The following is a 144,179-nucleotide window of genomic DNA, read 5'->3' on the forward strand; positions in this document are numbered from 1 at the left end:
AACCTTAGGTACTGAAATTTCACAGAGCATTCTTAAACAGTCATCCAGATGATCGAGAACAAGCTAAGAATTATTTTTATATTATCATTCAAATAAAAAGCCAAATTAAAAAAAAAATCTCAGGGAGACCTTGTGATTCTCCGAAAACAATTTCTTCATTTGAGAAGTACGCCAGAGGTTAGAGTGGAAAACCAATTCCTCCTAGCTTTCACATGGTCTAGTCCAACTTCCTGGAATGAAGGTTGAAAGTCCTGTAGTCATAAGCTGTGTGCATTTGCTGCAAGAGTCCTCTCCCCAGAGATCCCTTAGGAAGCTGTAGTTCAAGGATTTGGTCTTGGCCATCTCTGTGTCTTTCTCTTAGAGGCACTGCTGACAGCCCCGATTTAATGGTTTTTAACTGTTTTCAGCTGCGCTGTGGCTTGTCTGTAGCCTCTTCACAGCCGTATGAGCAAAAGATTCTCTTATTCTCTTCTTTCTTTTGTATTTGGAATTCTGGTTGACCTGTCTTAGCTTTGTGGATCATCTTCCAAAAGTCTTTTTAGAATTTTTTTTAATTTTTAAAAAATTTTTGTTATGTTGTGTTAGTCACCATATGGTACATCATTAGTTTTTGATGTAGTGTTCCATGATGCATTGTTTGCATATAACACTCAGTGCTCCATGCAATATGTGCCCTCCTTAATACCCATCACTGGGTTAACCCGTCCTTCCACGCCCTCCCCTCTAAAACCCTCAGTTTGTTTCCCAGAGTTCATAGTCTGTCATGGTTCATATCTCCTTCCAATTCCCCCCCTTCATTTTTCCCTTCATTCTCCTAAGATCCTCTATGCTATTCCTTATGTTCCACAAATAAGTGAAACCTATAATAATTGACTGTCTCTTCTTGACCTTCTCTGCTTGACTTGGCATAATCCCCTCTAGTCCCATCCAAAAGTTGGGTATTCATCCTTTCTGATGGCTGAGTAATATTCTATTGTATATATGGACCACATCTTCTTTATCCATTCGTCTGTTGAAGGGCATCTTGGCTCTTTCCGTAGTTTGGCTATTGTGGACATTGCTGCTGTGAACACTTGGGTGCAAATGGCCCTTCTTTTCACTGCATCTGTCTCTTTGGGGTAAAACCCGATAGTGCAATTGCTGGGTTATAGGGTAGCTCTATTTTTAATTTTTTGAGGAGCCTCCACATGGTTTTCCAAAGTGGACATACCAACTTGCATTCCCATCAACAGTGTAATGGGCTTCCCCTTTCTCCACAACCTCTCCAACATTTGCTGTGTCTTGCCTTTCTTAGAGTTTTGTTTGGTGTCCAACCTGGAGAACTGGATACCTGATGCAGGCTGCTAGTTGGTAGAAGAGAAAGCATGGGAACACTTTCCTGCTTAACCATCTGGTTTCTGTTTCTGGGTTTCTGAATAGATCTTAAGAATGCTGTCCACTCGGGGCACCTGAGTGGCTCAGTCAGTTAAGCGTCTGCCTTCAGCTCAGGTCATGATCCCAGAGTCCTGGGATCAAGCCCTGCATTGGGTTCCCTGTTCAGCGGGGAGTCTGCTTATCTCTCTCCTTCTGCTACCTCCCCTGCTCATGCTTGCACTCTCTCTCTCTCTCTCAAATAAATAAAATCTTTATCGGAATGCTGTCCACTCTGATAAAGGCTTGCTAAGTGAGATCTTCATTCAATGTATTCAGTGATGGAAGAGGATGTGGGAACCATGTCTTCAGGTAAGGAATACATGCATTCAGAGAATCTGTGGTGGCTAGACTGAATAACACTCTCCGATCTGTAGGGAACAGTGCAAGCACACAGGAGGCTTCACGGAATCAAAGACTGTGAGGCAGGATGGTGCTAAGAGCTCACATGTCTCATACCCACCGTGTCTTCTTTCCGGGTTTTGGATGTTGAGCTTTTCACAGTTGGTCCAGGGACTGAGGGCAAGAGCCCAGTAGGTATGGGGCTTTGGAGACATTTTTGCTGAGCCATTTGTTGAAAGGGAAGCAACAGCATATCTCTGAGGTGGGGAGACACTCAGTTAAAACTATTTTGACCTTTCTGTTGCATTTGTTACTGAGAGGCTGAGCTGTGGGCCCTCCTTTCCTCCTGTACATCCATAAGGGGTCTCTATCTTAAGATGCTTTCCCTCTCTCCTGCTGTTCATTCCCCCACTGAGAGGCAGACCTTCTCTCTGTGATTCACCCGAGTTGCTGTAGAGATAATTCTGATGGCAGAGGCAGAGGCCATTGATTTGAGAGGAGGGAAGCAAGTCTCCTCTCATCATGCAAATACCCCTAATTAAGAAATCCAGAAACAGATTCTGTGTCATGGAAACATAATTTCCTTTGACTCAGAGAGTTTCAGGAATTGCTGCGGGCTATCAACCTATTTTGATTTCCTGGGCTAAATGGCTTCGCCCTTTGCCCTGAGTTTTCTAGAACAAAAATGAATTCAATCTAACATTTGTAAATTATCTTCTACATGCCAGGCGTGGCCCTAGTAATTTGAGAAATAGTTATGAACAACAGAGTTCCTACCCTCAAGGAGGTTACAACTGACTAAAATAATCTTTAATTGGTAAACCCCAATGGTATGTAGGTCTTGATAGAAAGGTAAAAACATTGTTTGGACACTGTTATGAGAGGAACTGTGTTCCCCCAAAATTCATATGTTCAAGCCCTTACCCCCAGTATCTCAAATGTACTTTATTTGGAGATAGAGTTTTGTTTTGTTTTATTTTTACAAAGGAAATTTAGTTGTAAAGTCAAGTCATTAGGATACACACTAGGGAGAGACGCCTGGCACAGATCATTCACAACCCGTAGAAGGAATCAGTCCTGCTGACATCTTGAGTTTGGACTTATACCCTTCAGGCTATGAGACAATAAAGTTCTATTGTTTAAGTTCCCCCAGTCCATAGTACTTTGTTATGATGGCCTTAGCAAAATAGAATAAAAACCCAGTGGCCTCCCCCAACTGTTGTACAATCTGGTGGAAAACCCTGGGTGAATAGAAATTAAGTGTTTGTGGAGTTTGAATTTACTAGACATTTGATAAATTCATTCATTTATTCATTCCCATCTTTTTACTCTCGTTTATTTTTTTTTTAAGATTTTATTTATTTATTTGTCAGAGAGAGAGAGAGAGAGTGAGCACTGGCAGACGGAGGCAGAGGGAGAAGCAGGTTCCCTGCCGAGCAAGGAGCCCGATGTGGGACTCGATCCCAGGATGCTGGGATCATGACCTGAGCTGAAGGCAGCTGCTTAACCAACTGAGCCACCCAGGCGTTCCTCGTTTATTTTTTCTTACACTTTATGTTGGAAATTATTCTCACTCTTGTTTGTTTACTGTCTCTCTACCTGCTTTATGATAGATGTGTAATACATATTTGTTGAGTAAGAATTTTTCCCTCCTCATTCTCTTCACTCTCTCCCTCTCCATTCAATATTCAAGCACGTTTTATGTCCATTCCATGTTCATCCCTGTCAGAACAAAAAGAAGTTCAAAGAATGGCTGTTGACTCTGAGGAGCTTGGGATTTCAAGAGAGAGATAAAGAAGACCCATGTGAGGGGCTGCATTCCAGTGCCACGTGATGAGTAAGTATGTGCTGGACAGGTGTTGGATCATAACTGTTGCAGAGGGAAGGTGCAGTGTGCCAAAGTGTACACAAACAGGAAAAGGCTCATGGAGGAGGAAGAATCTATGCTTGAGATGAAAGAAGAGCCTAGGAGAGAGTATAGCAGGGTCCAGAATGTTCATAGTCCATCTGCCTTCCCTAATACCTGGGAGCTGTGTTTAGGGAAGAGTGGGATTGCTCCAGACTGGGGGCTGGGCAACGCATGGGGATGGAGATGATGGATAGAAGCTGGAGCTTCCTTCTGGCATTCCAGGAGGCCAGAGCAAAAGTCTAGTGGCTCTCAACTCTGGCTGCACCTGAAAATCACCTTGTGAACTAAAAAAAAAAAAAAAAAAAAGTTAATATAAAGACCCTACCTTGGTCTGGGATCCCCTGGAAACTGTAGGCAGAGCTTCAGAGAGAAGAAATCCCTTTAGGATGTGGATTGACAGCAACAGCTTATAGCGTAAGACCCAAGCCACTCTGCCCAGTCATGAGACTCTTGCAGTTCTGGAGTAATACTGGGATAACTGCTGGAAATAAGACATCTGGCTGCATTCCACTGGTATGGCCTCCTTTTCCTGAGTGTCAAAGTGCCTGCTTATGCCTTCAGAATACGTTGACAGATCTGTATCCTGTTTCCGATTCTGTCCTATATTTTATGGTGGGAGTAGTAGCAACACAACCAAAATAACCTGGTCTCCCTCTTTTTAGAACCCTTATGCTTCCTGAGGGTGTTCATAGGAACCACCTAGAGAAGTGGTTTTTGTTGTTGCTGGTTTTTATTTGTTTGTTTGTTTGTTTGTTTGTTTTGAACGTGTCGGGGGAAATTAGGTCCGGAGTTTTAGGGATCTCACAACTTGGGTCCTGTTGGCTTAATTTCATCCAGCATTATCTGTAAGGCCCTCTCCTAATGCTTGGTATCTAGTGAACTTTCACTCATGACACAGCAGAGATCCTCTGAAATGCTAAACTCCAGGTTCAGTATGAAAGAAAAATACTGCCAAATTTCTTTTCTTTGCTCAAGAGTATCTTGAGCAAACAGAAAGGAAGGAACAGAAAGAGAGTTGGTCAGTCTTTAAAAACCTAGAAATGTTTGGGATCTACAAGGCAGCAGGCACCTGCAAGATATTGTGGACATGAAATGATAAATCAGACATTGCTTTTGCCTTCCAGTCTCTGATAATTTCGTTGGAGGGGTAAGAAATGAACATGTGAAAATTTAACAATAAAGGATTTCTATAACAGCTCCAAACAATGGAATTGTTGTCAGGGGCATCACAGGAGTATATAATTTATCACCAGATGAATTCTGAGGCCAGTTGGAACCTGCCAGAAGAAAGTGAGGTCACTTCAGGCCGGGGTGGGAGAGATGGGTTGGTGTGAACAAAAGTTAGAGGCTGAGGTGGTGCTGGCATGCTCTGGTAACAGGCAAAAACCCATTTGGCAGAAGCAAGGAGGAGAGTTTCAGGCAAGTGGAGAATGAGGGAGGGCAGAACTCCATAATGGAGGGCCTCGAACGCCAAACCAAGGTGAGATTTCATCTTGAGGAAGTGGGCACAATGAAAGTTTTTCAGCGAAATGGACTTGAGTTGAAGAGATTCTATGGCCCTCCCTGAGTCTCAGCAGATCTGTGGTCTGCAGTGTTTCTAGCCATCATGGGGTCTTCTGGAACCCTTGTCCAGCTTCATCATTTTGTGCCCCTTAAAGGGCGCAGTGCTTGAGAAAAAACTTCCAGCTAGGAGGACTGGCCATACTTTTTCAAACAAGAGAGTTACTTCTTTTCAGAATCAAGTGTCTGTGGCATTGAGCTTCCTTCAGGGGGCGGGAGTGACCAGGTAGCTTTAGAAAGCTCCCTCCAGGACACTGTTCAATGACTCAGCAAGGGAGGTTTTGCAATAGGCTTATAGAACTTGACCAGCTTGCTTTTCCTAAGGAAACCTTGGTGTCCTAAGAAAACCTCAGCCTGGGCCCCTGCCCTGCCGGGTTGAAATTCCTTCTGTCTTCTGGTAGCACGCCTGTAGCACATGCTCTGGAACTTGTGTCAGGGAATCCAAAAACGGCTTTGGAATCAAGTCAAATTTCAGTTCAGGCTCTGGTTCTGCCTCTACCCAGTTGTGTGACGTTGGCTAGTTAACCTGGCCTCTCCTGGTTACAGTTTCCTCATCTGTAAACAGAAACAAGAACTCTTTCGTGGCATGGTTATACGTCTTAAGTGAGACAAGTATTAAGTGACACCCAGTAGGTATTTTTTCTATTACAAAAATCCAAAATATTTCTATCAAGGATATTAGTCGTGTCTTTTAGCTCCCCCCAAAACAAAATCAGATTTCTTGACTTTCCAACTACACCTTTTCTTCTAGGCCTACCCTAATATTTGAGTCCTACAGGTGGCTCTGCTCCTCAAAGTGTGCCTGACCTAGAAAGGGTTCAAGGAGAAATTTCTGTTGCCCAAGAAGTGGGCTGAACCAAAGGGTAATCCTTCCTTTTCCAAATCTATTTAGAAGATCCTTCCCTCAGGAACAAATTGAACACAAAGAAGAGGGGTTGGGGCATAAAGGATTTCTAGTTGTAAATTTGTGTTTCCTAAATAACTTTCCAAGACATGCTTCTATAATGCTTACTCTGTTCGAGGCACAGTTCAGCCGCTTTATAAGCATTAATTCATTGAATTCTCATAACAACTCCATGAAGTAGGTGTTATTATCCCAGTTTACAGTTGGGGGAACTGAGCCACAAAGAGGTTATGCAACTTGCTGAAAGTCACACGGACACAAGAGCGACTTTAAGCCCTGGCATTGCCGTGAGGAAAACCATTGTACCAAAATTAGTGGAGAAAAGAGCTCCTCTAAAATGCCTTCTTTTGACAAAGCTTTCGGGTGTTCTAACAAGGGATTTGTTATAACAAGGGGAACCTACAACACAGTCATCCATGATTAAATACCTGAACCTTGCTTCCCGGGTGACCTCAGCTCTTGTGAGTGGTCCCTCTTACAACCGTTCTGGCTAGGCTGCTCTACTCTTGATTTATGTCTTTTGACAAACATCTGTTGACCATCAACCTTGCGCTGGGCACAGTGCTAGGTGCTGGGGACAGCAAGATAATTACAAACAAGTTGTAGGCTCAAGAAGCTCACAGTCTTATGGGGAAAGTCGAGAAATGAACTGATGGTCACATACGTACCGAAGAAAGGGCTCTACAAGGGTATCCCTGTCTTCACAGAAGTGAGCTTCACTTTCTCTAACTCAGAACTGGAGCCAGCACATTCATTTACAAGAGAGGCAATTGCCCAATCCATCCACTGACAAAGCTAAGCAGGATGCCTTGTGTTCTTCGTCTTCCTCCCTCCTTCACCACATTTCCCTGTCTCTCTCTGTTCTTTGAATTTCTTGTCCTCCTTCCCTTCTTTTTTCCTGTCCTTTTGCTTTTCTCTTAGTTACCTGCAGACCTTGCCAGGGCCCCTCCCAAGCACTTATTCTCTGAGCCTGTCTTTTTAGTATATTTAGACAACCAAAGGTAAGTCAAAGAATGAAAAGGGTTGGGAAACACTGACCCAGATCTTGTCAAGCTCATAACTGGTTATTTTGTCTCGTTACACTGGCATTTCCTGCCTCTTTGTGACCTCAATAGTGCACTGAGCATCCCACGATGCTCCCTTATTCAAATGCAGCTTGGCTGGATTGTTAAAATGAACGTTTCAGGGAGAAAGAGATCAGAGCAGGTACCAGAGGTGAGGAAGAGCCAAGTCTGAGTACAAAGAATAACCTTTCTCCTTGCTTTCAGCTCCCAAATGCCATCTCTGCACTAGACCTCCCTTGACAAAGCCCAGATGGTGTTACTGGGGAAAGTGTAGCAGCCAGAGGGTAAGGAGAAAGTGCTTTGTTTGGGGCTCTGAGAAAGGGGACTAACTAAGCTGATGGTGAGAAAGATGAACAGACTGTCCTCCTACTAATGCTGCTTGTTACTCAGTAACAAGTGTGTGATGAAAACATCCTTAAGAGAGGACCTTAATCACAGTAACTTTCTTGCTTCTCTTCCATTAACTCTATCATTCTATCCCCCTTCTCCCTAAGAGACTTAAAGCACTGTCATTTTCAGAATTCAGTTATTCTGGGTCTTTTAGTGATATTGTTTCTCACTTTTAATTCATTGGAGAGCAGTGAAACCAGATGGCTCTGCCTCCCTTTCTGCTGCTTCACTAACCCCAGAACTGGTTCTCTGCCTTCCTTTGTTTCATCCACTTATCTGTCCAGAAATCCATCCAACAAGCATTTATTGCGCTTCTACTTTGTGTGAAACTCTCTGATGGCTACTCTGGAGGACACAAAGACAGAGAAGACAAACTCAGTGCTTTCAGCAACTTGTAATCTGTGCAGGAGACACATCTAAATATAATAATAAATACAAATACAGAAGAGATTTTGTGGAACTTGCATTGACTTTTCTCTTTACCATTTTAGAAGTGATATGGTTCTTTAAAAACAAGCCTCCTACATTCTGATGCTTTTTTCTCTGCTATGAGCTCCAGGAAGGCCACGTTGATCCTTTAAGGAAAGAGTTTGTCATAGGCCAGGCGAAAGGACTAAACTTTGGGATCAGGGTGGGAACCTTCAACTTGGGACCTTAAATCAAGATTTTAATCAGCAGGAGAAGAGATGCTTGGGTCAGAATCAGGCCTGGCTCCATGCCAGACCTTAAAACCAAGAAAGACATACATAACCAGAGCACAGGAGTAGATGCAATGTTTCCTTTTCCTTTTCCAGGATTCCTTTGTACAAGGTACTACCCTTTCTCCGAGGATATAACAGTCAAGAGCATCCAAAAACCATGACACATTCATCCCTTTAAGAATTTCATCACTGGATTAGCTGGTTTGGGGTAAAAGATCTAGGAAGGGAGGTGGTGAGGAATGGGGATGAGTACACCGAGTAAACACTAGATCTAGAAACAGTATTTGAGGCAGGCAGTCATGATATTTGGCACAGAGTCTTTTTTTTTTTTAAATATTTATTTATTTGAGAGAGAGAACTTGAGTGAGTGTGATGCGGGGAGGAGCAGAGGGAGAGGGAGAGAAACTTCAAGCAGATTCCCTGCTGGTCGTGAGACCAACTTGGGGCTTGATCCCATGACCCATGAGACCATGACCTGAGCTGAAATCAAGAGCCAGATGTTTAACTGACTGAGCCACCCACCATGACACACAGTTTTTGAATCAAATGATAACCAAGAAAAATTCAGGTGGGTTCTCCATCTCTTCAATCGAGTCTATCAAAGGTTACAAAGTCATTCTAGGTAAAATGGGTAGTAGAAGTCTCTGTAAAACTAAGTTCAAAACATGGGCCCCCAGATATTCTTCTATATTTAACTAGGGGATCAGTCCATTTTATTTGGAGGTGTTCAGACTCTACCTGAGTCTTGAAGGATGAGTAATTTACAAGGTGCACAAAGTGGAGAAAGAGATTCTAGATAGAAGAGGGATGGAGAAGTGGTAGTGCTGAGATGGTGGGACTGAAGGTATAGTTGAAGAGAGAGGAAGAAGCTAGAAGGAGTGCCAGGTTTAGAGCCTCCATAGTCCACATTAATGAATGGGAGGCTGCTAGAAGCTAAAGGAGGTGAAGCCCAACTACAGGACCCTCTGCCATGGGTTGGAAGAGTGGAGGGTCTCCAGAGTTTCTTCTATCCAGGGGCAGGTGGTTCTGGGATAGGAAGCTGCACAGGGAGACCATAGAAGAATCTGTTATAAATGCAAGTTGGGTCATCGGGGAGGGTATGTGCTATGGTGAGTGCTGTGAATTGTGTAAGACTGATGATTCACAGACCTGTACCCCTGAAACAAATAATACATTATATGATAATTTTACTTGGAAGTTGGGGCGAACCAGTGGCAACTCTGATGGCTGCTTCATGTCTGCTCCCTGGGTGGTTCGGTCTTCTTTGTTCCTCTGTGGCACGAGACTACAATTTCTAGAGAGACTTGATTTGGGAGCCATTTCTCGTTTATTAAGGTGTCACTTGGACAGCGTACAAACAGCACAAGTGGAAACTACAAACCCACACACAGAATAAATTATGACATTTGCATTTAAAAGTAGACAGTAGAGGAATCCGTGCTACCAGGAGGGCTTCCCAGTCCAGTGCCTGGAGATTCACCAAGTGTCAGCAGTCCTGAGAGTTCAGGATCAATCTTCTGTGAGACTTCTGGAGCCAACTGCCCCCCTGCAAGCATATCTAATGAGGCCCAAACTCCTGCACACAAACATGTATACGCAAAGACGAACACACACGGAGCAGGGGTGGGGGATGGCCTGTAAACAACAGTCGCTTAAAGCAAAGTGGACCCAGTTGTGCTTTCCCTGTGGCACTGGGGGCCATTCTGTCCCCTACTCTCGTTCTTCACCAAGTCCCTGGCTCCGGTGGGAGGTGTGGGGGGGCCCCTGGGGCAGTGAGGGGGTGGGGGTGAGGCGACTGCTGCTTGAGGCTAGCAACCTCTGCTCACACTGCAGGGTGAGCACTCCCTTGCACTCCTGTCTGGCCTGCCCAGCTCTGCTGGCCACTCCCAGGAGAGTGAGGGATGAGATGTGCCCTCAGGGAAATCTACCAACTTGGGAGTCCCATGAACTGTGGGCAAGTCCTACATGGGCCACTCTCTAGCAGTGTGATGTCTGGGGAAGTTACCTCAGTTCTCTAAGCCTCAAATTCCCCATATTCCCCTTCCGTGAAATGGGAACAAAAGTGCCTACTTCACAGGGTTATCATAAGGAGTTCCTGAAATTTTATATAGCCAAGTACCATGCTAGACTCAAGTTCAATATTCAAAATCTATTCTCTTTTCTTGCCTTCTCCCCCATTTCTTCCTTTATATTCCCCATTTTGTACTTCCAGGTTTATGTAGCTGTCGGTGCTCATGTAATCCCAATGGCACCAAAGCCACCTCTTGACAAACATGGCCTCTCCTACCCCATCAGAAATTGCTGGTGCGTGCTTCTCCCACCTCCCGTCCCCACCCAGTACAAAACTGTACTACCAGAAAAGTCAAAGGGATGGGCCACAGGGACCAGGAGACAGTCCGGGCCTCTGGTATCATCTGAGCTCAGGAGCAAGACCTGGGCAGCCTATGGGCCCATGGAGACCTGACAGTCTCAGGAAAGCTGGTGAGATGTCATAATGGCAGAAAGACATGTGCACCAAACAGCAGTGTACAGGTGACTCTGAGCTGAGTCTGGCCTGAAGCTGGAAATGAGGGGTGGTGGTGTTCACAAACTTCAGCAGAAATACAACCTCCCCCTGCCAAGAGCAGGGCACACAAGAATGTAAGAGACTCGTCTTCCTAGCAGGTCTGTCCACTAGAAGGCCAGTTTGATGGGTCACAGTCTACAGCTCTGGTTCTGCAGAAACTTTCCTTGCAACTCTCCATATGTATGTCTGCATAGTTCTCCACCTGGTATAGATTAAGAGTTTCGTAGAATACAGACTGACCAGGACAGAAGACCCTCTGTGCTCATTTAGCACCTTTTATCTAAAAGTTATTTTTTAAGGTCGCTCAACCAAGTCTTTTACAGGAATGCTGTGAGGTAGTAACAAGACAGGCAATACCCCTCTTTTGATAGATCGAGAAGAGCTCAAGGTAGCACAGTGCTCAAGTGAACACAGCTGAAACATGGTAAAGGCTTGATCAATTCAGGGGACTGATCTGTTTCCCGAAGGCCACAACTGGCCTTCCACCTAGAGGCCTTGGTAAGGCTTGTCCTGAACTGACCTCTATATCCAGACTCACTCTGCTGCTTTTCACACCAGTGTGGGTTTCAAGTCGTCTTTGAAGTTCACAATAGGCTTTGAGCGGGCCCACAGCTTCTCCCAGGAAGCCAGCCCCCCGGCAGGGTCAAGGTCGGTGTCTGATGAGCCACTGTCACTGGAATCAGAGGAGCTCTGGAAGCAGATTTCACAGTAGGGTCGATGGCAGCGGCAGAAGAGCTCGTCTGAGCTGCTGGACTCAGTGTCAAGGTAGCTGCATGGAGGAGACATGGAGGGACAGTGTGGGAATCCCAGGGGCAGCAGCTGCCGCTGCTCCAGAATGTCTGGTGAGGCTCTGGATAGGTGTGGGGCAGCAGGACACGGTGCCCGGTCAGAGCCAGAAGACTGGTGGGGAAAGGCTGCATGGCTCCCTCCGGCACCCTGGGGCTCTATGTGGCTTTGTTTGCTGCCCTCCAGGGTGTCCGGCTTGCCTCGAGGATCTGGGAGTAGCGAAGTCTTCCTGGAAGAGGGATTTGGGACTCTGGAATCAGCAGTTTGGGGATCCAGGCAGACACTGTCCCTACTGCGCACATTTAGCCGCCCACTTTGTGCCCCAGAAACAGTCCTATTTGCACGATGCCCCACATAGGAAGGTATAGAGCCTGGAAAATGTGAGCGAGCCTGCAGGGCGGCCCGCCTTCTCCTCACCATGTATGGGCTAAAGCCAAGCTCCTTGGTGAGGGGAATCTTCTGGAAGCTGTGGGCAGCACTGCTCTTCCAGGGCTGCTGCGGATAGGACAGGGAAGAGGGGAGGGGAGGCTCAGGGCCCAGGCCCAGATCTTGTAAGACTTCCTGAAGCTTCTCCCTGATCACTGAATTGACCCTTGACAGCCGCTTTTGGGGTTCCTCTGAGTTCTTCAGCTGCCCCTGTCTCTGGGGAACGGGGCCTTCTCCCCCTGGCATGAGACTCTGGGGGGGATTCATGAGTACTTGGTCTTGTCTTTCTGCTCCTTGGCTTTGCTCAGGCCGTGGCTTCTGGCTGCAGCCCAAATTTAAGTGATCAGAAACGTCTTTGAAGTTAGATGTTTTCTCCTTCTGCCCTGGGGAGGAGCTGGTGTCCTTCACAGCCCACTCCAGGCTTTGTACACTTGAGGAGGGCACTGAGGTGCTCTGGGAGTCCTGGGCAACCACACTGGTATCATTCTGAGAGTCAGAGAGGCATTCTGAAGGCCCTTGACCTACCAGGCTACGGGCAGAGGTTGTAACCAGGATGTTCTTACTGTGGGAGGAGGCAGGAGGGACAGCCAGCTCTACGGGGTCGAGGGTGCACTCAGCTGACATCAGCTTCACTAGCTTCTCTTTGGCGTTGTTTACTTGTTCCTGCAGGCTTTCAATCATAGCATTTTTCTGCAAAATAAAAGTGAAACCATCAGTAAAGAATGCCTCAGAGGGTTTTTACATTGTTTCCCATGATGGAGAAAGTGTGGCTTCAGAACCTTGCTCTAAATCCCAGTTCCTCTGCGTATTGGCTGGTGATCTCAGGCTCCGAGGATGTGAGTGAAGTGCCTAGCACAGTAACTGACACACAGTGCTCAATAAAGGTTAGCCATGATTTATTGCTGGGGGATCTTAATTCCCCCCCCACCCCCTACCAACGTCCCCAGAGTGGGTGGCTTTGTCTGTGAGACGGGAGGTCAGATGGGGCATAGCATTAGCTGTTTGCTGGCTACTGCAGCCCCCTCTCCTCTTTCCTCAAAACTTAGAGGGTCAGGTTGCTTCTGTGGGACACCACTCTGGATAATGTTTGAGATGGCCCAACGCAGGGTTTGTCACACTTTGGCAAAATACAGATGAATTTCAGGCATATCTCAGGGGGATGAATGAATGAGGAAATACATACTTTGCCTCTTGTTAAACAGACTAGAACATTTGGGAAGAACAGAAAGAAGAGTGGAGATTCCTGCCCCAAAGAGACAAGACCCGAGCTGGGTCTTGGGAGGGGTGCAACAAGATTCTCCGGTTGATGTCATCGCCTCCCTTGGCTGGACCTTGGGGGCGCGCGCCGAAGCTACCGTTCACGCCATTAGCTGTCGGTAGCTCTTAGAAAAGGGCGGGCACCAGAATTACTGGAGAAACTTTTTTTCCCCTTTCTTCCCCCCTTTGTATTGGAATAGTTGGGATTAAGTCTCTGATTGCAAGGAGCCAGGAGATGACTGAGCCTGGGGCAGCTCCGCTGTGGAGCGACCTGCGTCCTGCAGGGCTGTGAGCTGATAATACAGGTTGTACCCGGGAGGGCTGGCAGGTGGGGGCTGCAGGGGTGTGCCTGTCCTAGCCACAAGATCAGGGGGCATGAAGCAGCAGGAAGGGGGTGGTGGTGGGTGTGCCCTGAGCGTCCTCTGCTTGTACAGTCGGCGACTGTCTAGCTCAGAACTTATATCCACCTTCTGAGATTTCTGATGTTGAAAAGTAGTGGAGCCCAAAGAAGAAGTGATGGTCTTGGGGCAGACAATAACAGGGTCCAGGGTTTGGGGAGTAATAACCAAAACTGCTTCTAGGAAGTGCTTGTCCAAATCCGAAAATGCCACCTCTTTGGGGTCATCCTCTCTAGAAGCTGAGGATGAGCATCTGGATATTCATTGATTGTGCCCTAGAAATCAAGGAATGTTTCCCTCCTTGGGCTACCTGAAGCAAGTCACCCGTGGACTGAACCTGTGGTTTTTTTTTCTCAAGTTGATATGGGAGTGTTGCCCAGAAGTGACCTTTATGGGAGCAGTAACTGAAGTAAACTAGTCCAGCAATAGTCCTCTGGCAGCGATTCCAAGCAGATCTCCCGTTCCCTCTTTAAAAGCAGCAGGGTGACTTTCCGAATATTGGTAGTTCAGGTTCACCCTGGCTGAGTCTTCTTCTTTTATTATCAGGAAAGAGTCCAGGACCCATGAGTAACTGGTGAGTAAGCGGAAGGCCCTTGCAGCTGAGCTCCTGCCTCCCCATCCTCCTTTTGCTCACCTGCAGAGTGGTGAGGCCGGGGCGTTGCCGGGGAAGCGTAGCTGACTCAAGGACTCACCAGGAGCAGAGTGGATGAGTAACTCGACAGCATCCATTCGGGCTCTTCATGATATCTGGGTGGTGCCCGATATCTTTCAGAGAATCTCATGGGCGTGACTGAGCACAAGAGGGACGCCAACCCTGTTCCTCCTCAGCAGCCCTTCCTCCTGAAGCCACCCCACCCCCACCCCCACCCCCCCCCACCCTCCCCCGCACATTCTCATAGGCTTCCGGAGGTCTCCACTGCACCGCAGAGTTAGGAGGAAGCCACCCGCTAATGAAAACTACCCCAGCAAGTAAACTCCAAGTGTTGACTTTTTGTGCCCCCAATTCCTTTGAGTGTAGAAAAATAGGATAAACACTGAGTTGGGAAGAATACTTTTCTCCCAGCAAACCAAATATCTGAAGCTGACTAGTGACAGATTTAGAAACGTCAGCCTAAACAGTAAATTTCCCTTGTTCCAGAAAAGGAAGCGGGACTCTGTCTTCACCGTGGCTGCAGACTAATTAAAGGCGTGGTATGAGGTGTTGCCATTGTGAGACCAAAATCTGACCTACCGCGGCAGCTGCATTTAAATGAGCTTATTAATTACTACTTTTGGCCCATCGGAGAAGCAAAACATCCATCGTTGTGTTTTATAAGGGCAGGCCAAAGGAGAAATAGAGTCACCCTCTCGTAGGTGAATGTCCTCTGCTGCAGAGTGTACAAGGGAGGGTCTTCAACCCCTGGGACAGTTCTGTCTGCTGGCCTTCCCACAGCCTGGCGAGTCAGCGATGCATGCTGCCACAGCAGCCTCTGGGGGACCTCTGGCTGTAGGGTCAAGGGGGGCAACAGTGAGAAGATGGACTGCTTATGTCATGAGAAAGTAAGAAGAGGACACAGGAGACAGAGGGGCCTGGGGAGGGGGCTGCACAAAAGGGACCTGCAACCAAGGAGCTGGAGTCAGGGTCTGCGCACATAGGGAAACAGGAGGGATACTTGTGCTGATCTCGCAGGCAGGGCTGCAACTGGAGACTCAGATACTGGAAGCTCTCAAGGCCTGTGGAGGGGCACTAGGACAAGCTGCTTGTTCTCAGGCCTGTTCTGGGGAAGATGTTCCAGGTGTTGGTCGCTGGGGGGAGGAGGCCAGGATTTTGCTGCCTATGCATCTGTTCCCTATTAGGGCCCTTCCTCTGCAGACTCCAAGCATGTTTCTGGATGGAGCAGATTCAGTTACTGCGTGGGAAACAGGGTAGCATGGCAGGAATACAAAAAGCACGTCACAAATTACCATAAGGCTAAAGAGTCAGGCCACTTGGCTGTTCCAGCGTTAGCTGATTGTGAATAAAAATCATCCTGGCTGTTTTCGCCAAGTTTCCAGCCTTCTGTTTAGCCGGGAAAAAAAATGCTTCTTTGAAGACTTCACAGAGTATCAAAGGCAATGCTACTTACTCCCTTGCCAGGTAGGAAGAAATCTGGCTTTGAAATAAGGTCCTGGATGCTTCATGAATAGTCAAGAAATGGAGAAGTATTATTCTGGTGGATTAAAGAACTCCAGACAGAGGGTGTGGTGTGAGGGAGTAGAGGAGCACAAGCAGGAGTGCCCTGGGAGGTGAATCCCTTCCCTTGTTGTGTTCCTTAGGTCCCCACCACACCATCCTCTCACGCAGAGACAACTGATACCCTGGGGTCAGGCCAGTTACGGTCAAGTGTAGTTTCCCACATAGCACCTACTCAGGTGTGTTCTGTACTGAAAAAGCATGAAATATAATTTAGTGAGTGTGAAAATAACTGATTCTGCAGAGTCCTGGGCCTCCTTTCTGAGGCAGGGCAGCCTCAAGCTTTTCCAGGTGCTTTCTTCAAGCCCACATCATACTGCCCAGTTCTGGGAGAGGTGCCAAATCTGGCTGAAGAACAGAAGAAAAAGGAGTTGGGGTTGGCCCAGTCCTCCCCTGGTGCTACTATGATATTCAGAGGCCCTATTAAGCCCTCCACCCCATTTTGGAGACTTTCTGGGTTGGCAGGATGAATGAAATCTCTAGTTCAAACCTGGAAAGGACAATAATGGGCCCCATAAGATCTTGGAAATGAGGGCACTACTCTAAGAGAATATATCATACAGAAGAAGCTAGGATCCATTACTGCTCAAGACCTTTACAACACTGTTCCCCTTGCTTGGAATGCTTTTCCCTGCACCTGGTCAATTTGCACTTAACCTTCAGGTCTCAACTCAGAGGAGCAGAAGGGTAGAGGGAGAAGCAGACTCCCCACTGAGCAGGGAGCCCAACACAGGGCCTCAAGCTCAGGACCCTGGGATCATGACCTGAGCCAAAGGCAGACACTTAAATGACTGAGCCACCCAGGTGCCCCTTCCTTCATAACTGTTACACGGTTTATAATTATAATTTACTTGATCAACATCTGTTTCCTTCGATAGACTATGAGCTGTATGAGGGTAAGGACTGTACTTGTTTCATTCATCAGCACTTTGCACAATACTTGGTACACATCTGGCCAGTGAATGAATGCAGTGGGTGAGGTCAGCGACCGGAGGGTCCCTGGGGAAATGCTGAGCTTTCTGCCTGGGGCTGAGGGTAATGGGAGTGGCTAGGAAGTGGGGGAATGGAAGTAGAGGAATGTCAGCGATGAGACATCTGGGGTCGACCTTCGCATGATTGGAGTTCTTGCTGACAGAGAATCCACCAGGCAGGGGTCTAGCTTACTTCCGTGAGGAGTCTGTCCATGGAGTTTCTCTCTCCTCCGGCATGGCAGTTCTGCTCCTCACCATAGTGGCTATGGAAGCCTTTGCTGGGAGTGCTGAAATATTTGGCCATGCGTCTGACTGTTTGGTTTTCCTCTTCAAATGCCTTCCACTGCTTCAGCTGTTAGATAAAAGAACACATGTTATTTATTTAATTACACTCCCAGAAATACATTCTCTCACTCTTTTTCAAGAACATCAGGCATGACCATGTCACAGACACACACGTAATGTATAAACTATTCTCTTCTCAAAACATATTTTACTCTGAAAAGTTCGTAAACAGCAAAGACAGAAGGTATAGAGAAGGTCAAGGTCATTCTCAGTTTAAAAAATGCCAAAGGAAGACGATGACAGGTAGACTGGTCAAGGTGAGCCAGAGTTGAAGTATGCTTCTAGAGCCATAGTCTCAAGCCAGAGTTTAGGAGCTATCATGGGGCAAGGCAATCTAAACACTGTATGTTTCAAATGAAACTGCTCTTAGTTGTAAGTAGCTGTTCTTAATTATTCTCATTTGTGGAGTAATGGTGTGCTTACTGCTACTGAAAGCCCAGTTCTTGCCAGAGGACTTCCAAGCCAAATCAATAATCAAGTCTCAGACAGATAGAAAACCACAAATGTCAATAAAAATCAATAGAAATGACAGAACATTAGGTCTGAGAGCTGACTGTCCTTTTTACATGACAAATGAGGAAAGACTCAGGAGGAGTATGACCTTTCAAGGCCCCACAGCCAGTTAGCAGCACAGCCCCAGCTGTAACCAGGGCCCCGAGCTACACCACATCTCCTCAGCAGGGCTGATGAGACAGAGACTGGTAACTGTGGGGGTTCTATGGAGGGTTTTTCAGGAGAAATTGGTTTTGAGAAACAATCTGTGGAAGCTTGGGGCTGGTTTAATTTCATAAGAATGGAAGTGAATATAGAACATTCATGGGGTGCCTCGGTGATTGAGTCGGTTAAGCATCTGTCTTCAGCTCAGGTCATGATCCTAGGGTCCTGGGATCAAGCCCCACAGCAGGTTCCCTGCTTGGTGGGGAGCCTGCTTCTCCTGCTCCCCTGCTTGTGCTCTCTTTTTCTGTCAAATAAATACATAAAATCTTAAAAAAAAAAAAAAAGGCATTCACAAACAGGGGCATGGCCCTGGGGCCAGGGGTGGGGGGAGTGGTAGTGCTGGACATTTCTCTTTCTTCCTTAAGGAATTTTCATCATTAAGGGTCCTAGTGATATATGCTGGCCCTAGATAGGATGCTGAGGGGTCTGTGGGGAGCCACACAGGGATCCTGGAATTGATTTGCTTATTCATCAAACATTTATTAAGCTCTGACTATGGAGTGTAACCCAAATTTGGTAAAGCAGATAGGATACTAAATTCCCACCATCGACTGCAATACTTTCTCACCCAAGTCCTCCTGGGTCCTCTGTTGACTCGGCATGAGTCCTTTATGGTATCAGGAGCCTACATGATCTGTGCTGGGTCAGGCGAGGACCATTCCCTCTGCATGCCCTTCTCAAAATCCACCTCCCAAGGCCATCAGCTCAGCTGGCAACTCAAGTTAGGAGCTTGGCACTGCAGCCTCAGTCTGTGGTCTTCAGTGGATGGAGCAGACCTCTAGTGTTCTCCTGGCACTCACCCTTGCAGTGTTGCAGTATCCCTGTTCTTTCCCAGGACCCCTTGTTTCCTTAGCAGTATAGCTTTCCCTATTTCTCCCCCAACAACCCCCGTCTGAACTGTCTCTGCAGGGCTGCTGGAAGAACTTCTCAACATTGGTGTAAGGGCACCACCAGGGCTTCTGGGCTGTCTCACCTTAAGCTGGAGGGCACAGCCAGGGTGCCCGTTGACTAAATCCTCCTCTTCCCCTTCGTGAGGATCTTGGTCCTTAAGATTTGACATTTCTGGACCATAGCTATAAATGACCCCCAGGTCACAATTTCAGTACCTCTTCATGGCACTTCCTCCAGAAGGCAAGCATTTTCTTGTTTTCTTGGTCTCTGAGCTGTGTGGGTGTGGTAGGATGAATAATGTTTCCCCAAATATTTTCTTCCCCTCCTAATCTCTGGAACTTGTGAATCTGTGACCATACACGGTGAAAGGGAGTTTGTAAATGTGACTGAGTTAAGGATTTTGAGAAGGGGAGACTGTTCTCGATTTTCAGGGCAAGGCCAATGTCATTGCAAGAGTCCTTATAAGAGGATGGCAGGAGAGTCAGAAGAAGAGATGTTGCCAGTGGAAGCAGAGGCGAGAAAGAGAGGCAGATAAAGATACCACACTCTTGGCTCTGAAGACGGAGGAAGAAGCAATGAGCCAAACAAGTAGCCTCTAGAAACTGGACAAGGAGTGCAAACACATTCCCCCTAGACCTTCCAGAAGGAACACACACCTACTGACATCTTGATTTTAGTCAAATAAGGCCGATTTCAGATGTCTGACCTCCAGAGCTATCAAATAATAAATGTATTATTTTAAGCTATTGGATCTGTGGTTATTTGTTACAGCAACAATAAAACGTTAACACAGTGGGATTGACTCTCAATCTCTACCAGGAAACCAGGGTCTTTGGAAGCTCACCCCACGTGCCTCTCTCACATCCTGCCAATCTCCCCTTGTTTCAGTTTGTGCTTCAAAAAGTGCAAGATGCACAAGTGTTATGGTGCTCCAAACATACCCTGTTCTGTCTCCTATGTCTGCCTCTGGCCATGGTGTTCCCCCATCAAAAATGCTACCCACTGTTCTCCCCCAATCTGCTCAGTGAACTGTTGTTCCTCCCTCAAGACTGAGCCCAAATACCCCATGTTCTGAGAAGGTGTCACTGAGCTCCCAGACAGCCTGCGGCACCCCTTCCTCAGCATTAGGTCACGTGCCTTCCTCAGACACCTAACAGATGTATTATAATTCCTTTCACATCGGCTCCCTACTAGGTTTGGAGGTGGGGGTCCATGTGTTGACCTACACATTTCCTGCACTTAGTAAGTGATGGACAGATATGTGAACAAATGAAGGAAGCTTTCCCCTAGAAAACTAGGGGGCGCTGCGACCTATGCAGATAACTATAAGGCAGAGTAGAAGTTTCTAAACACCTTCATGAGGAGCAGATGGAACACTTGGGGAATGCAGAGGAGGAAAAAAAAAACAAAACTCATGCTGTATCTCAGAACCCACCTGCCTCTCAGAGAGGGAGGGATGGAGGTGGGGATGTGTATAAGGATGGGTCATGTTCAGGTCACAAAAGCAGAGGCTGGCTCATTGCTGGTGATGACCTCAGTGTTTGGCATAAATACTTAGGCATTTCCTGAGGGCCTGTGTAGAGTGCTACTTGGCCCACTTGCCTCTTCAGTAATGTCATCCATTTCACTCAGCTTTCTAGCGCCACCTAGCTGCCCTTGACGTATCTACGCTTCTGCTTTCATAAGCCCCTCCCATCAATCCTGTCTGAAGGCTTAGTCACAAGAAGGCAGTCCACCTCCTGCTGCCTCCCCTCCCTATACAGCTCTCCTCACACAACTTTCCAAATTTGTTCAGCTGTCCTATTTTCCTGGAAGACACAGTGCAGGTCTCACGGGGAGAATCTTTCTTCTACCAAAGGCCACTGAGCCAGAGAGGAAAATCAATTCAGGGGCATACAAAAAACTGACAAGCCTCAGTTACTTTCATATTTTGAAAAATCATTTACCCTCCTAAACCTAAACTACGATAAGCTATAATATATATTTTTTGGTTTTAGATCATGTTCTGTTCAAGAGGAGAAAAAGCATGAGACAGAGAATAGAAGAGGAAAGACAGACTGAGAGAATGGAAGCTCAGAATGACTAGGAAGAAAAGCGGGGCGGGGGGTGAGGCAGAGAGAAAGAAAGAGAAAGGCCCACACTGTCTGTGCACCCAGTTGCTGTACCCCCTAATATTTCCATTTCCACTCCCACTTCAACAAACCAACTGCTTGTTGCTTAGGTCAAACCTGGAAGTGAGATTCCAAGCTGAACTTTGTCCTGTATGTTTATGTCTGTATGTAGATGGGAGTGTACCTAAATATTAGCACTGAGGATTCAAACACCAAGGACAGTGGAAGTCTTGCATCTGAGGCTCAGGATGAGAAAGGGACAGAGGTGGGTGTGGAGGGGGAAGTTACAAGTAGGGCACATCATGGAGGTTGCAGATTCACTGAATTTTCAGATAGAGGTCTTGGTTAGGTCAGGAAGGCTTTCCTCTAATAGTTCCTAGGTGATTATTTCTGCCCCAAATTATCTTGTTGTCTTTCAGAGAATCTTATTAGCTCTAAATTGTATCCTAGATCTGCTCTCTGTGTTTTCTTAACTAGTCTCTCATTTTTTATCTGTCCCCTTATTTTCTGTTACTTTAAATTAATTCACTAATTCAGTATTTTGCCATGTCCAATTGCCTGTTCAATACTTTTATTGGTATTTTAAGTTTAACAGTATTTTTCACCCTTATTTAGTATTTCATTTTTTAAAAGATTTTATTTACTTACTTGTCAGAGAGAGAGAGAGAGAGAGGGTATAAGCAGGGGGAGCAGCCAGCAGAGGGACAGGGCAAAGCGTGGGAGAGGGAGAAGATGTGGGGCTTAATCCCAGGACCCTGAGATCATGACCTGAACCGAAGGCAGATGCTCAACCAACTGAGTGACCCAGGTGCCCCTATTCAATATTTCTAAGATTATGTCCTTTTCATGATGGTTCCCTTGAGTTGAAGAGAGGCAATATCCTTTGAATCCCATTGACAAAACAAATCAGATCTATTCCAAAAACTATTTTACTTCAGAGGAAGGCAGCTTCTCCAGATCTTCAGAAGTCTGTGATCCAGTTCTTGTGAACTGCAGAATTTCTTCATAGGTCCTTCCCTCCTGAATCTATAGTCCTACGTGAGAAGAGCTATAGTTTCCTAGTACAGAAATATGTTTGCTTGCCTTTTCACCTGTAGTCCCAGGATGGCTTCCATAGCTCCAGTTATCACAAACATTCAAGGTAAGAAGGAGGTAGAATAGGTGATGCCAGCCATGCCTTCAGTTTTTGTTGTTGTTGTTGTTAGTAAAGCAAAAGCTTTCTCATAAGTCTGCTAGGAAACCTTTAGTGTCCAAAATGGTATCACTTGGGCACCACTAGCCATGAGGGAATTTGGTAAAGCAAGTCTTGAGCTCTTTCAGTCTGTGTAGTGGACGTGAGGAAGGAAGAAAGGGGTTGGCAATGGATGGATGGCTTACCAATCATCAACACTGGCCGCAGAGCCTAAGGGGTGGGTCATGCAAAAGGTCCCTGCCCACTCCCCTTTTCCCATCTCCCAGAGAGGAACAGCCCTTTTTCTGCTACACCCCAAACAAATAAGCCACAGCTCTCATGACTTCCTTCCATCTAGTTCTTATAACATAGAGATTCAGCGAAAATTCCTCTAGTTTCTAGCAGAGATGTAATACCCATCCTTGGTTTTTAGTGCTGCTGTTACAGATGTTTGCATATTTGTTTATTCTCTAGATTACTTTAATGAGAATTTATGAAAGGGAAAGAGAGTAAAGGCCTTTGCCTGTGTCACACCATCGTGCCCCAAAGTGCAGTCGTAACCCTCCGTCAGCCAACACTTTAATTATCGGTTTGCTCCCTCATGAAGTCATTCCTAGTCAACTGTAAGCTGCAAAGGGAATCAAGATGGAGTCTAGAGGGAGTAGTGGGATAAGGGAGGCCTCAGGGGAAGAGAAAGAGATCTAGAAGGGAAACAGGACAGGTGCCTAATGCCAAGTTCATTAACTCAGATATATGTGGTTCAGTGGTACCCTAGGGCATTACATGAATAATTTAACATCACTTTCAGAGCCCATGGAGTCCTTTTTTCCCTCTGACTCCCTTACTTTCTCTCTGCTCTCTGGATATTTTTGCTTCTATCTTTCTCCCTCATTTGATTTTTTTTTTCTTAATTCCCATAGTGTGAAACACATTTTTATTCAGCTTTTATTTCTCCTTATTATAAAAAGAAATGTTCTATATTGTCTTGTAATAAAAAGAAAAAAAACATTTTAAATTGCATAAATTTCCAAATGAGTTTTTCTCTGTGAATCTGCAACCTCCAATAGGAAAGAAAGAAAATGTCCTCACTCCCAGGCTAGTGAAAGAAATGACATTATCAAGGAGAAGGGGGGACTAGAGATGAGTGAAGTCGACGGGAGGGTAGGTGGACAAGCTGGTCTGGGAGGCAGCCTGCCAGGGCTAGAAACATGCTGCCATGCCTGCCCAGCCACTCTGGCCTGTCCTTCCTGCTGATGGGGAGCAGAGTCGTCCTCTTCAGGGAAGTGAGGAGGCAAGAACGGAGAGAGCACGCTCACGAGGAACTTGCCTTCCTTCTGACTCCCCAATAAATGGTATCCAAAAGTCTCAATAGAAAACAAAGTGAGCAGTTTATCACATCCAGGGAAGCCTCTGGAATGACAAAGAGGACTAGCCTGACAAATTCTCCCTAGAGCATACCTGGGGAATGAAGATGAAGCAGTTGATCGTGGTTGTGCAAACAAAGATACCTCCAGATGTGAGTCCAAAGACCAGGTTGGGCCAGGAGTGCAAGTATCTGGTGACCACGAAGAGAAGCCCAGCAGCCACTACTACGAGGTTGACCCCAACCATGATGGTTAAAGACTGATTCACAGGAGGAGAGCTGACGTGGTCAGTCAGGCCAGCCAGGTAGGCACCATAGAGCAGCAGCAGGCCCTGGAGATGAAGAGAACCCCAGGGTTGAGAGAAGTGTAACAATGGGCTCAGTGTCAAGGAGCAGTAAGGTTGAAACCAATTTCCTCACCTTTAAAATAAGGATAATCAGACCTACCTTAAAGGGTTGTTATGAAGATGTACTGAGATAGCACATGGGAAGACACTAAGGGCAGCCCCTTACACCTGTTAGGTGCTAAATAAATGTGATTTTCCTTTCCCTCCCTGGGAATTAGTTTACTGGAGGTCAGCAAGTCAGCCACCAGACAGGACTCTGCTGGGACAGGGCACAGGCAGGATGGTATAGGTGGGTAGCAGGTCTACAGGATGTGCTGCTGGGCACTCGGAGGGCAGTGGGCGTGCCGAGCTGTCAGTGGTAAGGACTACTGCACCTGCTGTGTGGTTTTGCACTACATGGAGCTGAGGGGCACGTATAAGTGGAAACAGCCCTGTGGTCTGCTTGTCAAGCCGTGTGCCATGGCAGGGGCAGCGCCCTGAGGAATGGGCTTTCCCCCCCCCCTAATTTTCCCAAAGACACCATCTGCTTGCCAAGCCCTGCACCTGCAAGATTGCATCTGTCTAGAAGGGATGACTTTTTCTAATTTACACAAAGGATCTCTATAGGCTAGCAGCGGCTCTGTGCCAGTGGGTGTCTATGGGAGATGGAAAAAGAGAACAAAGGCAGGCTGGGACCTAAGCGAGGCTGTGGAGCAGGCACAGGCAATAAAGGTTTCATCCATACCCTTCATCCTCTGTGTGACATTCCCTGCCCCCACCACCAGGAACCCAGTGCCCTATTCTTTCCTCTTTCCCATGAATATAAAACCGCTCTCAGATTTCTCACTTGTACTACACAGAAAATTACTCACAGCACTTTAAAGTGCTGCCTTTCCTAGAGGGAGCTGTATTGGAACAGAAATCAAAGCTGTGATCAATAATACGTAATGTATAGATTCAACATATATTTGTCTATGTACAAAGTATGATATTAGGTGCAGGGTAGGCAAAGGTGTTACAAAGAGGAATAAGCCATGGTCCTGACTTTCAAGAAGCTCAGTCTGGTAGGAAGATTTAAGGCAAGCACACAGATGTCCATGTTTTGTCACACAGAATGTGAAGATGCCATGAGGATTGAGGTGTGGGTGGAAAGTACAGATATTCACAGGGAGAACTAATAATGAAAGCAAGGCTGGTATCAGCAGGGTACCTGCCAGTGACCCTGAAATCATACAATCTGACCAACTCCATCTGCCAGGACAGCCCTAAAGATAATTTTTTGGAGGACTGGCTGTGCCCACAGTGAAGGAGTCAACAGTGAAGGGATGCCTTCTGGGCACCCCTAATGCCCAGTATCCCAGGAGGGGCCTAAGGGCCAAAGGTGGCCCCCTGAGATCTTCAATGACTAGAAAATACACAAGTCAGGCCAGTGGGGCTTGAGTTTGGCGTAACTGACACCATCAGGTGGCATCTGGCAGACTGGAACCCTAGTAATTTAATTATAAGTAAATGAAATTAATTCTATGATTTTGAACCTATTCACATCTCATTCTTTAAAATGTTTTAACGCCATTAAACCTCTTGCCAAAAGGGAACGAGGTATGAATAAAGCCTCTCTACATCCACAACTTGTGTTTGAGGAAATCATATCTAATACTTGTATGTCATTGACATTCACTTCTGAGAAGTGTCGAGTGGAGGTAGTTGCCAGGTTTGGGTGGGGGTGGGGTCCTGGAACATAATGTGAAGATTTAAGTCATCCTCAGGAAGTGCTCATTGACCAGGGAGCCTGGGAGGGGCTGGCTCAGTCAGTTTCCTGATGCTTAGCACTCTTTCCCCCTTTTCTTTCCTTGTCCTTCAGAAAGATATTACAGTGAAATAAAATGGAAATGCGATTGTATAAAAGGCTAAGGAGAAAATAAATCAACTTGAATCACAAAGTGAGCTTCTATGGGGGAAATGTTGAGTTTCTGTCCTGGGGAGGACATGTTTTTCTATAGGGCTCAAGAAATCAACTGTCTAGGGGACAGTAGAATATTAATAATCATAATATCTAACAATTATTGAGCTCTTTCCATGGGCCAGGAGTGGCTGAAAACTCTGATCATGCACTAACTCGTTTGAAATTCAGAACAGTTCTGAGAGGATTTTGTCATCATCCCCATTTTATGTAGGCGGGAACCCAGGCTCAAAGAGGTTAAATGAGGTTCAGGGTCAGCTAGGAAGGGGCTGAGTCAGAACTCAAACCCTGTTCTGTCATATTCGGAAGTTCATTTTCTTAATTGTTAGCAAGAAACTAGAGACTAAGAGCTATATTCTGCCCAGTGTTCTCTTTTAAAAACATTTTTATCAAAGTAATATATGCACATAGTAAAAAACCAACATTTCCCAATTCCAGCCCTATTTCTCAGAGGCAACCACTTGAACACTTACCTAGTGGTAAAGTGAGTAAAGTTTACCTTTAAAGACCACCAGGACTCTCTGTCCCAAGAATCAACAGGTAGTCTCTTAGCACCTAGGGCTTGCCTGAGTGAAATAGGCCTGCCCTATACCCCTCACAGCCAGATTTTCTATTTCTCCATGCTGAAATCAGCTAGTAGGATTGTTGGTACTAAGAACCTCCTGCCCTGTACAGGTTTCCTGTACCTGCTAGAAATAATATCCTACTTTTGCCAGCTAACAGAGACAAATGAGGCTAACTGTGGGAGATTCAGGGCGGTAGGAGGACACTTGAGGCAGCTGGAACCACTCAAAGGACACCAGGGATATTGCCATCTGTCTGAGGGCCAGCCCTTCTTCCGATCAGACTGAGAAAGGTTGGTGGAAGGCAGCAGGATACCTTGACCCAAATCTTGAAGAAAAATACAAGGAGGTTAATCAGGGCACTCAACAGAACAAATAAAGCTGGATAAAATGTCTCTGCATAATCTCCCTTGCAGGGAGTTGGGGAGAAAACTGGTATTGCCAAATCAATTAAAAAAATCAGACCAAGAAACGAGAGAAACAGTGAGTAAATTTCACATGATTTAGGGGAAAATTAAATGAGAGGGTTTCAAGAATTGGAAAAATGACCCCCAAGACAAATAAAGAGTAGAGAAATAATAAAGGGTCATGATTTTGAGATTTATGCATAAACAGAGGTTTCCTCTGATTTCAAGATTCTTTGCAGAAATCACCTCATTAATTCCTTTAATTCCCTTTTTGTGTGGCTATTTTGTTGGTGACAGACAGATTACATCCCAAGGAGATGTGGTTACCAACCTTGCACACCAAAACAAGAGCAATCCAGACATCAGAGTACCGGGAAGCACAGAAGTGTGAGCTGGTCAGAGAGCAGGACACGTCTCTCCCTGTCACCTAGGAAGTACACAGAGTCAGGACGGAGGGAACCCGCAATTACCAGGAACACACAGGAGATCTTTGGGGACATCTGGAGCATGAACTCTTCTACAGCATGTGATTTTGCCCTTAATACGTAAAAACTGTAACATTTAGGTGACTCGGTTATAATCTAAATGAATGTGGCTATGGGTGAAAGAAAAGATGATGAAGTCCAGCTGACGTGTGGATGCTTGGTGATGGCGGGGCTTACTCCTCAGTTATTGTTTTGCTACCACAGTGACTCATATTAGTGCATCAGCAAAATTATGAATTATTTCACATCTTGTTTCCACTATTTTTTAACAGGTGAAACTGTACATATTAAATCTGCAAAGTCAAGATTTCACTGTATACCTCAGCCCCTTATGAGGCTGGAAACTTATAACACTTCCCATTATTTTAACCTATGTACTAGGCACAGCTGAGCCCTTCCCCTGTGTTTTTTCCCTTCAGCTAAGCCACAGCCCTAGGAAATAAGAAGCACTATCATCATCACTTTACCTATGAGGAAACAGATACTTCAAGAGGTTTAAATGACTTTCCCAAGGTCACATGGCTGGTAAGTGAAATTTGAAGGAAGGCTGACTGACTCCAAAGACCACCTCAAAATACCACTTTTACTTCTCAATAACTAGGGGAAGTCAACTTCCTGTGGCTGAAAGTTCTCATTGTTGATCATGTGAAAGCAGAGATAACTGCTGGGCAGTTCTCATGTTCCGACATCTCAGTGGATGCTGTTGGAAGACACGTGGAGCAGGGGCAGTGGCTGTGGTAGCACACTTTGCAGAGAAGGGGCAAGGCACTCACCAGAGCCACAGCTCCCGACTCTCCCTGCTTTTTGGGTCATTTATCTTCTTGTTGGGAGAATGAACACAGAGTGAGTATCACTGGGAGAATGACCTCAGTGTACCCACAGAAGCCTGTCCTCCCAGTTCGGAAAGTAGATTATCCAGAGATTGAGCCCCTCACCGTCATACTGACACCGAGAATCTGGAGGCACTGGATGGGATCAGTCAGCACCCACGTCACAAGCAGGATCACATCAGCTATCACCAGGGCTGCCACTAACCCCAGTAGCTGCAGGTCTTTGATTATCTGCAAAAGAGTCAGGGTCATACATTTCCTTGGCTTGCTGGCTAAATGACACAGTGCCTAGAGTACGCTAGGTTCTCTGAGGTTCCAGGGTCAGCCCTCCCAAGGGGCTTCACATCCAGCCATCAAAGATGAAACACACACTACAGGTGTGCAATGGTGTCTATGTCCATGTCATCACCATCACCACTAAACGTTTTTATTTGTTTATCTGTCCCATATCCTGCCTTTTCTCACAAAGGATTAAGGAGTCTTATAAAATGAACACACTATTATTTCTAGATATGTGCATAATGAGCATGTAGAGATATTAATGTTTTCACATAAAACTGTTAAAAACCATTAACTTGGAGGGTGAGATTGAAAGATGAGGGTGGTGGAAGAGAGATTACTAGCATTTTCTTTATACATATATGAATCGTTTGACTTAATAGAAAGAGGCTACGTTACTTTTGTAACTACAGAAATAAAATTAAAAAATATATACTATGAAAGGATGAAAAGTTGAAAAAAATCAAGGAAAAGAAAGAAATCAGGAGAATTAGGATGAAATGTCAGAAGAAGAGAGTACACAGCCCTAATGAATTGAGGGAGAAATGTGGATCTGAGTTTCTGATGACCATTGAAAAGAAGAGGGCGTAACTAGTTACGTGATTCACGGTGTCTGTAAGATAAAAACGCATCAGTCATCAGTTGCTTCACCAAACTGCTTAAAACCAGTGATAATAAGAAAATCTGCAAATCAACCAGCAAAAAGGCACATTATCTGTAGAGGAACAAAGACAAGGATGACATCAGATTTCTTATCAGAGAAGGCCACGTGAGAAGACAGCAGAATGAAAACTTCAAGGTACTAAAAGAAGAAAAGAAAGCCTCAACCTGTAATTCTATATCCAGCAAAAGTAGCTTTCAGAAACAAAGGGGAAATAAAGACTTTTTCAGATAAACAAAAGCTGGAAGAATTCAGCATTAGCACACCTGCATGAGAATGTTAATATCTTTAAAGCAAAAAGAAAATGATATCAGATGAAAATATGGATCTATACAAGGAATATTACCTTCATGGAAAAATGCATGTTGATTTTAATTATTTAAATATCTTTAAAAGATAACTGTTCATCATAGACCTGTACCCCTGGGGCTACTAACACATTATATGTTTATAAAAAAATAAAAAAAATTATTAAAAAAAATAACTGTTTAAACATAAATGAATAACAACTGTGTTGGGTTTATATGTAGAAGTGAAAACAACACAAAGATCAGGAGATGAGGAAATGGAAACATACAATCATGAGATACTTATACTGTAAGTGAATGCCAATTATAGCAATGTTCACAAACACTTCCAGAAACTGAAGAAGAGGGAATGCTTCCTAATTCACTCTATAATGCTGGCATCATGCTATATGAAAACTAGAAAAAGATTTCATAAGAAAAGAAAGCTATAGAACAATATTCCTTGAGTATACACATGAGTATTCTATGAGTATACACATTATAAACACAATCTTATGAAAAGGAGTCCAACAATAAAAGAAGAGGATAATACATCATGTCCAAGTGCAGTTTGGAAAACAGTGTTAGTTTGAGATCCTAAAATCATTTAATGTAATTCCACCATACGAACAAACTAAAAAAGAAAAAGAAACATGATCAATAGACACAGAAAAAATATTTGACAGAACCCAACATCAATTCTTTAATAAAACCCTCAGCAAAATGGGAAGAGAGGAGAATTTCCCTAACTAGGTAAAGGATATCTATAATATGACTATAAATAACATACTTAGTTTTGAAATACTGAATGCTCTCCCTATAAGGTCAAGAAAAATTCAAGGATGTTTGTATTGAACATTGTACTAGTGTTTCTAGACAGGGCCGTCATACAGAAAATTGGAAAGAAACTCTTTATCCACAGATAATATGATCATCTATGCAGAAAATCTGCCGGATCTACAAAAGATCTGATGGATCTACAATAAGTAGTTTAGCAAGGTTACAACATACAAGATCAGCATATGAAAATCAATTATATTTCCATATATTAACAACAAAAAATTGGAAAGTGAAATAAAGAACAATAACATACAATAGCACAAAAATTAAATACTTGGGAATAAATCTGATAGAAGTTATAAAGGATCTCCACTGAAAACTATACAATTAGAAAAGACCTAAGTAAATGAAGATATATACTGTATTCATGGGTTAAAAGACACAACATTGTTAAGAAGTCTGTTCTCCACAATTTGATCTATAGAGTCAACACATTCTCGTCAAAATTTCAGAAGAAATTTGCAGAAATTGGCAAGCTGACTCAAAAATTCATATGCAAATTCAAAGGACTTAGATTAGTCAAAACAATATTGAAAGAGAAGGACAAAATCGGAGAACTAACACTCCCTGACTTGAGATTTTATATAAAGCAACAATAATCCAGATAATATGGTATTGGTGTCAAAATAAACAAATACATCACCGAGACAGAATTGGGTCCAAAAATAGATCCACATATCTATGGACAACTGATTTCCAACAAAGGTAAAAAGTAATTCAGTGAAGAGGACAGACTTCTCATTAAATGGAGCTGGAACAACTGCATATTAATATGTAAAAAAATTAACTTTGATCCATAAATCATATCATATCATATCCATAATCAAAATGGATCATATGCCCAAATGTAAAAAATGAAAACTCTAAAACTTCTGCAAGTAAGCACAGGAGAAAACTTTTGAGGCCTTGGATTAAGCGAAAGTTTCTTAGATCTGATACCAAACATGATCCATAAAAGAACAAATTGGTAATTGGAACATCATCAAAATTAGAAATTTTTTCTCTTTTGAAAGATACACTTAAGTGAATGAAAAGAAAGACATAAATTGGAAGAAAGTCTTTGCAAATCATATGTATCTGCTGATGGGCTTATCCAGAATAAAAAAAAGAACTCTCAAAACTCAATAGTAAGAAAACAAACAACTAAGTTTAAAAAAAATGGGTAAAAGATTTGAGTAGATACTTCACCAAAGAAGACATATGGATAGCAAATAACTATGTGAAAAAATTATCAACATTGCACTAAGGAAATGCAAATTAAAACACAATGAGATACTATTATAAACCTCTATTAGAATGACTACAAAGAACAACCAAGTCAAATGTTGGCAAGGATATAGAGGAGAGGGACTCTCATACATTGCCGGGGGGAATGTAATAAGGTACAACCATTTTGGGAGAAAGCCAGTTTCTTAAAAAGTTAAACAGACACTTAACCATATGATCCACCCATTCTACTCTTAGGTTTTTAATCCAAGAGAAATGAAAGCATATGTCTACTACAAAGACTTATACATCAATTTTCATAGCAATTTTACTTTTAATAGCCCTAAAATGGAAACAAACCCAAACATCCATCAACAGATGAATGGATAAACAAACTGTATGTCTACACTTTGGAATATTACTCACCAATAACAAAAAAAGAACCACTGATGCATCCAACAACACATATGAATCTTAAAATAATTATGCCAAGTGAAAGAAGACAGGTTAAAAAAAAGAGCACAGGGGTGCCTGGGTGGCTCAGTCAGTTGAGCGTCTGCCCTTAGTTTTGGCTCAGGTCATGATCTCAGGGCTGTGGGATTGAGCCCCACATCCTGGCTCTGTTCTCAGTGGGCAGTCTGCTTGAGATTCTCTCTCTCCTTCTCCTTCTGCCCCTTCCCTGGTATGCACGTACTCTCGTTCTCTTAAATAAATATTTTTTTTTAAAAAAAGAGTACATACTATATGATTCCATTTATATAAAATTCTGGAAAATGTAAACGAATCCTTAGTGACAGAAAGCATATCAGTGGTTGTCTGGAATAGGAATGGATGTAAGGATTGAACAGGAGATGGAGACAACAAAGATTCTTGAAGAAACTTACACAGATTTATACCATGATTCATGGATTTGTACTTATGTCAAAAGTTGTCAAATCATACACTTTAAAATATGTGCAATTCATTGCATGTCAGTTATGCCTCAATAAAACCATTTTTTTTAAGATTTTATTTATTTATTTGTCAGAGAGAGAGAGAGAGAGAGTGAGTACAGGCAGACAGAGAGGCAGAGGGAGAAGCAGGCTCCCCGCGGAGCAAGGAGCCCGATGTGGGACTCCATCCCAGGACGCTGGGATCATGACCTGAGCCGAAGGCAGCGGCTCAACCAACTGAGCCACCCAGGCATCCCTCAATAAAACCATTTTTTAAAAAAGATTTTATTTATTTATTTGACAGAGAGAGATCACAATAAGCAGAGAGACAGGCAGAAAGAGAGGGGGAAGTGGGCTCCCCACTGAGCCAAGAGCCCGAAGCAGGGCTTGATCCCAGGACCTTGAGATCATGACCTGAGCCAAAGGCACAGGCTTAATGCACTGAGCCACCCAGGCACCCCAATAAAACCATTTTTTGTAAAGAAATCTGTGTTATAGAAGGATAGATAAACTTCTTGTCCTTTAGTCAATTTTTTTTTTATATCATGGTTACTCACAGCTGAGCTTATTAAGAATATTCACTGAATAATGACTAATATTTGAAAAAAAAAATCATTCCAGAGAAGTAAACTCCTATTGAGTGATATATTGGGTCTGGCTAGGACCTATTGCCAAAGAGTTTGATGACTGAACTTTGAGGTCTGGGCAAGGAACCTGATACAATGGGGAAATGTGGTCAGGATGACATCTGATGTCAGGGATATAGGTGATCTGACTGCCACAGAGCTTCTAGGGTTGATCCTATCCGGTGAATGGATGTCCTCTTCTTTGCTCACTGCTTCAGGCCCATCCTTCCTAGTGCAGAAAATGGTCTTCCACATGGAAAAGAACTGGGCTCCAGTAAAGGAAATAACTGCTTACTTGCTACAGCTTCTCTGTAATCACTGTCCCTCACTCTACTTTCAGCTCACATTTATGCCAAGCAACAATCTCTCTGGGCATCTTGTTCTCTCTCACACTGGTTCCAGATGTTGGCCAGTTCACATGGTACCAGAAGTACCAGGGCCTGGGGTACATATGAAGCAGAAATACATTCAAAGTCCTATCTCCCAAGAGCACTGGCACATAGCTTTCCGGGCTTGGAGACTTAGGAGACCACACTACTCCAAGGTTTGAAATGAGGAGTAGGAAATTCAGATTGCCATAAAAGGGCCTACCTAGTAATCCAACACAAACTTCTCTAGCTTATGATCAATAATAAAGCTGCTGTTTGCAATTAAGCACTGGTATGTAACTGCTGCCTACTCACCACTCTCTTGTCCGGGACCCTCTGGGTAAACACCTTGTAGAGTCGCCAGCTCTTCCCCAGAATAGGACCAAAAACAAGGGAGGTCCCAATGCACAGCATGGATAGTCTTATCTACAGAGGGAAAAGGATAGAAGCAAGAGGCATGAGAGACCTTTGTTGTTCTCCACATTCTGATCTGCAAAGCCTCAGTCCACACAGGGCAAGGGGCAGGATGTGGACTGCAGTAAGCATTCCAGTGATCACCTTTGAGAGTGCCCATTCTAAGGATAAAGATAGCCACCACCTATAGGAGATGCTGATTTGAAAAAAAAAAAAAATCAAAAGTTGGACATTTTGTTCAAAACAAAAACTTAAGATTTAACCTACCTGAATGAGAGTTTCCATTGAGCCTCCCACTAAAGCATCTCGATCTTGAATCCCAAAGAGGTAAACACTACTGTAAGTCAGACAACTGCCAAGTAAGGTCACAATATTCAGATTGGGACTGGACATCTTCACAATCCTAAAGTGAATCAAGGAAGAAAGACACTTATAATCATGACCCTTTGCTGTGGGAGTGAACAGAGCTTCCCCACAAGCATAATCTCCAATGTAACCTCAGAGGGAAGGGCCACTGGGAAGAAACCACTTTACAGCCCTGTAAAAAATTGTTAGGATTTAAATTTATTTTAAAAAAGAACTAAATTCTGGCATTTCTTGCTTATATAACTCCAATCCTTTAAAAAAAAAAAAAGGCCAACTTCTAAAAAACAGGTGGTATCAGAGAAGAGTTAGGACTTTTCCATGAAATTTATGGTTGCTAAGAGACAACTATATGCAGCCTAGTGAATAAATAACTAGCAGGTAGATACCTAAAGAGATACAGTTTGGAGCTCTTAGAAATGAGCTGTAAGGTAACCTGCTATTTGGAAAGTCTTTGTGATTTTTTTTCCCACAATTTACTCTATTTGATATGTAAAATTGTTTTTCCTTTCTCTGCTTGACCAAAAGAGAAGAAGGAAGCAGGCATTGAAAGGGATTTATCAAGTGACTACTAATAATTATCAAGGGACTATAAACATAAATATTGAATTTATTTAAATTTTAAATTACACTATTTAGACTAAAACTTAAATACAATGACATTCCTTAATCGGGTTTTTTTTTTTTTTTTTGGTCAAATAGTTTTAAATTAGTTTACAGAATGATTTAAAGATTAGAGGGAAGTGTGGACAATCAAGGTGTCAGACAGACCCTTGGGCACCAACGGAGGCTCAGGACAAGGTAAAAATGTAGGAATTGGTTAACTTAAGGGGAAAACCAGGCTTACTCTGGACAGTGACTGATAACAATTAAGGAATGTCGTTTATTTAAGAGTTTTAGTCTAAATAGTGTATTCTACATAAATTCAATGTTTATATTAAGTCACTTGATAATTATACTTAGTTATATTTTCATATTAAAATAATAAGTAAGGACGAAAGCATTCTTATCTATTTATCTGGATTACCTGGCTGACAACTTTAAAGTCTAGAGCCAAGGCAAAACAAGTTACTTAGTGCGGCCTACTCTAATGACAGTCAAAGTACTCAGAGGCATTAAACAGTTTGGCAGTGCTGGACTTGCAAACATGATAACCAACAACGGCCCAGCTTTGATTACTTTGTGGCTGGCAGCATAATTACATCCACACACACAAAAATACCAAGTCATTGCCCTGGGACTCAGGCCCCAAGTACAGATAAGGTAGGCCAGTAAATCCAGCTGAGCTTTACCTTGTCTTGGAGCAAAACCCTTGATTTTTCTTTTTTTCCCTCTAAAAATGAGAACAAGTTTTATGGATTCCCTTTATAAAAAAGGGATAACAATAATACCTCCCTCTCCCCCTGACAGAGTTGTAAGGACTCAGGGAGGTAATATAGCGAAGTGGGTGGCACAGTCCCTGGCACAGAGTAAGCATGTAGCCAACATTAGCTAATGATAATGTTAATCTCACCATCTTCACGCTTTAGAAGCCTACAAATCACTTTTTCCTCTCCTGTTTCTTTTCTTTTTTTTTTTTTTAAGACTTTATTTATTTATTTGGCAGAGAGAGATCACAAGCAGGCAGAGAGGCAGGCAGAGAGAGAGAGGAAAGCAGTCTCCCTACTGAGAGAGAGCCCGATGCAGGACTCGATCCCAGGACCCTGAGATCATGACCTGAGCCAAAGGCAGCAGCTTAACCCACTGAGCCACCCAGGCGCCCCTCTTTTTTTTTTTTTTTCTTTTTAAAAGATTTATTTGTTTTAGAGAGAGTACATGCATGTGTGAGCGAGTGGGCATAAGGAAAGTATCCTCAAGCAGACTCCCCGCTGAGTGGAGAGTATGACCTGGGGCTTGATCTCATGACCCATGAGATCATGACCTGAGCTGAAACCAAGAGTCAGCGTTCAACCGACTGTACCACCCAGGTGTCCTACCTCTCCTGTTTATCACCTATACCCAATCAATTGCCAGTTTCTTTCACTTGTTATTTTGAAATCTCTCTGAGTTGTCTCTTACTCTCAATTCCTGCTACTGCATGCATCCAGGATACAATTAAGTTAGGAGCAATAGAAGTGGAGTCAGGTGTGACAGATGAGTATCCTGGCTCTGCCAATCACAAGTGTGGGACTCTGGGCAAGTCACTTCACCACTCTAGGTTCCTGTTTCTTCATCTGTGTAAATAATGTTATCTTTCCTAGCCATCCCCCAGATGATTGCAAAGATCAAATGAGGTGTGTGGCAAAATTCTTTGAAAACTAAGGTGATGCAAAACTACGAATTTTTAGATTTTTGATGTAACCTCTAACCCTCTGTAACACCAGTGTTTTTCCTGTCCTAATACATTCTGTATATTACTTTCAGACTTAATTTCTTAAAATACTATCTCATCACTTAGGAAGAGAACTGCATGTATACAGATCAATTTTGTTTACTTAAAGTCTCCTGCATCCAAATTTAAAATCTAGCCTTATCCTCCTATCCACTCATTCATCCATCTCCTCAGTCAGCAAGTCTTCAAACTGTAACTGAGGGAGAGTAATCTTCACTAGTTTATTTCTTCCCATAAGAAGGAGAATTATGGGGTGAATACTGATTGCCAAAGTAAGAACAGTGTGAACCAGCAGCTTCACAATACATTTGTTAAGTAAAGTAATACCTTAGATAGACCAGTGCTGACACTGCTTAGAAAAGGGGCACTGCTGACCTGGGACTGCCTACTTGGTGCAGTCAGAAGCTTGCGCAGTGGAAAAACCACTGGGTAGATCTTGCAGGACAAATAACTGAGGCTGTTCTTCCCCATGACTACGCACAAGCATGAACCATGAATAGCTGATGATGACCTCCCTGACAAGCAGCTGCCCAAGTTCACAGCTTCATGTCTGTGCTGTCCAGATCACTGATGGGTAAGTTTCTTTCTTAATTCTTCTCTGGGGCCCTTTTATTTGAACACCACTCTACAATCAGATCTTCTTTGCGTTATTCAGCACTGCATGCAACCCTGATTTAAACTTTCTACCTCTCTTGATTTAGTTAGGAGGAATTCAGTTTAGTTATTTTTTAAAAAATTTAATTATTGTTTTTTATTAACATATAATGTATTATTTGTTTCAAGGTCAGCTTAGTTATTTTCTTTATTTAAAGATTTTATTTATTTATTTGACAGACAGAGATCACAAGTAGGCAGAGAGGCAGGCAGACAGAGAGAGAGGTGGAAGCAGGCTCCCCGCCGAGCAGAGAGCCCATGCGGGGCTTGATCCCAGGACCCTGGGATCATGACCCGAGCCGAAAGCAGAGGCTTTAACCCACTGAGCCACCCAGGTGCCCCCAGCTTAGTTATTTTTGATAAAATATATATTACATGGTCTTCATACCTCAGAAGTTGATGCAAATTCATTTCCTAAATGGACATGTTGTGGACTTACATAAGTTTATTTTTATATTTTTCATAAAAAATTTTATTTAAAACTTGCATCAGAAAAAAATGAATGGAAGATGATTTACCTATTTTGTTTGGTGAAGTTAACACCTGTGAAGTCACTGAAAAGTGAATCATCTCCTATTCAGCAGATGAATTATGTATGTCTGGGGAATGTCTTTCCTAGTTTAATAGGAGTTCAACCACCAATGTCACTTACATTTTTCTGTTGAATTAAAGATGAAATCTACACATGCTGAATATTCTAATCAACCACAAACACATAATTTCCACAAAGCAAGAAGATTTCAATATTATATACTTAATTATAAATATTCGGTCCCAACAAAATTACCTATGTTGCATTTATAAAGAGGTAAGGGCTTGGACTGGATTAGCACTCAGAAACAAGGTGTTTTTTTTTTGTTGTTGTTTTTTTAAGGATTCTATAGCTATCTCATTTTTTTCTCTTCATTTATTCATTGGCAATGTAAGATGAGCTTTCTTGATTTTTCTATTCTCAAGTAAGTCTCAATATAAATAGATAAATATCCATCTATATCTGTAGAACCTGTATAAACCTGAATTATCATTTCAAAAGTCTTTAATGAATTCTGATGCTTATATGACGTCCATCAGCTCACAGGTATGATGTTTTAAAAGTTTATCAAACACAGGTTTCTGAACTTTGAAGTTTATTATACTTGCTATGGAGGACTGACTGGTCATCCTATTGTTTCTTCTTAATTCTGGTTATGAAGTGAATTTGGAAACATGGCTTGCAAATAGGGTTGAGGGTACTTCTTGTGGCTATTAGAAAAATTTTTTCAAACGTCACAGGGTCATGGTTTCTGAAATGCTATATGTGGGTCACTAAGCTTTAAACTTATCTAAAACCAAGTATGAATGTCTTTCTAAAAAGATTTTTAATAAAACACTTAAGATTAAATTGTGAGAGTCAACTGAATTTATTTTTCAATCCACTGTTTTTGATCCATGCTACAGGGGGATTATAAATCTACCTCAGCTACATATGTTCCAAACAATTTTATCATAATGTTGTTTTGTGTGTTTCAGCACGTAGTGATCATTTTGCTACTTTGCTTTTTCTAATGTCTTGGGTTCAATATCTAAACCCAATTCAAATTCTGCACACCTCAAAGCAATACGTAAGTATTTACGTGACTTCTAACCATATATATTCTAATTCTGTAACATAATGGTGAGAGCAGCATGGCCCTGTTCCTTCCTCCCCTGTCTGGGCCACCACTCTAGGAGACCATCCTGGGAGACTTCATTAACCTTTCCACCTCCAGAGTTCTAAATTCTTTTATCAAAATGACTTCACTTTATTCTTCTTCTAGGTACACATCCCCAGGGTCCCATCTTGGCTGTTATAATTATTCAGAATGATTTTTCTTCATAAATTTTGAAGACCAATATTCCCCTCTTTGATCTCAATGCATCTAAAATTGAACTCTTAGTCTTCTCCCTGGACCTGTTCTTCTCACATTCTTCCTTAGTTCATATAATGGTAATTCCGTCTTTCTGTTGAGTTGGACCAAAAATCTTGAAGTCCTCCTTGACCCTTGATCACCACCCACATCCAATCGGTCATGAAAACCCTATTGAATCTCTTGAAATACATCCAAAACCACTACTTCACCACATCTGTTGCCACCACCCTGATCAAAGTCTGACTGCATTTCTCAACTGGATTGTTACAAAAGCCTCCTAACTGGTCTCCCTGCTTCTATTCTGGACTCTTCCTAAGACTATTTTCAACATAGCAGTCATAGCAATCCATTAAGGGTAAATCAGATCACGTCACTTCTCTGTTCAGAAGCCTGCAGTGCCTTTCCGTTTCGCTTAGAGGAAAACTCAGTCTTTACCAGAGTGTACAAGGCTTATGTATTTGGCCCTCATTAGCTCTCTATCTTATTTCCTACTTCTTCCTCTTGCCCACTCCACTCCACACAGGCCTCCTTGCTATTCCTTGAAAACACCAGGCACTCACACACTTCAAGAATTTGAAGTGCCTGTTCTCCCTGTCTAGAATATTCTAAATCATGTATTTGCACGGCTCATTCCCTCTGTCCTATTATGTCCTTGTTCAAAAGTTACCCTCTCAATCAGGGCTACGACCCCATTTAAAATCACACTCGTTTTCAGAATTCCAAATCCTTCTTACCCTGTTCTATTCTATCTCCACCCCACCACAGCACTTATAACTTTCTAAGGTATTACACAATTTATAGATTTATTATTGTTTATTATCTTCTCCCAATCAGAATTGTTCATGATGTACTCCCAGCACTAGAACATTACCTAGGATATTGAAAACACTCAGTAAAGGGGTGCTTGGATGGTTAAGTGTCTGCCTTCAGCTTAGGTGGTGATCTCAGGATCCTGGGATCAAGCCCCACAGTGGGCTCTGTGCTCAGCACGGAGTCTGCTTGTCTCTCTTCCTCTGCTGTCTCTGCTGCTTTTGTTCTCTTTCTCTCTCTCCTTATCTCAAATAACTAAATAAAATCTTAAAAAAAAAAAAAAGAAAGCACCCAGCAAATCTTTGGTGAATGAATAAGTCCCCTATCCTCCAGCCCTCTCATATGCGCAATTCTAACATACTTGTTCATTGACAGCCTGCAGACCTCCAGTTCCCTGGCTCTTCAGCTTCCTCACAGTCTGTCAGTCTCTCTTCCTTTCTGTACCCAACGTGACACCTCTGGTTGGTCATCTGAACTGTTCTCTCAGCAACACCCACTTCCTTTTCCAAACAAGCTCTTTTGCTGCATCTACCTGACAAAACTCCCAACAAAATTTCAACCCATTGTCTGCCTTTATATCCAAGCAGCAGAATGCTGGGGGAGAAAATTTTATAACCTTGCAGACTGTTGCCACCAAAATCAATGACCTCTAACGAATTAGCAGGGCTTACTGTACCACCAATTAATCTTTTTATTTGTTCTATGAGATATGTTTCACATTTTCTTTGTGGGTGACCCACTTCATTGGCTTCAAAGAAATAAGAGCATGTATCTGTTTGGATGATGCCCTCAATCTAGGTTTGGTGCCCTCCTCTACGGCTTTATAACACCCCAGGGTATATGTACATCAGTACAATTGTCATGTTATATTACCAGCTTTTTATGTTTGTCTCACTAGACAGTTTCTACTCCTCAAAAGCCAGGCTGTTTCTTATTCGTCTGTATCTCAGCTCCTAGCATAGTCCTTACAAAATGGCATGTGTTCCATGACCATTTGTTGAATGAATGAATGAGTGAATGAATGAATTCATTAATAGATATGAAAAACCTATCACTTCTTCTTTTCTTTGTCTTCTTCCCTAATTTCATTTTTCTTTGGCAATGTTCTCCTCTGCTAGGCAGAAAGATGAGGCTCTTACCCTTTCAAAAGGGTACCAAATGGCTCTATAGCAGTAGAGATCTCTGACAGTGAGAAGGAAAGTCAAAAGTTGGTTCAATGTCTGTGTGTTAAGACAAAAAGGATAATTCTGGGTTATGGTAAGAGTTTTAGGAAGTCCCCTCTGGAATGGCTGAAATCTTCCTGGCATTATTGAACATGAAAGGGCCAAGATTATTTTGGGTACTGTGGCTTTCCATAGACACTGGTATTTTTTTTTTAAGATTTTATTTATTTATTTGACACACAGAGAGAGATCACAAGTAGGCAGAGAGGCAGGCAGAGAGAGAGGGAGAAACAGGTTCCTTGCCGAGCAGAAAGCTGGACACGGGGCTCCACCCCAGGACCCTGAGACCAGGACCCTGAGACCATGATCTGAGCTGAAGGCAGAGGCTTAACCCTCTGAGCCACCCAGGTGCCCAGACACTGGGTTTTGACAAATCTTCTCCACACCCCAAACCGTCACTGAAAAGCCTTGTCATTCAGATGATCTACTCCTTTGCTTCCCCACTCAGCATGGTGTTGGGGGAGTCTAAAAATAAGTGAGAGAAAGAATCCTAACAGAATGCTGGTGAAGTCTCTCTTTGTTTCTAGGAAACTGCAGCATCTTGGGGATGTGTATATTCATATATGCACACACACATATGTGTTTACTTGTTTCCAATGAAATCAGGCCACTTGAAAGATTCCTTTCCATTGGCTGAATTCTTCCTGGAGAATTCCCCCAGGAAATGCTTTTGTCCAATATGTCTCTTACATCATGTGTCGAGGGCTGTGGAGGCCCAGTGATATGATGACAGCCCTTGTCAAGCAGTTGATGGATGAGTCCTCATCTTCACGACCACACAGATTACAGTCTCAGCTGACATCTGCTCTGAGGTTAACAACATGCATCCATTCCCTGACTTCAGAAAATCTGCTGATCTTGGACTGATTTGCTGCTTGCAGCTAGGCTACAATGCACGCCTATTCTATACATCCTTGCAGCTACTAAATTATGTTCTGTAGCGAGCTAAAACACAGTCCTGCTTTATGCTCAGGGTGGGCTGGGCCTCTTTAAATTTGCCTGCTTTCCTGTAGTTGTAAGTACTTGCATAGCTTTGTTTTACATGGAGAGAGCAGGCTCCTACCACTGTTCTGTCAGTTCAGGACTGCAGCTGCTGGAGCTGGAGATGAACTGGAAGAACAAAGACATTCTGCCTGCAGGATAGCTAGGGGATCAGTGGTGGTTGGATTTGATGACGTCTACTTTCCTTTCCAGCGCTCTCCTTCTCAACTTATGGCAGAGGCAAGTTTTTTCCCCTACTGCTGGCTTGTTAATAAGCTAGTCACACTTTGTGTGTGTGTGTGCCTCTCTACCATAAGCAGGATCCACAGGCAGACCTGGTCATCAGAGATGCTTTAGAACTTACATCTTAATCAATCAATCAGTCGATCCATCCATTAATCACCCAAACATTCAGCTATTAAGTGCAAAAGAAAACTTGCTAACGATCCTGGCCCCAAGTTCCCCTTTAGCAGATGAACTTAGTATTTCCGTGTTTTATTAGTTACTATCTTTTTAATGATCTTCTTGTGTCAAACATTAATTCAACAATTCCTAAATATCTATTTGTTAAAGTATTAAGACCTGGAGATAGGAAGGTAAATGAGGTATAATTTCTATCCTCAGCTCATTTGGATACCACCTCCCTGGTTTCTAACTTTTTCACTGCAAAGACAATTTTCTTATTCTGCCTTTTTTCTTTTAGAATAGAATAAAATTTTAATTTAATAATAACAGTTGTTTTCTCAGTATCACAGGGCCATTTAATAAAATCTATGTATATGAATGTATGCTTATTATAAATATTTATATGTGAATAGGCATATAAATTTCCAGAGTACAAATTTCAAATATAGCTTTCCTAGACTATATAAATAGGCCAAAGGATCATTTTAAAAGAATTCATTCCTGCAAATATTTTTAAAGCTGAAATGTGGAAATTTAGATAGAAGACCAAATGACCATTACTTCATTTTATCAGCTCATGTTTAGGACAGTAGTGAAAAAACACACTGATAGAATCAAAATAAGCTGGTGATGAGAGGCGGGGGGAGGGGGGAAAGCCCCAAAGGGTACCCTTACCAGAAAGGAGCTTGTATGGCTTTAATTAGGAGTATTATGGCCACATTCCACATCAATTTAAAAAGAATTAGTTTCTAAATATATTTTTGTCATGTCTCATGCAATATTTTAAATGTTTTAAATGCCAGGGGGGAAAACCTGAAACACAAAAATCCTTTCCTCTCATATAACATCGGACCCTAGAGTGTGTTGTAATTTATGAGGCAATGATTTCAACTTCCTTTCTCCCCTTAGCTGTGGGGGCAGGCCTTGAGCAGTCCCTAGCTACCAGAAGACATGTAGCACTTCCCAAAGGGCACGGCAGATGCCCTGATTTTAAGTAGAGCATAAAGCACAGCACATTTGCCCCCATGAAGCATCGGATCCCAGGGAGTCTGTTGTAACCAGAATATTATTTATCATCTACCAGATGACATGTTCATCAAAGTCTCTGAGGCATGGAGGATCTGCCAGCCATGTTGGGAAGGTTTCCTTCCTCTCCTTCCCCTTCTTTCTGGTCCTCAGGATTGGGGTGGGAGAAATTGGGGCCTTGGTGAGTCTGAGAAGAAACCTAGCAACTAGGGCTGCCGGCATCACTCCCTGCTGGGCCAGAATCTGGGAATCCTTGACGCTGGGACTGGGTTTTACCCAGCTTTGCTCATTACCACCTGACACAGGACCCTGAATCTAGTGGAAACACTTTGTTATCCTGGATAAATCATTAAAGTTAGAAGGCCCTTAGAGGTCCAGTACTTACAAGAGATAGAAGGGAGGCTGCTAGGAAGGCACGGACTGCTTGTTCCCCCCCACTCTGCCCCAGGAATTGCCAAGGACAGAATTGGAGTCTGAGTGTCATGAGGAGCACCACTTAAACCAGGGACTGGGACTGACCCTCTCATTTTATGATGAAGGGACCCTGCATGGCAATTTTATAGCCAGAAAGGGACAACAAAGGGACAGCTAATGAAGATGACCTCACTCCTGGTTCCCTCCAGTGTGCTTTCACTTCCCCTCTAGGTTACCATGGCCACCTGGGACCTGGTGTCCATCCTTCTGATAATGAACTTCTGCTAGAGGCCCTCTTGACCCTGGTTTCTAATGTCCAGCAGTGGCACTGGTGGTAGGCCAAGGGTTGAGGCTCCTCAAGGCTCTCTTAGCTGGCATTTATTGTCAAGTGGACAGAGAGGAAATCCTGAGCCCTCTGGAGTGCCTTCTGTTGGGCTTTGCTTGCCCTTTCCAATTCTGAGTGCTGGCCTGGATCTTGGACATTGTCAGGGCTCCCTTCATGGTTCCTGACTTTACCTACTGGCTAGAAACCCAGACTGCATTCTTGCCACAACAGGCTTTGGGCTCTTGGTTTCCATCATTGCCTAGAGTCTCCATGTCTTGGCCCCAGGAGGGCCTGGAAGGGTCTGCCCTAGGCTGTGACAGGAGTTGTGTGTTCTGTTCTGTAATCTGATGTGAAAGGAACAATTGTTAGATAATCTGTGAGTTGAAGCAGCTTCTGTGGATTAACACTGAGGTTGAAATGATGTAGTGGGAAAAGCATGGGCTCTGACATCAGACTGACTAGACTGACTAGCTGTTTATGGTGGGTGATTTGCCCAACCATGCTGAGGTGGTTTCTTTATATAAAAATGGGAAAAATAGGGGTGCCTGGGGGCTCAGTCTGTTAAGCGTCTGCCTTTGGCTCAGGTCATGATCCAAGGATTCTGGGATCGAGTCCAACACTGGGCTCCTTGCTCAGCCAGGAGCCTGCTTCTCCCTCTGCCTGATCTCCCCCTGCTTGTACGTGCACTCTCTCTCTCTCTCTCTCTCTCTCTCTCTGACAAATAAATAAATAAATAAAGTCTTTAAAAAAATAAAATAAAGATGGGAAAAATAATATTTATTCTTTCCAGTTCTATAAAGATCAGAGAAAATGTATCTAAAATAAAAGCGCATAAGAGGCCTGTAATAGAAAGTAGCAACTGTTAATTTTAAGTTAAATTGTCTGAATTTACACATCTAGGGACTAAATGCTGATTTTATGATAAGCTTGACGTACTGAAGGATCTTGAAGTACCTCTAAATCATAAAAAAATTACATTGCAGCCAGAATCATTTGACTGTATGTTTTTTTCTGTTTCTTAGAATATTGACAATAATATGGAATAATATTAAAAAGAGTAGCCAACATCGATTATATATTTAATATTTGCTAAGGGGTTGCTAAGGGCTCCACATACACTATCTAATGCAATCTTCACATCATTCTGAGATACATAGCATCATTATCCATACTTTCAAATAGGGAGATGGAATTCAGCAAAGTTCAATAAGGCAATTGAGTCACATGCCTAGTAAGAGATGGGGCTGGGATTTGAGGTGGAGTTTGAGCCCAGAGCCTGGGTTCTTTCACTGTTGACACACTTAACCTTTTGTAAACATTGTTAAGGAGTAAACCTTATCCCCCTCTCTCTGCTTTCCCACTGAGGCCTACTGAGGAAAGGTTTTCCTCCCTCTCTGCCGATTGTGGGAAACTTCTGAGGAGGAAACTTTCACTTCCCTCTTCACCTCGGGACCCACACTCCCCCAGGTGAACAGGGGTGAGCACTCTGACTGCAGAGAGGTGAACAGACCTAGGTCAAGTTCTACCAGAAGGTCTCCAAAGCAGGAATCTCCCCTCTTCTCTTCTCCTTCCTCACCTCTACCAGGCAATGAGCCCTCCTCCTTTCCTGGGCCCCATTTTAGCTTCACGTCAAGGAGTGCTTTCTAATTTGGCTTTCACCCGCAGTCTCTGTGCTTTCTTTTCATCAAAAAACTTTTTATTTTGAAATTATCTGAGACTCACAAGAAGTTGCAAAACAGCTTGATCTTTAACCCAGCTTCCTCCAAAGACAACATCTTACATAACTAGATTACATTATCCAAACCGGGAAACTGACAGTGGTGCAATACTACTAACTAAAGTATAGACTCTATTTGAATTTCACCAGTTTTTACACGTGCTCTTTGTGTGTGTGTGTGTGTGTGTGTGTGTAGCTCTATGAAATTCACCATACATACAGATTAATGCAAATACCACCTTAATCAGGATTCTTAAGTGTTTCATCATGCAAACAAAACTACCCTCAGACTATTCTTTTTAGTCACACCCTCCCCCCAGCTATAACCTCTGGCAACCTCTCATCTGTTCTTTATCACTATAAATTCATCTCTCTTTTTTTTTTTTAAAGAAGGTTTTGGTTTTTTTTTAAAATATTTTATTTTTTCATTTGACAGAGATCACAAGTAGACACAGAGGCAGACAGAGAGAGAGGGGGAAGCAGGCTCCCGGCTGAGCAGAGAGCCCGATGTGGGCCTGGATCCCAGGACCCTGAGATCATGACCTGAGCCGAAGGCAGAGGCTTAACCCACTGAGCCACCCAGGAGCCCTATAAATTCATCTCTTGAGAATACAACGTAAGTAGAATCATACAGTGTGTAACCTCTTGAGACTGACTTCTTTTATTCAGCCTAATACCCTTGAGATTCACACAAGTTGTTGCAACGTAACATTTTTATTTTTGTCCCATTTTATTTTTGGGTAGAGTTCCATTATATGAATGCACCACAGTTTGTTGATCCATTCACATGCTAAAAGATGTTTGGGTTGTTTCTATTTTTTGATTATTAAAAATAAAGTTGCTGTAAACATTTGTTTTTGTGTTTTCAGTTTTCTAGGAGTAAATACTCAGAAGTAATATTCCTGAATTACACAGTGAACATATGTTTGATTTTATACCAATATGCCAAACTGTTTTCCAAAGTAATAGTACTATTTTTTTTTCCTTTCAAGATTTTATTTAAATTGTAGTTAGTGGGCACCTGGGTGGCTCAGTTGGTTAAGCGACTGCCTTCAGCTCAGGTCATAATCCCAGAGTTCTGGGATCGAGTCCTGCATCAGGCTCCCTGCTCCACAGGGAGTCTGCTTCTCCCTCTGACCTTCTCCCCTCTCATGCTCTCTCTCACGGTCTCTCTCTCAAATAAATAAATAAAATTTAAAAATAATTAAATAAATAGATTGTAGTTAGTTAACATACTTAACTATGTTAACATTAGTTTCAGGGGTAGAATTTAGTGATTCATCAGTTGCATATAACACCCAGTGCTCATCACAAGTGCCCTCCTTAATAGGAACACCCAGTTACCCCATTCCCCACCCACCCCTCCACCAACCCTCAGTTCCCTACAGTTCCAGAGACTCTTATAGTTTGCCTCCCTCTCTGTTTTTCTCTTATTTTATTTTTTCCCCCCTGTGCTCATTTGTTTTGTTCCTTAAATTCCACATATAAGTAAAATCATGGTATTTGTCTTTCTCTGACTGACTTATTTTGTTTAGCATAATACCCTCTAGTTCCATCCATGTCATTGCAAATTGCAAGAATTCATTCTTTTTTGATGGCTGAGGTAATAGTACCATTTTACATAACCACCAGCAATGTATGAGACATCCAGTTTCTCTGCATCCTTGCTGACACTTGGTACTGTCGGTATACGTGCTTTTGGCTTGTGTGACACATGTATGTCTTTAAGAGTAAAAATATCATTTGATTATCCAGTTCTGTGTGTTTGTATGCACTCTAACTGGACCAAATCCTGGAGGGAATGGGTGTGTTTTAGGCTCTGAATTCTTTTTTTTTTTTTTTTAAGATTTTATTTATTTATTTGACAGACAGAGATCATAAGTAGGCAGAGAGGCAGGCAGAGATAGAGGGAAGGAAGCAGGCTCCCCGCTGAGCAGGGAGCCTGATGCAGGGCTCGATCCCAGGACCCTGGGACCATGACCAGTGGCTTTAACCCACTAAGCCGCCCAGGTGCCCCTAGGCTCTGAATTCTTATCAAGCATCTCCTATGTGCCAGACCTTGTGGCAGGTGATGGGAAATACACAAAATATTGTATTTGACTTTGCAGACTCAGTTTGTAGCAGAGGAGATGAGTAAGTGTATAGGTAACTATGATTATGAAATAATGTAGTAAGAAATATAGGTATATATAAAGTACTATAGGCATTGATAAAGGAATGCCCTTAGAACAGTGGTTTTTAGATTTTAGAATTGATAAGAACCACCTGAAGAGCTTGTTAAAATACAAATCTGGTCATCATCCTCTAGAGTTTCAGATTCAGTAGGGTTGAGGGTAAGGACCCCAAGAATTTTTATTCTTTTTTAAAGATTTTATTTATTTATTTCAGAGAGAAAGTGAGAGAGACAGAGACAGAGAGACAGAGAGATGTGCACGAGTGAGCACAGGCAGGGAGGTTCAGAGGGAGAAGCAGACTCCCTGCTGAGCAAGGAGCCCAATGTGGGAATCATCCCAGGACCCTTGGATCATGACCTGAGCTGAAGGCAGACGCTTAACCGACTGAGCCACCCAGGTGCCCAAGAATTTGTATTTTTAACAAGTTCCCAGATGATATTGATAAGGATGGCCCAAGGCCCCCATTTTGATGGATAAGAGTTTGTCTTAAAGGATAAAGAGGAGTTTGTGAGGTGAAAAATGAGTCATGAAACAAGGAAGAGCATAAACGAAGGTGTGGTGATAAAAGCAGTGGGTGTTTGAGAAACAGCTACTACCTCGTATCATGAAAACACAACCTCCTTTAAAGGAAATAAACAAAAATTGTACATTAGGGCCAGATTACAAAAGATCCTAAATGCTTATCTAAGGAGTTGTATAAGCAGTAGAAGTCTATGTTTGAAAACCAAGTCTGTGTTTGTGGAAAAAATGCTGGCAAAAGAGCAGTAGCTAACTTGGAAATGGGCTAGACCAGCTACGGCAATAACCCAGATGGAAAGGAGATCAGGGTTACCCCTGGGCAATGGAGATGGGCAGCAGAAGACAGGTTGACATTTGAGAAGATAATATCTAAGACTTGGTGACTAACTGGATGTGTAGGGAGACAAAGGAATCCAGAATGAAGAGTGGATGGATGGTAGTGCTATTAACTGAGATTGGAACTACACAGAGGTAGAGCAAGATTCATGGTAAGGTTTGAGTCTGGTTTTTGGTCACTGAATCTGAATTAACTAAGGAACGTCTATCTTAAAGTATCAACTGTAAAGTTAGAAAAACGGGACTTGAAAGAGGCAGGGCTTGGGGATATGTTGCAAGAGGGATTAAGATCAGGGGAGGGGTATAGCATAAAAAGTGAATGTAGACTGGAGCTCAGGGTGATATCAACATTAAATGGGGAGGCAAGAGTGCAGGGGCCAGTCCAAGCAGCTGTCAAGAAGCAGAGAGGTAAGTTAGGACATTCATGTATGTAAAGTTAAGGAAAGAGAAGGTTTCAGAAAGGAGGAACAGAGGAGGTTAAGTGTTATATGGCCTGAGGCTAAATGAAGTCTAGAAAGAGATCAGTTAATTTAATGACCTGAGCAAGGGGTCATTTCAGTGAAATCAGTGCATGGGTTGAGGAATGAATGGAGATGAGGAAGTGGAGGTGGCCAGATCTCTCTTTTAAGAGGCTTGGTGGTAAGAGAAGGAAGAGGCATGACCAAGGGAATAATTTCTTCTAGAGGACTTCAAAAATCTCAAGAGGAACACCAACAATTTCCAGCAACTTGTCAGTATTCGTTTGTCTACCTGACTTGAAATATGCAAAACACAGAGAACTAGTTGATCAGCTTCTTCTGATCTATTCGTAAGGGGCAATTTCAGTGTGGTAATCACTCTGGTATCTTTCTCAATAAATTCAGAGGCACATAATTAGTTTAGTCTTATTGTCTTTTGGTGTCTGACCACTCCCTGTGCCCTACTATTAGCAGCAGAAGATTCCACTGTTATTCTAGCTTCTCCCTTTTAATCCATTTAAATAATCCCTTTATGTATTTTGGACTGGCTTCAAAGGTGCTTCTCAAAGTCTTTTTTCCTATTTCATACCTAACCTGACAAACTCTGTGGGCTCCCTGCTTTCCTCTGGGGAGCTTTATACATTCTTTGAGAGATGTCATTTTCCCTCCACTGTGACTGCCACATTTTTAAGCGCTTGGATTTTTTTTTTCTTTTTTATTCTCAGTTACTTTTTCCCCATACTTCTAATAAAGTCTCTTAAAATAGGCTCCAATCTCCTTCTGACTTTCAAAAGCCTAAATTTCAATTTTCTCCTAGTTAATACCCACATTTTGCCATAGTTTCCTTTTGAACCCTGGATAGTTGAGATAAATTTTCTGGGCTTATGGATTTAATTGTGTCATGATTAGTCACATTTATTGGCTCACCCATGGTTACCTCCTAAGATCTAGTCCTAGTCAGTAGGCAAGAAACACAGCCAGGATATTTTCTCTGTCGTTGGTTTTAAACTTCCTGTTATAGGAAAAATCCTACTTTAAAAATCTTATTAAAAGGCTCACCTCTACCTGTTGACCTGATTAGGCTTTTTACAACTCACATTTATTTCAATTTATAATACCTGGCATAATTTCTAAGCCTTTAACATTTCTTTTTTTTTTTTTAAGATTTTTTATTTATTCATTTGAGACAGAGAGATGCAGAGAGAGAGAGCGAGAGAGAGAGCGCGAGCATGAGCAGGAGAGAGGCAAATAGAGAGGGAGAAGTGGACTCCCTGCTCAGCTGCTCAGTCAGGAGCCTGACACAGGCGATCCCAGGACCCGATCCCAGGACCCTGAGATCATAACCTGAGCCGAAGGCAGACACTTAACAACCTGGCCACCCAGGCACCCAGACATTAACATATCTGTATCGGTATCATTAGCTTGGTCATCCAGTCTATAAAACTGATTCCCAAACAGAATCACCTGGAGAATTTAAAAAAAAAAATGCTGCTGGTGTTCTACCCATAGATATTTTGATATAACTGGCCTAGGGTGAAGCACGGGTACTAGAATTTTTAAAACCTCCCGAGCAGATTCTATTGTGAACCAGCTTTGAGAAATCACTGGTTTAAGTATATTCCGAAGATAAATAATCTAAGTTTAAAAATCGTCAAAGGATTTGAATAACAATTTTTCCAAAGAAGATATACAAATGGCCAATAAGTACATGAAAAGATGCTCAACATTATTAGCCATCAGGGAAATGCAAACCCAAACCACAATGATTTGAGTAAAATCAAAACCACAAAACCACTTTATATCCATTAGGATGGTGACAAAAAAGAGGACAGATAATAAGAAGTGTTGACAACTATGTGCAGAAATTTAAACCCTCATACATTGTTGGTGAGACTGTAAAAAGATACAGTCACTTTGGAAAACAGTTCAGCACATGTATAAATATATTATAACCCAACAATTCCATCTCTAGGTATGTATACCCAAAATAAAGGACAACACACGTACACACAAAAATTTGTTCATGAATGTTCATAACAATGTATTATCCATAATGGTCAAAAAAGTGAAAACAACCAAATATCTATCAACTGATGAAGAAAAAAACCAAAATACAGAATACCCACTTAACAGAACATTGTTCAGCCATAAAAATGAAGTACTGCCTCTAAGGATGAACCTTATAATCATTATGCTAAGATAATGTTAAGTGAAAGAAGCCAGACACCAAGAACCACATGTTGTATAATTCCAATTATATGTATTGTCTAGATTAGGCAAATCTATACAGGCAGAAAGTAGACCAGTAGTTGCCAGAGGCCTGCAGGGAGGAAGGAATGGTGAGAGACTGCTAATGGGTCTGAGATTTCTTTTTTGGAGTAATGAGTGGTCTGGAATTAGGTGGTGCTGATAACTGCCCATCCTTGTGAATATACTAAAAACTACTGAATTTTATGCTTCAAAAATGTGAACTTCATGGTACGTGAATTGTATCTCAAAAGAAAAAGAGAAAGTGTATATTCCTATAATTATCTTCTGTGTCTAAGAGAGTCTTACCCATAGGGATTTGAATAAGACTCCCTTTGCCAATAACATTTCTATTGTACTATTGTTTGTCATAAGTCTCACATAGAACTAGGCCACCTCCTCCCCTTTATTCTGAGAATTTAAAGTCCAGGGTAAAGTCTCATACCGTACCAGAATGAAACATCTGGCTATGGTCATATAAGGAATATAAATAAATTCTAGAGAAGGAAAACTGGAATGGCAGGGTCTTTACTGAATGAGGACAGACCATTCTGCAGCCTGGAAAGGGGAAGGCCAATGGAGATGTGAACAAAACCTACGAAATCAGTAAGAGATGTTGAGTATGATAGAATAAAATCTCAGAATACTTGAAAGAGAGGATATCAAAGATTTAGATATGCAAATCTGGGACATGAAAAATAAAGTAACAAGTTTTAAGCAGGCAATAACTTAAGAATGATCATTATCTCTTAAGAGATGGTGCAAGCAATAAAAAAAGGCTTGAAGGAAATGACTCTATAATAGGTTATTTGACCCAAATGAGTTATTTCTAGTAGGAGTTTTTGTTTCTTTCTCTTTAAAATTAAACAAAATGTTAACTGTGGTAAAATACAGTAAAATTACATATAATAAAATATCATAAAAATGACCATCTTAAGCATTTTTAAGTATACATTTCATTAGTATTAAATATATTCATGTTATTGTGCAACCAATCTCCAGAACTTTTTCATTTTGTAAAACAGAAACTCTATACCCATTAAACCACAATTAACTGAACATTAACTGAAACTCTGTACCCATTAAACACTAATTCCCCATTTCTCTCTGGCAACCCCCCAGCCCCTGGCAACCACCATTCTATTTTCTATTTCTTTGAGTTTGATATGCCAGATACTTTATATAAGTGGATTCATATGGTATTTGTCATTTGTGACTGGCGTATTTCACTTAGTATAAAGTCCTTAAGGTTCATCCATGCTGTAGCATGTGTTGGAATTTCCTTCCTTTTTAAGGCTGAATAATATTCCATTTTATGTATATAGCATGTTTTGTTTATCCATTCAACTGTTGACAGATACACGTGGTTTACTTGTTTCTTTTTTTCTGAGAGGTGGGCCCAATCACTAAGATTGACATCTAGAGGATTAACCTGTCTTCTCTTAATAAGGCACTTGGTATCACTACCAGAAAAAGAAAGCTCGTCAGAATTGATGGCTCAAGTGATGGCTGAAAGGTCATGCCGGAGGAGTTTGAATTCAGGGATCTATGCAGACTCATAAGATTAAGATACATAAACCAGATGCTAAGGGCATAAAAGAAAGTACTAGTAATTTAGGGATTGAACATGCAAGGATGTCTAAGATCTCCAGAATGTCTGGAGATCATTCTGAGGAAAAGTCAACAAAGGAGTAAATTTTGAGAGAGAACCTAGCAGGGTCAGAGAGTGCAGAAAGTAAGCAGAAGTCTCAGGGAGGAAGGGGTTGGTATCAAAGAGGCACAGGCTAAGGTCCATATCTAAGTCTGAGGTCTTGGACTCTGGCAGACAGTGGGCCACCAGAAAGGAACAGACTCCTAACAGGTACTGGCTGCTCCCTGGAAACCTCCATCCCGGAGCATGCTGACTTGACAGAGAGAAGGGGTGAAATGAAAACAGATAGACCAGGCCCTGGACATTTATACTGGATTTTAGAGGTAATTCCCAATACCCAAAAGGTGGGGCTACTTTGATTTCTATCCCAGCTGGTGTCAATCACGTCAGGGGTTAGATTTGGTGAGGCTGCAGAGATACCTATGTAGCAGGGATGCTTGGGGTGTAGAGAGTATTAATTATGTTCTGAAGGTTGCAGTGGGGTCTGCGATAAAATGAATTTAGTATTAATTTAAAACACTTATTTTGGGGGAGCCTAGGTGGCTCAGTCATTAAGTGTCTGCCTTTGGCTCAGGTCATGATCCAAGTGTCCTGGGATCGAGCCCCATATCGAGTTCCATATGGGGCTCCATGCTCAGCTAGGAGCCTGCTTTTCCCTCTCCAGCTCCCTCTGCTTGTGTGCCCTCTATCACTATCTCTGTCATAAACAAATAAAATATTTTAAAAAAATGAAAAAAAAACCCACTTATTTTCGTGTGCCTAGAGTCAAAGTATGCCCAGATTCTGGGAGTGGTACTAAACTAAGTGTTGGGAGTTAAGGGGAGGGGGTGGTTGCAAAAAGAAGAGTATAAAGGTTAGAAGACCGTTCTTTGCAATCGCAGGACACAGGTCTAATGTGAAATTTCTCAGAATGGGAAATAATTGTTGGTTGTTCCATAAACAGTATTACCAGCTTGTTTTTCTTTTCTCTTTTTCTTCTTTTAAAGAGTTCAGAGTATATAGGTACAGATGTGTAGGATAAAACATGTTCCTAGAAAATTATATTCATAGATAAGCTTCTCTAATTTGCCAGTTCTTCTGTGCTGAGGCATGTTTTCTAGCAAACAAAATACACTAATAAATCTATCAGGGGCAGAAAAGCAGTGGGGGACAGCTGCAGCCACAGCATCCAGGAATGACAGTGATTAATTCCTACATCTGCTCAGTCAGATAGAAACAAAGGTCAGTGTGCATAGATTAGCATCCTGAGCTCCACCTCCTCCTAATGCACAAACATGAAAGAATAGCATCTTTCACCAGTGAAGTGGCAAAATTCGAAATGCCTGAAAAGTGTTACCATCTGACAACCCCCACCCCCCAAAACAAGCTTTTGGTGGGATGGAGATTGAATACGGCATAGAATAGGATCAAATGGTGGTTAATGTCATATTACTATCTAATCTTGTCAGCATACAAATTATGTGAAATTTCAATGCTCAGCTACATTTATGAAAATAAAAGAAAACAAAACTTAAGAACAAATCTTGATGAGGTAATTCGGTCAAAGTAAAAAAGGCTATTATGGTGAAGCAGCTGAACACATGTGGACATTTGGTATTATGTAAATAAGGTATTTGGGAGTTAACTTTGTCCTCATGTTCAAAAGGCCCCTGAAGACATTGCCACTTCCTATCCCTGACTCCTGCAATTACAGATCCTTGACAGTTTGAGGTTTTTTGTTTTTTGTTTTTTAAATAATCTTGGACTAGGAAAGGTATTTTTTAAGTGCAAAAGTTATACTTAGTTCAGTTAATTATCACAAAGGATATATCTATGTAACTATCACCAGAGTTAAGAAAGAAAACATTATAACATTTCAAAATCTCTACTTATAATTATTAATCCTTTCCCCACTAAAAACAAACCACCATCTTGACTTTCAACACTATACTTTAGTGTAGTGTAGTGTTTATGTCTGATTTTGAGCTTTATATAAGGTGACTCATATAGTACATGCTCTTTTGTGGCTAGCTTTTAAATTTTATGTTTGTGAGATTCTTTTGGACCTTGCCATTTTCACTGCTGTATAGTATTCCACTGCAAGACTATATTACAACTTACTCCTTTTACTACTAAAGGACATTTGGGGTGACTACAATTGAATTGAAGATAATGTTGCTGTGAATATCCTTTATACAACTCTTGGTACAAATGTGCATACACTTCTCCTGTATATAATTTAGAAGTGGATTTGCTGGCTCACAAGACATATGTGTTGTTAATTTTATAAGACATATCAAATTATTTTCCAAAATGCTTATAGCAATTTGCACTCTCACCATGAGCAGATAAGAATTTTATAACTTCACATCTTTATTTTAACATTACTTTTAAGTTTTAAGCCATTTGGTGTATGTTTCATAGTGTTAATCTGCTTTTTCCCTGCCATAAGCAACCACTCATCTACCTTATGTCTCTGTAGATTTATCTGTTTTGGACATTTCATATAATTGGAATCATACAATTTATAGTCTTTTGAGTCTTTTGTGATTGCCTTCTTTCACTTAACATAATGGTTTGAAGATTCATCCATGTTGTAGGATTAATCAGGTTTTCCCTTTTTTTAATTGTTGAATAATATTCTATTGTATGATATATAATTACATTTATCCATTCATCAGTTGATGGATATTTGGATTGTTTCTGCTTTTGGGATATTATGAATGCTGCTGTGAACATCCATATGCAAGTTTTTGTGTGGACATATATTTTCATTTTCTTGAGTATCTACTTAAACATCCAATTACTGGATAATATGGTGACTCTGCATTTAACATTTAGAGGAACTGCCAAATTATTTTCCACAGCAGCTGCACCATTTTGTACTCCCACCAGCAGTATGTGAGGTTCCAGTTTCTACACATCCTTGCAAACACTTGTTTTCCTCTGTCTTTTAAAATTCTAGACGTGTTAAGGGGGCATGAAGTAGTATCTCAGTGTAGTTTGGTTTGCATTTTCTCATGGCTAATGCTGTCATACATCTTTTCATGAGCCTATTGGCCCTTTACAGATCTTCTTTGGAGAGACGACTATCCAGATTCTTTGCTCATTTTAAAACTGGGTTATTTGTGTTTTTAAAAAAATTATTGTGAGTTGTAAGCATTCTTTATGTATTCTAGATTCAAGTTCCTTATCAAATAGATGATTTGAAAATACTTTCTCCCATTCTGTGAGTTCCTTTAGTTTTCTTGACTGGGGTTTTGAAGCACAAAATTTTTAATTTTAATGACACTGAATGTATTTTTCTTTTGTTGCTTGTGTTTGACATCTTTTTTTTTCAAATTTATTTATTTGACAGATAGAGATCACAAGTAAGGAGAGAGGCAGGCAGAGAGAGAGGAAGGGAAGCAGACTCCCCGCTGAGCAGAGAGCCCCACGTGGGGCTCGATCCCAGGACCCTGAGACCATGACCCGAGCTGAAGGCAGAGGCTCTAATTCACCGAGCCACCCAGGCGCCCTGTGTTTGACATCATTTACTGATGAATAGAAATTTTTATTTTTTTACTACTAACAATGGTACCATAAGAAAGTGTTATGGAATTCACCTTCACATTTACAGTAAAGCTATCCATTATAACCATCAATGTTCAGGGTATAAAATTGAGAACTTTTTTCAGATATTATTAAAAAATAGTGCTGTCTCTACTGATAAAATGACACACATCTTCCTTTTAGATTTTTTTTTTAGGAAACTCAAGGATAATTTTAAAAACTTTTATTGAAGATAAATACTTCAATATTTTCATATTCAATACATTCAAAAAGATAAATGAAGATACACACTTGTGTAACCAGCATATAGGCCAAGAAACAAACATTGCCAGTGTTCCAGAAGCCTTCCTCTTGCTCCCTTCTGTCACTGTGCTCCCCCAACTTCCCCCTCAACCTAAAGGGTAACTACAATCTGGACTTCAAACATCATTGATTAAATTTGCTTAGTTTTGTGTTTCATATAAGTAGAACCATATAGGGTCTCACCTTTATAACTGGTTTCTTTTTTTTTTTTTTAAGATTTTATTTATTTATTTGACAGAAGAGATCACAAGTAGGCAGAGAGGCAGGCAGAGAAAGAGGGGGGAAGCTGGCTCCCCGCAGAGCAGAGAGCCCGATGTGGGGCTTGATCCCAAGACCCCGAGGTCATGACCTGAGCTGAAGGCAGAGGCTTTAACCCCCTGAGCCACCCAGGCACCCCTATGCTTGGTTTCTTTTGCTTAGCATTGTTTTTGTGAGTCATCCATATTGTTGCATGTAGCTGTAGACTGTTATCGTTAAGACTGTATAGTAGGCAATCATCAAATAGACCATGATGTGTTTAGACATTAAACTATTGATGGCAAGTTGAGTAGTTTCTAGTTTGGCACTATTAGAAATAATTCTATTCAGAGCTATCTAGTATAGGTATTTCTGTGAATATATGCATGCAGTTTTAGCTAGAATTGCTGTAACATAGGGTATGAATATGTTCAGGTTTAGAAGATTCTGCTGAATGGTTTTTTGAAATGATTGTAACACTGTAAACTCTCATAACAACGCAAGAGAATTTCAGATGCTCCCCATCCTTCCCAATACTTGGTATCGTCAATATTTTTTATTGTAGACATTCCAGTGAGTACATAGTGAGTACATCCAGTGTTATCTCACTATGACTTTGCTTTGCATTTCCCTGATGACTAATGAAGTTGAAGACTTTTTCATTTGTTTATTGGCTACCTGGATATATTCTTTTATAAAGCATTTGTTCATATCTTTTGCTCATTTGAAAATGATTGTGTTCTCTGTGCCTTTCTTATCTGTTCATAGTCCTTTATTCTGGATAAAAATCTTTTGATGATACATGCATTGAAAATATATTCTCCCATTTATGACTTGCTTTTTTCCTCTCTTAGTGGTGTATTTTAGTGAACATAAGATGTTCTTAACATTTATGTAGGGCAATTTAACAATATTTTCTTTTATGAATAGTGCTTTTTGTGTTCTATTTAAGATGTTTTTCTGTCCCAAGATTATGAAGATATTCTCCTATTTATCTTCCTGAAGCTTTATTGTTTGACTTTTGTATTTTGATCTATAGTCCACCAGCAGATGATTTTGTTGATGTAAGACTGAAGTTGGATTTCTCCCCCAACGTGGATAGCCAACTGACCCAGGACCATTAATTAAAATGTGTCCATACATGCTTGGCTCTGTTTCTGCTCCATTGGTTTATTTGTCTATCCTTGCCCCAAAGGCATACTTAACATGTATGAATCACTAGCTTTTTAATAAATCTTAATATACTGAAGTAGAAATCCTCCCACCTTGTCCATCTTTTTTCCAGGCTACTTTTGACCCTTTGAAGCTCCATATAAATTTGAGAATCAGCTTGTTGAGTTTCACCAGAAAAGAATAAAAGTTGGATTTTTTTTACAATTACACCGAATCCATATATCAATCTGGGGAGAAATTATATATATCTTTATAATATTGAGTCTTCTAATCTATAAACATAATATATCCTTCACTTATTTAGAACTTTTTAAACTTCTCTCAAAAATGTTTTATGACTTTCTATGTAGAGATACTGCCTATCTTTTCCTAGTGTATTAGTAGGGTTCAATCAGAGAACAGAACCAGTTGGAGATACAGGGATTTGTGGCAGGCCATTGGCTTATGCCATTTTGAGGGCTGGTTAAGCTGTCTTCAATTCTACTTTTAGCCATTTGTATTCTTGAATGAAGGCACTCAAGGAACATGACTTTAAGGGAGTGCTATAGGTGCCTTTCAAATGCTAAAGGTCTATTCTCAAAAAGCAGCCAGTTTTCCTGTTAAATGTAAGTCAGGTCATGTTATTCCTCAGTTCCAAACCCTATAATGGCTCCCCATAATACCTGGAGTAATGCTAAAGTCATTACAGTGACCTACAAGACCTTACATGTTCTGCCCTCCGCTCCCATTACCTCTCTGACCTCATCTTTTCCTCTCTCTGCCTCATTTACCCAGGTCCAGCCACATTGGTCGTCTTTCCTTCTTCATGGCCTTTGTATTTTCTGTTCCCTCTGCCTGGAATTGTTTTCACCTCATGACTTGTTTCTTATGCCTTTCAAGTCCATACTCAAATGTTACCTTCTCAGTGCGTTCTTTCCCGACCGAACTCTAAAATAGCACCACCACCCTGTTCGCCATTCACTTTCCCTGTTTTACTTTTCTTTCCCACACTTATCATTAGTATTCCACATATTTGACAGTTTGTTTATTGCCTGCTCACCTCTGTAGGAAGACAAAGTCCACAAGGGAAGGGATTTTTTGGCTACTTTGTTTTTTGATGCAATCCCAACACCAAGACCTGTACCTGATAGATTGTTGACTAATTCAATAAATATTTATTAAAGTAATAGGCACATTTGTAAGGACCTAATTATGAGAAGGCCTTTTAAAAATACAGCAATCCAGTGGCCAACAGGGCATCAAAAGCGAACAGATTTTTTAAAAAAGATTTTTATTTATTTATTTGACAGAGATCATAAGTAGACAGAGAGGCAGGCAGAGAGAGAGGAGGAAGCAGGCTCCCTGCTGTGCAGAGAGCCAGATGCGGGGCTCGATCCCAGGACCCTGGGATCATGACCTGAGCCGAAGGCAGAGGCTTAACCCACTGAGCCACCCAGGCACCCCCAAAGCAAACACATTTTAATGGTATAATAAGACTGAAAGGATAGTTTAGAATGAAAGGCCACAACCAGGAGAAATGGGAAACTGAGGCTCTGGATGTCATTCCCTGGGCTCCTGCAGGGACAAGCACCATGAGGGAAAGAAAAGAACAATGGAAAGCAATTGCTTATCTGTTGCATAATTTTAAGTAGAATTGCTACCATATTAAAGTTAAAGGATGAAAATATCCATCTTGTAAGAACTTACCTTTATTGTCATAGTCTATATTCTAGTCCCATTTAATTTGTTCAGTCAGGAAACCTGGAGTATAATCCAGGCACAATGGAGATACAAAAATGAGTAAGATGTAGTCCTAAGTTCAAGGAGCTCATTATCTGCCAGAGGAGACAGTGCTCTCCTCCTTCCAATCCAATCAGTTTTGATGGATCAATGACGTGCTTAACTGTAATGGTGGGTATGCAATGGGGGTGTTTGTCAACTTCATCTAGAGATCATAGTGATTTAGGCCTGAATACAGGATGGGCAAACAGCGTCAGAGGACTGTGTAGAAAACACTCCTATCCATTAAACCTGATCCTGCCTCATTAACTTCTTGCTGAATCATCCCTATTCCATCTCCCAGCCAGTACCCAAGAAAACCTCATGTTTGTTCATAATCCTAGATCTTGTCACCTTATTTCTGCTTCTCACCTCTTTTCCAGCACCATTTCTGGATGCCAATGGCTTTTTTTTTTTTTTTTAAGATTTTATCTATTTATTTGACAGAGAGAGATCGCAAGTAGGCAGAGAGGCTGGCAGAGAGAGAGGGGAGGAAGCAGGCTCCCTGCTGAGCAGAGAGACCGATGTGGGACTCGATCCCAGGACCCTGAGATCATGACCTGAGCCAAAGGCAGAGGCTTAAATCACTGAGCCACCCAGGCATCCTGCCAATGGCTTTTGACCTCACGATACACCACTTACTTTTGGCTCTATGCTCAAACCTTTGGAAGTGATGATGGTTATGATTTTTTTCCAACTATGAACCTTAGTTTTCTTTTTGGATAAGTTCTTGCAAGATCTGCTCCTGTCTCTGCCTCAATTCAGTCCTAGGCTCTGCATACCTATCCCCAAAGCAGCTATATGGATGGTATTTATTCTAGGTCTGACTGGCTCCGGCTCCTTCTCCTTCTCCTTCTCCTTCTTTTTTTTTTTTTTTTTTTAAAGATTTTATTTACTTATTTGACAGAGAGAGAGACAGTGAGAGAGGGAATACAAGCAGGGGGAGTCAAAGAGGGAGAAGCAGGCATCCTATGGAGCAGGGAGCCTGATGTGGGTCTCAATCCTGGGACCATGACCTGAGCCAAAGGCAGACGCTTAATGAATGAGCCACCCAGGTGCCCTGGTTCTTCCTTCCTGGCCAATGACCACCAAACTAAGGATTATAGAGAAGATACCAGAAAGCTTTGTAAGGTACAATATTAGTACAAACTTTCTCATAGTCAACAAGATGCCAACTGCTTTTTTTTCTTCCCCATCACCATCCCTTCAGCTCCAATTATTTAAGCCACAAAGAGGGCAGACCTGAAACAATCAATATGGAAAAAAAATGCTATCCCTGCAGCAAGGCATTATTTTTTGAAAAGCTATTTTTAAAAAACCAGAACGTGTTTTTTGGATCTGCTCATGTTTTTCCACCTCGGTGATGCATTTGAAGCTCCCAGGAACACTTAAATTACATTTTACACAAAATCCTGAGCCAGTAGGTGTTTAGCTCAGCAAATATTTACTGAGGTAACATCTCTCCCCAGAAAAAGACCAGGCTTGTTATGACTCACTAAAAAAACGGAGAATTTCTCAGGTTCAGATTCCTCTCCTTTAATGACAGCTCCCCATGTGTTCAAGCCTCCTCATGGGTCCTGTGTCATCCTCATGGGACTTGAGGGTATGGTAACCAGCACAAATGCAACATGAAGCTCTGACTACTGCTTTTGTCATGAATAATGAAGGACTTTGTCTTTGAGCCCGAGTCTCATGTCTTTTGTTAGCATCTATCTATAAGATAGTAACCGGTTAACTTGTTAACCTGCAAGCAGGGCAAAAGCTCATCCCTACACAATTCTTATTATTCAAATTTCTTGATTTCCCAGGCAGTAAAATACAAGATACTGGGGATGATTGTACAAATGCCACTTTCATTCTGATAAATAACATGTAAATTTATACTCATTATCACAAGTGACAGTGAGATAAGTTCTTGGAATAAAAGTTCTTTAATTGAACAAGTTTAGCTTCATATAGAACTTAGGACACTGCCCTTATTTTATGCATTACATAAGAGGCACCAGGAGAGCCTTTGGGCCTTAAGTACCTACTTTGCTCCAAGTTAAGTGATTATTAAACTATAAGAGGAATCTAGAAAAAAATAATGCATTCTCCCATGATAGTCATTAATATCTAACACAGTTATCAGGTGGGTTTCAGGTCCCCCAACAGGACCCTTTAAGAAGGACAGCAGATATGGCGTACTTTTTTCCTTCTCAGAAAAATAAGAATGTTTGTAGACTACATTTTGAAATAGCTTTATTGAATATAACTGCCGTGACATAAACTGCACATATTTAAGGTACATGATTTGGTAAGCTTTGATATATGTAAATATCTATGAAATACCACAATCAAGGTAATGAACATATCCATCACCCTTAAGTTTCTATATGTCCTTTTGTAATCCCTCCTTCTTGCGCCTCTGTGCCACCCTCCACCCACTGCAGGCAACCACTCATCTGATTTCTGTCACTACAGATTAGTTAAAAACAGATTAGGTAAATTTTCTAGAATTTTGTATAATTGGAATTATATAGCATGCAACTTTTTTGCCTGGCTTCTTTTACTCAGCACAATTACTGTGAGATTCATCCATGTTTTCCCAAGTATCAGTAATTCATACTTTCTAACGCTGAGTAGTATTTTATTGTATGGATACACTACAACTTGTTTATTCATTCCCCTATTAATGGATATTTGTTCTGTTTCCAATCTTTGAAATAAAGCTGATGTGAACATTGGTGTACAAGTCTTTGTATAGACATATAGTTTTATTTTTTTCTTGAGTAAAAACCAAAGGTGCGGAATGGTTGGACCATAGGGTAAGCATGTGTTGAACTTCTGAAGAAACTGCCAGACTGTTTTCCAAAGTGGTTGTGCCACATCGAAGTTTGATCAGCAATGTATACCAACACTTGACTTAGTCAGTTTTTAAAAACTGTAGGTCAAGGAGGCAAAGATGGCAGAAGGTTAGGGGACCCTATTTCAACTGGTCACCTGAATTGAATTGGATATCAATCAGACCACTCTGAACACCCATGAAATCAGCCTGAGATGTAAGAAGATATATCCAGATGTCTACTAACAGAATATCTCTGGAGGTTGTTTTCAAGGTATGAACTGGGGAGCCGTAATTCTGCAGACAGATATTGGGAGATAAACGTCTGTGCTGCCCAGAGCAATCTATAATTTCAATGCCACGCTGATCAAAATACCAACAGCATTCTTCAAAGTGCTGGAACAAACAATCCTAAAACTTGTATGGAACCGGAAAAGACCCCAAATCACCAAGAAAATGTTGAAAAAGAAAAACAAAGCTGGGGGCATCATGTTGGCTGATTCAAGTTATATTAGAAAACTGTGATCACCAAGACAGCATGGTACTGGCACAAAACTAGACACATAGACCAAGGGAACAGAACAGAGAGCCCAGATATGGACCCTCAACTCTATGGTCAAATAATCTTCAACAAAGCAGGAAAAAGTATCCAAAGGAAAAAAGACAGTGTCTTCAATAAATGGTGCTGGGAAAATTGGACAGCTATATACAGAAAAATGAAACTTGACCATTCTCTTACACTATATAAAAAGTTAAAATCAAAATGGTTGAAAGACCTCAATGTGAAACAGGAATCCATCAAAATCCTAGAGGCGAACATAGGCAGTAACCTTTTTGACATTGGCCACAGCAACTTCTTTCAAGAAACATCTCCAAAGGCAAGGGAAACAAAAGCAAAAGTGAACTTTTGGGACTTTATCAAAATAAAAAGCTTCTGCTCAGCAAAGGAAACAGTCAACAAAACAAAGAGGCAACCCATGGAATGCGAGAAGATAGTTGCAAATGACACTACAGATAAAGGGATGATATCCAAGATCTATAAAGAACTCCTCAAAGTCAATACCCAAAAATAAATAATCAAAGTCAAAAAATGAGCAGAAAACATGAACAGACACTTCTCAAAAGAAGACATACAAATGGCTAAGAGACATATGAAAAAATGTTCATCATCATTAGCCATCAGGGAAATTCAAATCAAAACCACATTGAGATGCCACCTTACCCCCGTTAGAATGGTAAAAATTGACAAGACAAGAAAAAACAAATGTTGGAGAAGTTCTGGAGAAAGGGGAACCCTCTTATATTGTTGGTGGGAATGCAAGTTGGTACAGCCATTTTGGAAAACAGTGTGGAGGTTCCTCAAAAAATTAAAAATAGAGCTAACCTATGACCCAGCAATTGCATTACTGGGTATTTACCCCAAAGATACAGATGTAGTGAAAAGAAGGGCCATATGCATGCCAGTGTTCATAGCAGCAATGTCCACAATAGCCAAACTGTGGAAGGAGCCAAGATGTCCTTCAAGAGATGAATGGATAAAGAAGATGTGGTCCATATATACAATCAAATATTATTCAGCCATCAGGAAGGATGAATACCGAACTTTTGCATCAACATGGACAGGAGTGGAGGAGATTATGCTAAGTGAAATAAGTCAAACACAGAAAGTCAATTATCATATGGTTTCACTTATTTGTGGAATGTAAGGAATAGCATGGAAAACATTAGGAGAAGGAAGGGAAAAATGAAGGGGGGGTTGGAAATCAGAGGGGGCAAAGAACCATGAGAGACTATGGACACCAAAAAACAAACTGAGGATTTTAGAGGGGAGGGAGATAGGAGGATGGGTTAACCCAGTGATGGGTATTAAGGAGGGCATGTTTGCATGGAGAACTGGGTGTTATATGCAAACAATGCATCATGGAACACTAAATCAAAAACTAATGATGTACCGTATGGTGACAAACATAACATAATAAAAAAAGTAAAAATTGTAGCCATTGTTAAAAGAATGTAGTGGCATTTAATTGTGGTTTGAATTTGCATTTCTCTAGGGGCACCTGAGTGGCTTGGTTGGTTAAGCATCTGCCTTTGGCTCAGGTCATGATCTCAGGGTCCTGGGATAGTGGCCCACATTGGGGGGAGGCTCAAAGGAGAGCCTCTTTTTCCTTCTTCCTCTGCTGCTCCCCCAGTTTGTGCTCTCTCTCTCTCTGAAATAAAGAAATAAAATCTTTTTTTTTAAATGTCAGCTAGGATTGTGATGGTAATTGGGCTTAGTCTATAGATCAATTAAGAGAGAATTAACAATATTGAGTCTTCACCCCATGAACACAGTATTTTTCCATTTATTTAGGATTTAATTTTTCTCAGCAGTTTTACGTTTCAGCATATAAGTATTTCACAGTATTTGTTAGATTAGCAATGTTATATAGCTTTTAGTGTGCAAATATTTCATATTGTTATAGTTATCCTTAAATATTTCATATTTTTGATGCTATTGTAAATGGCAATGCATTTAAGTTCACTTTTTCAGTTGTCTGTTTTTAGTATTTAGAAACACAGTTGAGTTTTGTACCTTAATCTCATTTACTTCAACCCTTCTAAACTCATTTATTAGTTCTAGTAGTTCTTTAAAAAATAGATTCTATTGAATTTTCTATATACACAATCAGGTCACCAGAAGGTAAAGCCGTTTTAATTCTTCCTTCCTAAACCAGGTTCCTTCCATTTCTTTTTCTTTTCTTATTGCACTGGCTAAAATCTCCATCACTGAGTAAAACTGGTGAGAGTGGAGATCTTGTCTTGTTTCTGATCTTAATGGGAAAGCAATCCATCTTTTACCATTAAAAATTGGGGTTGGCTAGGGGCACCTGGGTGGCTCCGTGGGTTGAGCCGCTGCCTTCGGCTTGGGTCATGATCTCAGGTCCTGGGATTGAGCCCCGCATCGGGCTCTCTGCTCAGTGGGGAGCCTGCTTCCCCCTGCCTCTCTGCCTGCTTGTGATCTCTCTCTGTCAAATAAATAAATAAAATCTTTAAAAAAAAAATTGGGGTTGGCTATAGTTTTTTCTTTTTTTTCCTTGTTGATGAACCTTGTTTTGTTGAAGTAGTTCTCTTCTATTGCTAGTTTGTTGAGACTTTATCAGGAATGGATGTTGAATCTTGTCAAAATGCTTTTTCTCTGTCTAGAAAGATGATCATTATTTTAAGTTTGTAAATAGGGGGAATTATATGATTAATCTTCGGATGTTAATTCAACCTTTCATTCCTGGGATAAATCTCATTTTGTCATGATGTATTATCCTTTTGGTATTTGGTTGGACTCAATTTGTTAAATTCTTATTTAGAATTTTGGATCTATGTCATGAAGGGTATTAACTTACAGGGGTTTTTTTTCCTTCTAATGTCTTCATTAGGTTTTAATGCCAGGGTAATGCAGACCCCATAGAAATATTTAGGGAATGCTCCATGATTTTCAGTGTTTCAGAAGATATTCTGTAAAACTGGTAACATTTCTTCAACAATAAAGGCACAGATTAACTGGGAGCCTCTAGCTCAGGATCTCACACAAGGATGCTGTCAAGGGGCCAGCCATTGCTGCAGTCCTCCAAGGCTCAACTGGGTTAAAATCCGCTTCCAACCTCATTGCTATTAGGCATTAGAAGATGTGTTTTCAAGTTCACTGACATGGCTGTTAGTAAGCCTCAGTCCTTGCTGGATGCAGACTAGAAATCAGTTGCTTGCCATGTGGGCCTCCCCACAGGGCAGCTCACAACAAGAAGGTGGCCTCCCTTACAGTGAGCAAGTGAAAGAGTGAGAGAGATCTGAGGAAGGAAGCCAGTCTTTTTGTAACCTTATCCTAAAACTGATACCACATTAATAAGCAAGTCAGTAATTCTAGCCCATATTCAAAGACAGGGGATTTCCCAAGAGTGTGACTATCAAGAGGTTGGGATTAATGCAGAACATTTTAAAGACTGTCTGCTACAGTTGTTCTTTTTTTTTTTTTTTAAAGATTTTATTTATTTATTTGACAGAGATCATAAGTAGGTAGAGAAACAGGCAGAGAGAGAGGGGGAAGCAGGCTCCCTGCTGAGCAGAGAGCCCCATGCGGGGCTTGACCCCAAGACCCTGGGATCATGACCTGAGCAGAAGGCAGAGACTTTAACCCACTGAGCCACTCAGGCACCCCTGCTATGTTGTTCTTAACATTACCTTATTATCCTTCTAATATCTGTAGAATCTTGGGCGATGTCACCTCTCTTCCCTTATTTAGATAATTATATATTCTACTTTTTTCCCTCCTGATCATTTGAAGTAGAGGTTGGTCAATTTTATTGAACTTAGCAAAGAACTTTGGTTTCATGGTTTGTTTCTGGTTTTGTTTTTGTTGTTCTATTTCATCAATTTCTACTTTCACCTTTATTATTTCTTTTCTTCTGCTTATTTTGGGACTCAATTTGCTGTTTTTGTTTGTTTGTTTGTTTGTTTCATAAAGTAGATCTTTCCCCTATTCTAATATGGAGCTTAGCACTATCATTTCCCTAAAAGTATTGATTTAATGGTATTTAACAAATTTTGATATGTTATATTTTCATTTTCATTTAGTTTAAAATACTTCCTGGTTTCTCTTTGATTTCTTCTTTGACCATGAGTTATTTTAAAGTGTTCTATTTAGTTTCCAAATATTTCAAAACTTTCCAGAGTTCTTTCTGTTATGGATTTCTAATTTAATTCTATTGTAGTCAGGGAACATACTCTGTATGAATTGAACCCTTTTAAATTTAATGAGACTTTTTCTATGACCCAGAATATGATCTATCTTGGTAAATGTTCCATGTGTACTTGAAGAGAATGTGTATTCTGCTGGTGTTGGGTGTAGGATTATATAAATGCCAATTAGGTCAAGTTGGTTGATAGTGCTGTACAAGTCTTCTCTATCTTTACTGATTTTCTTTCATAGACTACATTTTTAAAACTTTATCAAAAATGTATCTGCATCTGAACTTGAACATCACTATAATATTTAATTTCATTAGAATATTTTTCTTCCTCTGGTGCTACACAGACACACACACAGACACAGACACACACACACACACACACACACACAATCACAAATTTAGGAACAAAGAACTGAAATGAAATGATCTGTGATGCTGCACCTTTGAATACATTTTATCATTTAAGAAAGCACTCTGAAACTGGGTTATTTTATCTTTCCTTGCCTGAACTTGTAAGCTACTTAATTGCAAAATATGTTTCTATTCACGGTGCCTCTTATTATTTTATTTTTTATGTCAAGTCATGCTCCTACTGCAAGCAAAACAGGCAGCAAAATCTTTACTGGAATGAAAGATATATAGGTGTTTCTACTACAACACTCTTTATAAGTGTTCCTATTTTAACAGGATATATAAATGTTTTAAAACGTTGCATTCTACAAAATTGTGTATAAAAATAATGGGTTATGGGAAAAATGGTATGGGGCCAAAACAGCTGAAACATATTTAACTTTGTGACCAAAATACTAATAAAAATAGTGATCATCCAATTAAAAACTAGCACTCAGCAAATGTCAATTACCACTATTTGTACTCAAGTCACAGTTGATTTTTGCAGCCTTAAATCTGCAAGATGTAGGTACCAGAGGACATTCACTTCCAGTAGATAACATTATCATCCCAATTAAAAATCTGCTCTGGATCTGTGCTTCTTCAACAATTAATTGTTTTTAAACACATGGGAAACACCTTCTCTACTACTCCTAGGTAGCTTCACAGCATAGGAGGTACACCAGTTCTTGAAGCCATTAAACCAGCTACTACTTGCACTGCCACGGTAGTGAAATATTCTTAGCTTAAGGCTTTCTTCTTTATTTGTAGGAAGGCTTGGCCCTGAATGCTTTAAACCATTGATGTGCTGGGGGAAAATTACATATGAACCAATGATATTATTTTCTTATTTGCCAGGTGGGTATTAATTTGCACTACAGAAACCTGTTGCAGCTGAAGAGACTGTACTCCATAGTTCTCTAACTTTGAAATGCATGATTTTCCCAGTCATTCTCTTGGCAGCAGACACCATTGGGATGTAAATATCCTTCCTCCCAGGGTCAATGAAAATATATTTACTGAGCACCTATTATGTTCCAGAGTTTGTTCTAAATGCTGAAGACAGTGGTAAGCATGACAGACGAAGTCCCTGTGCTCACAGACTGTATATTTTGATGGGGGATACAGATAATAAACAGGCAAATAAATAAATATGGTGATATCAGAGAGTTATAATTGCTATGAAGAAAATAAAACAGGGTGATAATATATGGAATGAAATGCTGGGATTGGGTGGTCATTCTGTAGACAGGCTACTCTGGATAGAATGATCAGAGAAGGCCTCTCCAAAGAGATGACTTTTAAACCAAGACCCCTAAGATGAGAAGGAAACAGTCACGGGAAGATCTGGAGAAGACTGTTAGGCAGTGGGAACGTTAGGGGACAGTAAGTAAAAGGACTTGGGGTGGGACCAGACTTAGTGACTTCGAGGGACAGAATGAAAAGTGGCTGGGCAGCATCAGAGATATACTAAGGTTTGATTGCCTGAGGTTAACAGAGCCATCAAGTCACTGCTATTTAATAATTCCGTGTCCTCCATGCCTCAAATGGCCAGTGGTGCCCCAAAATGCCTGCTAGACAAATCCAAATGACAGACCCTCATCTGAGTTCCAAACCCAGGCAATGGAGCACAGGTGATCATCTGAAAGTATAAGGTTGGAGTGGGACCATACAAGTTTCACCTCTCTGAGGCAGTTGTTGGAATATGATGTGGGCTCCATCTAGAATTTAGCTGTGGGCAAAGAAGAGAGAGCTAGAGCAGGGCTTCTCAGGTGACAGGCTGGGACAATAGGAACAGAATGATGGTAAAGAGTGTTGGTGTGGGAGAGATGGGGTGGGCCCTGAAGGAAGAATCCAATAGCAGTAAAGGCAGAATTCTGCAAGCCCCTTCAGAAAAAAGTTTTCACTTAGTTTCTTTTGCCAGCCCTGGAAGCCACGGATACCTACCCTGATGAGCCACTGACTGGCTTGCTCTTTTCTTTTCTTTTCTTTTCTTTTCTTTCTCTCTCTCTCTCCCTCCCTGCCTTCCTCCCTCCATCCCTCCCTTCCTTCCTTCCTTCCTTTCCTTCCCCCCCTTTTTTCCTTCCCTTCTTTCTTTCCCTCCTTTCCTTTAAAGATTTTATATGTTTATTTGAAAGAGAGAGTTCATGTATGAGATAGAATGAACTGAGGGAAAGGCAGATGGAGAGGGAGAAGCAGACTCCCCACTGGGCAGGGAGCCTGATGCGACTCGATCCCAGGACTCTGGGATCATGACCTGAGCCGAAGGCAAATGCTTAACTGACTGAGCCCTTCAGGTACCTGAGCCAGTGACTTTTCTAACCAACCAGAAATTATCTAACAGGTCAGCAGGACAGTAGGGCTTTACCATTTTCTTCAGAAACCTTAGCCCACCTAGGCTGGTTCCAAACTATATTGGCCATGGACTTTAATATTGCTTTGGATTATTTCTCTACATGCTCTATGTTTTTAAGACAAATACCTCATTTTCTATGATGAAAACAGAGAAAAAGGGAGGGAAACCCTAAAAGATTCTTAACTCTAGGAAACAAACTGAGGGTTGCTAGAGGGGACGTGAATGGGGGGATGGGGTAAGAGGGTGATGGGCATTAAGGAGGGCACTTGTTGTGATGAGCACTGGGTGTTGTATGCAACTGATGAATCACTAAATTCAACCCTTAAAACAATTTAAAAAACAAACAAACAAAACCCCCCAAATACCTCATTTTCTCAGAAGGATCATACCTCTCCTTTATGAGGAGAGACTTCATTCTCCTCTTTGGATATCCTTGTGGTAGTTACAATACTGGGCTAGATTGTTTTTCAAGAGGAAGCTGTACTGCAAGGCCAGGATGATTTCAGGGGAACGTCTCACACAGCTTAATGTCACAATAGGAGATAAGCTTTACTGATACCTCCTAACAGCTCATGATGTTAAAATGATACTAACACCGTGGGTTTCATGATTCAGGCTATAGGAAGTGAGAAACTAGTTATGGGGCTACTTACCTGTTATTCCTGCAGCGAATTGTGAAGCCAAGAAAGAAGACTATCAGAAGAAGTCCACAGCTGAGAAAGGTCCAAACAATACCCAAGAGGACAGGAGATAATGAAGAAATGGTCTTACTGCTATAGTGGGAAGAGGTCTGAGAACAGAATAAAGAGAAACTGTTAGGAATGAAGGCTCTTTTATAGCTCAGACATGAACTGCCCCATCATTCCCAAAGCTGGGGAATATGTGTCCTGCATGAGCATTTCCTCTCCCTCTTCCTCCTCACTTTCTCCTCCTCCTCCCCCCCCCATTTCCTCCTTTTTCTCCTCCTACTCCTCACCCCTACCACTGCACCACCACCACTATCAACAGCAGCAACAACATTGTGTATATCTGAGCAGCCCTGACAATCCATGGCTGTCAACTCACAATTGTCCTGCAGAGATCATGAAGAGGACTCCGATCCAGTTCCTGGCCAGGAATACTGTCACACAATTCAGAACAGTTTATTTCAGGCTCCATGTCATCACGTGCCCCTTTTGGTATGTACTTATTCACAGTCTTGGTTACCTGCTGGTTGTTAGCCAGCAGATCTTAGACTAAAACACAAGAACAATTCAAATCTTTTCTTCGGAGGCACCATTTTGGAGCTGGCTCTTGGCTCAGAATCTGGGATGAACAACTGGTTCAGGTGGAACTGAAGGGTTATTTCACCAGGATCCTTCATCAGACACCCTCCAGGCTCTCCGTGTGTCCCGCTGGCAGTGCATACCACAGGAGTCAAGAGCAGGCATCTTTGTAACCATTAGATCACACAAAGTGATGATTCTGGCTTGCCACCAGATGGCAGTCACTGCTCCAAGTACTTACACAGGTCCAGAAGGAAAGGAAGGCAATTAAACCTGTCAACAAACAAATTATGTGTTGTGTGTGTGTGTACATATTACACACACACACACATGCACACACATTACATATATAAAAACATATATAACATAAATTATATATATTATATGTTAATATAGAATATATAATATATATAAATGGTTTATTACAGAAGTTTAAGAATATTATTTTATACATTTTAATTATACATAGTTATATTTTTATTTTATATATGTACTTTATTACATATAACAATGGCTTAACATATATTTAAATAAATATATTTTTAAGCCTCTGTAATAAAAACATTTTAAAAATAAAGACAAAGCTCATTTAACAATTTATAAAGTTTAACAGTCTCTTTTCAGATCATTTTTTTGGCCCAACCTATAAGACCTTTAGTTTAATCATGTGAGGCCCATTTTCCTTTTTTCCCTTCTGGGAAATCTCCTGTCCTTCCAAGATCTTTCCATGCAATTTATGGCTTAAGCCCTGTCTGATCCTGAGTGGCAGTGGCCTTGGGTGACCCATGGTGTCTGCATGAAATGTCTTTCAGTCACTGGAGTTCTAGTTTACTCAGTAAGTAGAGGAACATCCCATGTCTAGGCAGCGGGGGGTCTCAGAATGATACAGAAACCCTTTGGCAAAAGGTTTTTGTTTGTTTTCAAACTTGTAGACTCCTAGAAGTGGGATTGCCTACTCAGTAATAGGGAGAGAAACTGAGGAGCTCTAGGAATTCCTACAGTGTGAATGAGTGGTATTTCTCTTGGAAGGTGCTTGCAATATGAATACTGTGATCTAAAAAGAAGCTCAATTTACAGAACAAAAGTAGAAATGCAGAAAGGCTCAGATTACCCTCAACAGAAAAGGTAGACATGTTCCTAATTCTTCAAAGCAATCTATCCCTTGAAAGACAAGACAGATTAGAAATTTTACCAATGGGAACTTGAAAGAGGGTGACACTTCTGTTTTGTGTCTCTGAAACAGCTTAGCACAGTTTTCTTTTATTGTGGATGGAAATTGGAACAGGAAAAATATCAATTATTATTATTTCAACAGCCACTGAACATAGAACTTGTGTTTAAGCCAGAACAATAGTGACAGGTGTAGAATGCTGTCTTTGGATTCTGCATGCTGAGGCATGAACAATATAACACCAGGTGTTGCCCATTCATTGGCCTCTCAAATGTTCCTGAATTATTTACCAGGTTCATTACAATGAAATCCCAAGAGAACTAAAATCCACTATCTTCCATCAAGACATTTAAATTCTTGTACAGACTGTCCAATTACTGAATGCAAAATTAAGAACTAAATATACAAATGTGGCTATTTGCATCCTACTTCAGTTGAAATTTTATTGCTGCAAAGACTATTTTTTTTTCCTTTTCCTCTTTTTAAGCTTGGATCTCCCCTATTGTGTCCAATATTGTAAGCCACAGGGAAGCTATTCTACATGATGGACTGAAAGATTTATTTTTCCTATATTGCCCTTTTAATCATACTGACAAATAAGTATACTTATATTTGAAGCATTATTAAAACCATACTAGTTTATCCTTACATCATACATATAGAAGTACACATCAGTGTGTGTGAGTGTGTTTGCGTGTGTGTGTGTGTGTGTGGAAAACCCCATTCATTCTTACTACAACAATGTCATGTGAGGTAAACAACATCATTCCTCATTTTTAAATAAGGAAATTGAAGAGCAGAGTAGAGAACCTGGTTCCACATCTGCAGAGGCAGCACTTGAACACAGGAATTTACATTCCAAGGTCAATATCCACCCACTGTCCACCCTACAGGGGGCAAACTCTAAGCTGGCCTCTCCAAAGAACCTCCTGCTGGGGGTTCTTCAGTTCCCTAAGTTTAACTTCTAGGAGTTCCCTGGAGTATGGCACATAATAGGGTCTCTATACCAGTAATTCTCAACTGAAGCAATTTTGTACCTCCAGAGGATATTTGGCAAAGTCTAGAGATATTATAGTTGTTGAAACTGAGATGGGTGCTACTGACATCTAGTAGGTAGAGGCCAGGGATGCTGCTAAGCATATCACAATTCATAGAATAGTCCAAACAACAAAGAATTATCCAGCTCCAAATGCAAATCATGCTAAAGTTGAGAAACCTTGGTCAACACTGTGGATCTGGGAAGTACTAACAATCTCAAGCTCACATTATCTTTGGGAGAGTCTGTGAATATGATGGGGTAGTACATGTGAACATAAATTTCCTGGGGGATAAATTTCAATGGTTTCCTTGGACAGACTGAAATCATTGGCATGGAACTTTGAATGCTGAGCCCCCATTTGGTCCATGGATATCTAGTGTAGGAACTTACATACCATGATACTGGGTTCTGCCATGGAGCAGGCATTCAACTCCAACATTAGCACATATTCAGAGATTCATACATGAGGAGCTGGTGAAACAGTGAATGACTTAGTCACTGAGAGGAGAGTTGAATGATTTCAAAAAGTGTTGATTGGGAAATTGAGTGGGGAATAGTGAATCAGATAGCATAATGGTGAGGGATTTGACAACAAGATAGATACAGAATCCAAGGCACAAAGAGAAAGATCTGCTAGGATCCTCTAGGAGCAACCCTTGCCACCCCCGCCCCCTGACCCCAATCTCTAGATGTAAACTATCTAGGCCACAGACATTAGGAGATCCAACACCCAAATCTTATTTGAGCCCCGAAGTGGGCTCTTTGCTCAGTGGGGAGTCTGCTTGAGATTCTCCCACTGCTCCTCCTCCCCGTCTACTCTCTCTAAAATAAATATACACATATTTAAGAAAATAAAAGTCAATAAAAACAAATACAGAAATGATATAATCAGTACACAGGGACAACTATTATAAGTATGATCAAAGATATGAAACAGAACATGAACAAAATGAGGAGAGAAGTGAACAATATAAAAAAGACCCAAATAGAATTCTAGAGATAAAAATATAATCCTGAAATTAAAAATACAATAGATTAGATGCTACAAAGATAAAATAATGGTTAGAGACAAAGCATTAGAAATTATCCAAAATGAAGCACAGAGAGAAAAACAATTGATAAGAATGGACATAGCCTCAGTGACTTAATGGAACAATAGCAAGTGCTCTAATGTACACATAAATGGATCCCAGGGGATAAAAGTGGGGGAGGGGGCAAATAGAAGAAAATATTTGAAAGAAATCACCAAAAATTTTTCACATTTGATAAAACGTATATACGTCCAGGTCAAGAAGCTCAACCAAACCCAAGCAGAATAAATGTTAAAACACACATGTATACATTAATATACATTATAAGGAAATTACTGAAAATGTGCAATAAAATCTTAGATGCAGCTAGATTATATACAGAAGAATAACAGTAAGACTCACAATAGATTTCTCATTTGAAATTATTTAAGTCATAAGAGAACTGAATGATACCTTAAAGTAATGAAAGAAAAATAAAGTCAACCCAGAATATAATACCCAGTGAAAATGTGAAAATGTGTTTCAGTGAAAAGGTTAAAAAAAAAAAAAAGGTATTTTGAGATAAAGAAAATTTGAGAGATATGCACCACCAGAAATGTTAGAGGAAGTTCTTCAGGCAGAAGCAAAAATGGTATCAGATGCAAATCTGTATCTTTATATAGGAATGAAGGGCGCTGGAAGTGGTAAATTTGTTGGTAAATGCAAAAAAGTGTTTTTGTTACTTTTTAAAGCAATGCTTATAAGTATGTACCTACTGCAAAAACAGACATTTACCGAATTCTCCTTTACACCCATATCCTCTATATCCTCTCATTTTTCAAACACAACTGCCTTGGTTTATATTCGCATTGCTAGCCGAGTTTGTGCCTGCATTACCAACAATAAAGCTGAATCAAGAAAGGCTTCCAGGGCCATGAAGCTATGAGATGAATGTGAAAGGGAAGACTGCATATACATTTATGCAGAACTCCATGGTTACACATTCCTTTTCCCCCAGAATTCTGTTGCTAATATTCATTCACGTAAATTTTATTTTTGAACACTAACAGTGTGACAGACACGTTCTAGGCATCTAGAACCAGTGGAATACACTGGTGAACAAAAGAAAGATCCCTATCTTTACAGAATTCATATTACAACAGGGGGATACCAAACAATAACCAGTGTGCATAATAGCTAAATAAATTAAATAATATTTTGAAGGTATTAAAGACTGGAGAGAAAGGTAGATCAAAGCAAGAACATTTGGAAATGTCACGGGGGAATGAAGCAATTTTAAATGAGGTTGCCAGGTTTGGCCACATAAATAAAAATATCAAAGGTTAATTCCATAGTGAAAATTACAACAGCTCTCTACATTAATGTCTTTCCTGTTCTTGTAGGGAATATTCAGAACCATCTAACAATGATCAGATAAGCAAACAAAGTTTTAGGAGGATTTACTTCTTCCCTTTTCACCAGCAATTTCTAACACATCGGGTAACCCTCAATAGAGTATTTACAGTTCTCTGTTTAGGCCCAGTTCCACCATCTACGGAAACTTCTCATGCACATCCTCCACTGGACTTTCCGTCTTTGATCTAATTCCATTAGATGTTCATATTTCAGTGATTCCTGAGAGTTTTCCTTTGCTGTTCTTGTTTGCAATTATATTTAAATTGCTTTTAAATTCATAGATATTTCTTAAACTCAGAAAAGTACAAGGAAGAAAATATCAAACACCGAATTTTTAAAAAAGTTTTATTTATTTACTTGAGAAAGAGAGAGGGGGAATGGGAGAAGCAGATTCCCCACTGAGTAGGGAGCCCCATATGGGGCTCAATGTGGAGCTCAATCCCAGGACCCTGAGATCATGACTCAAGCTGAAGGCAGACACTCCACCTACTGAGCAACCCAGTCACCCCAAACGCCCAGAATTAACTAACACCTTGGCATATTCTTTCTAGACCACTCCTCCCACCTACCAGTACCCTCAACTCCTGAGAAAAATCAATCTATTGCTCTTATATGATAATTGGTTTTAAAAAATGAGGACTATCTTAATTTTTAAAAAAGAATGAGAAAATATCTATACACTGCTATGAATTCCAGGACAGTTTATCTTTTAAAAAGCAAGATGCAACACAACATATATAGTGTGCTACCTTTTGTATAATAAAAGACATGAAATCCAGATAGGTCATTGGATTATTTTCAAAAGGAAACAATAAGAGAATAAAATCATTACTTATAAGAGGAGGAAAAGAAAAAGGGGGAGGGGACAGGGAGGTAAAATAGATCTCTCAATGTTTATTGTTTTGACTCTGAAACCATGTAAATATTTTACTTAATTTAAAAGCAAAATTAAATCAGAAAGAAAATCAGTATCTAAAAATTAAAAACAAATTAAAATAAATTATCTAACTGTGCTGAGTTGATAGTATAACTTAATCAAACTATATCAAGTTGATGGTATAACCACATAAAGGATTTAAGTAACTGTAATTTGATTATACTTACAAAGGACAAAAAATACCCACAAAGAAATCTTAAACTGCATTAAATGGGTAATATTCCTATTTTATATATATGGGTACACACATATACACATACACCCACATATAAGTATCTATCAGGTAAAGTAAATAAGTAATTATGATTATGTTACTAGGAACTAAGACTTTCAAAGTGAGAGAAAAGAGATTCACATATAAAAATAAATTAAATAAATGCCTTTCTATCGTTAATTTAATTTAGAAATACCATGCAATGACGTAGATGGAACTAGAGTTTATTATGCTAAGTGAAATAACTCAGTCAGAAAAAGAAAAATATCATATGATTTCAACCATATGTGGAACTTAAGGAACTTAAGGAACAAAACTGATGAACTTACAGGAAGGAAAGGAAAAAATAAAGTAAGATAAAAACAGAGAGGGAGGAGAAACCATAAGAGATTCTTAACTATAGGGAACAAACTGAGGGTTGCTGGAGGGAAGGTAGGTGGGGGGATGGGGTAATTGGGTGATGGACATTAAGGAGGGCACTTGATTTAATGAGCACTGGGTGTTATATAAAACTGATGAATCACTAAATTCTACTCCTGAAACTAATAATACACTGTATGTTAATTAATTATAAATTAATATAGAAATTAAATATAATTAAATATAAATAAAATCTAAAAATAGTGAAAAAAGATATAAAGATTGTTAAAAAGCCAAAAAATAAAATTAGAAATATGATCTTAGAATTATTTTCCTCCTTTTAAAACAGTCATATTTTCTGATCTGTTAACTGAGGCTTGGGAGTAATTACAACCCAAAACAACCCAATAACAATAAACACTCTGAGTGCTCAGATTATGGTCTCTAAATCACTCACTAAAAGGAATCAGGTTTCTTTAGTGATATAGCCAATTTAAGTTATGGAGATGGAAATATACAAGACCAATCTGGGCTATCTTGTCATACTAGAAAATAAAAAATACCAGAGACTACAGAAATATGTTGAAAGGACATAGGAATCAATTGGCTTCCCCTAGCCAATTTGAGCACCAAAAAGAACTGCAACAGTAATGCCCTGAAACATATATGACACACAATAGGCACTCAAAAAATGCTTATTTAATGAATGAATTAATTTAGCATTGTAAGTATTAATAAGAAATTGTTGATGGTGTAGTCTACAACATTTACTTAGTGGCTCCTCCATAAGGGTACATGGTATAAACTTTCCCTCTTGAATACTAGGAAAAATTAACTTTTTTTCTGGAACATTTTTATGTCATGCATAGTATGTTCCTCTTTCACTTGAAGTGTGGAACCAAATGTATGGCTGTTACAGCAACTGTGCAGTGTTAGGTATCTCTGGCTTATTTTATCACCCTCTATTTTCCCTTTGTCCTGATTTCCTTACCTCAAATTTTTCATCCCACTACATTTTTTTTAAAGATTTTATTTATTTATTTGACAGAGAGAGACAGCAAGAGAGGGAACACAGGCAGGGGGGAGTGGGAGAGGGAGAAGCAGGCTTTCCGGCGATGAGGGAGCGGGATCATGACCAGAGCCAAAGGCAGACCCTTAACAACTGAGGCACCCAGGTGCCCTCCACTACATGTTTTTTTTTTTTTTAAAGATTTTTATTTATTTATTTGACAGACAGAGATCACATATAGGCAGAGAGGCAGGCAGAGAGAGAGGAAGGGACGCAGGCTCCCCACTGAGCAGAGAGCCCAATGTGGGGCTTGATTCCAGGACCCTGGGATCATGACCTGAGCCAAAGGCAGAAGCTTTAACCCACTGAGCCACCCAGGTGCCCCCCACTACATGTTTTCAATTAAAAGAAGGGGAAGAGACAGTGTAATAGGGATGTTTCTACCCAATGTGAGAAAATAGATATATTATTCAAAGTACCTCAGCCTCAGGTTACCTGCTAAAAGAGACAAGACAGAGCCACATACAAATGCATAAAAAATGTATTAATCAAACCACCACCACCAACAGCATTGTACTAGACGTTCACTAAGATTCCTTCTGGCTCCAAAGCTGTCTGAAGTATCAGCTCTCCATTAACTATGTTAATACAGGCAGCAGATACACAGATAATTATAAACAGCAGGGAATATAAAATGCATTTTTAATTGCCTTTGAATGCATCATGTTATGTTCCGGTAGCAGATTCACAAACATCCCGAATATGGGTCACTCACCCTAAGAGTAAAACTCCTATTTCTGAGCACACACTACTTTTCAAAGGGACAGCAGCCAGGTGCAGGCAGGGCAGAGGGTATTCAACCACCTGCAAGGAACACCTGCCACACAGATCCTCATATAGGAGATGGCTCACAGTTGTAAATACTTTCTAAGAGAGCATGAGTATGAGATTAGGGTGGGAGGGTATTGCATCTATAGGAACCGATGTTGGGTCAGGCTTAAGTCACGGAATGGTGGAGCAAGAAGCAGCTGCAGATATCACCAAGTCCAATCTCTTCGTTTTATGCATGAGGAAATAGCCCTCAGAGGTTGAAAGCCTCAGGATCACCTAGTGTAGGAAGAGAATCTAGGACTCTCAAGTTCAGTACTCTTTCTATGCTACTTTAAAGACATTTAAATGAAGTTGCGGTTGGGACATTTGGGACAACTGGGTGAGACCTGTACTTGGGGAAGCAGACAGGGTCATAGGGGTAAGAACTCAAGAGCTGTTGTTAGAAGGCTGTATGTTTTCTCCCCAACAATGTAAAGAAGATTGAAGGAATCTTCTCAGAACCTCAGATTTGTCTTATAAAAGAAGGAGATGATAAGTTTCTTTTTGAGGTCTTTGAAGTTTCTCCAATTAAGTTTTCCACATACTTGGTTTCTGAGTGATCATTCCAAAGGACCCTGGGGCAGGGCTTGTATAGGGAATCCTGATTCACTGGAGGAAAGGCTGGGGAGAGATGGCTGCCATAAACACATCTCTCTTAGGGGATTTTAAAAGCAGAATGGAATCCCTGGGTGTCCCTTGGCAAGGATGGAAGGTGGGCAGGGAGTGAGGAAGGGGAGTGGACTTGATTCACTTCCTTAGTCTGGTGTGGATCTCAGAGAAAGAAGAACTTTGGAATCCTTAGGATTATATACATTCTTGAACTATACCACCATTCTTTCTTAATTCCCGTGTATCAAAGTCTCTGTCTTCCTGTGTTTCCCATCCCACACTTAGGGATCTTTCCAAAATATGGAGAACATTTTTGCTCAACATTATAGAAGATAATACCGAACCCTTAGTTTCATATTACTTTTAACTTTTCTTCTGCTAAATCTGATTTCCCCCTTTACTGTATAGTGTTTAAACTTAACTGGCTACTTGATAGAATTATACTGAATCAGACTGGCTATTGGATTGGGTCCCCCACAGCATATAGGAAACAGTGTTGTGAGTAGTAAGTTTACTATAAACATAGGTCAACTGAATACTGGGCACATCCCAGGGCCCCTGGGCCAATTCAATCCTCCATCCCAGTCCTTGGGAGTTTGGTTTCACTTCACATATCCTAGGACCATTGGCGGTAGTAAGTGGCACTGAAATAGACAAAGCTGAGGAAGAATTTAAATCTCAGGTACATCATTTTCTATCTGTGGTGCTTTAGGTTAGTCACTTCTCCAATTATTAGCTGCCTCATCAATGAAATAAAGATAATACTATCTACACCTCATAGGTTTTGCTGATGACTAAATCATATACTGTATAGGATATATGCAAATATAACTTATATGTACTAGATCATCAATAAATAGTGGTTTAGTTCATTTCCATGATACAGAAGACTTGAAGGTGCATAACTGAAGTTATTCATCTTGTTTCTCTAAATATCCTAACAGAATTCCAAGTTCTGAATCATTAATGTATCTTCTAACATTGTGAGTAATGATCTTTATACTATATTTACAATCAGATTTTATTAAAAAATAATTAATTACATATCCCCAGTGGTAGAGGCCATGTGCATTAATTCAACAAATACTGATTGATCAATTATTATGCAGTAGTCACTGTGCTAAGAGCTAAGGATGCAGCAGGGAACAAGCCAAAGTGTTCTTGCTCTAGCACCTAGCACAGTGCCCGGTACATAGTAGGCGATCAATACATACTTTTGAAGTGGACCCAGAGACATAAAACATCACAGACGGGGCGCCTGGGTGGCTCAGTGGGTTAAGCCTCTGCCTTCAGCTCAGGTCATGATCTCAGGGTCCTGGGAGAGAGCCCTGCATCGGGCTCTCTGCTCAGCCGGGAGTCTGCTTTCCTCTCTCTGCTTGCCTCTCTGCCTACTTGTGATCTCTGTCTATCAAATAAATAAATAAATAAAATTCAAAACAAAAACATCACAGATAGGAGTCCTTGATTTCTAGGAACAATCCTCAGGACCATGTAGATACTCCTATAACTAAGTAGAAGCAGGAGGTTTCATTCATGGAGGGCTTGAACATCCCTCTCTGACTAGTGGGAACATCTCCTGCTTTTAGGACCCTGCGTTGATGTGTTTTTCTGACTCTTTCTATGCTCTCAGTATAAGCTAGCACAATCACAGAAACTGAGCATTGCTGCCTTATAGAGAGATCCTAGAGACCCCTTACAGACAGATCCCAGAGACCTGTTAATATTCCAACACTATAGCCAAGGAGTGGAGCTGGGAATTAAACCAAAAACCAAAAAACAACGTGCTAAAGCCCTTCTCAGAGTTGCATTGTTACCTAAAAGCACTTAGGTACTATTATGCAAATTACACATGCACAATTTCCATAAAAACCAGTCACAAATGTCAATTGGTGCTCATTAATATGCAATAAAATTCTCATTTGAAAACTATTAAGAGCCAAGAATGACTTCCACTTGGCTGCCCTCCTTTAATGAGAACTGCTGTGAAGTGCTCTGTTATTATTCATCAACAAAACAATAAGGTATCACAACAAATCAAGCTTCAGAAGGTAACAGAAGGACCTGAGAATGATCATTTGACATTTCAGAGGCTAGTTTTGGACAGCTCAAGTTTCATACTGCTACAGCTCAGACCTCTACATTTGGCTACTCAGAACATCAGCAAACTGCACTCTTTTTTTTTTTTTTTTTAAAGATTTTATTTATTCATTTACCAGAGAGAGGGAGAGCACAAGCAGGGAGAGAGGCAGGCAGAGGGAGAAGCAGACTCCCAGCAGGGAGCCTGACGTGGGACTCCATCCCAGGTCGCTGGGATCATGACCTGAGCCGAAGGCAGATGCTTCACTAACTGAGCCACTCAGGTGCCCTGCGAACTGCACTCTTTAACCTACCTTGCAAACAGAGCCAGGGTGATACTGAGCACTCCTTTAAAGAACATTTGTGAGGGTGCGACACAGCTGGAAAAAGGTAAACAAAACTTTAGTGCTGAGGTTCAGTCAGCTGGGAGACTGAACGTTTTCTTTCTCAAAAGAAGTGGAGATCCAAGGCCTTTGGAATTACTGGGGCTCTTCTCTGAAAAGCCTCCTGGTCAGAAATTTTATGAGTGAACTTCCATGCTGTGTCTCTGAATTCCTTCAGTTAGACACTGATTTTCTCTAAACTGTTGTTCAGAGTTGCTGTGCAACCCAATATATTTGTGTGAGAGCCATTCTGGCTCGGTGAGGATGAAGAGATGGAAAACATAAGCCATCAAACTAGACTGTCCCTTCTGCAGTCACTTCCTTAACAAATTATCCTAATCTTGGCCTGGAAGCTGAGGAAAGGAAGCTTTTCTAGGTATAGTTTAACACAGTGGTTATCAAACTTCAGTTTACATCACAATCACCTAGAGAGCGCCTTAAAAAACAGAGTGCTGGTCCCCACCTCCAGAGTTTCTGACTCAGTAGGTTCTGAGAATATGCATTTCTAGTAAATTTGCAGGTGATGCTGTAGCTGCTGGTGTGGGGATCATACCATGAGAACTGTAGTCCCACTAAAGGAAAGGCTTTTATCAAAGTTTGAACCACACAAACACTTGAAATAACCTGTAATTTGATACTTCAAGTGGCTGTGAGGAAGCTCATGTACACATTTATAGATCAAGTCATTTGACTTGTTCACTAGAAATTAATTTCAGAGAAGTACTATTAAGAAATTAGACACTTAGAATAGCACTCAATGTTTTCATTCTTTGAACCATGATTCTTATTTTTTTAAATTTATTTATTTTAATAAACATATAATGTATTTTTATCCCCAGGGGTACAGGTCTGTGAATCGCCAGGTTTACACCTTTCACAGCACTCATCATAGCCCATACCCTCCCCAATGTCCCACCACCCTTTCCCGTCCCCCCTCCCCCCAGCAACCCTCAGTCTGTTTTTTGAGATTGAGTCTTTTATGGTTTGTCTCCCACCCGATCCCATCTTCTTTCATTTTTCCTTTTCCTACCTCCCCCCAACCCCCCAGCCTTGCATCTCCACTTCCTCATATCAAAGAGATCATATGATAGTTGTCTTTCTCCGATTGACTTATTCCGCTAAGCATGATACCCTCTAGTTCCATCCACGTCGTCGCAAATAGCAAGATTTCATTTCTTTTGATGGCTGCATAGTATTCCATTGTATATATATACCACATCTTCTTTATCCATTCACCTGTTGATGGACATCTAGTGAACCATGATTCTTAAGTATTTTTATGGACACGAGATACTGATGAAAACTACAGACCCTCTCCTGAGAAACTTACAAATATGTAATATTTTACATGTAAAATCACAGGCCACCCATCACCCCTATCCCCCCAATAAACCTCAATCATCCCAAGTGCAGAGGCTCATTTCAAACCACAATTCAGCTGAACCCAAGGATAAAAGAAAGGTTTTGGTTGTTTTTATTGAAGTATAGTTGATACAATGTTATGTAATTTGAGGCATACAACATAGTGATTCAACAACTATATACTCTATGCTCACCACAAGTGTAGCTACCATACAACATTATTACAATACCATTGACTATATATACTCTCTATGTAGTACCTCTCATTCCCATGATTTCCATAACTGGAAACCTGTAGCTCCTACTCTCCTTCACCCATTTTGCCTGTCTTCCTACCTACCACCCTTTAGTCCTCACTCAGGTGGTTCTCTGTTTATGGGTCTCTTTCTGCTTTTTTTGTTGTTGTTGTTGTTATTTGTTCATTTGTTTTGCTTTTCAGATTCCACATATACGTGAAATCATATGGTATTTGTCTTTCTCTGACTTATTTCACTTAACATAATGCCCTCTAGCTCCCTCCATGTTATCACAAATAGCAAGAGAATGTTCCTTTTATGACTGAGTAATGTTCCATTGTGTAAATATATACATATACATCTTTGTAATCCATTTATCTATCGATGGACATTTAGGTTGTTTCCATATCTTGGTTATTGTAAATAATTCTGCAATAAACACAGGGTGCATATCTTTTTGAATGAATGTTTTCATTTTCTTTGTTTAAGTACCTAGTAGAGAAATTACTGGATCATATGGTATGTCTATTTTTAATTTTTTGAGGAAATCCTATACTGTTTTCCACAGTAGTTTCACCAATTTATATTCTCACCAACAGGTCACAAGAGTTCCCTTTTCTCCATGTCTTCACCAATACCTGTTATTTCTTGTCTTTTTGATACTAGACATTTTGACTGATGTGAGGCCATATCTAATTGTAGTTTTGATTTGCACGGCTTTCATGATGAGTGATGCTGAGCACCTTTTCATGTGTCTGTTGTTTCTCTACCTGTCTTCTTTGGAAAAATGTCCAATAAGGTCCTCCGCCCATTTTTAAATTTTTTTTTTTTGGTGTTGAGAAAAATTTTTTAATTTTTTCCTTATATTATTCTCATGAATCAACTATTTCTTTGTGGCTACCCACAAATAAAGTGTGGTACACTAAGCTAATGAAGTCTATGACAAACTCTTTCTTTCAGCAATTAAAATATTTTAATAATCATTTTTAATGTTTATTCTTTAATAATCTTTCTCATTAATCAGAATAGTATTTTTATTAGGAAAATTACTGACATAAATGAGTTAAATATCTATTATGTTACTATTTTTTTTTCCAGCTTGTCCTATGTTCCTTTTATTGTACTTCCTTACTTTCATTTTCCCATCCATTAGCTTTTAAAAAAAAAACAGCTCTATTGAGGTACAAAGTCCATATAATAAACTGTCAATATTTAAAAATGTCAATTTGATAAATTTTGACATGTGTATATATCTGCAAAACCATTCTTGCATTCAAAATAATGAACCAGTAATAACAGTTCCAATTTTGTTCCTTAAAAAAAAGTCGTTTTGGCTATTCTAAATACTTTACATCTTCACATGAATTTTAGAATCAGGTTATCAATTTCTATAAGAAGAGCATCTGGGATTTTGATTAAAATTCCATTACATCTCTAGATGAATTCAGGGAATATCAACATCTAAACAACACTGAGTCATCTACCCCTTGTCTTAGCTCAATTGGTACAACAAAATACCATATACTGGTTGGCTTATAAACAATAGAAATTTGTTTCTCATGATCTTGGCAGAAGTCCAAGACAGATGGCTGACTTGTATCCTCACATGATGGAAAGAGAGTTACCTGGCTTTCTGGCCTCTTCCTATAAGGGCACCAATCCCATTTATATGGGCTTTATCCTCATGACCTAATTATCTCCCAAAGGCCCCATCTCTAAATACCATCACATTGAGGACTAGATTTCAACAAATGAATTTCAGGGGGACACAAACATTCAATTCATACCAACCATGAACAAGGTCTATCTCTCCATTTATTTAGGTCCTCTTTCTCTCAGAAAGGTTTTGTAGTTTTCAGTGTGTAGTTCTTGCACAAGTTTTATCAGATATATCCCTAAGTATTTCATATTTTAATGCTATTATGATTTTTTTACTTTTAGTTGTGATTGCTTGACACTATATATCTCCACAATTGATGTCTGTATATTGATATTATATTTTGCAACCATGTTAAACTTACTTAATAGTTCTAGTGGTTCTTTTATAGATTCCATTGGATTTTCTATATACATGATCAGGTCACATGCAGATAAAGGCATTTTAACTTTTTTTCTAAACTGGATGCTTTTCATTTATTATTATTTCTTTCTACCTTATTGTACTGGCTACGACCTCCAAGACAATGTTGAATAGAATGTGTAAGAGTAGTCATCTTTGTCTTGTTCTTGATCTTAGGGAGGAAGTATTTGGTCTTTTATCGCTAAATATAATGTGAGATGCAGGTTTTCCATAGAATCCCTTTATGAGGTTAAGAAGCTTGTTTGTTTATTGAGATAGAAGTTTATTGAATACACTGCAAGGGAGCAGAGGCAGGACAGTAAAGAAGGCTGCCTGCCATGAGGCAGTGGGGGTGGGGACTGTAGTAAAGAGGGAGACTGAAGAGGTATGGGAATATATGGACTCTTCCTGTGCCCAGTTTTAAGTATCTCATTGGGTAGCTAGGGCTTATGGATATTTTGAGGTGGATTGCCTAATGAGCCTGTTTACATTCAGCCAGGAGGTCATAGTGGGCCTTTTTACCTTACTCAGATATCCATTGCTTAAACCTGTTGCCTTAAAGTGGCCTCTACATTCTCCCTCAACAGATCAACAACAACAAATCTTTGGCATTTGGGTGAAGGTCTCATCTTCAGCTGCTTCATGCTGGATGGGGGGGCACGCTGTCCCTACTTTAACTTGTCAGTCCATCAGGGGTTCTGCGCAGTTACAGACCAGAGCATGGTATTATATTAACATGCTGACAGGAATGTGAGTGAAATTCCCTGGTGGCCAGGTCCATGGGATTTAGGGGAGGGGACCCTCTGATGGTATGGGCTGGGATCCTTGTTGAATCATAATTTGTATATGGAATTGTTGGATTCACTAAGACGGGTAGGAATGTATTTTATCTGTAGATCAAGATGGTGGCTAGGTCTGCACGAACAAAGGAAAAAAGTGGGTGGGGGAAGGCTGAAAGAAGCAAGATGACTGAGAATCAGCCAGTGTCAGGAAAGGGTCCCAACCAAGTCCGTAATGTGTGCAGATTCACCCTGGACAAAGCTTCCACTGGCAACTACTGCACACTTTGGGAACGGAAGACCTCAGGACGTTGGGGTGGGAGATGAGAAGAAAGGGGTCCTTTGCCTTCACAGGCATGGGCAGTCTGACCTGTTGGCCACACAGGGAGCTGCCTTGGTTAGAGATCCTCAGTTGTCTAAGGAGTACTAGGGTTAGACCTCTGAAGGGCTGAAAAGAAAAAGGAGAGGAAGGGAAGGTTTCTTCCAAAGGGCAAGAGGGGAAATCCCTTACTCTTTCCAGCAAGGGCAGTCCCATTGGATCCCCCTAAGGCTTTGTAACGTCACTGAGGAGTAACCTCTGCTGGAGGTTTTCAGTTCCCCAAGGAGTACTAGTCAGTCTACCGAGAGAAATTCCCAAGAAATTCCCAGAGAATCCAAGGACAGTTCTAGGTTGACAGAGGGTTTCTGTATGGGCTCCACCAAATGTGGGGGGACCCAATGGGGTGGAGGCTGGTGGTGTGGGTGGTGAAAGAATTCATCAAAGACAGAACAAAGGAGACAGAAGTTTACTGAAAGCACTACAAAGGAGCAGCAGGCAGGACAGCAAAAGAGAGACTGTGAGGAAGTTCTCTTCCATTCCTAGTTTGCTGAGACTTTCTTTAATAGATGTGGGCTTTCACAATATTTCTTGAATGAACTTTGGTAATTTGTCTTTTTCAAGGAATCTTTTTACCTTATCAACGTTGATAGGATTATTGGGATAAAGTTTTTATAATATCTGTAGAATTTATAGTGGTATTGCCTCTTTAATTCATAACATAAGTAAATTGTGCTTGCTCTCTTTTTATCCTATCAATCTGGCTAAAGGCTTATTGAGTTTATTGATAGTCACAATTAATCAGCATTTGCTTTCATTGATCTCTACTGTTGTTTTGTTATCTATTGTATTGATTTCTGCTCTGATAGTTATTACTTTCTTGTGCTTACTTTGGGTCTCATTTGCTCTTTTTGTATAGTTTCTTAGGATGGAAGCTGAAACATTAATTTGAGACTTTTCTTCTTACAAACCTCAAGCACTATACATTTTCACCTAAGTACTGCTTTTGAAACATACTTCTCATTTTCCTTCAGTCCAAAATAATTTCTAATTTCCCTTTTTATTTCTTCTTTGACTCGAGCAATTTTGAAGGGCATTATTTAGTTTCCAAGTGTTACTGATTTCTTAACTAGTTCTATTGTGGTTAAGAACATACTTTATATTACTTGAATCCTTTTAAATGTACTGAGGATTGTTCTATGACCTAGAATATGGTCTATATAAATATTCCACTTGAAAGGAATTAATATTTTGCTGTTGATAGGTATAGTGCTCCATAAAGATCAATGAGGTCCAGATGATTCTGTTGGCTCCTTCTTCCATATCTTTAATTATTTTCTGTCTTCTTGTTATATCCATTACCGAGAGAAAGCCAATGAAATTTTGGACTACGGAGGTGCCTGGGTAGCTTAGTAGGTTGAGCATCCAGCTCGTGATTTTGGCTCAGGTCATGATTTCAGGGTGGTAAGATGGAGCCCCAATTCCTGCTGAGTGTGGAGCCTGTCAGAGATTCCCTCTCTTCCTCTCCCTCTGCCCTCCCCCTGCTCTTGCTCTAAATAAATGAAGAAATAAATAAAATCTTTCAAAAAAAATTCTAGACTACAATTATGAATTTGTCAATTGCTCTTTGAAGTCCTATCATTTCTACTTCATGTATTTTGAGGCTCTGTTGTTAGGTGCATAAATGTTTAATATTGTTATGTCTTCTTGATGACTACTTTACTACTTTATCATTCAAAAAATGATTTTCTTTATTTATAGTAACATATACTATATTACTATATAGTATATATATACACACATATATATACACATATATATTACTATATTACTATATTACTATAAATAAACTATAAAGAAAATCATATGTATATACTATATATACTATATATAGTATATATAATATATACTATATATAATATAGTATATATACTATATATAATATAAAACATATATACACTATATATACTATGTAATATATAAATATATATTATATGTACATACACATATATATTATATGTATATTATATTATATTATATACATGTATATATGTATATATGTATATATGTATATTATAATATACATATTATAATATACATATATACATATAATATGTATATAATATACATATATACACACATATATAATATATACTATATATTAAATAGTATATATATACTATATAGTATATATATACTATATATATAGTATATAGTATATATATACTATATATATCTCTATATATATAGAGAGAGATATAGATATAGATATAGATATAGAGATATATGTTTATATATATGTATATATATGTATATGTTAAATATATGTTTATATAGTATATATATACTATATATACTATATAAACATATATTTATATTTATATTTTATATATTTATATATAAATTTTATATTTATATATAAATATATATATTTATATATATAAATATATATTTATAAATATATATTTATAAATATATATAATATATATATTTATATATATATTTATATATATATAATTTATATATAAATATATATAAATATATATTTATAAATATATATAAATTTATATAAATTTATATATTTATATATTTATAAATATATTTATATATTTATATATAATATATTATATTATATTATATATTATATATAATACAGTATAGTAATATTCTTTGCTCTGCAATCTATATTTTGATTAGTGTGTTAGCATGGTAAATCTTTCCCATCCTTTAATCTATTTGTATCATAATATATGAAGTGTGTTTCTTGTACCTAGTATATTGCTGGCTTTACTTTTTTAAAAAATCCTACCGTTTTTTAAAATCCTCAACCTTTAGTTAGTTGAGGTGTTGAGAGCATTTACATCTAAAGTAGTTACTGATATATTTAAGTTTAAATGTATTATGTTGCTATTGTTTTTTATTTATCTCATCTCTTCCTTGTTCCTTTTTTTTCTTTTTCTGACTTCTCATAGGGAAATTGTTTCCATTTTATCCCTTTGTTGGCTTATTAACTATGCTTCTTTATTTTGTGATTGTTCTTGTGTTTATAGATATGTCTTAATTTGTCATAGTCTATCTTCAGATGATACCATATCACTTCACATGTAGTATAACAATATACTTCCATATCTCCATTCTTAGCCTTTGTGCTCATTGTTGTACATTTCCTTTTACACATGCTATAAACCCCATAGTTTTTTATTTTTCTTTCAGCTGTCAATTATATTTTAAAGGAGGTTTAAATCATAAGGCAAATCATTATGTAGTTACGTCTGTGGGTTTTTTTTTTTAATAGATCCATATTTCCTGATATCATTTCCTTCTTCTGGAAGAACTTCCTTTATCATTTCTTGTAGTGCACATTTGTGAGGGATGAATTCTTTCAGCTTTTATATATGTGAAAAAGTCTTTATTTTGCCTTTGTTTTGAAAGGTACTTTCACTGGGCATAGAATTCTATGTTGAAAGGTTTGAGTTTTTTCCCAGTACTTTAAAGATGTTGTTCCACTGATTTTTTTGTTTGCATTGTTTCTGAGGAGAAATCACTGCTATCCTTATCTTGGTTGAAAATGTTTTACTCGTTATCTCTTCAAATATTTTTCTGTGCCCTCTAGGGTCATTATAACTACACATACTACTAGTTTCTTCCTCTAAATATTCTTGAACATTGTTCTGGGATGCAGTTTAATTGAGAATAGTTTCGCCCTTTTTGTCTTCTTTTAAGATGTTAGACAAGATTAGAGCAGCGGCCAAAGAAGGATTAATTATTCCCCACTGCTAAGGCACTCCAAGCACACTACCCAATACCCTCAGAGTTATTAGCTTTTCTAATAGACTATAATTTTTCTAATATTGACTATTTCTAATATGACTTTTCTAATATGACTAATATTCCCAGCCCTCTATGAACAGCAAGTTACTGCTCCCTCTAATCCTTTTGAGTGGTTCTTTTTCCATCTCTAGGTAGTTTCCTTATAGGCCTGTGTTGACCAGGATTCAGTTTCATACGTGGTGTACTCAGTGAGGATCTCTGAAATTCTCTGTGTACTCTCCACTTTGATACTCTGTCTTGTAAACTCTAGCTGCCTTCGTCTCCCTGGACTTGAAACTGTCTTCTCAACTCAAGGAGTCTGCCTTCTCTCTTTTTGCACCATATTTTGGAAACTGTATCTTGATATGCCTGCTTTTGTTTTATCTCACTGAATATCAGAAACCCTTTAATAAAAATATAGTAGTTCTGGATCATTTCCTTTTCTCCAATGAATATGTTATTTTGCTTCTGTTAGGGTGCTAGAATAAAAACAGATTACTTTAATCTAATCAGTGAAATTAATCAGTGACTGATCTGATTGGGAATTAGATTTCAATTTCAATATGACCAGGTCTATTTCTGGGCTAATTCCTAGACATAGTTTTTTAGAAGTCCCAACTGAAAGCTTAGGATATTTGTATTAATCAGGTCCTCCAGAGAAACAGAACCAGTAATTTATGTATCAATAAAAGAGATTTATTATAAGGTTCTGTGGCTCATGGAATTAAGGAGGCTGAGAAATTCTGTGATCAGCTGTCTGTAAGCTGGAGACCCAGGAAAGCTGGCAGTATAGTTTGAAGGTTTGTGAGCCAGAAAGTTGACGGTGTAGGTGTCAGCCAAAGTGTGAAGGCCTGAGAACCAAGAGCAGCAAGGACAGTAGAAAATCAATGTCCCAGCTCAAACTGTGAGGGAGAGAAATTTCAACCTTCCTCTGCCATTTTGCTCTGTGCTACTTATAAACTGGTGAACAACTTGGAAGGAAAATTGCTCAGATCGCTGGGCTAATTCTCTTTCTCTCTTCTTTCCATAATCAGGTCTCTCATCAGACTAAGAATGTTATGCACATCTTTTCTGGATCTTAGCAGCTGCTTTTGGTTTAGGGTTAGCTCCTCCTCACCTGCTACTTAGTAAATAGTAAATGTCTCAAGGGAAAAACAACCTAGTATGTGGGGGCACTTACTGAGTTTCTCTTCTTTATGAGCTCTTAGCTCTCAAGTTCTAGTTGCCTTAGTAGATCTTTTATGAACTCAACTCAATTTTTAAAATCTAGCTTTTCAGGACACCTGGGTGACTCAGTCAGTTAAGCATCTGACTTCTCATTTTGGCTCAGGTCATGATCTCAAGGTCATGAGAGTGAGCCCCATGTTGGGCTCCACATTCAGCAGAAGTTTATTTGTTTATTTGTTTCTAAAACAAATAAATAAGACATCTTTAAAAATATATATATATATAAATTAAATTTAGCTTTTCCAGATGTCCTTTTTAGGAGCAGAAGTCTACTACATGCACATGCTTAACGCCTTACTTTTTTTTTTTTTTTTTTTTTTACTGACAAGACCAAACTGTTTAAAGATAATCTTTATAGACACAAATGACAGTGAAAACAGTATAAGATATAACTACCCTTACTATTAACTATGAGACCAATTAAGATACATTATAGAATTCCTAAGTTATAAAAGACAAACCTATTATAGGGACTGGTTTTACTATCATTATTACTGGTCAGTGTGTATTTGAAAATTAAAACTTTCTATAAAAGTATGTATTAACACAAAGGCTAATGCTTATTCTACAGGTGTATACATGTTCAAACTAAAGTTAAAATTTCTCCTTAGAAATTCATTGCAATAACTTCTATGCTGGTATTCTTTTCCTCCTTTAGTTTTCAGTCTAGGACATAGAAATCCATTTCAAAGCTATTGAGTAAAAGTTAGCATGTGTTATGGGTGCCAATAGCCAAATGTCTGCTACAGAACTTCATCATTTCTTTCCCTTATTAGCTAACGTTTACATTCTGAACATAGACTCACAACTGGGTTTCTAATAAGAATTAGAGATCACAGATTTCTATAAAGTGTCTATGAGCTCATAGGTCCCTGGTCATACAGCAGCCTTTATCTGAGGATTTTAAGATCTCATTTACTTCTTACTATTTTATTAGTTTGCATTTTGTATTTCACTTGTTTGTATTCACTAGCTTCCCTTCATGCTTCTCTGCTATTTTTTCCTAGCCCTGGTGTAGTGGGAATCTCACTCCTCTCTAGTTTGGTGGACCAGATTACAGTTTTACATCCAAACAAGAGAAAAAGTAAATATGAGAACCACGAAGTGCTGGGAAGTTCACTTCTAATACCACGTTTGTTAAAATCATTTGTTTAAAAATGTTCGCATCTGTTGCTTGGCACTGATCCTTAAGCTTCAAGACCCCTACCTTCTTAACTAATTATCCTCATGTCAAGTAATCAGTTGTAGTTGATTGACTATACACTCATAAAACTCCCCAAATCTAAGTCCCTCAAAATAGAGGGAAAAAACTGGGATTGAATTAAAGAACTTTTCTCAATTCCACTATTAAAGAAAAGGCATTAAAAAAATAAAGAAAAGGCATAAAAGGGAACATAGCAGATATGGTGTTGTGAGAAAGCATTGTAAGAGCTTATTTTCTCTGAAACCCTGCCCCCACCCCACCCCGCAACTGATCACGCTGCTCCTGCCACAGATGAAGACCATGTATAATTCCACAGCACGGAATAAATGAGCAAGGAGAACTGTAAACAGTCTGTCCAACCAGAAGCAATAGAGACACAATGCAACCAAGACACTGCAGACCCCATTTCCCACTGAGCTAATATAATCCACACTTGGCAAGGAGGAATTCTCACTGCAGGGCTTTCCTGCCTAAAGACACAGGTTCCCCTGGAGAAAGGAGGTGGGAGAGGGGACAGGAAGACAAAAGAAGGGAGGGAAACAACTGCTGTAGGGGAGACCCACAGTGAGAAGTAAAATTGTGTGTATTCCCTCTGCCCCAGAAATGCCAGTTTGGGAGCTCTCTCTATGGAAATGGAAACCAAAGTGTAAGGATGAATGTAAGATGTTCACTGTGGCATAATTCATTGTATAAAAAAAAAAAAGCTGGAGGGAAAACTGGAATATCTATCAATACAGAAATAATGGGAAAAATTATGGAATTTCTACAAAGAAATATTAAGTAGCTATTAAAAATAAGAAATTGGATCAATTAGACTTATATGTAGAATAATGTACATAACATAACAAATAAAATGAAACAAATAACAGTGAATGGTATTATATGATCTCATTTACATATGAAATAGAAAATAACTCTGCATATTTGTTTGAACATAAAAAAGGAGTGAAGGAATTCACACTTAAATTTTAATAGTGGATCTGTCAGGAAAATGGAGGGGGAGAGGAAGTGGAGATTAATAACATTTTCTTTATAGACGACTGTTTTACTAGACTTGTTACAATGAATGTGTACTGCTTTTATAATTTAAAAATGTAATAAGTTAAAAATATAAAAAGGATTTATTGACTTTATAATTACAAGCAATGCCAGACCCCAGAGTTCAGTGGGATGTGTAGTTCTCTAGCATTTGCTTTAGATTGATCCTGGTGGGCAGAGGTAAATAGTAACTTCTGCTCTCGAAGACAGGCCTCTCCTTGTGTCCCCCAACAACACCCAATTAAAGCATAGACTTGATAGTGTCCCTGGAGAGGGTCGGTGGCTGTGAAATGAAAACCACAGGTACCCCTCTGAAGCCTCAGCCATGGAGCTTTCCAAGGCGCTGCCTGAGCCAGTGAGCAGCCAGCAGACACACAGATGAGAATAGAACGGGCTTTTGTCTAGAAAAACCCCGCGACTCCAACTCCTGACAGCCTTTGTTGGCTCCTGTTCCAAACTTCAAAGAATAGATGCACAAGGCTGGCCCAGCCTCTCCAGGGATAAATACCACACTCTGTGGGAAAGAGGCTGCCGCCCAGTTTTGAAGCATTCTGTATTAGCACTTTGGGGAACATTTCTTTGAGGACCACTGGAAGTTAGTTGTGGGCCTTCCAATTGTTACCCACAGGATAGAATTAAGGCCCTGAAGGAGTGACACTGGCTCAGTATTTGCATCTGGTTTCATGCTGATAGAAGCTTCCAGAGCTTTTGAGGGGTAATAAATATATGATATTCAATAATAAAGAAAATAATGTGCAGAAGCTAACAGCCTGTGAAGAATAACTTTTTTGATCACTCATTCATCTTTCAACATCTTTTCTCTTCTTGTACAACCCTACTGTCCTCCACCAGGCCTCTTCTTCTCCGTAGTTAACCTCTTTAATAGATTTTTTTTAAAAGATTTTATTTATTTATTTGACAGACAGAGATCACAAGTAGGCAGAGAGGCAGGCAGAGAGAGAGGAGGAAGCAGGCTTCCTGCTGAGCAGAGAGCCTGATGCGGCTTGATCCCAGGACCCTGGGACCATGACCTGGGCCGAAGGCAGAGGCTTTAACCCACTGAGCCACCCAAGCGCCCCTAGATTTTTTATTCAATGTTTTCCTGATTATCATAGAAATGCTAGAGAGTTCATGGAAAATATGGTTACATTTTTTAAAAAAGTAATCACTTAGAATCCTACTGCTGACAATATTTTAGAATACTTTCTTTTTGTCTTTATACTTACTTTTTCTTTTTAATTCTTTATTTAAATTCAATTTAGTTAACATATACTGTATTGGTAGTTTCAGGGGTAGAATTTAGTGATTCATTAGTTGCGTATAAGAACCAGTGCTCATTACATCAAGTACCTTCCTTAATGCCCATCATCCCCCTACCTACCTCTCCTCCAGCAGCCCTCAGTTTGTTTCCTAAAGTTAAGAGTCTCTTATGGTTTTCCTCACTCTCTATTTTCATCTTATTTTATTTTTCCATCCTTTTCAAAGCAGGTCTGTGTGTAGCTTCACAAGTATAGATGAATGTCTCACATATATACCTAATATTATAAATAAATATGAGAGAATATGTGGAAGTGGAAAAGGGTTTGGGCAGTGTGTTGCTGTTGTCGCCTGCACAATTGTGGTGTGGCTATGTGTTCTGGTGTGTCAAGCTGGTATTCATATTCCTCAGACTAACTGGGACAACAGCCTTCATGCCTCAGCCCTGCTTTTCTCCTTACAGCTGCCTTGGAACTCAGCAATATTTGCATGGAAAAAATCCCCTTGGGTAGTTACTGGATCTTCTTTCATCCCAGTTTTTCACTTGAAGATAATTGAGTACATTGGATCCCAGCAGGCCACTATTCTCTTCCCTTCCCTGTCTCTTGATATTACCATTTCTGCTCCCTCTTTATTGGATCTTCTGGGTTTATCCTAACAGCATCCAAAAGCAGGCAGCCATCACCAGCCTGGACACAACCAGAGAATCATCAAAATGCCCATTTGGAAAAGACACTCAATTAAGCATGCGTTCCGTTCACATGTTCAGTGAAAATACTATAGTTAATGTGGCCTTTGGGAGACTCCACTTCATGGAAAAAAACCAGGAATGTATCAGATTAGAGGCAAGAAGGATCTTGTTGGTCTAGAGTATTGCTTGTCCAGTACTTTAGACACTCACCATGCCTTCAGTCCAGGCCACATCTTCAGGCCCTTACCATGTCCCTAGTTAAGACACCTGCTTCTGTCTTCTCTCTCCAGGTCTCCCCAGTTACCCTTGGAGAATCAGGATAGATAGGTGGCAGTGCCAACTGACTGTCTGACATTCCAACACAGACAGATGGCAGTGGGAAAGCCCAGAGCACTATTCCCTGGGTGTTCCCATTGTCCCTCTGGAACAGGTACCCATGATAGCAAGAGAGCAATTCCAAGCAACAAAACCCTGGGCAGAATCTTGGAGTTTCTCTACGAGGCCTTCCCATGCTCTTCCTTGTCCTCATACCAAGAAATCACTTCTCTCCATCAGAACTCCAGAGCTTCCTGCTAATCTATATCTATGCAAAGCTCCCCACTGCAGAACTGAAAACTGAATTCCTCTGAGGAATTCTTCTTCCATCACTTCTACAATGAGCTCTTCCTTATCACAAACATCATCAAGTACAGATGCTGATAGGCTTAACACCCCTATCTCCCTCCCTATTTTCATGACTAACTAAAAAGGCAACATCCTGAGGACACTTTTAAATAGGAACTTACAATATGAAGGGAGAACACAGGTGGAAAGGGGCCAGGCAGTTCAGCCTATAGGTTATCAATCTGCATGACCTCCACCTTCTACTGTCAGTTGCCCCTCTCGTCACTGCCCAGTAGCCCGGTCAAAGCAAGCCTGAGTTCTGCAGTGATGGTCTGACAGCCTCACTGCTGGGTCCTCTGTTGCCTGGCAACCCACATCTTCAGTACACCAACCCAGATTTGGGTTCAGGTATTAAAGGGGGTACTCAGACCCTCTCACCTGGCCCTACAAGGCAAAGTGGTCATGGGGAAGAGCAAGGATGCAGCACACAGTCTACAAATTTAATTTGAGTTGCCACATTCTGAGTATATGTGAGGCAAGAAGGTAGTTGGTGAGAACTGTTTCTGGTCAATCCTAGGAGTATATTGAATGCATCTATTCTACCTCCTTTAGAATAGACTGCACATCTCTAGGCTGAACTGGACACAGCCAAATATTCTGGAAGCGCCTTGGACATAAACAGACCTCAAGGCCTTGCTTGGGTTGGATGCACTTCCCAGGAATTGCTTAAATTTTGACCCAGTCTCTGATCAAAAGTTACATGGTTCCCTACAACAAACAGACTGAAGTCCACGCTCTTGTGTTCTTGACAAGCTGGCCTATAGCTCTCATGCTTTATCTCTTACTGCAAACCTGCCCTGACCTGACCCTCCTCACCTCTTCACCTCACTGAAGCCACACCAGCACTCTGGCCCTGACTCCAACACCCAATACTGAATACCAGCTCGAGTTACTCTCTTTGAGGGAATGTTCTTCCACACTACAGCTGCCAGTCAAAGCACCACACCTCCTCTCGAGCTCTACTCAAAAGACACTTCTTCCTTGGAGGAAAATAACAATCACTCCTGAAATAGCTAGTTCTCTGCTCTCCACCTGGAAACGCTGGCTAGCCTCCACGCCTTCCCCACAGTTTCATAACAGGTGTGATAATTATAGCACTCAGTATAGTTGTCATGTATAAGGCCTGTCTACATCAGTGTCAAAGGGACTATGTCTTTCATAGGCCGGTTCCTTCATGCTTCCATCTGGAATGAATCCCACCTTCATTAATTCTTCCTCACCTCTAACAGGTTCTTTGCACAACCCCTTCTGGGTTCACACCTTTAGCAGTGCTCTATTAACAGGTCTTTCTTTTTTGCAATCCATTTTCTTCAACACACACCCTCTTTCTCTTGATCCAGACATTACTAATACCCATTTTTCTGTTTGCTCATCCTCCCCCCTCCCTGCAAAGCAGGGTAAACTGCAAGGTGGGGTTCAATAACATGGGGTATTCTCTGGCTATATCATCTATCTCTGAGTACCTCATGATTATGACAAGTGCCTCAGAAAAACACCTTGAGAAGTCTAGATGGAAACCAATGCCCCATGGAAACACATAAATATTTTATCAGGCTCTGAACAAGACTCTTGCTCATAAATATTTAAACTCCTTGATAGCACAATGTTCAGTGGCTGATTAGAGTCAACTTGTACTGAGGTGGGGAGCTGAGAGGAAGAAGGAATACAATAGCAATGATAGCAGGCATTCTACAGAGTTCCTTTTAAGGATCTAAAAACACTGAAAATCCTCCTGAGGTCTCCCCAATTTGCACAGACATTCATTTTCCAAGTGCTCTCCCTCTGAAGTGGAAGGTTGGTCAGTGCCCATTGGAGTGGTCTTAGAGAAGGCACTCACCACTCACTGGGCTGCAGGCAGGCTGCTACTGCATCACAGCCCCAGTAACCTTGTCATACTTCTCTCAGCACTGGTGGCACAAAGAAGAACTTCAAATTAAGTACACAGGACTCAAGATGAGGCAGACCCTGTAAGAATCTTCGTGGCAGCTTTATTTAAAATAGCCCCAAACTGGAAATAACCCAAGTGCCCATCAGTAAGAGAATGGGTAAGCACATGGTAGATAGTCGTATGAAGGAATCTGATCTTGGAATAAAAAGAAATGAACAACAGATACACTCAACAGCATGGATGAATCTCGGACATCATATTGAGCAAAACAAAGTCAAATGCAAAAGTATGTCAGAGTGAATGCATTTATATGGATGTTTAAGAATGCAAAACAAATCTACGAAGATAGGAGTCATAACAAAGTCTGCTTCTGGATGGTAGGGATGACCAGAAAGAGACACTGGGGAAATTTCTGGGGTTAAGGTTTTTTTTTTTTTTTTTTTTTAATCTTGTTTGGAACGTGCATTTGTCAAAACTGGCCAAACTTCTAGCACGGGATTCAACTTCAAAACACCGTGGGGGGGGGGGCACCTGGGTGGCTCAGTGGGTTAAGTGTTTGCCTTTGGCTCAGGTCATGATCCCAGGGTCCTAGGATTGAGCCCCAAATCCGCTGGGCTACCTGCTCAATGGGGTGCCTGCCTCTTCCTCTCTTTTCCACTTGTGTTCTCTCTCACTATCTCTGTCTTTCTCTCAAATAAATAAATAAAATATTTTAAAAAGAAGTGCTGTGAGGATAAAAGAGGCCACTCATCTCCAGGATCTTCATCAACTTATAAATTATTGATTGACCCAAATTACCTAAAAAGACTTCTAGTATTTTACCAAGGGTCCTGAACCTTTATGGGAGTTAGTGCCTTGTTGTGTCACTTAATTACCTAATTAATTCAATAATTATTTATTAATCACTTATAATATGCCAAACAGGAACACAGCGATGAACACAACAAAAAATTTCTTGTCCTTATGGAGCTGACATTTGAGTGGGGGTATATTGAACAATTAACAAAGAAACAGCTGTATTATATAATGCCAGATAATGATAAAGCAATGAAGAAATAAAGCAGGGTCAGAGGACAGGGAGTGAGTGACAAAGGCACGTTTTGGATCAGGTGGTCAGGGAAGGCCTGATCAAGGAGGTCCCATCTGAAAAAAGATCTGAATGAATTAAGGACAGAAGCAGTGCAAGTATCTGAAGGAAGAGTGTTCAGGCAGAAGGAAGAACAAGAGAGGGAAGAGTGACAGACTATGAGGTCAAACAGGTCAGATTGCATAAGGCTTTAAAAGGTAAACCCTGGAAGAAAGTGGATTTTCTTCAGAGTGTGAAGAGAACCATTAGAGAGTGTTAAGCAGGGGAGTAATATAATCCAACTGATGTATTAAGAATGGGATAAAGAAGGAAATTAAGACATCTGCCCTATTCCTAGGGAAGAGTCAGAATAAGATCCAGATTTTTCCCCTTTCGAAATCTTAATAACCTTTACACATCTATTTCTTAAAAAAAAAAAAAAAAGATTTTATTTATTTATTTTAGAGAGAGAGAGAACACAAGTGGGGCAGAACAGAGGGAAAGGGAGAGAGACTCTCAAGCAGACTTTCTGCTGAGAACAGAGCATGACTTGGGGCTCAATCTCATGACCCTGAGATCATGACCTGAGCTGAAACCAAGAGTCAGACACTTATCGGACTGCACCACCCAGGTGCCCCCACACATCTATTTCTTAACCACCTTCTGATTCAAGCTCTGTCTGGGGCCAGATCACATACTTCTGGATTTCAAACTCTGATTTTCATTAACAAGTTTATACCTCAAGATAAAAATTGAGGTAGGTAACGTCTCTGTATGTTGGAAAATTTTTCATAATAAACTGTTCTAGTTAAAGAAAGGAGAAGTAGGGGTTTGCATCCTTTATCAGGCAAAATTAATCAGCAATCAATAGGAATGTTATAATTCTCAACAACTTTCTGTAAAATAAAGGTTCTGATTTTTAACTAAATGTGGAACATTCCTTCCAATCATTTCAAATCCAACTTCTCTGCCCAAGTGAGTCAATGTTCCACTGTCTCTGGCAAGTCAGACCCTTGGTGCTTCTTTCTTCTCTTCCCGCTGCCCCAATGACTTTCTGAAAATCTACAAGCAAGTGCCATTAAATGTGAATTTGTGGGGGTGGGAGGGCAAACTCCTTCAACCCCATCTGGAAATACCCTTATGTTCAGACAACACGAAAGGAACCATTAAAAACCTCAGCAGGAAACAAACTGTAAGCATCTATTGTCCTCCCCACAGAATCTCCTTCCCTTAATCATTATTTTCCCTCTTTTGAGAGCCTTCTAGTCTGGAAGTCTGTGGCCTCATCCCCTTCACCCCTAAGATTCCCCTAGGCCACAATTCTGCTTTCACTAGACTTGACTTTCTCTATCCCCAGGCTACCATAACTCAGCCTCTGACCAGGTTCAACTTAGACTTTATTGAGGGAGAGGGGGAAGCTAAAAGCTGGTGGTAGAAGAGGAGGTGAAATACAGGGAGCAGTCCAGAGACAATGGTGGCCCTGAAGTGGAATTAGGCTGCCAAAATGGCGACCAGAGAGCCCCGACCCCCACACTTCCAGAACAACTCAAGTAAAGCCTGCAACGCATTTTATTCTCCAGACTCAAATGGACTTGCTGCTACCCAAGCCCACAAGAAGGCCTTCTGTGCTGAATATCGCCATTGATGGAGAAAAATTAATTTTCCTTTGCAGGCCTTGCTACCTAATATGACTACTCAACAATTTTTCCAGCTTTTAATCTATACCCGAAAATGTTTTGCTTTTACTTAGGGATGCCATAATTTAAGTCCTCTACCAAGAAAGACATTTCATTACAGGCTAGGATATAATTTGCCTGCTATTCATGCATGCTTGTACCTAGAAAACCAACAAAGGGAAGAGTAAGCGCATGCCATGACCTCTCTCCCCACAGATTTCTATTCTGCAATGTTAACAAAACTCAACTTTCAAAACAAGGTTCATCTTCGGCAGCAGCACGAGTATACTTAGTTATACACCATTCAAACATCGAGTTCTAAGAAGTGGCCTCTGGGTAAGTTGGAAACGGGCGCTTGCTGGGGTACAAGGATGCTGCAGTTCCCGGGCTATTCTTCTCTGCCCAGAACAAGGCATTTTGACAGGCAATGAAACCTTCTCCGTTCGGGACCTCACACTCGCGGTGAGGGAGCCCATCCCCCCCGGCCAGCCACCCCGCACCCTGGGGTGAACACTGGGAGACAAGCTCCGTGGAGAGGCTGTGGAAAACTGTTCCAGGGTCTCTCAATTTCAGCAGCGTGTCGTTCACTGAACAAAACTGAACAGCCGCAGCCCCCCTGCCCACCAAAGACCAGTACCCTCCCCTCTCCTCTCAGGAAGTTGCCGCCGGCACTCCCGGTGAGCGACGTCGGGCTCGCCTCCAGTTCCGAAGACAGCTTCTTAACCGTTTCCAAAGAAACCGCCCAGATTCTGGAAAGGAGAGCAAGCCCTTCCCCTTTCCACTTCTCGCATGTAAGTGTTTGATGTTTTGTGGATACATAGTGTCCACAGAGAGGTCCTACAAAATCCCGAATTTGGGATCCTCGAGGGCGCGCTGCTCACCTCACCAGGTCTCCGACCGCCGAGAAGCGCCAAGCCCGCGTCTGGCGGCGGGATGCCCGCGGTCCCCGGGTCTCTCGCGGGTTCGCCGGGCTGGAAAGGACCTGGAGGGACGGGGGGCAGGGCAAGGGCCAGGGCCAGGGCGAGCGGCCGCGCCCATCGCCGCGCCGGGGGCCGGGCGTGGAGGCGGCGGGACGGCGGCGCCTGCCTCTGCGGTCTGCGCGGGGCGCGCGCTGCCCTCCCTGGCCGCCTCCGGCCGGGGCGCTGCTGGGGCCGCGCCTCCCGCTCCTCCCCTGGCACCGCCCCGCGTGGCGCGCCAGCCCCCTGCTCAGCCAGGGAGGCCCGCACGGCCAGGGCGCGCGGACCCGCACGCCCCACGCGCCGCGCTCTCCGTCGACCCGCGGCTGCAGGGGCAACCCCGCCTCCGGCCGCCGGGCTCCGAGACCCTCCGCCCGCCTGAGACTTGCCCTCTGAGCCCCGGCCCAGCGGGCGGGGTCCAAACTGGCCAGGAACAGGCTGGAAGGTTTCCACGGGAAAGTTCCTTTTTTATTTCTGGGGTGGAGTCACCAAGTAGTGTGCTTATTTTATGCTCTCTAGGTTTTCCAAAGTCTTTACGTTGAGTTCGTACTTATTTTATAATCAGAAAGACAAGGGCGTAACTTTTTCCAGGAATGCTAAAAGGAAACCACAAACGAGATGTCCATCCATTCAAAGATGTGTGAGCCTCCGTGCTTAAGACACCCTGAAGAAGTCATTGGTTGGGAGATCTGGAAAGGGTCTCGGGAATCTGTTTAGACTTTTCATATTTCCATTTATTCTATTTAAAAAATCTCAGACGTATTTATGCTGGTTGGGAAATGCCACACATTTACGAGTGCCTTGAGGAAATCCTTGGCTGGCCAGGGGACAAGGGAGGAAAGCCAGGTGGGGCCGCTCCCACCCCAGCCAGACGGTGGTGACATTCCTAGATGTCTCATACATGAAGTTAATTACCCAGAAGAATCCTTTTCACAGGAAGGGTTCTACCCAGGAGGAAAATAAGAGGAAACACGGATAGCCAAGGGTTATCTCAATGCAGTTGAGCAAAAAGCTGGATTGCCTAAGAACAAGAACTATGTCTGAGATTTTATTCAGGATTCTTTCTGGAGTTCTCATTCCACAGCTCCTGATGCTTTCATTTGGAACATGAAGAAACTGAGGAGGACGCATTTGATCCTCTTCATTGGGTGTTGCTATAGTTAAGAAGGCTTTTGGGTTCATCTTTTCCTTAGGACAGAGGACTTCAGAGAGCAGAACTAGATCTTTGGTTCTATAGTTCTACACTGAGGATGTCTTTCTGATCTCTGTGGGGCTTTAATTTTACCTCATAATTTCTCTATGCTTTTAACTCATCATTCTCACCATTCCCTCTACGTTCTGCAAGATATTGCAATCTTTCTTTGAATGTGGCTCCCACCTCCAATCCCAGCGTTCTCTTTCTCAGAATGTAGTATTTCCAACCCCTCACTTCCAGGCCCAGAAGGTTTTCCATCTTCCACCAAGGCCTACCCTATTTACCTCAGATAGTTTTCTGGAATCTTTCCCCTCCCCTGCGTCCCCACATTGGTGCTCTTGTCAGACTTTTATTACCTTGGGCTGAATCATTTTAATAGTTTCCTAACTGGTTTTCTTGCCTCCTTTCTCTCCTCACTCCCAACAAAGACCTAAGAATGCCACTCTCCTGACAGAAACTTCCTCCTACCTTTACCCCACCCCCAACACACAAACTTGCAGTAACTCCCCTCTGCAACTGGAATATAAACTATTTTCGAAATCCCTTCTGTCCACTCAACACCTGTGTTTGTTATACTAAACTAGGTCAATTGCTATTCTTTGAATGCCCCTTGGGTTTTTAATGCCCCTATTTATTTTGCTCAGTCTCCCCTTATCCTGTATTTCCCTTTATCCTCATCTTTGCCAGTTGAATTTCTCCCAAGCCCTCCCGATCCAACTCAAATGCCTACTGCTTTAAGGACGTTCTTCCAGATCTTCCCTGTCAGATCTGTGTGATCAATTAATGTCTATTCCATGCTCTGGTTTCTGTTACAGCACTAAGTTCACCTGTATGTTACAGCTGGTTGTGTCCTCCGGTCTCCTCACTGTCAGGACCTGCAAGGCAAGGTATATTTCTGACTCATCTTCATCCCCCATAGCAACTGGCCACACACACATTTTAAAATAAATAACTATTCTTTGGTTGCATAAAAACTTTGTGCTTATTGTAAAAGTTCAAGTGCATAAAAGTATAAGGAAGGCAATCAACTCCCACACCCTGAAATAACCACTGTCAGTATTTCAGTGGTCATATATTCCTGCATCTCTTTATGCACATGTCCATCTATATATGTCCATGTGGGATCAATTTCACGTGTGCTGTGTTTTCTTTCAGACCCACTCTTTTTAAATCTTTTCTTACCTGACTCTCCCCCTCACTACTCTCCCTCACTCTCAACTATTTAAAAAGTTAAGCATGTGAACACAACTTCATATGTATACAGTTGTTTTTGTTTATTTATTTTACAAAATGAGGTGTCACAGTATATATATACTTCTCTGCTTCTTGTTTTTCTCATGAAGTAATACGTCTTAAAAATCCTTTCAACTCAACTAGTATTGCTTTAATTCATTTATTTTAGAGAATGCATAATGTTTTAGATATACCGAAATTTATTCACAGGTTCCTCTATTCATGGCAAAATCTTTTTTTTTTTAATTGCCACTGCCATGAGTGTTTCAATAAGCATCTTTATATGTATACCCAAATGCCTTGGTACTTTACTTTCTGAAGGATTAATTCCTAGGTATGGGATTGATCTATTTATAAGGTCAACAAGTTGTCTTCTAAAAGTTGTAACTATTGACTCTGTATAACTTCAGCCATTTTGACAGAGGTAGTTTGTTGTTCTGTTACTTGTATTTCTCTGACTAGTGATGAAGCTATTCTTTTTCCCCTTTAGACTTTCTATTCTGTAATTGCTTATTCATATAGTTCATTCCTTTTCCTTCTTGAGTTACTGGTCTTTTCAAAGTGTAAGAATTTCTTATACATTACAGATAGTAACTCTTTAATATGTTGTATGTGTTGCACATACTTTCCCCAATCTCTTCTCTTTTAACTTTATTTGGCATTTTAACAATCAGCTACAACTTATTCAAGTTGACATCAAGTTAATTTCACATGCCTTATGATTAGAGACAATACAGTGCTTAGGAAACTATACTGGATTTTTCAACATCTTCAGAATCTAATTTTCTATTTCAGTATTTCACAGTTTGTTCAAGAAATTGACATATCATCTTACTCCTTAATGCCATACTTAGTCACTATTAATCCATTTTCCCCATTCACAAATGTACTTGTGTTTATATTATAGCACAAATTTTCTATATATTATTATCTGGCAGAGTCACGTTAAATTAGATAATCAAATTTCTGGTTTACAAAGTGTTAACACATTTAGTAGTTATCATTTATCTTTTTTTTTACCCCAAATTCACTCCTTTGGGAAAATGTTTCCTGCTGTCCCTCCCATGCAATTCTAGAGGTCTGCCAATCTTGGAACCCCACGCTTTGACCACAATAGTGGTAATAACCTGTACTAGAACAAATGGACTCCCTGTTGCAGGAATTTGAATCTTGAATTTTAGGCTGACATGTCTTAAAATGATTGTCCTTAATTCCAGGCACTAAAATCCTCAGATATACCCTGTTGCTTTTAATTTTATCTATTTTATTATTTTCTTAGTGGTTGCTCTGGGCATTGTAATTAACATCTGAACTTAAAATAATCTATTTGGAGTAATACCAACTTAATTTTCATAGCATACAAAAATTTTGTTCCAGTATAGTTCCATTTCCTCCTCTCTCCTTGGTGCTGTTATTTCCACACAAATATTATTTATTTCTATACATTATAAGCCATCAACATGGTTTTATAACTAATTACTGTTTTAAGCAGTTATCTTTTAAAGAGTTACAAATGTTTTTAAAAGAGTTATGTTTAAGAACACCTGGGTGGTTCAGTTCATTAAGCATCTGCCTTCAGCTCAGGTAATGATCTCAGGATCCTGAGATCAAGCCCCACATCTGGCTCCCTGCTTAGCGAGGTGTCTGTTTCTCCCTCTCCCCCTGCTCATACTCTCCCTCTTTCTCTCTCAAATAAATAAAATCTTTTAAAGAAAAGAGTTATGTTTATACTGTTTTACACATTTGCCTATGAAGTTAAGTTTACCAGTGCTCTTTACTCCATGTGGATTCCAGCCACTGTCTAGTATCCTTTTATTTTAGCCTTCGGGACTCCCTTTAGCTGTGTAAAACCCTCAGAGTAGGAGAAACCTGCATGGCCCCTGAGGGGCAGGTCTGCAAGCCACAAAATCTTTGGTTTTGTTTTCTTGTAATGACTGAATGTCTCCTTCACTTTTGAAGGACATGATTGCTAGATGCAGAATTCTTGAAGTATTTCCTTTCAGCACTTTGAATGTGTCATCCCACTGCCTTCTAACCTCCATAGTTTTTGCTGAAAAGTCATCTGTTAATCTTGTTGAGGCATCCTTGTATCTGAAGAACCATTTTTCCCTCTCTGCTTTAAAGAATCTGTCTGCTTTTCTACAATTTGACTATGATGTGTTCAGGTATGTACTGCTTTGCCATTATTGTACTTAGAGGGTATTGAGCTTCTTGAATGTGTAGATTAATGCTTTTCATCAAATTTGGGAATTCCAAACCATTATTTCTTCAAATATTATTTTTACCCTTCCCTTCTCTTCTTCTGAGATTCCCATTATGCTTACATTGGTAAACTTGATGGTGTCACACAAAGTCTTTGAAGCTTTGTTCATTTTTTTTCTTCTTTTTGTCCTTCAGACTGGATTATCTCAATTGACCTATTTCCAAGTTTGCAGATTCTTTCTTCTACCTGTTAAACCTGTTCAGCTTCTCCAGGGAATTTGTCATTTCAATTATTGTAATTTTCAACTCTGAAATGTCTACATGGCTCTTTTTTATAATTTATTCATTCATATTATTTATTATATGAGACATTGTTCTCATTCTTTTAATTCTTTACATACAATTTCTTTTTATTCTTTGAACATAGTTACGATAACTGACTTAAAAACTTTGTCTAGTAAGTTCAAAATCTGAGCTTCCTCAAGAACAGTTTCTATTGATTGTTTTCTCTTCCCTTGTGTGTGGACCATACTTTCCTATTTCTGTGTGTGTCTCATAATTTCTTTGTTGAAAAATAGGGCACTTTAAATTATATACTGTGACAACTTTGTAATCTGATTTCCTTCACCAGCTTCAAGGTTTATTGTTGTATTTCTTGTTATTTTGTTGTTGAAGCTATTGCTGTTGTTTGTTTGCTTGTTTAGTGACTTCCTTGGACTTATTTTGTGAAGTCTGTGTTTTTGTCTTTGTCCTGTGCTGCACTGAAGTTTCTACTCAGTTAACTTAGTGGTCAGCTAATGATTGAACAGAGCTTTCCTTAAATGCTTTGAAACAATAAGTTCCCCATCCTTTGCCAAAGAGCTATGTGTGTATGTATGTGTGTGTGGCAAGACTTTAATGCTCCAGCAGTTTACAGCTGTGATTTAGCCTTCACTGCCTGCTTTTCAGAGCCTCCAGGCCATTCAGATGTGAAGATTAGGTTTTTTTCTGGGTGTGCACACAGCTTTTCACTTATATTTGGCCTTCTACATCACTAGAAATATGTCTCTATGAACATCTCATTTTCCAGATTTTTCTTGTAAGTTGTTTTTTGTTTGTTTGTTGTTTTTTGTTTTTTGTTTTTTGTTTTTTGGGGTGTTTTTGGCTGGCCTCTTGTTTTCCCTCACTCATACTGCTGTCAAGAGGCTGTGATATTAAAAAATTGTCACCTATTGTTTTTGATAAACACCCTGGGGATAGAGCTTCTTTCAGTGATCAAGGTCTGACTCAGGTCAGATAAAGATAAGCCCTGTGAATGAGGTTTTCCTGGGAGCTACCAGATAGTCACATAAAAACAATTCTGTTTGAATGGAACTTTTGGGAGAACCTCAACTCCACTCTGCTCCCTCCAGTAGCTGCTAAACTGCTGGTTTCCACAGCTACTATAGTTGTAAGGCTGTTGGTTTTTCAGTCTATGGCATAACAATGGTGAGGCAAATAGGAATAGGGCAGGTTAAAATGCCAGAAAGCTTATTGTTCTTATTAAGATTCAGCCATTTTATTTGAATAAATATTCTCCAGATTGATACAGGCTTTTGATTAATTTCCACAGTTCTGAAAATGTTGATTTTGATTGTTTTTTGTTGTTTTATAAAGATGTGTTGTGTGTGACAAGACTTTTGTTCTTGCTTTATAAAGTGTGGATTTTAGAAGGTCCTTTTCTACTATTCTGGAAGTGTTTCTCCCATTCTTATTAAATTTTTACTAAATATTTTATAGTTTTTCACTATTCTGAGGGTAATATTTTCCACATTTACATATTGGCTTATATGGAGAAAAAATTGGTTTAAAAAATTTGTTTGATATTTAGTCACCTGACCCAACTGTGTTTTAACCCCTTTATGTATTTTAATAGAGTCTTTTGAAAATTCTAGATAGATAATTATATCAAAAACAAATAATTTAATATCTTCACAGCATTTATAGTGACAACATTTTTATCTCATCTTATCACATTTTCCAGGACCTACAAAACAATAGTGAACAACAATGATGGAAAATGTCTTGTATCATGACTGATTTTTAACAGAAATGTCTTAATAGTTTCCATCTCTAGAATAATTGATGTTGCCTTTTATTGAATAATTATATCATATTTAATACTTTTCTTCTCCAACAATGAATGTTGAACTAAATTGAACTTTCAGTCCACAAGGTTTTGGGGAACTTTTTAATTTAAGTCTTAACAATACTCTGGGCTATTACTTAAAGGTAACTTGTGAAATATCTCCTTATCTGGAATTACTTAGGCATTCAGCTGAATTATAAATTGAGGTATTACTACAGGTACCTTGAAGACGGCTAGAGAACACATCCATGCATGTTTTCATGGTTGCTTTCTGAAGATAAAATTTCTGCTAGAACCGTTGTGACATTAATGGAGTGGGGGAATTCAAGGTAGATCAGAAGGAAGGGCACCCCTCTATTGGACTGGCAGGTGTGTTTGGGATAGACAGCGCCATTATTCTTGCTGTAGACTCTCCCATGGTATTAGCTGAACACTGAATCAATGAAGTGGAATTAACAATAGAACTCTGCCCAGGTTAAGCGCTAATGAACCCTTCCTCCTGTTACCCATGCTAACCCTTCTCATAAAAAGACCCTCCTTTCTTCACCTTCCTGGTTCCTCATCTCAACTCTCTTTTCATTTGTTTCATTTGGAATTTAAAATAAGACTCCAGAATTTTTACCTTGAAATTGACCTGAAAGTCACTAGAATCCCCAGGTCTCATCCTCTTTAACCAACTTGTAGCATCAGGCATTGAGACTCAGCACCCAGTTTAGGTTCTTGAGATGTTCCTTGGTTGGCCTCAAACTGACTTTCAAAAGCTGGCTGCAACTTGCACTCATACCTATAAGGCTGTGGGTAGTTAGCAAATGCTACATTCTAAGAATGGACTGTTGTCAGAATGACATTTATTATTTCGTTATTATTTTTTCAACAAATATTTATCCGGTGTAAGAGATACCAACTTCTCCCTTTCCATGTTTTCTTACCTTGGCCCAAAACATAGCCTTCTGCTTTCTTGGAAGTGTTGGGGAGAAGGCTGCAATCCTTCTTACTTTTACGTCTCACCTGTTGTCTTTCATGGGAGGTAGAATGGTTTGTATGATTATTGTTTTTGAAAAAGGGTCATTGCATTCACATGGCCAAGTCCCTGCTTGGCTTTCTTTTGGAATGATGCTGCCCACAGGAGAGATGTACTCATCTTTTCTTTGTATGATAGACTAGCTGGAGCAGAACCCATTTCTGTAGAAAGCCTGGGTTGTACAAGTTTTACTTATGCTTGTGTGGTTAGGTTCAATTTGAGAAGGAGTCTGAATTTTGGCTTCTAATCCAGGCTGTGTTCTTTAATCTAGCATTACCATAAAAACAAAAACAAAAACAAAAACAAAAACAAAAAAACAAAAAAAAAACAAACCTCAAGCAGACTAATAGAGCCTAATGGTTACGTGTTTGTGACCCTGGGTAGGAAAAAAAGGGTCCCAATAGAGACTAATGTCCTTAAGAGAAGAAAAATATCCCCCAAATAAATACTTTCCTCTAGGGGCTCCTGGGTGGCGCAGTCAGTTAAGCATCCCACTCTTGGTTTCAGCTCAGGTAGTGATCTCAGGTCATGAGATTGAGCCCCATGTCAGGCTCTGTGCTTAATGTGGAGTCTGCTTGAGTTTCTCTCTCCCTCTGCCTCTCCCCCCATGTGTTCCCTCCCTCTCTCTCTTTCTCTAAAATAAATAAATCTTTAAAATATACTTTCCTCTATAATTTACTTGCTATATAATCACAGAATATCAAAACAGGCAAAGTTTTTTTGTCTTAAAAATGAAGAAAGAAGTTCAGAGAGATGAACTGAGTATTCATATGAACACTGGAAGCATACCTTAAAAACTTAAAGATGATGTCAATGTGAGAAATCCATCCTAAGAAATAAAAACAACAGCGGCAGCATCTTTAACCAAGAAAGGCAGAAGAATTCCAATAACACAATGGGTACGAACTATCTCAGGAACACAAATAAATAATTTCCTATAAAATGAGTGGGAAGATTTCTGGTCCTTACATGTGTGGATTCTGGTCTCATACGAACCAGAGGGACTGAGTCACAGTAATTAGTAGATTATTGTAAAGTTTTTTTTTCTTCTTGTTACAGTCATGCACCTAAATGACTCTTAGGTTAACCTTTCAACCCCAGCCAGCCTTTAAAAGCTAAGAGACATCTTTTGTTGGTGCTTGCTGGGATGATGGGAAGCCAATGGAAAGGGTTGCCATTATGAGTCTTAGCAGGGAACCTGTCTCCTAGGCCTCACTTGTCGGACAATGAGTTCCATGGGACAGGCAGGAACAAGATATAGAGGGGAACACCTGTGGGAAACAAAAGTAAACATCGTATTAAGAATAATTAAATTAATAAAATGGATATTCTCCAACCCACTTTAGTCACCCAATGTTTAATGCACTGTGGCCCCATGCAGCCAGAGGGAGAGTTTTAATAAGCACCAGACTCCCCGAAACTAGATGTCCAGAATCCAACACAGTTGACGTAAACTGCCAGTCCTTTGAGGTTGGGAAGCTTGCTGGTTATCCAGCCCTTTTTGGGGATGACAGTTGAAATGGGCTCAGCCTTAGCATTCTTAAGCAAATACTTTTTTTGCCTTTAAAAAAATCCAGATTTATTTATTTATTCAAATAATGTACAGTTAACCCATTGAAACTTCATAATTCAGTAATTTTAAGCATATTCACAGAGTTGTGCAGCCATCATCAATTTTTGGTGATTTTATTACTTCAGAAAGAAACCCCATCTGGTGAGAATGAAATGTAGAATTACTGTATGATTCTAGTTCTGTGTTTATGCCCCAAAGCATTGAAATTGGGAGCTTGAACAGATATTTGTATATTTGTGTTCATAGCAGCATTACTCACAGCAGGCAAAAGGTGGAACCAATTCAGGTGCCATCACCAGATGAATGGATAAACAAAACGTGGTGTATACATACAATGGAATATTTATCAGCTTTATAAAGGGATGAAAGTCTGACTCATGGTACAACATGGATGAACCTTGAAGACATTATGCTAAATGAAATAAGCCAGTCATGAAATGACGAATATCATATGATTCCACTTATATGACAGATCTAGAGGGTCAGATTCATAGAGACAGAAGTAGAATAGTAGCTGCCAGGGGTTGTGGGGAAGGGGAGAGAAGAATGAGGAGTTATTGTTTAATGGGAATTAAGTTTCAATTGGGGAAGACTAAGAAGTTCTGGAGAGGGATGGTGGTGATGGTTGCACAAAAATGTGAGTGTGCTTAATGCTATAGAACTATATAACTTAAAAACAGTTAAAGTGGCGGGTGCCTGGGTGACTCAGTTAAGCAACAGACTCTTGATTTCAGTTGGAGTCATGATCTCAGGGTTGAGGGATGGGGCCCTATATTAGGCTCCAGGCTCAGTGCGGAGTTGCTTAAGATTCTCTCCCTCTCCCTCTGTCCCTCTCCCTTCCCACACACCCCCACCACTCTCTCTTAAAAAATGGTTACATTGGTAAATTTTGTTTTGTATATTTTACCACATTTTTTAAAATAGGGGGGGCATCATAAAGAGGCCCTCGAGAGGAAAAGGTTCCAACCCATCTCCAACACAGCTAAAGGTCATGTGCAGAGGAAGGGTGGGATTGTGGTGACAGACAGGCATCTTGCCTCTACTTGTGAGCCATGTGACCAACACTACTTGCTCTCTAGCATGTTTCTTTATCAGGAAAATGGGAGTAATGAAGAAGCATGGCTCTGATAGTTGTTGAGCTTTCTTGAAATCTAAAATTCTCTTAAACCACTGTAGCATATATTCCCCAATATAAGTGGCATAAAACATACAAGAAAATATTTAATGGAAGAATAAAATAAATAAATAAATAAATAAATAAAATAAAATAAAAATGGAAGAAACCCCATACCCTTTAGCTATCACCTCCTAGACCTCATTTCACCTCCCCACCATCCTTCAGCCCTAAGTAACCACTAAGCTACTTTATACCTAGATTTCCCTATTGTGGGATTCCTTATGAATGGAATCATAAAATGTGTGGTCTTTTGTGAATAGGCTTCTTTGTCTTTTTTGCCTCTAACTAAGCTGCCTCTGTTTGTAAGATACTACATTTCCACAAGGGGAAGATAGGAGCTGTTGGCAAGCCCTGGGCAGGGCATTTAGGATCATTAAGAATGAAAATGAAGTGCTAAAATTTAAAGGAATTTTAATTTTTTTATTATAAAATCACATATTTATTGTAAAAATCTCAAATAATATTGAACAGCAAGAATAGCAAAATAAAAATCAGCTTTAACCTCATCACCCAGAAATAACAATTGTCAACATTTTGATATTCATTCAGACTTTTTGCTATGCATATTATACTCTCACATACTCATATAATTTATCATATTGAATATGTTTTTACATCTTTTTTTCTGGTTATAAAACTTATGGATGTTTATTGTAAAACTATTGGAATAGTATAGAAATATAAATTTAGAAGTACTTTATAATCCCTCTATAGATGTATGTCTTCACTTAAGAATATATCATGATGGGGCACCTGGGTGGCTCAGTGGGTTAAGCCTCTGCCTTGGGCCCAGGTCATGATCTCAGGGTCCTGGGATTGAGCCCCACATCAGACTTTCTGCTCAGTAGGGAGCCTGCTTCCCCCCGCCCCACCTACTTGTGATCTCTGTCACATAAATAAAATCTTTTTTTTTTTTTAAAAAAAGGAAGAATATATCATGATGTTTTTCATGTTAGGTCATAGGATTTTATTTCATTCTTGTTAACAGTTGTTTTAATAGTCCATTAGATGAACGTGCCATTATTTGTTTTAGATTCTCCATTGATAAAACTTGTGTAGCTCCTAGTTTTTTGCTGAAATGACATAATCAAGATACTTATACTTGTTTCTTTGTGCTAATATTTCCTAGAAGTGGAATTTCTGGATCAAAAGATATGGAAATACACTGTTCTGTAAACTGTTTTTTAGAAACCTATTACATATTATGAACCTCCTTTCATTAAATATTTAACTTAGCTGCCTAATATTATAACCTATGGATGTACTAATATTTATTTTCCCAATCTCCTTGCACTAGAAATTGAGTTGTTTCTAGGTTTTCACTACTATAAACAACTTTGCGATAAATATTACTTAGCTAAGTCTTTGCATGCACACTTAAAATTAAACTCTTAAGATGAATTCCTGATTCAGAATTGTTCTTTCAAGGTGTATGCACACTAAGAAAAATAGCTTTGTCATTTTTTATTAAAGAAATGATATACTGTTGTCCTAGATGAGAAAATACAGATAAGCAAGGAAATTAGACATGCATAACCTCACCACCCAGAGGTAATTATTAGTAATGTTCTGGAGGTGAACATTGGTAACGATTCTGACTCTATACTTTCTTTTACATAAATACAAATATAGACTATATGCTGCTTTGAACACTCACAATAAGCCTCTTTTCATTTATTTCCATTATCATTTTTAACATCTACATAGTGTTATAGATACACTAACATTTATTTGCATAATTCTTATTGCTGGGTATTTAGCTTGTTAAGGTACAGATTTAAAAGATTTTTCAGGTGAATGCAGTACATGTGAGGGGAATCATCTCAATGTCAAGAAGACCTGAACAGAAGGCTCATGCCTCTTTATGGACTTTTGGGCCTGGAGGAAGTAGTGAGAGGAAAGGAACAGTAATGGAAAGGTACTGAGTCAAAGTGGAGAAAGTTATCTTAGCCAAGCCCGATAATGAGGGCTATAAGTGAAAGCATTTGGGTTAGGAATATAGATACATGCATGAGCATTGCTTGTTGCAGTGGGGGAGAAGGAGGGCTGAGTCCTTCACTAAAACTCCCACCAGAATATTGTAGTGCTTTGGCAGAGCTTCAAGTGTGGTGTGAAGAGGGCAGCTTCTCCCCATGAGGCCAGCCAGGGAAAACCTTGCAATTTCCTATGATCAGGTTGGAAATATCACACATAGGATTTTGACCTGGAGCTGCATTCCTCAGTAAATAATGACAAATTACCAAAATTTGTCCAGTATCCCTTCCCACCAGAGTATGTGAGAATGCCAGTTGAAATGGAAGTTTGTCAGGGATTCAGTAGGGAGGACTGAAATTATTTCTCTTAGGGTATATAAACTGACATCTGAGGGCAGGACAGAGAGTTCAGCATGAAAACTGGATGAGCCGCAAAGAATCCTAAGCAGGCTAAGCCAGGATCTGATGTAATGGGTCCCCTCCTTTTGGGAGATGAGAATGAGTCATCTCCATTATCCACTCAGCTGAGGGCTCTACTTTTGGAGTGAATCCTAAGCACATATTATGTGAAGACTTGGCTCTGCTCCATGACCTCACAAAGTTATGATAAATCTTCTAAATTTTTATTCTTTCTTAGGAAATACTCTATTTCGGTTGGTCACTCTTGAGTTTCCTCTAAATGCTTTTGGTATTTTCAGCTTGCACTATTTCACTGAGTAATGGATTTTCTTAGTCCATTACCCACAATGCATACTTCTTATATTAAATTTTCCTGCTTCAAGATTTAAATACTCTGAAATTTAACAGAGAGTAAGAACTCTATGGTTACCTCATCCACGCCCTTTATTATTTCATAAACTTTTATCACAACTCCTTTTAGTCTTTATTGTTTTGGCCTGGTCTATTCTTTTTTAACCCATAAATTGGATGATTCTCAAGCCGTTTGGCCAATATATGTGGAACTTCCTAAATTTCATTGAATTATTATTACTATTATTATTTTGAGTAGCTATCATAAGGAAGAACTGTTGTGTGTTCTCAATGAGGGACACAAAATTGAATAACTTATGGTTCCTGATGAATCTACTGTTCTCTTCCCTTGGCTTATAGAAGTAGCCCATTGGGCCAAGTTTCTGGAGCAGAGATAGGATAGGACATTGCAGGTGCACTATCTATTTGCTTAGCCACAGGGCTGTTTGACTCTTCATTAATGAGCAGAAGAACTGATGGAAATTAATTTTCTTAATTCCTTTTTTAAAAAAGATTTTATCTATTTGAGAGAGTGTGTAAGAGAGAGCACAAGTATGGGGAAGGTCAGAGGGAAAGGTAGACTCCCCACTGAGCAGGGAGCCCTATGTGGGGCTTGATCCCAGGACCCTGGGATTATGACTTGAGCCAAAGGCAGATGCTCTACAAACTGAGCCACCTAGGTGCCCCTAATTTTCTTTTCTTTTTTTAAAAATATTTTATTTATTTATTTGACAGAGAGAGATCACAAGTAGACAGAGAGGCAGGCAGAGAGAGAGGAGGAAGCAGGCTCCCTGCCGAGCAGAGAGCCCGATGTGGGGCTCGATCCCAGGACCCTGAGATCATGACCTGAGCCGAAGGCAGAGGCTTAAGCCACTGAGCCACCCAGGTGCCCCGTCCCTAATTTTCTTAATCCTTTGTGTCATGGAAATATTTTCTCCACAAGAGTAAAAGTGACTGAACCTCATGGTTCCAACTTTTGTCTTGAGATTCTGTCTCCTGATAAAGAGTTCTGACACCAACTAGCCAGAGTTAGGCCAAACTCCACAGGTTAAGGGTACAGTTGTCCACAAGACTGCCCTCACTTTAGATACTGGCTGCAAGTTCAGAGGTCCCAAAGTCAACTTCTAACCTGCTGGCTGCAAATTTAGGAGTTCCCACTCTTCTCTCAGGTTTGATAATATTTTTAGGATGATTTAGAGAATTCAAGAAAATGCTATAGTTACAATTACAGTTTTATTACAGGAAAAGGATACAAAGAACATCAGCCAAAGAAGGAGGCAGGTCAGGTCAGGAGGGTCTCAAGAGCAAAGCTTTCATCTTCCTCAAGGACACATTGCACATATATGTGGACAATACACAAAGCAGAGGAAAGGTTACCTGAGCTTTGGTGTCTAGAGTTTTTACTGGGATTTCATTATATAGGCATAGCCTGAATCATCGCCCATGTAGCTGAACTCCGTCTCCAGCCCTTCTGCTTCCTGGAAGTTGAACTGGTATCAGGTCACTTAAAACCCCAACTGTCTAATCACATGGTTAGTCTTTCTGGCATGGCTAACCTCCATCCTGAGCCATCTCATAAGCATAAAACTATCTAGGGGCCCACCATGAGTCACTTGTTAACATAAACTACCAGGTATGGTCTGAGGGGCTGACCACAAATAACAAAGACTCTCCTATCACTCCAAAAATTCCAAGGCCAGCCAAATTTTTTATTACACACTCCGTCTGGGGGCTCTCCCTAAGCACCTTAATATTGACCTCACGGACAGATGGTTTCTCCTCTACTCTGAAGGCCCTGTATTCATAACAGGTGTACTGCCTTCTGGTAGTACCTGCTTTCAGGCTGGCAGAACAAAGACATTACTCTGTAACTAACTATTAGAGGTCAAGCAAATCCACACAAAATAGTCCAACATTGGGACACCTGGGTGGTGTAGTCAGTTAAGCATTCAACTCGTGGTTTTGGTCCAGGATGTGATCTCAGAGTTGTGGGATTGAGCCCTGTGTCAGGCTCCATGCTCAGTGTGGAGTCTGCTTAGGATTCTCTCTCCCTCTCCCTCTGTTATTACCAACCCCACCCCCCAAAATAAATAAATAAATAAATAATAAATAAATAAATCAATCTTTAAAAATGTAGTTCACCATCTACACAGGAAATACTTATATGATAGCAGGGGGACTGGTGTTCTGCATTTCCAATCTGATTTCTTCCTCTTCCTCCTTTTGTAGAAGACAAGGAAAGATGAGAAGTTTGATTCTGTCAGAAAGTTTTGTCTTCAGGCATGTTAAAGGAGTGTTAGAGAGGGCTTGGGCAAACCAGGCCTTTCCATATGTTATTGATGGCCTTACTTTTTGGAGGGCAGTTTATAAATAGTTAAATTCATGTAACAAGAAATTGAGAGGAACTTCATCTGTTTCTAAATTGTATTTAAAACTCAAAGCTGACACCACAAGGCACTGGGTTAGAAAAACTAGATATGGATACATTTTCAATAGAACCATCAACTGATCACCTTGAAATGGGGTCAGACACCTCCACAGAGCTTCTGGAAGAAAGGAAAACTGGCACTACCACCACCACCAGCACTCCCAACAACGTTCTGAGTCAATTTAAGAAGACTGGAGAGGAATGGGAGAAATGGTCAGTGGTGGTCTTGTGAAAAAAGATCAATGTTAGAGGTTTTACCCTTCTTTGGGGGAGGGAAGGATGGGTGCTTTCCGTTCCCTGAATCCAAGTGAATGGGTATGCCAAGAGAATCATTAATAGAAATGGGGCAGCAAGTAAGGGAAATAGACATTTCATTCCCTAATGGAAGTCTGCTTAGGTATATACAGGTCTATCTTCTTGTGTGCCTACCTAATATGGGAAAAAGAGTTGAGATAGTGTATAGCAGCTAGCTTTCCATGATCTGTTGTGGCAAGGACACTTGGTTATCCTGTGGATTGAGATGACCCTACAGAAAATACCTGTGCTTGAATTATCGTGCCAGGACTCCATCCAAGAAGGTTACCAATTCATGGAGAAACAGCCGTGGAGTGAAGGACCCCAGTGGTCCAGTGTTAGGAGCAAAGGTAGAAAATGAATAGAAGGTTGAGCTGGAGCCAGATCGTCTACGTTAGGGGAACTGTGCAACAGAGAGGGAAACTTCACCAGACTCCTTCAAAAGACTCAAAATTTTGATGCCTCGTACACAAATAACATCATCCATCTGCCTGGGTTAGCCAGAGCAGCCGCACAACCAACAAGATGTTTAAAGTCAAGAGGTGTTTGCCTTTTCTTCAGCCTCCATTCCGTTTCTATCATTGAATGAGCTCCCCAAGTCTCTGAGGGAAGGGGACAGCTTTGAATCAGCTTTGAAGTTTTAAATGGACTGGGATCTGCTCAAGATACCCTTAAGAGTCTGAAATGTATTCAATATAACATAGTTATAAGTGATGATAGGTAAAACAAAACTACTTCATGTTTATACTGTATCAAGAAGAGAGTCTTTAAAATTAACCAGATACATTCACATCCCCTTTGATCCTGCAATTCCACAATTAGGAATTGAGATAACAGATACAGCAGCTAATGTATGACAAGTTAGATATACAAGGATGGTTATTGCAGCATTATTTGTAATAGCAAAACCAGCAGTAATGAGAAAAACCACAGCAACAACAACAACAAAAAAACTAGAAACAACATAATGTTATCAACAGGAGACTGGTTAAATCAATTATCTCATAATCTCATATTTAAAAAAGCAGGATTGAAGGAGAGCGGTGAGCTTTGACACAGAAACAGCGCCAAGACATCTTGTTAAATGAAAAAAGCAAGGGGCAGCACAACGTACACAAATTTTTGAAAATAAGAAATTGCTTGTATAAGTATTTTTAAAGTATTTATTGCATAGAATTACATACTGACATATATAAACTAAAATTGTTTCTGGAAGGATCTAAAAAGAAACCTAAGAGTGATTTGTTTTGAAGTGAGTGACTGGGAGATTCTCATTTTTCATTTGACACCTTTAGGGGCTATTTGAATTTTTTACTAAGTTCATAAAGTTATTGTTATTTTTTTAATGAATAAGTAGTAAATAGGTTGTACAACAAGGTGAATGTATTTAATGTTACTGAACTGGATACTTAAAAATGGTTGAAATGGTAAGTTTTGTGTTATGTACATTTTTCCACAATAAAAAAGTAAATAAATACATGTAAATTAATCTTAAATGAAAGAAGTATCAGGAGGAAAATAAAGAGCTGCAGGAAGAGAGAGTGGATGTGTGAGAGCGCTCTGAGGCGGCAGTAAAATGAAGTTCAAGGCCTTGTCTTGACTCCCTGAAGCCCTATTGCGCAGGAGGCTGACTGAGGCTTTTATGGGGGGTTCAGAAAGGAGCCAGGACATGCATGTTTGTCTGGAATAAGTTGGGTAGGGGAGCCTGGTAATTTTTTATTTCCATCCGAGTTGTGATTAGACTCAGCACTGTTGTGTGAAATTAAAGAGCAGGAGGATTTATTGGGCAGTGGGACCAGTTTTCTATCTGAGTAACCAAGGGTTTGACTCGCACAGAGTTCCACACAAAACCCGGGCTGGATTCCTGGTGGATGAGATGTTGTCCTAGACCCAGGGATGCCCGGAAGATCAGAGCATAAAAAGAGCCTGGGTATGCCTGCCCTCCCTGACTTGAGGATACGGAGACCCAGGGAGGGATGTGTACGGTCCAAATCACACGGATACTCAACAGCTGAACTAGGATTGCGCTTCCGGTTTCGTACTGTTTTTCTAAAAAAGTGATACCGGCACCGCGCTAGTCGTGGCTTGACTCTCTTCACTCAGTTTCTCTTCCTGTTAATTATCCCAACTGCTCCTCAGAATTGAGGGTCTAGTGTTTGGCCATTATTCTTTGGCTAGCCTACAGGATTCTGGTTGCTAATACCTCATCTGGAATGTGTTCACGTGTGTTCCACATGTGAGCCTAGTGTGTAGTTTTCTGTTTTTTGTACTACTCTTTTTCACCGATTTGGTAAGGTTTATTTTCTCATATTTTAGTATCTCGGAAATAAGATGTGGCTGACAATTGCTGTCAGCCAGGCCTAAGCCGTGACACAGCCGACGTTGCCCACACCTATACCTGTGTGAACTTGTCTGAAACCTTCCACTGACACCTGCAACAAGAGTAAGAAAGCTATGGCACTAAACTTGTGAACGTCAAGGGAATATCCGCACTTGGAAAAAGACAAAGAAAACAAAAACCCAAACCCAGACACAATAGTGGATCTTCTTCTGGGAAAGGCAGCATTGCCAATACTTTTGAAGGTATGGAGGACAATATTATATGGGAAAAAACTGGGTTATCAGCAGCTCTGAGTTGAAAATGATTCAGAAAAGCTTGAGTATGAGTATGAAGATAGCTTCTTTTTTTTTAACGAATGTACAAGACTGATAGAAGATAAATAATCTTTTAGTTTTGTTTTTTAAATATTTACATATTTATTTGAGAGAGAGAGACAGAGACAGAGACAGAGAGAGCACAAGCAGAGGGAGAGGCAGAGGGAGAAGCAGACTCCTCGCTGACTGGGAGCCCCATGCATGGCTAATCCCAGGACCTATAGGTCATGACCTGAGCCAAGGCAGATGCTTTAACAATCTGAGCCACTCAGGCACGTTGATAAATAATCTTTTAAAATAAGACTAAAACAGTGCTTTCCATAAATTTAAAATTTAAAACAAACTGTAAGTGCTAGCTATGAGGGTATTTTTTTTTTAAAGATTTTATTTATTTATTTGACAGACAGAGATCACAAGTAGGCAGAGAGGCAGGCAGAGAGAGAGGAGGAAGCAGGCTCCCTGTTGAGCAGAGAGCCCAATGCGGGACTCGATCCCAGGACCCTGGGATCATGACCTGAGCCGAAAGCAGAGGCCTTAACCTCTGAGCCACTCAGGCGCCCCAATATTTTCCCTTCTTAATTAAAGAAGTTGGAATTTCATGAGACTTTCTTTTTTTTTTTTTTTAAGATTTTATTTATTTGACAGACAGATCACAAGTAGGCAGAGAGGCAGGCAGAGAGAGAAGGGAGGAAGCAGGCTCCCCGCTGAGCAGAGAGCCCGATGTGGGGCTCGATTCCAGGACTCCGGGATCATGACCTGAGCTGAAGGCAGAGGCTTTAACCCACTGAGCCACCCAGGTGCCCCGAGGGTATTTTTTTTAATGGTACCTAAGATAATTTGAATTTTACAATTCATTGGCATCTTAGATTAGATGAAATATGCCAACGATATCAAGTTTTGATGAAGAGAGTCCCATTTTTTTCTCTTAAAATGAAAAGTCACATTTTTTCTCTAGGCTTTGAATATCATAAAATGTAATGTATATTATATATTATATATAATATAATATATCATATAATAGAAAACATTATATAAAATACATAAAATAAAATATGATAAAATGTCATAATTTTGTAATGGTTGACTAAAACTCAGCTATGAACTCGTGTAAACCTGGGGTCCTTTCCAATGCAACATTTGGGTTTCTTTCCCCCAGCTTTTTTTCTTCCAAGATTTTATTTAAATTCAAGTTAGTTAACATACAGTGCAGCTTTAGTTTAAGGGGTAGAATTTAGTGATTCATCACTTTCCAATGCAAAGTTTTTAAGTACGATTTTAAGTGTTTCTATGCTAGATGGTTTTTTTAATATTTTTCCTATTTCAGGATCCATTTCGGTTATCTGTATTTTTACTACGAAATCAACCGTTTTCCTTAGGATTCCAGTTTGTTGCCATGAGTTTCTCTTATTATACTTTTAATTTCTCCTCTACTTGTCATTTTCTATAGAATTCATAATTTTTCTTTTTGTTCACTTTTTTTTCTTATTCCAGGTCAGATCTTACTCATCTTTTGCAAAGGAGGACATTTATACTTATTTGTATTATCTATCTCTTTTCTATTACTTTCATTTTAGCTCTAATCTTGATTCATTCCTTCTTCCTAATTTCTTCTAGTTTACTTTGTTGCTTTTTTCTAATTTCTTAAGATAAAAATGAACTTTACTTTTGATACTTTCTTTAATAATGACAACACTTAAGATATATAGGTAAGCTTCATATTTTCTTCTGAGTATAGTTTCCACTTGACATTTGGGTTTTGGTAAAAAGTGTTCTCTTTTCCATTACTTTATAGATACTTTATAATTTTGTTTTAATTTCCTCTGTATATGGTTTTTAGTCACCCTTACATTATTTATTTTCAGCTTTATTAAATTAAGAGAATGCGGTTTTTAGACTCTGTCATAGTTTTCTTTGTGGTCAAATATTAGTGATTTTTGTAAATATTCTATGGGTACCCCCAAAGTGTTCTGTTGCTTGTTTGAGGGATATTAGATTCTATACAGAGCTATTACTTCAAGCTTATTAATTGTATTATTCAATTCTATGTCATCCCATGTTTGTTATATACCAGATTTGTCTAATTCTGAAATAAAGTGTTAAGCTCTTCTGTTAAAATTCCATTTTATCAAATTTTTCTCGTACTTCTTATAATTTTTGCCTTTTGGGAGTTATTTTTTTTGGATTATATACTTACCAAAAGTTGAAAAATAACAGAAGAAAATCCAGTGAGTCGTTGGAGTAGTAGTTAGTAAAAGTTTATTGTGCACATACCAAAGAGACAGTTTGCAAAATGGGAGCTCTTAAACCAAAATATGAAATAAGGCTCAGGGGTATATTGTTAAAAAGCAGCTTATGTAGTGAGAAAGCAGTGTTGTTTATTCTTCACAGCAATTGGTTATAATAATCTTTTTTTAAAAAGATTTTATTTATTTGAGAGAGAGAGAGAGTGAGCAAGAGAGAGAGCACAAGCAGGGGGAGTGGCAGGAGAGAGAGAAGCAGACTCCCCGATAAACAGGGAGCCTGACGGGATGGGCTCAGTCACAGGACCCTGGGATCATGACCTGAGCGGAAGGCAGGCACCAACCAACTGAGGCACACAGGCGTCCCTAGAATCCTCTTGTATGATATGGAATTGATCAATGGTCACCTCAGATCCACCCTGGCAAACAGTTCAAGTTTTGTTTATGATTTCCAGAGGCATAAGCAAGAAATGACCCAGGTCAAATTACTGTTGCAAAATAAGCTAAATTAACCTTTGTATGATTAACCTGGTTTTGTCCACTCAGGAGATTTTTAAAGCTGGTCTTTGTTTTTTTAAGTGTGCACATTGCTTAGCCTATGATTATCTATATCTATATCTATATCTATATCTATATCTATCTATATATATATATATTTAATATATCTAGATATCTTTATATTGATCTATTTATTTTAAATTTTATACTCACTACCATTCCCTTTTCTTTCATCTTGGACTCTGTTGTCTGGTTAGATCTCCTTCTTAACTATTTTCTTTAGCGGGAAAACATGTGTATTACTCCCTGTCTTCTTACATATCTGCAAGTTTCTTTCACTGTGGCACCTGAATTAGGTCTTGGCTGGTCATGGAATTCTGGAGGTGCAGTCGTTTGCTATCGGGAGTCTGCAGATGTTATTCCATTTACTTCCAGTTGCTGGTGAGGGGCAAGAGAGGTCTGATTCTGTTTTCTTTATCATAAGGCAACTTTCTATGTGGAAGCTCTAAAAAAAAAAAAAAACGACCCCCTTGAGTTCAAAAATTTTACCAGGATGTTCCTAAGAGGTGTGTGTGTGTGTGTGTGTGTGTTTTCATCAGTTCAGCCTGGAACTTGCAGACTCCATTCAATCTCTAGATTCAGGTATTTCTTGGTCTAAGAAAAATTCATCCTTTTTTATGTTTAATTATTGCCTTTCCTCCAAATGTACCTTCTCTTCCATCTAGATTTCCTAGGTTGTATGTTAAGTCTCTGGAATCTATCAAATCTCTCATCTTCTTGCTCATGATTTTAGCCACTTTCTATCTTTGTTCTGTGCTTTGAGATATTTTCTCCATTTGATCTTCTAGATTAATTTAGGTTTCTTTTTTTTTTAAAGATTTTATTTATTTGACAGAGAGAGCAAGAGAGCGAGAGAGAGAATACAAGTAGGGGGAGTGGGAGAGGGAGACGCAGGCTTCCCGCTGAGCAGGGAGCCCACTGTGGGGCTCCATGTGGGTCTCCATCCCAGGACCCTGGGGTCATGGCCTGAGCAGAAGGCAGACGCTTAACGACTAAGCCACCCAGGCCCCCCTAATTTAGGTTTCAACAGAAATCATTCTCTCCTTTCATCTATGTACAGTATTATTAAAAAAAAAAACTTTTCTTTTTTTCTTCCATTTCCTATTGCCTCCCTTCCTCCCATTCTTCCTCCCCCTCTGATTCCCTCCATCCCTCTCTTCTTTCTCTCTCTTTCCCTTTTTAGTGCCACGGGTTTTTCTTTCTTCTTGCACTTGTATCTTGGTATTTGTTTTGTCTGTTCTGCTTGATCTTCCTCTCTGCCACTGAGTCCCTTTGGATATATTGTTATTTCCTTTGTTGATTCAGTGGGGCTCAGGTCTGGCTGTGGAATATCTTAAGAAGCAGCCAGCATAGGTATGGTGGATGTTGTTTGAGCTGATTGTGTAGAGATAAATGGTTCATAAGACTTTTACTGAAGCAGGAAAGAAGATACTTTTCTCCCCGTCTTTATGGATTTTCTCAGCCTCCGAGGCAGAAAAGACAGCTCACCATTCAGTTCCTTCTTGTCTTTTGGGGACCGGAAAAAAGCCAACCATTCATGTAGGGCTGAAATCAACCTTTACTCTCCGGATCTACAAGACTGCAGAAAGCCAAGTTTCCCCTGGATTTATTGGTTTGTTTTTGTCCTGAGCACGTCCAAAGGTGGTCTGTCTTATAGTCTCGGTAGGCAAATCCTGGCACCCTTTCTCCCTTCCAAACTCACACACTGCCCAGAGGCTCACATTTATTCATACACCCATAGGTCTTAGCTGCCATTTGACAAAAGATTAGAGTTGCTAGTTGGAGAGAAAGCAACTGTACTCAAACTGCCATATTCTTTGTGTTCTGGTCCTCAACTCAACTACTGAGTAAGCCCTCAGACAGTATGAGTTCCTCTTGACCTCCACGTCTAATTCTGTGACCTACACATCATAGTTACAATGAAGATGGAGAAGGAAAAAGAAGAGAATGAACAGGAAGAAAAGGAGATTGAGGGGAATAAGAGAATGAAGAGGAAGAAAAGGAAGGAAAGCAAGACCCCAGTACCAAAAATCTTCAGTGATGCAGCTATCTTTTGAATACTAGTTCTTAGTACCAAGGGATTTCCTTTTATCAGCGTGTGTGTCTAACGACCTTTTTACTTTCCTAACTGCCTAATTTTATGAGGTGTGTACCCATGGGCCCGTATTTCTGGATGTTAGTATATGAATGACTGCCTAATCTTGCCCTTATGCACAGTTGCAGAAAGAAAAGAGATTCAATGCTAGCTATCTAGGGCGAAAGGGCACACATAGGAAAATGACCCTTATTGGGGTAATAGGCTTATTAATGATAAGCAGATCACTTCAAATCCTGATTTGAGAAAATAAACATCTGCTTTATGTTGGATCTACTTCTTGGCCTTTGCTGTGATGATGGCTTTGGCACTGCATCTTCCAAAAGAGGGGGGGAAAAAACAATCCTATCACACAGTAAGCCCAGCGCTGCCTGCAGGATCGTAGATCATTTATTCCTCTCTGGGCCACATGGGCTGGTGAAAGTGACAGACACATCTTTACTCTTTGTGTTCAGTGATCAAATGTCAATCTTTGGGTGTGCAGATGTGTGTATTTGCATGGGTACCTGTGTGTATGTATATGTGGGATTGTACAAGGATTTGGGCTTATCTGAATATAAATACTGATTTGACCCAATTCAAGTTCCTCTCCTTTAAAAAAAAAAAAGATTTTACTTATTTATTTGAGAGAGAGAGAGTGAGGGAGAGCATGAAAGAAGAGAGGGTCAGAGAGAGAAGCAGACTCCCCACTGAGCGGGAGCCCAATGCAGGACTACATTCTGGGACTCCGGGATCATGACCTGAGCTGGAGGTAGTCCCTTAACCAACTCGAGCTACCCAGGCACCCCTCAAGTTCCTCTCCTTAATAGCACTTTGAAGAGATGATATTACCTGAGAATTTATAAGGATAACAAAAAATATGTAAAAGAGTGAATCTTTGGGATAAGTTTACAACAATTAGCATGTACATACCTATATGTAGCAACTTACAAATAATATTACATAACTTGACTGTGGTTCAGGTATCAATCACCAACCTTCCTTACTGGGGCATCCATGAAACACTCAGCCAGGAGTGTTCTGGAAGCATCTTGTCCTTCTTTCCTCCTAGATACATCAACTGCTGAATCTACACTGGTCTGGTTGCTTTTTAGTGTCAAGGTTGAAAACTTCACTGTGAAGAATTCTCTTTTCTCAACTTACCACAGCTTAATGTCCAGTTCTTATATTATTGACTTATGACTCAACTGCATAGAGCTGTGATCCTGTTGTTTTTTCATTTTTCTCTTCCTAATAGGTGTTGCACAAACACAAGGTAGGGACGGTTGAAACGGTAACTCCTGTGAACATTGGCTTTTAGAGTGGCGGGAGGAATTTTGGATTGAAAGAAAGGACAGAGAGAAAGTGCTGAGAGGAAGGAAGTGGTGACATTTTGGAGCCAGAGGTACAAAAACAGTATCATGGGCATGCTTGTACTTGTGTGCCTGTATATGTGCACGGGCACAGACACACACTTAACAGTCTTGTATGATTAGCATCACTGTGCCTCTATGCTGACATAAATGATTTAAAAGTTGCCTCCATATCTAATCTGACCAGCACCCATCACAAGAACTTTATGGAACACTTCCTCTAAGGTTGTTAAGCTTCACAATTGCTAAAGAAGTAAAATCTTCTCTGAGGTATTTAAAGATAAGAGGGGTTCTCACCCTGGTAGTTGAATTGTCCACTGTGTAAAGTGGTGTGATGATGACTTCTCAAACTCTCAATGCTACATCTTTGGTTCTGTGATTACTTAGACTCAGAGAGAAATTCCTATAGCAAGCCAGAGTTAAAAATTGATTGTAATTATGCCACAGCCCAAGTCATATGCACTTGCTATTGTTGTGATTCCTTCTTATCCATTAGTCAGTTGCACACACGCTTTTTTTGTATACCATGTTGCCCTCAGCAGAAATAAAAAAGATTTTTGACTGTTTCAAAGATGTCTATTGACATGTCATCCACTACAACAAATCCTTGTTAAGTTATATAAATGGTAGAATTTTAATTGCAGATTCAGGGGTAACTCATTACTAACTCTTTCCCTGGTTGCATGTGCATTGGCCTAGGAGGAAAGATGAAAAGACCTACATAGAGATGATTAAATAGGGTATAGGGAGTGAAGCAAGAACTTAAAAATATTTGAGAGCTACCAAAACAGAAAGGAGTTTTGAGCACAGATAACGACTTAAAATTAGGAAGAACTTCGGAGACCACTGTCAAGGTTACAAGAAGTTGAAATTATTGTTAAATAATAACAAAATTATAAAATTTTAGCTTTATAGCTATAACATAAGCTTAATTTCCAAGTTAAACTTATTTCATGTTTCTTCATTTAGTTCAGCTTTTAAAACACCCAAAGCAACATTTTATACGCAGTCTTTATTTGTAGGAAGAAAATACTCACAATCACATTTAAGAATATTTACTTTTCCATGAGTTTCCATGGCTTCATGAATAAGTTTACTTTTCTATTTAAATCTTCCGTATTTACAAAGGCCTTAAGAGTGCCTTATTATTCCAATTTAAGTAGTAAAATAATCATACGGTCTCATAAAGTTTCTTTTACATCTAGCTGTGATCTTAGCTAGATGTAAAAGAAACTGCAGTTGAAATTATGTGTAGTGCTTATAAAAATGTGTAGTTGAGTTGAATTACTTTCCTATCACGGAGTCTATGTTTATGGATTGACTATAGTGTTTTCCTTTGGGCAGATGTCTACATTTTCTTCTCTTTCCTGGTAATGTCAATCTGTTCCTCACCACAGCTTAGAATGTTAGCTATGTGTTTATCTGTGGTCAAAAGAACCAGTACACATCTTGCTAAGCTTTTCCTCACCCATGGAAAGGCTATCTCTTGCCTTGTGGCTATAACCTGAAATATTTGACCAAGCCATCCGTTCATGACTTTTACTAATAAAGTTGATCTGATTGCTTCTTTTGTATTCCACGATTCAGCAGACACTCTGATGTAGCTGAAGCTGGGTTCAGTATGACCAATCCACTTGAATATACCATCTTACATCCTCCAAGTCCTTTCAGTTCAGAAAAGAAAGTGACTGTCAAGAGGCAAAGAACATTGGATTAGCATTCAGTGCCTGGTCTAAAATAGGTGTTCAAATAAACACACACACACACACAGTGGATTCTTGCCCCAGCTGTCACTATATATCTAGGAGAACTTGGGCACCTCACTTCATCACTTTGGGCCCATTTCTCCATGTGTTAAAAACCCTAGTCCACTGGGGTTTTTGACGTCAAGTTACCATGATGTGACTTTCACTTGAGAATTATCACCCTTGATGGGCAACTGAGTCACCTGCAACTTGGGAGCTTCCACAACTATTGATGCCTTGATTCCATCTCGAGAGATCAGGTTTCAGTTGGTCTGGAGAGGGGGGGTCCATGCATTTATATGTTTGCAAGCCCCCATGATGACTCTAATGTGCAACCAGAATTGGGAACAGCTGCCCAGAAGAAAGCTTTCTAGCATCTTCTTCCTTCCTGTCAGAGAAAGACTAATTCATCTGTTTAGATGGCAAAAGACTGAAGATAATCTTTCCAGCTTTCTCTTTTGGGCAGCACTACAATTTGACCTGCTCTCCTTTGGGTCTATGGTGTGTTCTGGTCAGCCTTGTGGAATGCCACCCAGGAGTGCACAGCCCCTGCAGGGGAAGTCTGCGGTTTTGGTTGGTTACATTCAATCTAAGGAGAATATAAAAGCCCAATTATGATAAAGCTGATATTTAGATCCCTTTCTCAAGTCTATGTCAATGTATTAATTTTAAACTCAGAAGAGGGAAAACATATCAACAAACTTTACCAACTCTAGTCCTAACTCCTGTGTCATGAAGATTAAATAAGGTAGGTTCTTGAATGTGCTTTGTAAATAGTAAGAAGCTACTGGATTTTTACCCCTATTCTCCAGTTTCCTACCAGATCTAAAATTATGAATACTCTGAGAGGTAGTGCAGACAGCATCACTTTGATGCTGGTTGACAAGTTACAATATAGTACTAATGCTATTACTGATTTCCTGTCATAGAATACATTACTAAATAAAGAAAGCATAATGCTAGTGGATAATAGTGAAGTGGGAATCCAGAGGCTTGGATTCAAGATTCAGACCTTTGGAATCCTGGACAAGTCTCTCTGAGCTTAATTTTTTTTTCATCTCAAACAAGTGAGTCAATTTCAGACCTTTAAAGTTTCTTCTAGCTCTAACATTCTAGAGAATGTTGATGGAATTGCTTATGAAGCTGACAGTGACTGACATGACGGATAGGACACGTCCAAGTCTCACTATACCCTGAAATGTTCTGGCTTCCTATTTGGTATCTTCCGTTAGTTAAGCCATTAGAGAAAATTTTCGTCTGACATTTATTCTAAGAACATCCCCAACTGGGCAGGTTAGGGAGTTCTATCCTCAAGAAAGGAAAGAGCTCAAGAGTTACACCCAATGGTTTTCTTCTTGCACCCTTCAAATTCTGAGCCTCTCCTCACCAAGAAGCCCTCCTGTATACTAACCAGGAAGTGTTAATCTTTTTCCATCTCAGCAAATTTGAAACATTATCTGTTTTGCAGAGTATGTCTTTCCTACCCATTCTGCTTACCTGAACTCACAACCAGCCACAATTCTTTCAAATTTTGGAATCTAGAAAAATGTAGGGTGTTATAGGGCCACCAAATGGCATTAAAGAACAATACTAAGTACTGTAATATTAGTGTGCTCAGTACTATATTACTTTGTCTTACAACTGTTTGATTCCAGATTAAACGCAATTAAATACCTGAACTTCATTAGCAAAATGACCTCACCAACCTCTTATTTGAGCATGCATCCATAAGTCTGTTAAGACTGTGGAAGCAGGGGCACCTGGGTGGCTTAGTCATTAAGCATCTGCCTTCAGCTCGAGTCATGATCTCAGTCCTGGGATCCAGCCATCAGGCTCCCTGTTTGGGGGGAAGACTGCTTCTCCCTCTCCCACCCCCCCTGCTTGTGTTCCCTCTCTTGCAGTCTGTCAAATAAATAAAATCTTAAATAAATAAAAAAATAAAAAGAGTGTGGAAGCAGAAGGAAATATAGTAGAAAAGGACCTAATCTAATTAATCTTTAATCCTTTGTATGTAGCAAGAGAGTAAATGCTAATACATGCTTAACGTATGTATTCATGTATTGAAGAAATTCAAACAGATGAACAGTGAGTGGTACAGCAAGTAATCAGGCCAATACCAACATCGTAAGGATTTTAGGATTTTTAAAAATAAATTCAATTCAGTTAAAATACTGTTACTTTTCAGAATACAGACTCAAGTTTCAAGAAAGCACTTTTAATAAAATAAGGCACAATGTTTAATAAGGCAAAATTCACACAGAGGGTTAATATAACATCACATTTTCTTGTATGTCCTGTGGGGGGAAAAGGAGGTATAGAATTGAAGTAGCTTAAATATTTTTTAGAGCATTTACCATTACAAATTAATACATAAATCTGATGCACTTAACTATATCTTGTCCTGAAAAGAAAATTTAATTGTTGAGTCACATTGCTGAATTACATTTATTGTTATCATTGTTTTAAATATTTATACACTTATATAGATACTCCTAATTCACAAGATTTCAAATACATAAAACTAAGAAACAATATAAACGAGAACTAAGAAATAAGACAATGAAATTTAGTAATTTGACTAAAGTAAAAGTACATATATTCTAATATCCTTTGTTGATACTTTAAAGTTCCAAACTTTATAAAAAGTTAAAATACTGGTAACTTAAAATATTTCTCCCATATTTGTTTCTCATGGGCTCAGAAATGCAACAAACCCTAATTACGGACACACAGGGCTCTCCATGATTGTACTGTTGTAAAGTGATTGTTGAAGTTAATATTCCTTCTCAATAACATACATTAACATCACACCAATGTCAACTGTTTAATAAAGGAGTCTCTTAAAACATTAGTTGTAGACATAAGAATTAACCAGTTTAGTAATATTTTTGTAGTACCAGCAATAGCACTTTCAGTCTTATCCCAGATTCCTCTAACCACAATGTAGAATAAAAGAGTTTTATCCAATTTATTCACAGCCAAAGTAAATTCTGGTAAACACACTTAGTCAACCTAACCATGGTTTTCTGGTACAATGGTATATAAATAACCTTCATTCAATTCATAAATTTTAGTATTTTTAGTATTTAGTATTTACTAGATTGAATACTACACCTTAGAATAAATTGACACTGATAAATCTCAGGTAAAAGTCTAGTAGCACCCAAATCAGTATTACCCTGTGAGTGTTCAATGTTTGTTGTTAGTGAAGTATTATATTCTAATCAATTCTTAGCAAATATGGACCAAGGAATGATAGAAGAATAGAGATATTTACAAGAAAACGTTAAAACATAGCCCCTTGCAACCTAGTGTTACAAAGAAACCACTCACAAAATATCCTAGGCCTCACAGCAATTAGACCTTTAAATCATGCTATTAGTATGAAGATGGTTGGGAACTGCTGTCATCTCTTAGTGGTAGCAGATAAATTTTCTTTTTAATATAAAAAAGAATATACCTTCTCACTGATTTTATTTCAGGGGACTCTGATCCTTAGGACTTGACCTCCTCCAATAGTATGCACGATTGGGATTCCCTCTACAAAAGCCATAAAAGCCCTGTTTTAGGGGAAGGAATCCCTCAGGTCACTCAGTCTTTCTCCCTCAAGTCAAATGCAAAGGGTCATTACCCTGTCATAAACAACTTACTAAATGACACTGTTCCCCAGACTTTGGGTCTACAGTGGAGGATTTAAGGCACACACGTTCTGAGCACAAATGAAGACACTGCTGCCTTTAAAAACATCACAACTATAATGAAAATACAAAGTGGATGTTATTAAGTTAATCAAATTAATGTTATAAGAGAATAGTGCTTAATACAGAAACAGTGACAGTCAAGTACTTTTCTATACAAAAGGAATCAGAACTATGTTTCACAGATCATGTTGCCTAAAAACATGCACATCAGCCTTTACTATTAACACCCAGCACAACTTAAAAGCTGACTATTTTGGACTAAATAGGGAGCAATATTTATACTAACATAATAAAATATCTACTTTGGATAAGAAGTGAGGGGGTCATTTAAGTAAAAATGAAATATTTCTAAATAAATGCAGCTTAACTAATTATATACATGTTTTGTAACTGTTTTGCCTACAAAGGGTCTTATTATGTAGAATAACTTTTTATATAAATAAATACTGCTAAAATGCTTTAAAAGATCAAACTTTATTTGTACTAATTATTTGCTTAGTATTTTTTTTTTTTTACATAGTGACAAGGTAAACATTAACCAAGGCTGTAACACAAATTCCAGGTTAATGAGGTATTACTTTCTCCCTTTGAAAAGAGCAAGGTTGGTGGTAAGAAAATCCTATTTCCTTGCTGGCCCATCATTATGGAAGGAAGTGGATAATCTTCCACTAGCAGAAACCAAAAATATTTAGAGATAAAGGCTTTCGGGTGGTAAATAAGCCATATGATTTTAAAACAATTTACTATTACTTTAGAACTTTCTTGGCTTAGGGATATACCTGGGTGTCTGGTGACTCCTCTGTCCCGGCCCTTTGTTACTTCCAAAGATTTCTTTCATTTAATACTCCAGCAATCAGCCTTTTCCTTCTCTTCTTTTACTTAAATTGATATCTACAATGATATCATTTTGGCAGTTTGGCAGGATTGGTCTGCAGTATTACCCTGCTCTAGGCCTTTAACTTTTATTTACATCGACATAAAAATTTCTCAAATTTGAGGAACCGTTTATAATGCATATTTACTTTTACATTTGGTAATTTGAAGTTCCAAATAGTTAAGAATTTCCAAATAAGAGACTCCTCCGGCACACATTGAGAAGTAAAATGTGAAATAACCCTCAGATCTTCCTCTGGTATTCAAATACAAGGAATCCTAAGAACCTTGACTAACTTGTCCTTAGGTCAGCCAATCCCTGGCACCAAGGAAGCAAAATATTGTTATCAGCTAATCTTATTTCCTAAAATCCTAGGACTATTCAAACTGAGTTCGTGACACTGAGAATTGGATTCTAGGAATAAAGATTACTAAGAATGTTCAACATATACATTTCCATTTGAAATATTAACACTGAAGAATTCCATTCTAAACACATTAATGCTGTGGTTAAGTAGTTTTATCCACAGAAGTTCTGGTCACTAAAATTGTCCAATTGGAGCTTTATCAAAAACTTAATTCATTATGAAAATTAGTACAGATTCTTAAGTCTCAAAAATACAGTTTATTAACTAGTTTAAATATAAACATATGACTTAGCAACTAAAGAGATAGACTATCATTTCAAATACATACTCAGCTATATGATTTAGGAGTTGATTATCTGGTTTCTAAATTATCAAGTCCCTTGTATCTCATCTTCTGGCTAATTTCTACAATCACCAGTTATTAAAATAAAGAGGGGGGAGTAGAGAAGAGAAACAGAGAAAATCTTAGAAATTATTAGCAGCTCTTCTAAAAGGTTAAGTCAAAAATTTTAAAAAAAGATAGAACTGACAACTGAAATGCAGATTTCAGTAAAAGTCACTAAAGACAGCTGCACACTGACCTTAGATTTTCAAATGTACATGTACAACAAACATGTTATTGTATATTATGGTATACATCCGCATATATAGCAAAGGCCAGAAACTGTTTCTGGTTGGGCCTATTTACATCTGTAATAGGTCAATCAGTTTACTTTCTTTCTGGGAAGCTGGGAAACACTTAACTGTACTTATATACCTACCCAAGACTAACTCTTGGAAGGTTACCCAAGCTAGTAAAGGATTAGGAAGTAAACTGAGGCATTTAAGCCAGAAAAATTTGGTCCTATCAATTTGGGTATTTTACTATGAATACATTATTTTCTATGAAAATATTTTATGTATTGCTATTAACTAAGACAGGTACAGAACACTTTGGGCTTCTCACTTAGGCACTGCCTAAGTTATCTTTTCCTTTCATAATTTCATATGCAGCTTGCTGTGGCTAAATGGAGAAGTAAACAAAGACTTTACATTACTCCCATTTTATGATCTAATCACCCATGTACTACTTTGCTAGGCAGCAGAAACATACTAGATTACCTACAGAGACCTAGAAAATTTCTCAAAAGGAAAAAAATATTATTACATTATAAGAAGGTGAAGGGATTCACTTTATAGCAGCGTTTCACAACTGCAGTCATGAAACTCCATGATGTTTCATGAATAACACATAATAAACTCTGAACTATCCTACAATATATTTTCTTCTAAGGCAAAAAATACACAAAACAAAAACCTAACATATGTACATTATTATTATCATACAACAATCTGCTTTTAAGAAATGTTGTGCCCCAGTTGTGAATGCCAGGAAGTCAGAAGGGAGAGCTTCTGATGTTCTAATGTGTTTCTGATCTACATTTTATTGTATAGGTAACATTTACCAATAAAAAATCATTTTATTAAAAAAAAACATAAAAACCCCAGAGCCCCCATCATTTTATTATTGGTTATCTAATGACTGCTAGTATGTTTTGTGTATTTTATAATATCAAAATTATAACTCTACTATTCAATTTTTATTCCAAGTTAACTAGTTAATAAAAATTTGGTCATTTCTAATAGCAATTAATTTGTGAGACATTTTTCTGCCATATATTCCCATATAAGGGATATATTTAAGAAGTTTTTATATGTTATCAATACATTACAATACATTACTTTCAAAACAGTATTCCATGGCTAAACTAGTTTTGGAAATTATTCTATTTCTTACAATTGAAAAACTGCCTTAAAGTCTTTACACAAATAATGGCTGCCCACAATTTTATTTGGCTTGTAATGGTTTTCTAGTTTTTCTTTAAAACGTAGAGAAAGTTACAGATCAGTACACACAGGCAAAGGAGTCAGACATGACTTAAAAATTTTAAAATCATTTTCCCACTCCTTTAACACAAGATACAAAGAAGCTTTCTAAGCTTACATCTCTTTTCTGTCAAAAGAAGTCTGACAGATTTTTAAATCCAAAACTATTATTCTGTTTTATGATGAAAAGATTAATCAAGACTGTTGCTTCCCATTAAGTGCAAAAGTGATTTCCTTACAAGGGGATCACTTCATGTTTAAACAAAAAATTCAAGTTAAAGCGGCTGTGAGCTCTTATGTCAGATAAACAGCTGTTTACCTAATTCTGTTAAAGCATATTTTAAAGTGTTCTGCATAGTATGTCAGGTTATACAGGCTGCTCTGGCATCATTACTTGAATAAATTTCTAAAATCTTGCTAGGATTAAGGCACTATAACAGTCATTGCTGGATTACAGAAAGGAAACAGCAATCATATAGAACAAAGGAGCAGAACTGAAGAGTTTGAAAATCCCACATAAAAGTTATATCGCTTACTTTACCAGTTAGTAGGTCAGCAAGGGTTAGGTCCTATGTAACCATCTGTGAGCTTATGTGAATAGCTCTGTAATCTAGACACATGGGCAATACAAGAAGGGAGGGCTAATCCTGTTAAGGCATAGTGTTCAGTCTAAACCCAAGGACAACTCTGGTAGTAATTACAGCTCTGATCATTTCTGTCTTCATCTCAATGGTCACACGTTACACCACTCATGGTTTATTATAGCACTGCTCTTCAGAATGCTCCATTGTGCCATGTGATTCATGCAAAACTTGAGTGAAAATTGCAAACAATAAAACTGCAAACAATCAGCTAAATTCGAAACCATCATTCAGAGTGAATTATATTCAAAGAATCCAAACATGGAACTGGACTCATTCCTGCTGAATGGGAAGATAAAATACAAAATCTTTTCTATCATCTCCAACTCTTTCATGGACATTCAAGATGAAGATACCATTTCAAAGTCTTTTTCTTTTCCAATCACCTTTGCTCAGTTCTTTTACATGTATCATACCACCCTCCATTCTTTTCAACCAAGAAGAACTTTCTGCATTCTGTGTGCAGCGACACTAGCTTCATCCTCCGAGTCAGATTCACTCTGGGATGTGGAGCTGTGAGAGGCAGAACTGCAAGGGGAAGAACATTCTGGGGAACATAAGTAGTGCATCAGTGGGAGGCGGTACTTTCCACAGAAGTCCACAAATTTAATTTGTCTGACACAGCAGTCAAAGTAGACTCCTAGAGAGAAGAAAGAATTAAGTACAAAATAATCATTACAAAGCAAAGAGCCATTTCTTTTTCAAAACCTTCTCCAATATTCTGAAAAGTCATAAACAGTCTCCTTTTCTGTGAATTTTAAGCAGAAGCAATAGTTGCTTCTACAGCTATTTACAGAAACACCAGAAGGCCTTAGGGATGACAATTTGGCTACAAAGAGAAGGCCAGATAAGATTTATCTTTAAGGGAGCTGGCATTAAAAGGATACTGTTAGTTAGCTTTTCTCTGGGTGACTTGGTGAACAATGGCTGATGGAGAGATTACAGGATACCTAAAGTGTTCTTCCTCCACTCCCCTACCTATTCCTTGGTACTTACCCTACCAGCAAGAAGCTTAAAACCGCCCCCTGCAAGGGACATCTGGGTGGCTCACTTGGTTAAGCAACTGCCTTGGGCTCAGGTCATGATCCGCGGGGAGTCTGCTTATTCCTCTCCTTCTGCCCTTCCCCACGACTCATCCTCTCATGCTCTCATGCTCTCTCTCTCTCAAATAAATAGATAAAATCTTAAAAAAAAAACAAACCACAAAACTCCTTTAATAATGATCCTAAAAGATTTGTTGTCATACAAAAAATTTGCAGAAAAGAGATGACTTTTGATATTCTTGTTCTTATGTATTGGGAAGGGAAAATCTTACATTTCCACAGGCTCTAAATCTACAGGTTTCAGAGATGTTTCATGAATGATCTCACTTGATTCTCACACAATTATATACTGTTAGGTAAACTGAAACACTATACACCTTTTTCAATTCCTAATTTAGTGCCCCTGAGATGGGGCCCTTCAGCTAAGTAAAACTACAGCTAGAGATGTGAGGAAAGCAGAGGATACTGTAGCTCAGGGTTCAGTATAACTGGAACACCTACAATTCTGGGTCCCATTACCCTTCTTCTTCTTCTTCTTCTTTTTTTTTTTTTTTGTTTAAGATTTTATTTATTTATTTGACAGACAGAGATCACAAGTAGGCAGAGAGGCAGGCAGAGAGAGAGGAGGAATCAGGCTCTCTGCTCAGCAGGGAGCCTGATGTGGGGCTTGATCCCAGGACTCTGGGATCATGACCTGAGCCAAAGGCAGAGGCTTTAACCCACTGAGCCACCCAGGGGTCCCATCACCCTTCTGCGGAGCAATCTCAACCTCTATAGTCTAAGACTGCTCTGTGTATCACATAAGGCTCTAAACTAAGAAGATGTGGTTCAAGCAAAGGAGAAACAATGATTTCTACTTACCTTTTTCCTCCATTAGCTTTCTAATTTTCTGATTGTATAGTCAGTATAATTCATAGTTTAAAAAGGGGATTTCATGGTATGTTACTTTGAACAATTTAGGAAAGTAAAGTAATAAAGTAATAGACTGGTCAACCAATATTGATAGTAAATCCACCAAAATGTGTTAGCATCCTAAAAAAAGATGGAAGTAATAAAATAAAGCCTTATAGAGTCACCATGAGCTAGAACAGCACAATATTACCTTGTCATGTCTAGGATCTCAGACTCTACAAAGACAAAAAAATCTCTCAAAATATAAATTTATTTTCGCTGGGGCACCCAGGTGACTCAACTGGTTAAGATTTCGACTCTCAAAAAAAAAAAAAAAGATTTCGACTCTCGTTATGGCTCAGGTGGCGATCACAGGGGTAGTGAGATCAAGCCATGCCCCAAAACCCTCAGGCTCTGTGCTCAGTGGGAAGACTGCTTGAAGATTCTCTGCCTCTGCCCCCCACAACTCAAGCACTCAAGCACATGTGCTCTCTAAAATAAATCAATCTTTAAAAAATTTTACTTTTCTTTAACTCAGTGTTCAATAGCTAATGAGTCTGAGGGCAGAAATGTCACTGGTCCAATTTCTGTATAATCTTGATTTTTAAACTAATAATTTTTAAAGTATATTTGTTTCTAAGATAAATTACATCAGTATACTAAAAAAAAAGTCATTTAAGAAAGCATTTAAAAGAGAAAAGAGAATTCTTACAGAGGTCCATTTTTAGAAAAGGATATTTTCAAAGAACAGATTAGACATGTTATTATGCCCTAAGGCCTGGTGTGAATGCTGTCCCTCACCACTGTTAAAGCCAACTTGAGGGATGCCTGGGTGGCTCAATCCAATAAGCTTCTGCTTTTGGCTCAGGTCACGATCCCAGAGTCCTGGGATTAAGTCCTGCATCAGCTCCCTTCTCCCCCTGCTTGTGCACATGCTCGCTCTTGCTCTCTGATAAATAAATCCTTAAAAAAAAAAAAAAAAAAGCCAACTTGGGAAAGGAGAGCTACAGAGAAAGCTAAGCACTTCTAATCTGGCACATCACAGCACCGCACCTTCTGCTTCTAAGAGTGAGTGGCCAGAAATGGCACAGAGGATCTTGTAAACCAAGAATGTCTTTTTTATTTTTTAATATTCTTTGAGGAACTTAAATCATTTTCTCTTTTAACTTTCAAACAGTTTCAAGACATGATGGGACTTCCAGGGAAAATCTAACCTGGCTCTGATCATCATTATGCAGCATCTCCTCAGCACCTATATTTCTCCTACAATGGTAAAAACCTTCTGTACTCACATTTGATTGGATTTTTAAAAAGCAGTCTTTTATGAGAGACTCAAAATAAAATGACCTGCTATCAGTCACCAGCTCCCACCTACACAACCTGGCACTTCAGGCCTTTGTAACCGGGCCTCAACGTATCATCTACTTCTCTTTCATGTACTTCCCTAACTGTATAATATTTGAGCCAAATTATTACTCATCCAATATTGTGCACTATACTGTTTTGTCTCCAATTTTGCTCTCTCCAGCTGAAAAGTTTCCTATCCTCAATCTTATTTACCATATCAAAATACAACTCATCCTTCAAGAATCAGCTCATTTTCTTCAGATCTAATTAAATGTACTCTCTCCTCCCTCCTTTGATTTCCAGTAGTACTTTGAACTCCTATTTTACTCTGCCTTACAGTGTATCATTTCTTTAATTCTCTCCAAATGCTATCAACTCAAGACATTTTTTTAAAAGATTGTATTTGTCAGAGACAGAGAGTGTATGTGTGTGAGCCTGAGCACAAGCAGGGGGAGCAATAGGCAGAGGGAGAAGCAGGCAGAACCTGGGATCATGACCTGAGCCAAACGCAGATGTTTAACCAAATGAGCCACCCACGTGTCCCTAAATTCAAGAAATTCTGAATCATGGATGTATAAGAATATAAAAGTCCAAGGTATATTCCAAAATTGGCACATTTAACCAATTCTCCTACATTTCTGAATCATAATCTATAAAGGTACCTGATACTCATAACAGTGGGTCTAAGAAAATGTCCTTCAAATAAATATGACAGTTGGCTAAATATTTGGAGGCTCTTTTTAAACTGTTATGACTGTTTATGTTTCCTTTGTGTTTCCTCTAATTTTACTAGCTTACTCTATTATCTTGTGACAATTCCAAGATATGATGAGACTTTCTGGGTAATTTCCTTCTGTATGAATTGTAAAATACTTAAAAAAAAAAAAAAAAGGAAGGGAGAGGAGGGAAAAATGTCTTACTTCTCTGGTAAAAGGGTGAAAGGATGAGGGAAACAAAGAGGCTAAATGCCTTTCTCTGGAAGAAGATGACTAATTAAAAACACTTAGACTATCAATATAAAAAATAGCTCAATGAATGGGAAAGATATACACTGAATTAACTTACCTCCACACTTTGGGTTTGGGCAATTGCTGGCTAAGCTCAAGTATCTAAGAAGATTCTCGGGAAGATCATAGGGAGTGTAGGAAATATTTCGAATTTTAATGGTCCGTGCAGCTAATTCCAGGAGAGTTGGAGGGTCATAGGTTAAATCTCTAACAAAACGAACAACCAATGGATTTCCTCGCAAACTCAATTCTTCCAAATGAATAAGGTTGAGGATCTCTCGAGGCAGGTATGTCAGCAAGTTATTGTGAAGACTGAGGGAACGAAGCGAATGCAACCTACAATGAATGCAGTACAAAAATTAATGGCAGTGAGCAAACTAACTACTAAGAAAGCTAAGCAAAGAACTTGATTTCCCAAGCAATTAAGGCCAACAGAAGTAAAACAGAAAGGAGCTGAAACTAGACCAGAGTATAGACTTGTCAATGTCATGAGATGACATTTGGTCATAGGATCTTACAGAATGTACAATAATAATCAGTATTCTTATGTGCTAGGCTGATATGAATGCTAGATTTAAAGATTTTTTTAGCATGCTTTATCATTAGGATACCTATAAGAAAGATGTAAAATGCAACAGAAATCAATAGCCTTCACATTATTTCATTAGGGTAAAAATGTTTCATATCAAATATAAAATCAGTAAAATTCCATAAAACCTGGGGAAATCTATGACAAATTACCCTATTTTTGATTAGAGAAAACAGGCTAAACAAATATTTTGAGACATTAACTGGGGCATTTAAAAGTAATGTTAAAAATAAGCAACTCAACTCATAGCAAACCTCAGAACTGTAATTCTCATGTATCATTTACTTTGAGAATGCCTAAAATTACTCACTGTGAAAGCTGAGGAGGCACACTTTGGATTTTGTTGTCACATAATACCAAGTAACTTAGAGAAGGCAGATTTGCTAATTCTGGTGGGATTTCTCTGATAAAGTTTCCTCCGAGATATAAACACTCTAAACTGTAAAAATAAATGAACAAAAACAAAAGTGTAAACAAAAATTGGACAAGACATCACAAGGTCTTTATTACAACCAACACATTTAATTTATTCATTCAGCAAATGTTTTATCTAGGATCTGCTATATGCTATACAGCCTCTAGAGAAATAATGCAATTTTCAGAGAGCTTATATTATAGGTAAGCAGGTAAGACATGCTATTATAATTAAACTCAAAATAAGGCCAAAAGTAAGTATAACCTGACTAAAATACCAAAATAAGCAGAGTGATCCATAAATGATAGAGGAGTTTAAAAAAGCAGAGAAGTAAGAAAAGGATACAGTGCTTAGGACTGGTAAAAGCTTTGCAAAAGTGTTGTGACTTCAGATGGACCATGAATTTGGCCCATGCAGATGGGAAGAAAGAAGGCATTTCAGGTTGGAGGGGAGTGCTTTTATGGGACAACGGACACATCTTTTAAACAGAAGAGCAGAGTTCCTGATGAAGAATCCAGAGAAAAGGCTGAAGGAAAGCCGGATTTTGTGCTGGTAGGCATGGATTTGATGCACTTTTTAGGCAATGGGAAAACCACTAACCTTTTTCTGAAAAGAATGGGAAAACATGGTTGAACTCTACATTTTTTCTTTGTTCTTATTATAGCAAAAGCATTCTTCAGGAGCTTTCTAAATTAATTGTGTAAAACGACCACTATCATGAAATTAAAGTTCCAGATAGTTACCTTATTTTCCATCAAGTCACCAATATTTTAGACATAGCATTCTTTTAGGCATAGCATTTAGACTAGCATTCTTTTAAGACACCTTTGAATGTGGGGAAAAAATAGCCCACTAAACTATTACCCAAACTTCTAGGATAAGAATTACCTGGGATACTTTTCAAGCTGCAAATTCCAGGCCCCATCCAGATTCACTAAATCAGATTTCCACGGTAAGATTTTACGATATAAGGTTAAGAGAGTAAGGTTAAAAGGTAAAGCCAAGTTACTCTGCAGGGCTACAGCTAATTACAAATCCATAATTCGCAAATTAAGAGCGCTTCTTACTATATAACCCTGCCAACACTTATTATTGTTTGCTTTAAATTTTATTTACTTTTTTACTATTTTATTATGTGAAAAATGGAACCATTCTGTTCTTTTAATTTGCAGCTCTCTAGTTATTAATGAATTCAGCATCTCTGTATATGTTTTTGGCCATTTGTGTATCTTTAGAGAATTGCCCGTTCCTATTCTTTACCCATTTTCCTCACAGGTTTATATGGTTTTCTGTTATTAATTTGTTGGGAGCTTTGTTGTTAAATATATGTTCCGCATAACCTTGTTCCTCTGTGACCTAGAGCATGGTCTATTTTTTTTTTTAAGATTTTTATTTATTTATTTATTTGACAGAGAAAGATCACAAGTAGGCAGAGAGGCAGGCAGAAAGAGAGAGAGGAGGAAGCAGGCTCCCCGCTGAGCAGAGAGCCCGATGCAGGACTCGATCCCAGGACCTTGAGATCATGACCTGAGCCGAAGGCAGAGGCTTCAACCCACTGAGCCACCCAGGCGCCCAGCATGGTCTATTTTTGTTCACATTTTGCATGTGTAAAATGAATGTGGAGCTACTAGTATTGAACTTATTAACTGTGCAACCCAAAATTTTTATAGCCTCTCTGATTATTTTGCCTCCTCGCTCTGATGGTTAGTCTTCTACCAG

General features: G+C 39.8%; 2 protein-coding genes across 2 annotated transcripts in view; both read right to left on the reverse strand.

Moving 5' to 3' along the window:
- Nucleotides 1–9,591: 9,591 nt before the first annotated feature.
- Nucleotides 9,592–103,134, reverse strand: GPR156 (G protein-coupled receptor 156). The gene is made up of 10 exons (XM_080823891.1): nucleotides 103,047–103,134; nucleotides 71,600–72,072; nucleotides 71,188–71,324; nucleotides 33,946–34,081; nucleotides 33,580–33,690; nucleotides 28,171–28,296; nucleotides 27,082–27,177; nucleotides 23,590–23,826; nucleotides 17,090–17,248; nucleotides 9,592–12,748 (listed from the first exon to the last, which is right to left on the reverse strand). The coding sequence occupies exons 2-10, from the start codon at nucleotides 71,690–71,692 to the stop codon at nucleotides 11,396–11,398; spliced, it is 2,448 nt and encodes an 815-aa protein (XP_080680017.1). The 5' UTR covers nucleotides 71,693–72,072; nucleotides 103,047–103,134; the 3' UTR covers nucleotides 9,592–11,395.
- Nucleotides 103,135–131,913: 28,779 nt separating this feature from the next.
- LRRC58 (leucine rich repeat containing 58) overlaps nucleotides 131,914–144,179 on the reverse strand; it is a 22,088-nt gene continuing 9,822 nt past the window's right edge. The window contains exons 2-4 of the mRNA XM_080823897.1: nucleotides 142,356–142,484; nucleotides 141,515–141,792; nucleotides 131,914–137,808 (exon numbers count right to left, since the gene is read on the reverse strand). Of these exons, the coding sequence (XP_080680023.1) occupies nucleotides 137,600–137,808; nucleotides 141,515–141,792; nucleotides 142,356–142,484 (616 nt within the window). The 3' untranslated portion in view covers nucleotides 131,914–137,599. The remainder of the gene's footprint in view (nucleotides 137,809–141,514; nucleotides 141,793–142,355; nucleotides 142,485–144,179) is intronic.

Source organism: Martes martes (assembly GCF_963455335.1).
Source record: "Martes martes genome assembly, chromosome: 1".
In the NCBI taxonomy this organism is placed as follows: Eukaryota; Metazoa; Chordata; class Mammalia; order Carnivora; family Mustelidae; genus Martes; species Martes martes.

Excerpts from the sequence above, each read along its gene's own strand:
- GPR156 (XM_080823891.1), bottom strand. The coding sequence starts at position 71,692 with ATGGAGCCTGAAATAAACTGTTCTGAATTGTGTGACAGTATTCCTGGC. Across the intron at positions 33,691-33,945 it reads CAATGGAAACTCTCATTCAG|ATAAGACTATCCATGCTGTG; the intron begins GTAGGTTAAATC and ends TTCCCTCTGTAG. Across the intron at positions 28,297-33,579 it reads GGGTCCCGGACAAGAGAGTG|ATAATCAAAGACCTGCAGCT; the intron begins GTGAGTAGGCAG and ends ACTCTTTTGCAG.